The sequence below is a fragment of the Pelophylax lessonae genome (genome assembly GCF_965119305.1).
Source record: "Pelophylax lessonae genome assembly, chromosome: 4".
In the NCBI taxonomy this organism is placed as follows: Eukaryota; Metazoa; Chordata; class Amphibia; order Anura; family Ranidae; genus Pelophylax; species Pelophylax lessonae.
The window spans coordinates 150,699,798-150,843,976 of NC_138771.1; the positions used below are offsets into that span (position 1 = coordinate 150,699,798).

The window sequence follows — 144,179 nt, forward strand, 5'->3', positions numbered from 1 at the left end:
GTTAGAGCTTACAATCTAGAAGGGAGGGTCAAGTGAAACAGAAGGCAATAACTGTGGGGGGGGGGGGGGGGGTGAGCTGATGGAGAAAATGGAAGTATGGTTGTTGGGAATGGGTAGGCTTCTCTGAAGTGGAGGGTTTTCAGGGATCATCTAAAAGCTAATAGAGTAGGAGATAATCAAACAGATTGGGGTAAGGAGTTCCATAGAATTGGAGAGGCTCTGGAAAAGTCCTAGAGGTGAGTATGGGAGGAGGTGATGAGGGAGCTAGAGAGCAGGAGGTTTTGAGAGGAAGGAAGAGAGCGATTAGGTTGATATTTTTAGACTAGGCTAGTGATGTAGCTGGGGGCTAAATTGTGGATGGCTTTGTAAGATGTTGCTAGTATTTTGAATTTAATTTGCTGGGTGAGTGGAAGCCAGTGGAGGGATTGACAGAGACGATTGGTAAGGTGGATGAGTCTGGCAGCAGCATTCATGATGAATTGAAGGGGGGATAGCCTGTGTAGAGGTAAGCTTTAGAAAATAAACCCCATGATGCTGGTGCAGAATATTCCAGCTTGCTTGCTCTGTATGCGTTAAATTCCTGTCACTAGAGTATTTACACCACAACTGTTTTTAAATCATAATAATGGCACAAGTGCCCCAATAAATATATATATATGACAGCCGCACTACACCAATATATGACAATAAATAAAATGAACTCAAAAACACATAGTAAATAATCTGATCTGAAAAAAAAGAACAGCTTACCACCAATACTGTATGTGTAATCACTTCAGATCAATCATAAACTGAAGTAACGAGTATGGTGCAGAGCTCTTTTAAGGCTGGGTTCACACTGGTGCGAACACGGACATCGCATGTGATTCAGACCACATTGCTGTGCAGATCACATGTGATGTCTGTGCAATGCAAACTCAGCTATACAGTTTGTATGGCTAAATTTGCATGGCATTCCAGCCAAAATGGTGCAGGACCCTTTTTTTGGTCCACACTGGAATCGGATCGCATGGGTGTTCACGCTGCATTGCACAAGTGTAAACCCAGCCTTAAGCAGTGTATAACAAACATATGAATAAACCAAACATAAATAATATTGTATCATGCATTATGTAAACATATACAAAAAGTTATAAGTGAATCAGTATAATCTTTAAATATCTAAACAGAGAAAGTCCCATTCATCAAAAAGCAGTCCTTCAAAGCAAAAAAATGTCCAAAAAATGTTTTCTACTGTATATAGAAGATGAAAAAAGTTATCCACCGTGCCTTTTATACTCTTCATATGTTTGTGAAACACCACCACCGTACCGCAACAGATGTACTCTTATCTATGAGATGAACCCTACTGCTTATATTAGGAGGTAATACAGCGTTTTTTGATATAGATAATTCCCCCTTTGGACAGTTTGCAGAGTTATAATGGCTTTTTACCTCTCTCTTTTTACGACTCCAATGCAGGCCATTCCATAGATAAAGAGAAAGCTCAATAGTATAAAACCGCAAGAAGAAAAAAAAAAATTGTTATGAAGAATTTTTTATTTAACAAGTCAAAAATACATTTACAATATAGTAGGAGATCAATGGAATTCAATACCAAGTGTCTCATTATTTTGCTGCACTGGATTAGACTGCTATAGATACTGTCACATAGCACTTTAACATGGTGTAACACCACATAGAACTTGCCTTGAAACATTGTTAATTTAGTACAAGGAAAAAGTGCCTATATATATATACCTCAAAACTGATGTACACTATTTTGTCAAAAGTATTGGGAGTCACGCACATGAACTTTAATGGCATCCTGTCTTAGTCTGTAGGGTTCAATATTGAGTTGGCCACCCTTTGCAGCTATAACAGATTCAAATTTTCTTGGAAGGCTGTCCACAAGGTTTAGGAGTGTGTCTATGGGAATGTTTGACCATTCTTCCAGAAGCGCACTTGTGAGGTCAGGCACTGATGTTGAAGGAGAAGGCCTGGCTTGTAGTCTCCACTCTAATTCATCCCAAAGGTGTTCTATCGGGTTGAAGTCAGGACTCTGCAGTGGCGTAGCGTGGGTTGTCAGCACCCGGGGCAAGGCAAGTAATTTGCGCCCCTATAACCCACGGGATTTTAGCACTAAAGTCTCTTCCACTAAATTAGTTAAAGAAACCCTTACCCCCTAAGCACATGTATTGTTTGTTATGAAAATACTGATGTAATTAAAGTAAAATGCATCTAAATACAATTTTGAATGACCAGCGTGCCCCCTTTCAATGCAGAGTGACCAGCGTGCCCCCTTTCAATGCAGAATGACCAACGTGCAGCATTTAAATGCAGAATGACCAGTGTGCCCCCTTTCAATGCAGAGAGACCAGCGTGCCCCCATTCAATGCATAGAGACCAGCGTGCCCCCATTTAATGCAGAGAGACCAGCGTGCCCCCATTCAATGCAGAGAGACCAGCGTGCCCCCTTTCAATGCAGAGAGACCAGCGTGCCCCCTTTCAATGCAGAGAGACCAGCATGCTCTCTTTCAATGCAGAGTGACCAGCGTGCCCCCTTTCAATGCAGAATGTCCAACATGCCCCCTTTCAATACAGAATGACCAGTGTGCCCCCCTTCAATGCAGAGAGATCATCGTGCCCCCTTTCAATGCAGACAGACCAGCGTGCCCCCTTCAATGCAGACAGACCAGCGTGCCCCCTTCAATGCAGAGAGACTTACCTGCAGCGGCGGCTTCTCCTCAGTTCCCCGCGTCTCCTCGAGTCCTCCCGCCTCCTCCTCGGCCAATGGCATGCGTTCGCCTTTTCGGCCAATCAGTAAGCGGGCCTGATTGGCCAGGAGGAGGATCCATGTGACAATAGCGAATTTTCATTCGCTATTGTCACACAATGGGTGGGCACGGGGCGCAGAGCAGTGCGCACCGGGTCCACCCTTTTTTGAAGCCTATTAGAGCCTCTGGCTCTAATCAGGTGATTAAAAAAAAAACACTATGTGACAGCGCCAGGCTGCTGACTCAATCGCTGCTAAACTGACTGAGCAGTGAGGAGAGGCGGCCCCACCCTACACCAATGGACAGGTGAGGCACAGTCCAGCCCTTCCCCGACCCGCCATTTTCAGCCATAGGACGGCCACGCTGGCATCTCCCAGCCTAAAGATGGAAGCAGCCGCAGACAGTGTGGGATCTGTGTATGTCAGAGTCAGACAGACAGAGTGACACTGCAGATGCGCCCCCCCAGATGTTGCGCCCGGTGCGGTCGGCCCCCCCTGCACCCCCCACGCTACGCCACTGGGACTCTGTACAGGCCTGCCAAGTTCCTCCAACCCAAACTCGCTTATCCATGTCTTTATGGACCTTGCTTTGTGCACTGGTGCACAGTCATGTTGGAACAGGAAGGGGCCATCCCCAAATTGTTCCCACAAAGGTGGGAGCATGAAATTGTCCAAAATGTCTTGGTATGCCGACTCCTTAAGAGTTCACTTCACTGGCAAAGCCAAACCCCTGAAAAACAACCCCACACCATAATCCCCCTCCACCAAATGATTTGGGCCAGTGCACAAAGCATGGTCCATGAAGACATAGATGAGCGAGTTTGGGGTGGAGGAACTGGACTGACCTGCACAGAGTCCTGATCTCAACCGTATAGAACAGCTTTGGGATGAATCAGAGTGGAGACTGCGAACCAGGCCTTCTCTCCAACATCAGTGCCTGACCTCACAAATGCTCTTCTGGAAGAATGGTCAAACATTCCCATATACACACTCCTAAACCTTGTGGACAGCCTTCCCGGAAGAGTTGAAGCTGTTATAGCTGCAAAGGGTGGGACAACTCAATATTGAACCCTACGGACTAAGACTGGGATGCCATTAATGTTCATGTGCGGGTAAAGGCAGACGTCCCAATACTTTTGACAATGTAGTGTATTTCCCTTTGTTGTTCTCCTCATAGTTCATAGAGGATGCCAGGGACTTTAGGCAGAAGTGTTAACAGGCAATTCCAAGTGTTCCTTGTTTAAAAACAAAAACAACTGAGAACTGTGATACTTTTTTTTTAAGTCTGCACTAACATTAAAATGTTTAAGACAAGCCTTTTGGGGTGTACCCCCTTCTAAGGTCCATCCAAGCAGTATTAACACACAAAGCTTGGGCAAAATGTTAGGTAGTACAATCTCTACAAAAAAGAAGAAGAAAGCAACAGCACACACTCACAGCAATGGTAATCATACTGGGATAGTTGGGTACAGCGGTATGATCATGTATTAATAAGGTCCTTTTTGTGTGTGTGACACTTTTTAATGGATTCATTTGGCTGCACAGTTTGCAGCATTTGTTGTTGCAGGGCTTGGTTACTTTGTCTGTATTCAGAATTAAGTTTCTGCTTATTAACCACTTAAGCCCCGGAGGATTTTCCTGCTAAACGACCAGGGGGTATTTTGCGATTCGGCACTGCGTGACTTTAACAGACAATTGCGCGGTCGTGCGACGCTGTATCTAAACAAATTTGGCGTCCTTTTTTTCCCACAAACAGAGCTTTCTTTTGGTGGTATTTGATCACCCGTGCGATTTTTACTTTTTGCGCTATAAACAAAAAAAGAGCGTACATTTTGCAAAAATTACAATATTTTTCACATTTTTTTATATGAAATTCCCCCCCAAAAAAATGTAAAAATCAAAATTTTTTAAAATTTTCAGCCAATTTGTTTTATGCTACCTATGTTTGGTAAAAAAAAATCGCAAAAAGCGTATTTTGATTGGTTTGCGCAAAAGTTATCGCGTTTACTAACAAAAGGAAAGATTTCTGTCATTTTTGGTGTTTTTTTTTTTTAACGTGTAATGGCAGTGATCTGCGATTTTTTTGCGGTACTGCGACATTGGGGCGGACAGATCGGACCCTTGAATGACATTTTTGACACTTTTGGGGTTACCAGTGACATTTCTACAGTAATCAGTGCTATATATATGCACTGTTACTGTAAAAATACACTGGTAGTGAAGGGGTTAACTTTATTTGGGAGGGAGGGGCTGTGTGTGTCCCTAGGGGCGTGCTTTCTACTGTGATTGGCTGTGGCTTGAGCTGTAAGGACACTGATCAACGGATCTACATACTAGATCCGAGTGATCAGTGTCTTTACAGCGAGGAGAATGACAGGTGGCTTGTTTACACAAGCTGCCTGACATTCTCCCTCTCCCCCGCCGATCGCCGAGTGACCGGCGGACATCGGGTCCGCTGGTCACACGCACGGGGGGGTCCATGACCGCGCGGGAGCGGGAGCGGGAGCGCGCCTCCGCGGGCGCGCGCTCGCTCCCCAGAGCCTCACAGGCGAGCGACGTAGACCTATGTCACTCTGCCTGTGAGGGGCCGACTGCCGCAGTAAATATACTGTGAGCAGTCGGCAAGCGGTTAATGAATGTCTGAGGTTGGGTGGTGGCCTGAAAGCCAGTATTGGGGGCTATTGGAATATTTCTTTCAGTGTTTTATCCTCTCTTATGAAGGGTTGCCGCTATTTGATTATGTTTCTTATATATTCTACTGTAGTTCTGGATTGCATGTGGATACTAGAGGTTGTTTTTTTTTTCTTTTTTCATTGTGGGAATTTTTCTCTTTTTGTTATCAAGGCTTGTACTGATGGTTTTGTTCTTGTAACCTTTCTTATGGAAGGATTTCGCTAAAATCTTAATGTCTTCTGTGCTAATGTTTTCTGGTTTAGAGTAGGGATAGACCGATAAGTTTTTTTCAGGGCCGATACCGATACCAATATTTTGGTCACAACGTATCGGTATCAGCCGATATAAGCCGATATTTTGTACATTTAAAGTTTTGAAAAATAAAGACAATTTTTGACACAAATCTGGTACTGAACATGTTAATTTTTGTTTAATGCTTAATGACTGGCTTGCTGGCACCCTGTGGTGGGTGGCTGGCTTGCTGGCACCCTGTGGTGGATGGCTGGCTGGCACCCTGGGGTGGGTGGCTAGCACCCTGTGGTGGGTGGCTGTCTGGCTGGCACCCTGCGGTGGGTGGCTGGCTGGCACCCTGTGGTAGGTGGGTGGCTGGCTGGTACAGGACCTGTGGGCTGCTGGCTGGTACAGTGCCTGTGGCTGGCTGATACAGGGCCTGTGTGCGGATGGCTGGTACATTGCCTGTGGCTGGTACAGGGCCTGTGGGTGGCTGGCTGTCTGGCACCCTGTCTGTGGGTGGCTGGCTGTCTTGCACCCTGTGGTGGGTGGCTGGCTGGCACAGGGGCTGTGGGTGGCTGGCTGGTACAGGGCCTGTGGGTGGCTGGCTGGTACAGTGCCTGTGGCTGGTACAGGGCCTGTGGATGGGTGTCTGGCTGTTACAGGACCTGTGGGTGGCTGGCTGGTACAGTGCCTGTGGCTGGCTGGCTGGTACAGTGCCTGTGGATGTGGGTGGCTGGCTGGCACCAGGCTGCTGTGGGTGGGTGTATGGCTGTTATACACTCCCGTGAGACTATTCCCGACTCCAGATGAGGCTGTCCAAGGTGAGGGAGGCGGCATAAGAAGGCAGAATGGCGTCACAAAAATATCGGCACTAACGTCCAGTCCCGGGGCCGATACCGATATATCGGGGAAAGTGCATATCGGCCCCGATAATCGGTCTGTCCCTTGTATTGCAGTGATATCTGATGGCTTGGCTATATATGGGTGTGTTGGGATGGAAGCTGGAACTGTGTAGATAGTTGTTTCAGTCAGTGGGTACCTATATATTGAGGTGTGCAGTTTATCATCTCTGATTGATACTCTTGTGTCTAGGAAGTTTACATGTGTACCTGAAGAGTCTATTATTAATTTGATTGATGGGTAAAACTTATTAAGCAAAACAAGGAGTACATTTTTTCTCCTTCTGCCCATATGATGAAAATAGAATCAATATTATATATATATATATATATATATATATATATATATATATGGCTTTTGCTGTATAGTTTTAAGGAAGGAGTTGGTCTTCCAGGTCTGCCATAAATAAGTTGGCATTTCAGGCTGCCATCCATTTTACTTTCCATAGCAGTACCCATACACTGAAGATAAGTGTCATTATTGAGAGTGAAACAGCAGTGTGTTAGAATGAGTTGTCTAACATCCTTAGTTCTGTATTTGTGGTTTGGGAGGAGGATAAGAATCTGTGACATGCAGCAATTCCATCCTTGCAAGCGATGATGCTATAGAGAGATTCTCCATCCATAGTCACTAGAAGTGTATTTGGCAGTAATTGCTGTATATTGTGGAGCTTGTTCGGTAAATCAGTTGTATCTTGTAGGAAATTAGCAGTATTTCTGACTTCTGGTTTTAGCGCTTTCTCTACAAGGCCTGAGATTTGTTCAGTGAGTGTGCTTATATCTGTTACAATTGGTCTGCCTGGATTTTCTAGCTATGCTTTTTGGGAAGCACAGAAATTACCAATTTCTGAATTATCTAGAATTGCACTGTTAGGTTCTGAATGTAGGCGGGCTGGTAGTTTTTTTGTTGATTTAAAGAGATTCCAAAGGTTTACTTTTTTCTCTAAAAAAACAAAAAACAAACATGCCATACTTACCTGCTCTGTGCAATGGTTTTAAACAGAGCAGCCCTGATCCTCCTCTTCTGCCCCCCCCCCCCCCCCCCCGCCAGTGCCTCTGGCTCCTCCTGCCTTCTGAATACCTCCATAGCAAGTGGCTTGCTCTGGGGGCGCTTATTGAGGCTTGATCCCGAGCCATACTGTGTGCGTCTATGGACACACACAGTACAGCTCAGCCCTGCCCCCTTTTCTCTTGTCACAGTATTTGATTGACATCAGCAGGAGCCAATAGCTCCCGCTGCTGCCGCAGACATGCACAGTGCTGTGCCTCCTGAATACTACTGTACATATAAGATCAAAAACCTTCTAAAATATTCCTTTTACAAAGCTTGCATGCAAAATATTATGAATGCATCAAGTCTAACCTATAGCAGAGCATATCATGGTAATGGCATGAACAGAATAATAGAATAATTTAGGGTAATAATAGAATAATATAATGTCTATTCCTATACTAAGAACATGAGTACTATGTTATTGTCCTTCAGCAATATATTACCTATGAATAATAAAGTGACTATGTTCCAATTTAGCATTTCCACATATATCATTATGTATTGTTTTACAACATGCAACATGTGTGTCAGAGGTGCAATGCCTTGTGTGTGTTGAGGGGGGCCTTGAAAAATAAATGGCATGACAATGTGCTAACATATGTAATGCTCATTAACATGCATTTCACTATAACCGACAAATATAATAGGTAAGATACTAGCCTGTTCATTAAAGTATATGCAAACCCTTGCCCTTAAAACAATTCAGTTTGAAAAAGAAATGAAAGGCAAACCTTTTTTTATATAAAACATACATACCTTTTTTCCCTCTTTTTTTTATTAGGGATCACATACCATTTGTTCCCAGCTGCATAAGGAGCTCAGAGAACAGGGGGAGGAGAAACGTCACACACTGATCTTCCTAGTGAATGGCTGTGCAGGGGCGGGAGGTGTGGGGTGGTCAGGACAAGTCTGATAATGCTCGGCTTTCCTGCCTAGTGAGGTCAGTTTTTGATAGGAAAGCAGAGGGACTGCCAGAAACACCATGTATTTCCTACAAAGGAAGCAATACAAAAAGAACAGGATAACTTTTCATACAAGTAAAAGATACAGCAGACACATATCAGGAATATGAAACGTCGAGTTTACATATCCTTTAAATTTAGGCTCCTGAGTGAACTTTGTTGCTGTACACATCGGGGTTGACTTCCTAAGTGCAAATAAACTTTGCACTTTGCAAGTGCACTTGCATTATTTTTCCCAGAGCTTAGTGGATGTGGTGAAGCTTCACTTTTTAAAGAATAGCCAATCAGGTGCAAGGAAAATTAAAAAAAAAAAACAGCATTTTTGCTTACACATGATTGGATGATGAAAATCAGCAGAGCTTCAACACATTCACTAAACTCTGGGGAAATTACAGGTCCCTCTCAAAAAAATTGCATATTGTGATAAAGTTCATTATTTTCTGTAATGTACTGATAAACATTAGACTTTCATATATTTTAGATTCATTACACACAACTGAATTAGTGCAAGCCTTTTATTTTAATATTGATGATTTTGGCATACAGCTCATGAAAACCCAAAATTCCGATCTCAAAAAATTAGCATATTTCATCCGACCAATAAAAGAAAAGTGTTTTTAATACAAAAAAAGTCAACCTTCAAAAATTATGTTCAGTTATGCACTCAATACTTGGTCGGGAATCCTTTTGCAGAAATGACTGCTTCAATGCGGCGTGGCATGGAGGCAATCAGCCAGGATGCTTCGATAGCGGCCTTGAGCTCATCCAGAGTGTTGGGTCTTGCGTCTCTCAACTTTCTCTTCACAACATCCCACAGATTCTCTATGGGGTTCAGGTCAGGAGAGTTGGCAGGCCAATTGAGCACAGTAATACCATGGTCAGTAAACCCTTTACCAGTGGTTTTGGCACTGTGAGCAGGTGCCAGGTCGTGCTGAAAAATTAAATCTTCATCTCCATAAAGCTTTTCAGCAGATGGAAGCATGAAGTGCTCCAAAATCTCCTGATAGCTAGCTGCATTGACCCTGCCCTTGATAAAACACAGTGGACCAACACCAGCAGCTGACATGGCACCCCAGACCATCACTGACTGTGGGTACTTGACACTGGACTTCAGGCATTTTGGCATTTCCCTCTCCCCAGTCTTCCTCAGGGTCCGGTCACCTCTTCTCGTTGTGCAGCGTTTTCTGCCACACTTTTTCCTTCCCACAGACTTTCCACTGAGGTGCCTTGATACAGCACTCTGGGAACAGCCTATTTGTTCAGAAATTTCTTTCTGTGTCTTACCCTCTTGCTTGAGGGTGTCAATGATGGCCTTCTGGACAGCAGTCAGGTCAGCAGTCTTACCCATGATTGCGGTTTTGAGTAATGAACCAGGCTGGGAGTTTTTAAAAGCCTCAGGAATCTTTTGCAGGTGTTTAGAGTCAATTAGTTGATTCAGATGATTAGGTTAATAGCTCGTTTAGAGAACCTTTTCATGATATGCTAATTTTTTGAGATAGGAATTTTGGGTTTTCATGAGCTGTATGCCAAAATCATCAATATTAAAACAATAAAAGGCTTGCACTACTTCAGTTGTGTGTAATGAATCTAAAATATATGAAAGTCTAATGTTTAACAGTACATTACAGAAAACAATGAACTTTATCACAATATGCTAATTTTTTGAGAGGGACCTGTAGTGCAACTTAAAGGAGAAGTACAACCAAAGCCAAAGCTTGTTTGGCTGTACTTCTCCTGTGGATCACAGGAGTGCAGTTTGTTCTGCACTCCTGTGACCCATTTTCAGCAGACAGTGGGCTTACGTCACAGAGTTGGCCCAGGCTTCGGCAAGCTGACGACCATATGGTCGGGAATCGCCCACTTGCCTAGACCGGCACCTGTTCCCACAAAGTTGGGAGCATGAAAGTGTCCAAAATGTACTGATATGCTGATGCCTTGAAGTGTTACTAATCTGTTACAGATCCTGAATTTACTATATCTGGTCTCCTACAGCAGTGGTTCTCAATTCCGGTCCTCGGGACCCACCAACAGGCCAGGTTTGCAAGATAACTAAATTACATCACAGGTGATCTCATTTGCTGCTCAGTGATTGTAGTATTCTAGTCTGCATCCCCCAAGGTAATACTTAAAATCTGGCCTGTTAGTGGGTCCCGAGGACCGGAATTGAGAACCACTGTCCTACAGTGAACAGAACATAGAAATGCACTTTTTATAGTAAATATAAACTGATAAATACCTTTTCTCATCAGCGGTATATAGCAATTAGAGCAATCTTGTGACTGTATCAGTGAGTGCTGATATCTCGTAGGAGGAGTTTTCATTTCTCCCAAGATTGTCCTATCAGGCTTCAAGACCCTTGATGCTCTGTCTGAACACGTCTGGACAGTGCTGATTGGCCCTGTGCTGATCACACTTACCCTCCCAAGAAAAAAAAAAACTGAGCAGCCTGACTCCGTAAATATGAGGTTATTTTTTTGAGTCTGTGGAAGAAGTAGATGATTAGAAAAGACAGGATTGAACAGCCTCTTTACACAATGCAGAGGATTACCCCTAAGGATCCACACTAAGGGGTATAACAAGCATGCTTTACTGCATATACAGACTGATTTTACTGTTGTGGGTTTAGTAACACATAATTATTCACCTGGGGTTGCATCTTTATTTTTAACATAGTGTTCTATATTGCAATATGCCCCCATCCAGAGACCACATTACCCGTCCATAGACAACATTACCTGTCCACAGACCATGTTATCCATCCACAGACCACGTTACCTGTCCACAGACCACCGTACCCACCACCACACAAGAGATGCTTATCCTCTCAATATTGGAATAAGCTGCTTTCTCAATGCAGTGGAAGCTGGCAGTGGGTTATACAGGATGAGGATGACAGGGGATAGTGTATTAGGAAGGTTGCAGTGGGTGCCAGGTGTGATGAGGGTGACAGGGGGCATGATGTTAGCAAGGTTGCAGTGGGGTGCCAGGTGTGATTAGGATGAGGATGACAGGGGGTGGGGTGTTAACAAGGTTGCAGTGGGGTGCCAGTTGTGATGAACATGAGGATGGCAGGGGGAAGGTTGTTAGCAAGGTTGCAGTGGGGTGCCAGGTGTGATAAACATGGGGATGACAGTGGTTGGGGTTTTAGCAAGGTTGCAGTGGGGTGTCAGGTGTGATGAGGATGACAGGGGGTGGGTGTTAGCAAGGTTGCAGTGGGCTGCCAGGAGGAATTAAGATCGGGAGGAGGATGGCAGGGGGTGGGATGTTAATGAGGTATCATTGGGTTGCCAGGTGTGATGAGGATGAGGATGGCAGGGGGTGGGGTGTTAGTAAGGTATCAGTGGGTTTCCAGGTGTGATGAGAATGACAGGGCATGGGGTGTTAGTACGGTTGCAGTGGGGTGCTAGATGTGATGAGGATGAGGATGAGGATGACAGGGGGTGGGGTGTTAGCTAGGTTGCAATGGTGTGCCAGGTGTGATAAAGATGAGGATGACTGAGGATGACAGTGGGTGGCGTGCTAGTAAGGTATCAGTGGGTTACCAGGTGTGATGAAGATGAGGATGAGGATGACAGGGGTTGCGGTGTTAGTTGCCAGGTGGGATGAGGATGACAGGAGAGAGAGAGAGAAAAAGAAAGGCACATAAAGAGAGAAAGAAGGATCACAAGTATGAAAAAAGAAAACAGAACACATTTTGGCATGATTTGTATTATTTATGAGTTTAGAAATGGGGAAATAAATGTATTTATAAAAGTTTAAGAATCTCTATGACCTCAATATACACATACAGAATCTCACAAAAGTGAGTACACCCCTCATATTTTTGTAAATATTTTATTATATCTTTTCATGTGACAACACTAAAGAAATGACAGTTTGCTACAATGTAAAGTAGTGAGTGTGAAACTTGTATAACAGTAAAAAATTAGCTGTCCCCTCAAAACAACTCAACACACAGCCATTAATGTCTAAACCGCTGGCAACCAAAGTGAGTACACCCCTAAGTCAAAATGTCCAAATTGGGCCCAAAGTGTCAATATTTTCTGTGGCCACCATTATTTTCCAGCGCTGACTTAACCCTCTTGGGTATGGAGTTCACCAGAGCTTCACAGGTTTCCACTGGAGTCCTCTTCCACTCCTCCATGACGAGTTGGTGGATGTTAGAGACCTTGCGCTTCTCCGTCTTCCATTTGAGGAGGTCCCACAGATGCTCAATAGGGTTTAGGTCTGGAGACATGCTTGGCCAGTCCATCACCTTTACCCTCAGCTTCTTTAGCAAGGCAGTGGTCGTCTTGGAAGGGTGTTTGGGGTCATTATCATGTTGGAATACTGCCCTGCAGTCCAGTATCCGAAGGGAGTGGATCATGCTCTGTTTCAATATGTCACAGTACATGTTGGCATTGATGGTTACCTCAATGAATTGTAGCTTCCCAGTGCCAGCAGCACTCATGCAGCCCAGACTATGACACTCCCACCACCATGCTTGACTGTAGGCAAGACACACTTGTCTTTGTACTCCTCACCTGGTTGCCGTCACACACGCTTGACACATTTGAATCAAATAAGTTTATCTTGGTCTCATCAGACCACAGGACACAGTTCCAGTAATCCCTGTCCTTAGTCTGCTTGTCTTCAGCAAACTGTTTGCAGGCTTCCTTGTGCATCATCTTTAGAAGAGGCTTCCTTCTGGGATGACAGCCATGCAGACCAATTTGATGCAGTGTGCGTATTATCTGAGCACTGACAGGTTGACCCCCCACCCCTTCAACCTCTGCAGAAATGCTGGCAGCACTCATACCTCTGTTTCCCAAAGACAGCCTCTTGATATGACGCTGAGCAAGTGCACTCAACTTCTTTGGTCAACCATGGCGAGGCCTGTTCTGAGTGAAACCTGTCCTGTTAAACTGCTGTATGGTCTTGGCCACCTTGCTGCAGCTCAGTTTCAGGGTCTTGGTAATCTTCTTATAGGCCATCTTTATGTAGAGCAACGATTCTTTTTTTTTCAGATCCTTAGAGAGTTCTTTACCACGAGGTGCCATGTTGAACTTCCAGTGACCAGTATGAGAGAGTGAGAGCGACAACACCTAATTTACCACACCTGCTTCCCATTCACACCTGAAACCTTGTAACAGTAACAAGTCACATGACACCGGAGGGGGGGGGTGGCTAAATGGGACATTTTCACTTAGGGGTGTACTCACTTTTGTTGCCAGTGGTTTAGACATTAATGGTTGTGTGTTGAGTTATTTTGAGCGGACAGCAAATTTACACTGTTATACAAGCTGTGCACTCACTGCTTTACATTGTAGTTATAGTGTCATTTCTACAGTGTTGTCAGATGAAAAGATTAAATAAAATATTTACAAAAACGTGAGAGGTGTACTCACTTTTGCGTGATACTGTATGCAGGCTATTACTGATTCCGTAAAGAAGTAAAAAAAGAACACTGCTAAAGCATGTACAGTACAGGGGTGTTATCTCCTTTATGGGAATCGCTGCTCTTGAAATCCTCTATAGCCTGTGTCCTCATGCTTTTATGGGAGGCGGAGTATCCATCAGTCAAGATGTGACATCCCACCCACTGTGTATTTTTTTAGTTACTGGGCATGGAGGAGGAGGGAGGGACTGGGCTGTCATTTAGGATCTGTATACACTCCCAAATGTGTGATGTTAATACCATGTGACCTGAATAGCTCAGCTAAAACCAGGAAGTGTTCTCTCCAGTATTCTCAGGATTTCCTGATGATGCCATGTGGCGAAATGCTGCCTCTATCGTCTAGGACTAACCATTGACGTCACTTCCGGGAATGCTGGAATGCACGCAGACTGAGGAGTGGGTTTCTGGCACGGGGAGATCGAGTTCCTGTCATATCCCATGGTAACTATACAGCATTTATGTGTCTGCAGAGCTGGTGCCGGGCAGAGTACGTTTTAATGGAAGGGCAACTGCTGCAGAGTTGTTATATAATATTGTTTTTTAATAAACAGAGTTTCACTATTAGTATGCTATTTGTCTTTCATGCACACTGACTTTTTACATCTGTGGGGAAGAAGCGGTCATCTATAGGATTATAGTCCATTGGTCATGGCAAAGTCTGCTGGTCCGTGGGGGGCCTGGGGGCTCTGGTGAGTGCATCACACATTTATTTTTGCACGTGGTGGAGCACTTTTTATTGGGAGGAAGCACAGATTCTGCATGGATATGGATATATGGAATTTGTTATGTCATAGGTTTTTTTTAGGACTGTCCTTGTTTTTTGTTTTTTTTTTTAATCATGATTTGTTTTGAGCACGATTTCGAATGATATTTATATGGTTCATCGATACACATGTATTGGAATTTATTTGTTTACATTTAATATAGTAGTTCTAATTATTGAGTTATTTTATCACTGTGAAGTTTGCACAATTTCATGCAACCAACTTTGTGGGAACAGTTTGGGGGTGGCCCCATCCTGTTCCAACATGACTGCGCACCAGTGCACAAAGCAAGATCCATAAAGACATGAATGAGTGACTTTGGGGGAGAGGAACTTGACTGGCCTGCACAGAGTCCTGACCTCAACCCGATAGAACACCTTTGGGATTAATTAGAGCACAGACTGCAAGCCAGGCCTTCTCTCCAACTTCAGTGCCTAACCTCACAAATGCACTTTTAAAAGAATGGTCAAACATTTCCATAGACATACTCCTAAACCTTGTAGACAGCCTTCCCAGAAGAGTTGAAGCTGTTATCGCTGCAAAGGGTGGGCCAACTCAATATTGAACCCTACAGACTAATGCTGGCCATACACTAGCCAAAAAAAGCGTTCGTAAATCTGTAATTTGGTCCGTTCGTTTGTTTTTCATCCAGTTAATGGGCACAAATAGAAAACCGGTTTTAAGTTTTCAGAGCCGAAAAATCGAAGGAACAGTTTGGAAAATTCTGCCGAACGAACGATAAATTGAAAGGTTAATGTGTTTCTCGCACGAACTGTTTGCACTAGGTATATGTGGCAAACTGAACAAAAAAGTGATTGATTTATGTCCATTGAATGATTTATTGTTTGAAATTCGGTCATTAGATGATGGCACGATCGTCTGCTCTCACGTCCGATTTTTCGAAAATGAGTTTGAACGATTTAACGAATTTTCTGGTAGTGTATGGCCAGCTTTAGACTGGGATAAAAAAATAAAAAGTCCATAAATGTATCCCATAGTTTGTAGACACTATAACTTTTGCGCAAACCAATCAATATACACGTATTAGGATTTTGTGGAACAAAGGAAGCTCTATTTGTGGGAAAAAAGGACATCAAGTTTATTTGGGTACAGCGCCACACGACTGTGCAATTGTCAGTTAAAGCAACGCAGTGCCTTAACACAAAAAATGGCCTGGTCATTAAGGGGGTAAAACCTTACTGGGCTGAAGTGGTTAAAGTTCATGTGTGTGTAATATAGTGTATATAGGTATTGATTTGGCAGAACCAACTTGTTATCCAACAGCAAACTAGATGGAATCCAGTATCCAACACAAATGATAAACTTCTGGATCATATGGGGAATAAGAGGAACAAACAAATGATGCCCTCATAGGTATGCAGATTTAAAAAATATCTCACTTGTGTATCAGCAACAACTGGGCAGGAAGTATTTTCAGGATGTGGGGGCCATTTCACAGGTAAATTAGATAGAATCTGGACAGTAATTGTCCCGTGTATAATAATACATTTTTGCTTTTTTTTATTTTTTTTTTGTATTTACACAGTTAAGTCCAATACTGAAAAAAGTTATCATTTGCAGGTTTCTTGGGGAATTCCATAATCAGGTTAATGGCTACTTTGTCTCCGCCCCTTCGGTCCAACACTTTGGGGTTTATTTACTCAAACTCGAGGCAAAAATTTGTCATAATTCTGCAGAGAAACCAATCAGCTTCCAGGTTTTCTTGCTAACGCTTAATTATACAAACTGAGGTTAGAAGCTGATTAGTTTCTCTGCAGAATTGTGACTAATTTTGCCCGCTCTAGCTTTAGTAATTAAACCCTTTTGAGTCTCCTCTTCAGGGCTGGGACATTTGCCAAAAGACACCACAGAGTTCATAGCATTCCTCCCTTGTATTAATTTAGACTGTTGGCTGTCTCCTTGGCTGTAATGTAAGATACTGCTCCCCTGCCAATAACTCTGAATCCCCCCTATCCTCCCTGGCTGTTCTTCTTAGGATTTTTGGTGAAGGCTCCATCACCGGCTCCCATCTGAGACCCTCCATTGCTGCTGCATCGGGGCATACTGTTTCCTGGAGAGTAACTCATAAGTCGGCCCTTCCAATTTATATTTGTATTTGAAGGCACTGAAGCAAGAAGTTCACGTCCTCATGCATGTTTCATGCATTCAATATTCAGATGACTGGCCTCAGCATGGTTTACCATTGGTTTGGGATTATTTACCCCAATTATACATTGTGCGACTTTTTTGCACTCCATCAGGAGCATTCCAAGGGGTGGTAGATATACTTTGGAGGGAATCCTTTCAGAACGGCAAGTACCGACCGATGTGATCCCCATTAGGGTCAGTTCTTCTTCTAAACCAAACTGCAACAGTCAAAAAACTGCTGGAAAAAAAATCTGCAGGAGAACCACACCAAGCTTCGAGCATTGACACTCCAATCAGCATCCAGTAAACGCTCCTTGAAAATCTTCCTTCATTCCTTCTTCCCAGCTTATCCTCCGGTCACCTCTGGTGAAAAAGCAAGCCACAGCATGTTGTGCCAGGTGATGGATCCAGCCTTCTTGTTGGATCTCAGTCATAATGCCATCAATCCATGGAAAACCCATCCTGCCTTCAGCCCACTTGGTCAGGGCCTCAGGGTTCCAATCCCATGGAATTTGGATAAATATGGGGTTTCCTTCCATCTTATAAAAGCGTGGGATATTTGTGGCTGCAGTGTAGAAGAACTCACGCCACGGAAGCTACCGATAGAAAGAGAGAGGAGATAAGCTATTTTTCCCCACCTTTTTGTAAAGATCTGTTAATTTTAAATAAAACAGACGACAGGAGAGGCATCCAAACCTCAGATAAGGGCTAAGTCCTGTAGTGCTTTCAAGAAGGGAGTTGGCATTCATGTGAGGCCTTTCAAAATTTGCCAACTAAGCCTTTTCTCTCCAGGTGCCTTTCTAACTTTATCAGTGCTTCAGCATCTCCAGCGGTTTGATTTTGCTAATAAGTGTTTGGATCCCCTTTTAAATCAAAGGTGGTTACCCACTTTTCAAGTTAATAATCTTTTTCAAATCATAGAGTGTGTAAAATGCGTATTATCACCTCCACACCAGCTTCATTTGACAATTTCTTGATTGTAGCATTTTACTCTTTTGAAAATAGTTTAGAGTCATACTCAGTAGACAGTTTGCTGATCTTGCATTCTTTGAAGAGCCGCAGAAAGACATCAGCAGGTTGTCCGCGGATCACAAATAAGCGAGAGTTTATTTTACGCAGATTAACATCCAGGTCTTCTAGACACTGCACTGGATAAACTTTCAACGGTTTCAATTGAAATTAGCTGACTCAATGATGGCAACAAAGAATGTTTAGACTAAAAAAGTTTCAGAATTTTCCTATAACCATTTGAACATAAATCTAACCATGACCATTTGAACGTAAATCTAACCAGTTTGGCCAACTTGGGATACTTATTGATGTGAAGCCCACTGTGAAGGTGAACGGTTACATTTATTTGCTAATATCTTGAGCTAGCTAAGTTAGCTGCCGACTGTTTCAGTGAAGAACATTTGCATTGGATGTTACATATGGAAAGGATCCAGCAATAGACAAAACATACACAACATACATAATGAATGCCTAAAGAAAAGAAATAGTAGAAGATGGGACATACAAGAATAAAAGAGTAGAATTGGCTCTCCCTACCTAGAGTAACAATTTTCATTTCTGCGCAGGGCAGTAGTCTTCAAAGACTTGAAGCACTCACATGAGTTATGTAAAGTTATTGAAATTCTGACAAAGACAATTTTCCTGAAGGAGAACTGAGCTACAGAGAAAGAGCCATCTTAAGTTGATTAAAATGACTTTAGATACGAAGTAACAGCAAGGGATTTGGAAACTTATCTTCATATGGCGGCAAAGAATAATTTCACTGCATGCAGCGATAAAAAGATTGATTGATATATAAAAGAGTTACTATGAAGGGATTACTTATATAAGCAAATATATGGTCCTATTTACATAGAGTATTATTCTAAAAGCCCCAGAGAAAATTATCTTTCTTTAATGGAACTTATTTAAAGCTCAACAGCTTCAAAATTAATTTTCCTTAAATAGTGAAAAGGAAGGAATTTGAGAGAGGCTATTAACATTGTGATTTGACTACATATTTCAATAAGTTCTTTGGTTTAAACAAAAAAAAAAAAGTGGATTTAGAACAGTTTTCTCAGATTTTCATCCTATAGTCATCTGCGGTACAACACAGAGTCATTTAAAGAAGAGTACACATGCATTCTTAACATGGATTAATGAAAAATGAGATTTAAGGACCATGGACACCAACTTATATGTGAACGACACATTGGGGCTGATTTACTAAAAGTGGAGATTGCAAAATCTGGTGCAGCTCTGCATAGAAACCAATTGGCTTCCAGGTTTATTTTTCCAAGCCTAATTGAACAAGCTGAAGTTAAAAGCTGATTGGCTACTTTGCACAGCTGCACCAGATTTTGCATTCTCCACTGTTAGTAAATCAACCCCATTGTGTTGTCATAAAGTTTCTTCAAAGTATTGACCAAATCTATGACTGTAACTATAACTGTAGTTATTACAGAAAGTGTCATTTATTTTTACCTAAACAGAAAACTCAGAGAGGTACAGAGAGCACATACACAGAAATGTGCAGAGAACACAATCACAGAGAGCTCAGAGAGGGGCAGAGAGCATATTTACAGAAAGGTGCTGCAAGCATAATAAAGAAAGGTGCAGAGAGCACATAGAGGTAAAGGGAGCCCATAGAGCGAGAGCTTAATCATTTAATCCTGCAGCAGTATGGGAAATGTTGGCGCAGTGTGTGGGAAACAGGGCAGCCATCAGAAATGATGGGACCCCTTACAGAGCTTAAGGTCTGGTCCCCTTACATTACAGTTTACCCCTTTTATTATGGTCCCCAAAGTTCCCCCACTTACATTAGAGTCCCCACTCCTTTCATCTGTGTCCCCAGAGTCATCCTCCTTACATCAGGGTCCCAAGAGTCCCCTCTCCCTAAATCAGGGTCCCCAGAGTCCTCCCCCTTACATCAGGGTCCTCAGAGTTCACCATTACATCACAGATCCCACTTTCATTAGGATTCCCAAAATCTCCCCTTACATTAGGATCCCAAAGTCCCCCCCCTTTTATCAGGGTCCACAAAACCCCACTCTTACATCAGGGTACCCTAAAGCCCCCCTCCTTAAATCAGGGTCTCTAGAGTCCCCCCTTACATCAGGGTCCCCAAAGTCTCCCCTCCATAAGTCAGGACTCCCCTTACACGGGAGTCCCCCTTTCATTGGGATCCCCAAAGTCACCCCCGCTTACATCAGGGTCCCTAAAGTGACCTTACATCAGGGTCACCAAAGCCCCTTTACGTCAGAGTCCCTAAAGCGACCTTACATCAGGGTTCCTAGGGCCCATTCCCTTTCAATAGGGTCCCCAAAGTTAGAAGGGAAGATCAGAGTGGGGTAAGGAGAGTGGAAAGTTTTAAGAGTATAGTTGGGGTAGTGGTACGGGAGGATGAAGTATTGCAAAGACCTCATCTTACATCCGGGTTCTTCTAATTTCAGCAGATGGGTACAGGACAGATTGACGCGGGAAGGCTGGGCACTGGGACTGGATGGGTTTGGAAGAGGAACTTCCTCCTGCTCTAAATCCCGGAGACTGGGGGAGGGGCAAGCATGTGATTGGTTGCTAGGACATGGGCTATCCTAGAAAACAAACCCTAGAGCTGAGAACAGCGGGCAGCATTAGTGGAGGATGCTGTCAGCTACACTGATTGGGTATTTGGACAGGACGCTCTGGGGAGGCTTTGACCCAGCAAAAACTGGCCATGGCTGCGCCCTAGGCGAATGTCTGGTTTGACTAGTGGCAGCACTGGCCCTGGGTGCAGAGAACAAATACACAGAGAGCTGACAGTGGTGTAGAGAACAAATACACAGAGAACTGACAGCAATGTAGAGAACAAATACACAGAGAGCTGTCAGCAGTGTAGATAATAAATACACAGAGAGCTGTCAGAAGTGTAGAGAAAAAATACACAGAGAGCTGACAGCAGTGTAGAAAACAAATACACAGAGAGCTGTCAGCAGTGTAGAGAAAAAATACACAGAGGGCTGACAGCAGTGTAGAGAACAAATACACAGAGAGCTGACAGCAGTGTAGAGAACAAATACACAGAGAGCTGACAGCAGTGTAGAGAAAAATACACAGAGAGCTGTCAGCAGTGTAGAGAAAAATACACAGAGAGCTGTCAGCAGTGTAGATAATAAATACACAGAGAGCTGTCAGAAGTGTAGAGAAAAAATACACAGAGAGCTGACAGCAGTGTAGAGAACAAATACACAGAGAGCTGTCTGCAGTGTAGAGAAAAAATACACAGAGAGCTGACAGCAGTGTAGAGAACAAATACACAGAGAGCTGACAGCAGTGTAGAGAAAAAACACACAGAGAGCTGACAGCAGTGTAGAGAAAAAACACACAGAGAGCTGACAGCAGTGTAGAGAACAAATACACAGAGAGCTGACAGCAGTGTAGAGAAAAAACACACAGAGAGCTGACAGCAGTGTAGAGAAAAAACACACAGAGAGCTGACAGCAGTGTAGAGAAGAAATACACAGAGAGCTGACAGACGTGTAGAGAACAAATACACAGAGAGCTGTCAGCAGTGTAGAGAAAAAATACACAGAGAGCTGACAGCAGTGTAGAGAAAAAACACACAGAGAGCTGACAGCAGTGTAGAGAACAAATACACAGAGAGCTGACAGCAGTGTAGAGAAAAAACACACAGAGAGCTGACAGCAGTGTAGAGAAAAAACACACAGAGAGCTGACAGCAGTATAGAGAAGAAATACACAGAGAGCTGACAGACGTGTAGAGAACAAATACACAGAAAGCTGTCAGCAGTGTAGAGAAAAAATACACAGAGAGCTGACAGCAGTGTAGAGAACAAATACACAGAGAGCTGACAGCAGTGTAGAGAAAAAACACACAGAGAGCTGACAGCAGTGTAGAGAACAAATACACAGAGAGCTGACAGCAGTGTAGAGAACAAATACACAGAGAGCTGACAGCAGTGTAGAGAAAAAACACACAGAGAGCTGACAGCAGTGTAGAGAACAAATACACAGAGAGCTGACAGCAGTGTAGAGAACAAATACACAGAGAGCTGACAGCAGTGTAGAGAACAAATACACAGAGAGCTGACAGCAGTGTAGAGAAAAAACACACAGAGAGCTGACAGCAGTGTAGAGAACAAATACACAGAGAGCTGACAGACGCGTAGAGAAGAAATTCACAGAGAGCTGACAGACGTGTAGAGAACAAATACACAGAGAGCTGACAGACGTGTAGAGAACAAATACACAGAGAGCTGACAGCGGCGCAGAGAAAAAATACACAGAGAGCTCACAGAGGTGCAAAAAACAAATACACAGAGAGGGAGGTGACAGCGGTGCAGAGAACAAATCTGCAGAGAGCTGACAGCGGTGCAGAGAACAAATCCGCAGAGAGCTGACAGCGGTGCAGAGAACAAATCCGCAGAGAGCTGACAGCGGTGCAGAGAACAAACACGCAGAGAGCTGACAATGGTTCAAAGAACAAATACACAGAGAGCTCACAGAGGTGCAAAAAACAAATACACAGAGAGGGAAGTGACAGCGGTACAGAGAACAAATACACAGAGAGGGAAGTGACAGCGGTACAGAGAACAAATACGCAGAGAGATGACAGCGGTGCAGAGAACAAATTCACAGAGAGCTGACAACGGTGCAGAGAACAATTACACAGAGAGCTCATAGAGGTGCAGAGAACTCACAGAGGTGTGCATGGAACATACATTGGACTTATTCAGCATTATGTAAACCTTTAGGCTGAAATAATTCAATATACAAAAATAAAGAATTAGGAGTAAAAAAAATTAAAATGAAAAATAGAACATTAACAACAACTTTAAAGAAAACTATTTTAAATAACAAACATGTCGTACTTACCTGCTCTGTGCAATGGTTTTGCACAGAGCAGTACTGACCCTCCTCTTCCTGGGTCCCTGCTAGTACTCTGGGCTCCTACCCCCTGCCGAGTTGCTTGCTATGAGAGCAGCACACGTGCAGGCTCACTCCCAAGCCACCTCTTTGTGTCCATTGACACACGGAGCGTGGCTCAGCTCTGCCCCCTGTTCCATCCTCACTGGCTGTGATTACAGCAACAGGAGCCAATTGCTCCCATTGGTACTATATATCTGAGTCTATGAGGAGGGAGAAAGCCAAGAGAGCACCTGATGTCGTGCACAACGCTGGATCGAGATCAGGCTCAGGTAAGTATAAGGGTGGGCTGGGTGGGCTGCAAACTGAAGGTGTGGGGAATCTGCCTGCTGAGTAGGCAGATGGCTGGTCCACGTCTGCTTCGTTTATGCAGAATGGACACAGACACAGCCTGCTGTCCTCTATGGGCAGTCGGATGTTAACAGACCGCCTGTCCGTTTACACCCAACTGCCACCTGATTTGATCTGCCCAATGAATGGGGAATGCCCCATCCATCTGTTTTTAGTAGATCAGTTCAGCTAGGATGTTGGCGGGTATCAAGACACTTGTCGGTTGACACCCATCGCTTCATAGAGGAGACTGGAGGGTCTGGCGGGTCCGAGTGTGAATGGGCCCTTAGACAAAGAATACATTAAACCAGTGGTTCTCAACTCCTGTTCTCAGGACCCACTAACAGGCCAGGTTTGCAAGATAACTGAGATATAATTTGCTGCTCAGTGATTGCAGTACTCTAGTTTGCATCTCCCCAGGGTATTACTTTAAATCTGGCCTGTTAGTGGGTCCCGAGGACAGGAGTTGACAACCACTGCATTAAGGTAAAAAAACTTTCAGCCTTAAGAACCACTTTATTGTCAATGACGGTCTGTTGTCATTTAGCTTAGAAATACATTTACAGTACATTGAAATGCTCGAGATACATTTCATTTCTACTTAAATTGCTATGTTATTTTTTCACAATTTCTTATTGTTCAGCTGAACAATATTGACATTGTAAAAGCAAGATCAATGCCAAGAATGTAGCATTAAAGCTAGATAAATCATTTAAAATGAAATGCCAGCAATTTTTTTGTTTGACAGGGGTGGGATTTACTAATACTGGAGCACTCAGAATCTGGTTCAGCTTCTAACTTCAGCTTGTTCAATTAAGCTTTGACAATAAAACCTGGTAACTGATTGGTCTCTATGTAGACCTGACACAGATTTTGCACTCTTCAGTCTTAGTAAATCCCCCCCTGTGTGTGTGTAGGTGAGGGGTTGAAACTTCTGGCAGGTTTATAGATTCCATCTAAAAACCATAAGGATGTATTTTCCTGATTCACACTATTCTGTATGAATAAGTAACATTTGACCTGATGAAGAAATAGCCTAATAACATTCATCTTTATCATAATTTACACAGAACAAAAGTACATGCAGTTCCACTGGATGAAAAGGCTCTACATATATGTTTTTATAAATACACCCCTATGTAGTAGCAAATATGTTTATAGTTTTACACATTCCTGTGTTGCAAAACTGGTTTCGGGGGCTAAGGTGTCTTTTTATCTTTGTCATTAAGAAGTTAATCTCCCTGGCGGTATGATTCTTTCCGATTTTAGGTGCTGAAAGCGGTACCATTATTTTGCATGTAATTCTTAAGAATGAGCAGCCCAAACCAGCTATTTACATATCATTTTCTTTTTTCCTGTGCATTCTTCTTTATCCACTTAAGCCCCGGAAGATTTTACCCCCATTCCGACCAGGGCCTATTTTGCGATTCGGCACTCGTGACTTTAACGGACAATTGCGCGGTCCTGCGAAGCTGTACCTAAACTAATTTGACGTCCTTTTTTTCCCACAAACAGAGCTTTCTTTTGGTGGTATTTGATCACCTGTGCGATTTTTTGATCATGCGCTATAAAAAAAAAAGAGCGACAATTTTGCAAAAATAACAATATTTTTCAAATTTTTTTATATGAAATTCCCCAAAAAAAAAATGTAAAAATCTAAATTTTTTAACATTTTCGGCCAATTTGTTTTATGCTACATATGTTTGGTAAAAAAAAAAATCGCAAAAATCATATTTTGATTGGTTTGCGCAAAAGTTATCGCGTTTACTAACAAAGGGGAAGTTTTTGTCATTTTTGTTTTTTTTTTAAACGCTTAATGGCGGCGATATGCGATTTTTTTTGCGGTACTGCGACATTGCGGCAGACAGATCGGACCCTTGACTGACATTTTTGACACTTTTGGGGTTACCAGTGACATTTCTACAGTAATCAGTGCTATAAATATGCACTGTTACTGTAAAATTACACTAGCAGTGAAGGGGTTAACTTTTTTGAGAGGGAGGGGTTATGTGTGTCCCTAGGGGCATGATTCTAACTGTGATTGGCTGTGTCTTGAGGTGTAGGAACAGTGATCAACGGTCCTACATAGTAGAACCGTATGATCACTATTCCTACACCGGGGAGAATGACAGGCGGCTTGTTTACATCAGCCGCCTGCCTTTCTCCCTCTCCACCGACGATCGCCGAGTGACCGATCACTCCCCCCCGGTCACACGCGCGGGGGGGGTCCGTGACCGCGTGGGAGTGGGAGCGCGCCTCCAGCGGTGCGCGCTCGCTCCCCAGAGCCCTCACAGGCTAGCGACGTAGTACTACGTCGCTCTGCCTGTGAGGGGCTGACTGCCAGTAAATATACTGTGAGCAGTTGTCAAGTGATTATAATATCTCGGGTATGATAAAGTTTGAAACACAAAATCATAAATTATAATATAATAAATAACTTTAAATAAGTTAAAGTATGTATCTATGTTATATAAATACATATATATTTATAATATATATATATATATATATATATACACACATAAAAAGTACAGTAAAACTGCAGGAAAGGGAACTGGGGGGCAAACTAATGTGAATTTATTTTATTTTGCAATGTATCAGTGTGTTTGGTGTGTTTTACTTTTTGAATTTGCCGCCAGTTCCACCCCCCTGCAAGCGTCACGTCGCAGGAGACGGAAGCCGGGCACACAGAGCATCGGGAGGAAGATCCGCCGCCACGCACCGCCGGGATACATCGCTGGATCCCGGGGACAAGGTGAGTACCCTCTCTTCCAGGATCCAGCGATCTTCCTAGCGGTTCCCCGAGTGTGGCTCGGGGTAACCGCTTTTGGCACTGAAATTTAACCCTGAGCCACACTCGGGAATACCGCTAGGAAGGTTAAAGTGATTGTAAGTCTTGTATTTTATTCTTTCAAAATAACAAAAATATTATATTTACCTGCTCTGTGTAGTGGTTTTGCACAGAGCAGCCTGGATCCTCCTCTTCTCGGGTCCCTCGCCGGCGCTCCTTGCCCTTCCCTCCTGATGAGTGTCCCCAAGAGCAAGCAGGTTGCTATGGGGGCCCCCGAGCCGAGCCACAGCTCTGTGTGTTCACTCAGACATGGACCCGCCCCCCTCTCTCTCCTCATTGGCTAACTTACTTTGATTGACAGCAGTGGAAGCCAATGTGTTTCAGCCAATCAGGAGGGAGAGTCCCAGATAGCCGAGGCACTTGTGCAAATCGCTGGATCAAGATATCAAGATGGGGCTCAGGTAAGTATAAGGGGGGCTGTTGCACACTGAAGTTTTTTTTATCTTAATGCATAGAATACATTAAGGTAAAAAAAACTTCTGTCTTTAGAATCATTTAAATTTAACTATTTTGTTATAAGACAGTTCTGACTGTATTCAACAACCCCCCCCCCCCCCCACCCAAAAAAAGGAGTTCCGTTTTCTTTTTCTTTTTTTTTTAGCAGTTATGAATCAGTTCTTAAGGTCTTAACACGGTGTCACTTTTTCTAATAAAGTATAATTCAGAAATATGAAATATACAGTCCTTCTGGCCGCATTACTATGACTGTTAATATTATGATTTATGCTGTTCTTCATCAGTTATAGTCGGGAACCCATACTTTCTAGTAGCACTCTAAGGTGTCCAATTAATTAACAAAATGTTTCTACAAAGTGCCCTTAGATATTTCAAAACAATCATATTTCACAGAAATATTACCCAAATGTTTCCTTATTGTACCAAGATTTTTCTAATATTCAACAGGTCACAGATTGCAGAAAGCATCTTGTTCACAATTCCAAATTATATCTTGAAAGGACTAGCAATTTGCTTAATAATACACTATTTCTTTGAAAATTGGTGTTTCTGCTTCAGTAATAACAGGATTTGCTGATCTGCCAAAATTGAAATGCATGTGTCCATATGGACGGCATCAATGACAGATTGTGCAATAACATTCAAGCATTCTGCTTCCTCATCATATGTAAATTCCAGGTATGCTTGCATACTTGTAGAGTTCTTAATGTTGTGCACAGGCAGCTCATTTTTGCTGAATGTATTTTATGTTCAATGGTTTGGAAAATTAAAGGGAACTTATTGGCAACCTGTATAATTTTATTTATGTTTGTTAGTCATAAATAGTGTAATTTTCAGTTTCTAAAATATGAAAATGACTGGGTATAAAATGATATAGTGATATCATTGCATTTATTTATTTATATTTAATGTGTGCCTATCTGTAAGAGAAAATACAGCCATAGCCAATATTAAAAGGAAACCTGTCAAAAAGAAGGGCAATAAAAACTGAGCATATAATTAAAAAATGCCATCAGTAAAATTAAAGATAGGGACAAACTGTTATTTGTAACTATTGATCTTTCCTAAGGAGACAAGCCTGACCCCACATCTTCTATCTCTCACTGTTCTCTTTCGGTCAGTGAAGCTGCCGTCACATTAAAAGGGTCAATAAAAATATTCAGGTGGTGGGATGGGGAAGGGAAAATGAACAATGGTTTCAAATAAATTTTAGTACTAGTTTTTTCCAAAATCAAATGCAATTAGAATATAGTAAAAGAATTTACAACAAAAGAAATACATTTTAGAACAGGAGTCTCCAAACTTTTTCGAAACAAAGGGCCAGTGTATTGCCCCCTTTAGACTTTGACCAGTGGGATTAGAAAATGGTCTCAGTGGAAGGAATACACCCCTATCTTGGGTCTCATGGGAGCAATAGTGCCTGATCTTTGGTATCAGTGGGAGGAATTGCCCCTCGTCAATGGTGTCAGTGGGAGGGATTGTCCTCAACGTTGGTGTCAGTCAGATGAATAGTGCCACATCACTGATGTCAGTGGGAGGAATAGTGCCCCATTACTGGTATCAGTGGGAGGAATAGTGCCCCATCACTGGTGTCAGTGGGAGGAATAGTGCCCCATCACCGGTATCAGTGGGAGGAATAGTGCCCCATCACTGGTATCAGTGGGAGGAATAGTGCCCCATCACTGGTGTCAGTGGGAGGAATAGTGCCCCATCACTGGTATCAGTGGGAGGAATAGTGCCCCATCACTGGTGTCAGTGGGAGGAATAGTGCCCCATCACTGATATCAGTGGGAGGAATAGTGCCCATCACTGGTATCAGTGGGAGGAATAGTGCCCCATCACTGGTGTCAGTGGGGGGAATAGTGCCCCATGACTGGTATCAGTGCAAGGAATAGTGCCCCATCACTGGTATCAGTGGGAGGAATAGTGCCCCATCACTGGTATCAGTGGGAGGAATAGTGCCCCATCACTGGTGTCAGTGGGAGGAATAGTGCTCCAAGGGCCAGATAAACACAAGCAAATGGGTTGCGTCTGGCCCACGGGCCGCGGTTTGGAGGCCGCTGTTTTAGAAGCAAGAAGAAATCCTTGTCCCTGTATGGATAATCTTCAATGTGTGGTCTTGCATGGTACTCTTCAGCCTTTGCAACCAGAACCAGGACAAGGGGTGGGCAGGAGGGGCAGTTGGAATTTGGGGGGCTGTGCTAGAAGGGATTTGTATTAGGTGAGGGACTTGAGGGGGGTCGGGTTGGGGATTTGTGCTAGTAGGGATAAATTAGGAGATTTGTGTTAAGAGGGGAAATATAGGGGGGGGGGGGGGGTGAATGCTAGCAGTGGGGATCTGGGGGGATTTGTGCTAGGAGAGGGGTATTGGGGGTGGGGGGTTTATGCATGATAGTAGAGGGGATTTGGGGGGATTTGTGCTGGGAGAGGGGGATTTGTGCTAGGAGAGGAGGATTGGGTAGAGAGAATGTATGCTTAGAGGGAAAATTAGAGGGGGTGGAGGATCTGGAGGATTTGTGCTAGGAGGGGGGATATGGGGAGGGAGAGTATTTAAACAGGGAGGCAGGATTTGTACAGGAATGGGGGGGTTGTTTAGGGAGATTTGGCTTGCAAAGGGAATTTATGCTTAAGGGGTGAGTGTGAAGATTAGTGGTAGAAATGTTTAGGAGGGAGGGAGGGGGTTTTTGCTGACACATAATGCTCATACATTTTTTTTTTTTTTTTTTGGGGTGGGGGAGCACAGTTTGCCATTTTCGCCCTGGGCTCTAGATGACCTTGTCCCAGCACTGTTTGCAATGATAATGTCCTGCAGGACCCTACTCTTACTGTGCAACCTTATGCATTCCTTTTGGTGAGCCTTACTCCATGCAGCCTCCAGCCATCCATTGAATAAAGCGGTGGGCAGTTTCAACTGCAATAGCTATCTGGAGCTGTCCAGGGTCACACATTGAAGATCACTAGAACAGGAAGGAAGGCAAGTATTTTACCAGGCAGGCTGTACTCATATCGGTGAGGAGACAACTGTAGTGAAGGTACAGTTGTCCTGTAAAAGTACCCAAAATTCTACAATAAATATATTGTTTAAAATATGATAGAAGAATGCAGGCATTATATGATACAAGAGTAAGCACACACATGTACTCAACCTACTTTGTCAGACTTGGAAATCTTAGACTTATGCCTCGTACAGACGCAACGATTATTGGCCATGAATTTTCGGCCAACGTCCGCTCGGCCGATTGTCGGCTAGTTAGTATGATGCTTCCGACAACCGACTGCGACTTTTCGGCCACACAAAATCTGGTGTGCACGCTATAAAATTTTTGTTGGCCGTCAACAGAACGGCCGATTTTCCATCAGTCAGTACAGATTTCAGCAGACAAAAATCAGATGAGCAAGACTGGGCATGCTCAGAGAAGAAAAAACACACGGAAAGTAAACCAACATATGACATCACTTCTGAAGTTGGTTGTTGTTGGCCGAGAAAATTCGTGTGCAGTCTAGGCATATTTCAACCAACACAACAACACAGGACAAAAGACGGCCGATCGGTCGGCTGATAATCATTGCGTGTGTACAAGGCTTTAGCTTGCTTACTGTCCATCCAATTGTATATTGATGTGCATGCATGTGAGCAGATCGTGACATTGTACATTTTAATGTATTCTCTGTTTAACCACTTCCGGACCGCTTGGCTGGGCTGTGGTTGTGGCTGGGCTGCCCGGCTGCGCAAAATCACGTACATGTATGTGATTTTGTGCAGAAGATGTCGGGGGTGCCGCTCCCGCTGTGATTGGGCACAGCGGGAGCCAATCAGTGAGTCCGGCGGCAGCAATGGCAACCAGGACCCGCCAGTCATTCGGTGGAATGACTGAGCGGTGCTCTGCCTATGTAAACAAGGCAGACAGTCGTTCTGTCACAGAGGAAGAGAGAGATTTTGTGTTTCAGCTATGCTGAAACACAGATCTCTCTTTTCCTCTAGTCCTGGTAGCCCTCCAGCTGTTGCGGAACTACAAGTCCCATGAGGCTTTGCAGTTACAAGTATAACTTCCATAGGCAGAGGCATTATGGGACTTGTTGTTCTGCAACACCTGGAGGGCCACCAGTTTGACACCCCTGCGTCTAGTGTATCCACTCCCCCCACAGTTAGAAAGCACTCCCTACGAGCATATTTAACCCCTCGATCACCCCTGGTGTTAACCCCTTCCCTGTCAGTGTCATTTATAAAGTAACAGTGCATTTTTTTTTTAGCACCAATCACTGTATTGTGTCACTGATCCCCAAAAAATGTCACGGGTAGTGTCAGATTTGTCCGCCGCAAAGTCGCAGTCCCGCTAAAAATTGCTTATCGCCGCCTGTACTAGTAAAAACTATTTTAAAAAGTCCATAAATCTATCCCATAGTTTGTAGACACTATAACTTTGCGCAAACCAATCAATATACACGTATTAGGATTTTTTTATACCAAAAATATGTAGCAGAATACATAGTTGCCTAAACAGATGAAAGAATTTGATTTTTTTTTTTTTTACATCTTTTTATTGGGTATGTTTTATAGTAGAAAGTAAATAATATATATATATTTTTTTTTCAAAATTGTGTTTTGTTTTTTGTTTATAGTGCAAAAAAATAAAAACCGCAGAGGTGATCACATACCACCAAAAGAAAGCTCATCAAGTTTCATTGAGTACGCTAAATGAAAATTATTAGGTGTATCCAGTTCTCAAAGATGTGTTTTTATAAGAAGGGAATGATGGGGGTTGCCACATTTTCGAAAGAGCAACCTCCAAAGCTGTCATTTCATCCTTCTTTCATTATTGAAGTAAACCTGACATGCTAAAAAAAATGGAGGCTGCCTTTGCTGATCTCCTTCTGGAAATGAACAGGTTTGTTACATGTCTGTCAGTATCTAGCATCAGTGCTTTGAAATAGATGCCCATTTTTAGGACATTTAAAAACCCTAAATATGCTGAAGGCATGAGGTTTATACCAGCATGGTGGGAGCCCACACACGCATGGCCTTCGAGCACTTATATGTAGTATTTTAATGATTTCTAAAGGATTCTTGATGTAAATATGAATGACAGCTTTTCCTGGAAATCACTAATCCTCACAGACACAGTCACTCTTTGGCTGGAGACTAGATGGTACAAAGAGGGAAAACTAAACTGACACTAAACTCTGATTTAAAAAAAAATCGTATTCTTAACTTGAAAAGTATTTTTTATTGCTCTCAGCCTCCAAGCCTCCTTCAAACAAATCTTCTTTGTTTGCTGATGGGATCAGACTTCCTGTTGAAGGGTGGATATGTTTGTCCTCCATGGTCCCCTGCATGTAGGAATGTAGCCACCCTCTCTTGCTCACTCCCAAGATAGACTAGGAACTATGGACTATGGCAGGGATGTCAATCTCAATTTTGTCCTGGGCCACATAAGCATTATGGTTGCCCTCAAAAGGCCGGTTTTATCTGTAAGACTAGATGTCCAGAGCACCCTACTCCCCCTTACATCAGATGTTAGAGCCCCCTGCCCACCCTGCTATCAGAGGTCAAAAGTCCCCCACCCTCCCCTACATCACAGTACATCCCTTTTACCTTGTGCTACTGCCTGGAAGAAGCTGTGGATGGAGCTGGGAAGTAGAAAGTGCAGGGTCTGGAGGAGGAACAGAGGAGGGCTGGAGTTTGCTGAATGCTAAGACCAGGGGAGGCAGAGAGGAGGGGGTGCTGCAGCTGCACAGAATCTGTATGAGAAGTTCTGTCCTCCTCTTTGCTGCCAAAATGCTGAGACAAGGTGAGGACAGCGATGAGGGGACTGCCGCAGCTGCAGGAGAGGTGCGAGGGCCACGTAAAATGGCCTGGAGGGCCACATTCGGCCAGCGGACCTTGTGTTTGACACAAGTGGACTATGGGATCTGTAGTGTGCATAGAGCTATACATGTGACCACAACTAACAGATGGAAGTTAAGAGGAAATGGAGATGTTCAAGAGTTCATTCAATAGGCAAAACTTTTTTTTTTTAATTTTGTATAGAGTAAGGGAGGGTTAAAACACCTGTCATTTTTTTTTTTTGTCATCTTTGTATCATTGCAGAGATTTCCCCCTCACTTCCTGTCCCATAGCCAAACAGGAAATGGAAGAAAATCTCTGCATTTAGGAGAATTTCTTGGGTACCCCAGGTCACCAATGGCAGATTTCCCCTCTATTACTTTTCTGGGGACAATTCAAAATTGTGGATTTTCTTTTACTTTCACTTTCAATGATGAGGGTAAACAAGACAAATAGAGAGGGTCAATCTCCTAATGGGGACACAGACAGCAATAAAAAATGACAGAGGTTCTGATCCCTTTGCTCTATCCAAAATTTAAAAAAAAAAAGTTTTACCTTTATTTAACCACTTCCCGCCCGCCCTATTACAGATTGACGGCGGGAATGTGGTTGTGTTATCCTGACCGGACGTCATATGACGGCGGCAGGATAACACAGCTCTGGACTATGACCCCAGGGATGCCCACTATGACCCCAGGGATGCCCACTATGGCCACCAGGGATGGCAATCAGGGCTCAGGGAGCCCCCCATTGCCCTCCCCATCAGTGCTGCCCACCAGTGCCCTCCCTATCAGTGCTGCCCACAAGTGCCCATCATTGCCATCCTTTAGTGTCGCCCACCAGTGCCCATTATTGCCCACCGGTGCCGCCTATCAGTGCCCATTAGTGCCCATCAGTGCCACCCGTCAATGCCGATCAGTGCCGCCCATCAGTGCCCATCAGTGCCCACCAGTGCCGCCTATCAGTGCCCATTAGTGCCCGTCAGTGCCACCTATCAGTGCCCGTCAGTGCCACCTATCAGTGTCCATCAATGCCGCCTATCAGTGCCCAGCAGTGCCGCCTATCAGTGCCCACCAATGCTGCATATCAGTGCTACCTATCAGTGGCACATATCAGTGCCTATCAGTGCCGCATATCAGTGCCGCCTATCAGTGCCGCCTATCAGTGCCACCCCATCAGTGCCACCCCATCAGTGCCACCCCATCAGTGCCACCCCATCAGTGACTCCTCATCAGTGCCTGTCAGTGCAGTCTCATCAGTGCTCATCAGTGCAGGAAAAAACTTATTTATTTACAAAATTGTATAACATAAACAAAAAAACTTTTTTTTTTTTCAAACTTTTCGGTCTTTTTTTATTTGTTTAGCAAAAAGTAAAAATCGCACAGGTGATCAAATACCACCAAAAGAAAGCTCTATTTGTGGGGGGAAAATGACATAAATTTGGTGTAGGTACAGTGTTGCATGACCACGCAATTGTCATTCAAAATGCAACAGCGCTAAAAGGGGAAAATTGGCCTGGGCAGGAAGGGAGGGAAGTGCCCTGTATTAAAGTGGTTAAACTTCCAGGACATTACAAGGGGGCAGAAAAAAAAACACTCAAAGTGGTTGTAAACCCTCACCCCTCATATGTACCCAGTGACGTTCCTATCATTGGGTGATACACAGAGATGAAACAAATCATCCTACATACATTGTAGCTGTGTATCTGCAGCCATTTCCTCTGTAGATCATTCTGAAAACACACAGAAGAAAGAACTTCTCAATAGTTCTAGGAGCAGGGGGCAGGAATCTAAAGTCCTAACACAGCCGACAGCTCTGAGTCCTGATTGGAGGGAAAGGACACACCTGGTAGCTACAACCACCCGATTGCTTTCACACACCCCCAGTAACTGCAGCCTCCCTCCCTTGTGTGCGGCCTTTGCTTGCCCATCTGCGAACACTGGACCGGCATAGCGGGTGCCCCTGGGAAGATGGCGCTCTTTCCTCCCCGCCTTGTTGGTGACCTGGAAAGCAATGTGTTTGACGTCACTTCCGGGTCAGCCTCTCGGTGAAAGGATGTAATGCATTGCGATCTGCATTGTATCACATCATCACATAGGACACTTTTTGTTGAGTAAAACATTTTATCCGCTTGCCGACCGCCCGCCATAGATATACTTCCGCAGGCTGGCTCGGTTACGCGAACCGAGGTATAGGTGCGTCGGTTTGCGGGAGCGCTCCGGGGAGTGCATTAGGCAGTGGGGAAGCCGATTCACAGGGCCAGCGGCACCCACGATCGCTCCCCGTGGAGAGACGTGTAAACACAGCAGACCGTTGTTCTCTCTGAAATGAACACAGAGTGCCTGTGATCCTGCTATTTAGGAACACAGGCCTCTGTGTTCATTTCACAAATCCCTCCCCCATACAGTTAGAAAGCACTCCTCTAGGCTCACTCTTAACCCTTTGATCACCCCTGGGTTATCGTAGCAATGTCACTGGTCCCCTCAAAAGTATCAAAAATGAAATGTCAGTTAGGGGTCGGATCTGTCCGCTGCACTAAAAATCGCTGTTTGCCGCCATTACTAGTAAAAGAAGTATATAAACAAGACATAAATCTTTCCCCTAGTTTGTAGACGCGATACATTTTGTGCAAACCAATCAAAATACGCTTATTAGGATTTTTTTTTACCAAAAATATGTAGCAGAATAAAATTGGCCTAAAAGAATGAAAAAATTTGATTTTTACGTTTTTTTTTTTTGGGGGGGGGGGGGGTGTTTTATAGTGGAAAGTGAAATATATTGTTTTTTTTTTTTTTTTTTCAGAATTGTCTGTCTTTTTTTTGTTTATAGCGCAAAAAAAAAAAAATAAATTGCACAGGTGATCAAATACCACCAAAATACCACCAAAAGAAAGCCCTATTTGTAGGGTAAACATGGACATCAATCGTATTTTGGTATAGGGTCGCACGACCGCGTAACTTTCCTTTAAAATAACACAGTGCCGAATCGCAAAAAATGCCCTGGTCATTAAGGGCGCAAGTCCTTCCGGGGCTGAAGTGGTTTACATTGTAAAAAATTACAGTTACATCCAAACACATCCCCTACATATACAGAGCCTTGAAAAAGTAATTATACCCCTTGAAATGTTCCACATTTTGTCATGTTACAACTAAAAACATAAATGTATTTTACTGGGGTTTTATGTGATAGACCAACATAAAGTGGCACATACTTGTTGTAAAGTGAAAGGAATAGATACATGTTTTTCAACATTTTTTACAAATAAAAATGTGAAAAGTGTGGCATGCATTTGTATTCAGCCCCCTTTACTTTGATACCCCTAACTAAAATCTAGTGGAACCAATTGCCTTCAGAAGTCTTCCTATTAGTAAATAGAGTCCACCTGTGAGTATTTTCATCTCAGTATCTCAATTTATGTTTTTGGTTGAAACATGACAAAATGTGAAAAATTTTAGGGGGTGTGAAAACTTTTTCAAGGCACTGTACATACAAATGTAAATACATGCATTGGGTGTAGCAAAGCATGAAAACGGCAATGGCGATACACGTTACAAATTGCCGTGCACGCCAGAGTGAGAGCTATATTTCTAGCTCCAGACCTCCTCTGTAACACTAAACTGATGACCTATAGTGGGGCTTTTAAAATGTCGCCTATGAAAAATATAGGATATTGAAGTTTGTGGCCATTTTTCGGGCGCACGCAAATGTAAGGTTTGCCATGTTGGATATCTATTGATTCCGTGCAACCTCGTCTTTTATATTTTACGAAAAATTGGGTAACATATTGTGTTTTTGTGTTCTAAAGTTAATTTTAGTGTATTTTTTACTGAAATGTTGCATTTCCTAGTCCTTTGCAGTATTATTGTGCGACATTGGAACTACCACTATTTTATTCTCTAGGGTGTCTGCTTTCAGAAAATATATAATGTTTTGGGAGTTTTATGTAATCTTCAGGGCAGAAATGACTTTTGTTTAAACGTGTGCAAAAAATGCAAAAATTGCTTTAGCAGCAAAAGGGTTAAGCTGGCCATGGATTATTTTTTTTTTTTTTTTACTTTACCAGGCAGCTAAGCTTCTCGGCTGCCAGAATACACTCATCAGCACTGCAGCCAATTGGCTGCAAATGCTGACCAAGCCAAAATATACAGACAGTCCCTTTCAGTAGGAGTCAATTACTAAATCAACTCCTCTTGAATGGGAATGGCCATACATGGATTGAAATTCAGCCAGTTTCTGCTGTACCGGCTGTATATATCGATCCGTGTATGGCTAGCTTAAAGGAGAAGTATAGCCAAAGCATTTTTGGCTATACTTCTCCTTCGGATCACAGAAGTGCAGTAAGTCCTGCACTCCTGTGACCCGTTTTCAGCAGACAGGGAGCAGAAGCTTGCTGTTGGCTGACATCACAGAGCCACTCCAGGATCTGGAAAGATCCCAGCCATATGGTCGGGATCCACCCAGATGCCTGGATCGGCACCTGGTTCAACCTCTCAGTGATGCCCTAAGAGGCTGAGCCAGCGCCTCTTCCACAGCCCAGCACTCCAGTGAGTGCTGGAGGGGCAAAGCAGAGACTGACAGTCACAGATCTCTGCTCAAAGCAGAGGGGGAGAACTGAGTGATCAGTGGTGTTTGATCGCGTAGTTTCCACTGCAGAGCCAGCGGGGGACAGATGCAGAGCCAGCGTGGGACAGAAAAAAACAATGGTGAGGTTTTTTTTTTCAGAAAACCATACTTCTCTTTTAATATATGTGAAATTTCTGTAGAATAAAAATATTGTTTAGTGTCAGATGTAATTTTAAAATAATGGCCGATACCGCTAAACCTGCAGCCCCTGTTATTAAAATGATTCAGCTGACATTTGCTTTCTGTAGTTGCTATGGAAGCAATGACTTGTTTACTGCCTTTATGCATTTTTACGTAGTGGGTTTGGCTAGCATTAGAGCTATGCTTAGGTTTAGGCTAAGGCTATGGTTAAGTAAATGTTGGTTTAATATTTACCAACGGAAACATTTGTTTTATTATTTTATTTTTTTTTTAGCTTAACCACTTCTGGACCGGAAGAATTTACTCCCTTAATGACCAGGCTATTTTTTGCGATACAGCACTGCATTAGTTTAACTGACAATTACGCGGCCGTGCAATGCTGTACCAAAAACATAGCTTTCTTTTGGTGGTATTTGATTACCTGTGCGATTTTTATTTTTATATTTTTGTGCTATAAACAAAAAAGAGTGACAATTCTGCTATATAACATCCCCCCCCCCCCCAAAAAAAAAAGTAAATTAAAAATCACATTTTTTCCTAATTTTAGGCCAATTTGTATTCTGCTACATATTTTTGGTAAAAAAAATCCCAATTAGTGTATATTGATTGGTTTGCTCAAAAGTTATTGCTTCTACAAACTAAGGGAAAGATTTAGGTCATTTTATTTTTTTTTTACTAGTAATGGCGGCGAGCAGCGATTTTTAGCGGTACTGCGACATTGCGGCGGACAGATCGGACCCCTGACTGACATTTTTGACACTTTTGGGGGGACCAGTGACATTACTACAGTAATCCGTGCTAAAAATATACACTGTTACTGTACTAATGACACAGACAGGGAAGGGGCTAACACCAGGGGAGATCAAAGGGTTAAATGTTTCCCTAGGGCAGTGATGGCGAACCTTGGCACCCCAGATGTTTTGGAACAACATTTCCCATGATGCTCATGCACTCTGCAGTGTAGTTGGGCATCATGGGAAATGTAGTTCCAAAACATCTGGGGTGCCAAGGTTCGCCATCACTGCCCTAGGGGGTGCTTTCTAACTGTTGGGAGGGGGGATTGACTTGCTGCATGAACACAGAGACCTGGTGTTCCTAAACAGGAGGAACACAAGATCACTGTGTTCATAACTGACAGAACAGCGGAAACACGGTAGACTACCGTTCTGTCTCCACGGGGAGCGATCGCGGTTACCGCTGGACCCACAAATTGGCTTCCCCTGTGGCAAATGGGCACCTACGTCCCCCCCCCCCCCCCAGCGGTCTCACGAAGTGATGTATAGGTACGTTGTTTCGAGGGACAGAGTCGATCTTCTGCAGTATAAGTATTGCTGGCGGTCGGCAAGTGGTTAAGCTGTAAATCAGCTCTTAAAATGACTTTCATTTTGGCCAATTGCTTGAAAGAAAAAATTCAATCTTAGGAAGTAGAGCTCTGCATTCCCACAGGAAGAACAATGTATATGTTTTACAGAATCAGGTCGGGTTGCTATTTAAGTATCAAAGATTGTATCTTTCTGAATAAATTAAAAGCTCTCTGTCTTCACAATGAAGTAATGAGACTCCAAAGCAAAGGACCATATACTAATGAAATTATAAACACATATTATGTAACATTTTAAAATATGGTAGTTTTTCATGAATGCAATGCATGCCAAAATGTATATTTTCCATTACAAATGGACTCTGAAAATGTATTTCAAAAGTTGCATATAGAATAAACCTTTAAATCATGCAACCTTACTGCAATGAATCAGTAAAATTGAGTGATATAGATATGTGACCTCTTTTTAGCAGATTGAAATGACCTCTCAGCTTCTATTGCCAGGACTAGTGGAACTGAGAATTGCTTATAAACCTTTGAATACAACATCTGGAGGGTGGAATTTCCTTTTTTTAAGGAGTTTATTTTTGGTTTCTTTTGCATAGAAAATGAGCAGCAAGCACTGTGAATTGGTGCAGCCATTGCCAAAATAACATCAACAATGGAAGTAACATCACAGACACCCATTAATTTACACACTCACACCCCTCCTTATTCAACCTTCCTTAACCACTTCAGCAACGTAAGGTTTTACCCCCTTAATGACCAGGCCATTTTTTGAGATTCGGCACTGTGTTACTTTAACTAACAATTGCGTGGTCTTGTGACGCTGTACGCAAATACAATGTCCTTTTTTTCCCCACAAAAAGAGCTTTCTTTTGGTGGTATTTGATCACCTCTGTGGTTTTTAGATTTTGTGCTATAAACAAAAAAAAAGAGTGACAATTTTGAAAAAAATACAATGTTTTTAACTTTCTGCTATAAAACATTCCCAATAAAAAAAATTAAAAATCAATTTTTTTTTATCAGTTTAGGCCAATTTGTATTCTGCTAAATATTTTTGGTAAAAAAAATCCCAAAAAATGTATATTATTTGGTTTGCACAAAATTTATAGCGTTTACAAACTACGGGATAGATTTTTTGACTTTTTATTTATTATTTTTTTTTAGTAATGGCGGCGATCACGATTTTTTGCGGGACTGCGACTTTGCTGCGGACAAATCTGACACTACCCGTGACACTTTTTGGGGACCAATGACACCAATACAGTGATCAGTGCTAAATAATATGCACTGTTGCTGTAAAAAAGACACTTGCATGGTTAATACTGGGGGTGATAAAGGGGTTAAGAGTGGGCCTAATTGTGCTTACTAACTGGGGGGGAGCTCTGTGACAGGCACACGCAAATCAGTGTTTTAGCTTAGCTGAGACACACAATCTCACTGTGCCTGTCTGACAGGAGAGCTGCTTGCTTAGTTTACGGCTCTCTTGCCAGTTTTCCCTGAAGATTGCGAGAGGCCGGCAGTAATCAATCCTGCTCCTCCCGCGGTCTTGCTCCCACTATGTCTAATCACAGTGGAAGCACAACCCTGCCGAGACCAAGTGCATATAATCAAGTAGATGTACGTGATTATGCGCAGCCGAGCTGCCATGCCGCAGTAAATCTGCGTGGGGTGGTCGGCAAGTGGTTTAAGCAGTGTTCAAGCTGGGGGAAAAAAATTAAGTCAGCAGCTACAAACACTATAGCTGCTAACTTTTAATATATAAACTGTCCAGGGAGCTTCTGGGTGGAACTCTGATTTAGGAAATACAACACCTACAAGGTATCATGTCCAACTAGGGTGCAGTATTGTTTTTCTCATATTTTACTAAACTTATTTAGTAAAATATGAGAACTTATGCTGATTGAAAATCAGTTTGCATTTGGTTGGGTAAAAAAAAAACAAAAAAAAAAAAACAATATCCGATAAAACAGAATCCTAGGAAACTTTAAAAGGGACATGGTCCTCCAGGATGTTCAGTAGAAACACTTCTGTCCGGAAAACCTTGCTTAAGCCCAAGCTCAATGGAATGCCTTTGCACAAAGGAATGTCCATGCTCAAAGGAATGCGCAAATGCGTGCAGAACGGTCCATAGAACTGAGAAAGGATATAAGACCCTGCGCGCATGCACTTGCGAATGAGCATATGAGCGCAAGCTTGCATGTTTGATGGACTTTGACACACAGTGGCCCTATTTAAAGCCCTACAGAACTCGCTGCATGGTCGTCAGTGCTTACTGCTTGTGACTTGATCATGTGCTCATCTGTATCCTGACCCAGCTTGTTAACACTGCCTACTTTTCCAGTACCTCCTCTGCTCACTTGATACTGACCATGGCCTGGCTCTGACTATGATCCTGGTTCCTGACTGGTCCCCAACTCTGTACTTCTGCTGTCCAGTTGTTGTCGTCTTTCTGCCTGTCTGACTACGCATTCGAGATCCTGCATCAGCCTGCTGCCAGCTTGCCTAATTGGCTCCGCATCTTCTAACAGGTCTCCTACAAGCACCCATGCCCTGTTATACACTATCATCACTCCCAGGAAAAACAGGACAAGAGTTGTAAAGGCAGCCCTCTCAACAACTTGTCCTTAACCAGATATGTGACAACTTCATAATTTCAGTGTTTCTTTGGTACCTTAAAGGGTAACTTCAGTTAAAAATGAAATTGTTCCTATTATTAGTATGTTAAATACCTTTATCTTTGATATTATTCATTTTCTGCCTAGCTGATTGTGTAGCTTAGAAAGTCTTATCTAAACTAGACAAACAGCTTCTTCCTGTTCTTCACTGACAACTCTATCTCCCTTTATCTGAATTTGATAAGCTGTCTTTCACTTCCTGAAAAGGTTGTCAGTCTTTTTTAGACAGGCAAGCCTAGACCTGCCCAGCTCCACCCCCATCCTATCCTTCACAGAACATGATCCCCTCCTGTCTTCATAGCCCTCTTTAGGCTAGCAGCTTCTCCTGAGAGAGAGAGAGAGAGAGAGAGAGAGAGAGAGCAGGCTTTGGAACTATGTTATGCTATAACTATGTTATAAAGTTATTGCGTCTACAAACTAGGAGAAAGATTTATGCCATTTTTTTTTATTTTTTTTACTAGTAATGGTGGCGATCTGCGATTTTTAGCGGGACTGCAGCATTGAAGCGGACAGATCAGACCCCTAACTGGCATTTTAAACACTTTTGGGGGGACCAGTGACATTACTACAGTAATCAGTGCTAAAAATATGCACTGTTACTGTAATATTCACACTGGCAGGGAAGGGGGTTAACCCAGGGGTGATCAAAGGACTAAGTGTGAGCCTAGGGGAGTGTTTTCTAACTGTATGGGGGAGAGACTTGTGAAATGAACACAGAAATCTGTGATCCTATATAGGAGGACCACAGGCACTCTGTGTCCATTCCAGAGAGAACAACGGTCTGCTGTGTTTACAACAGCAGACCGTTGCTTCCTAAGGGGGGCGGGCGTGTGCCCCCAGGAGCACTCCCACGAAATTAAATACCCATACCTCGGTTCCCGTAGCCGAGCCAGCCTGCCGCAGTATATCTATGGTAGGCGGTCGGCAAGTGGTTAACAAACTTTGTTGCAGAATCCTACCTTTTGTTGTTCTGAAGATAGGTAACAAACAAACAGATATTAGTGCCTAACAGATGAGCAGTAAGTCTCAGGCAGTCTATGGTGAATGATTGGAGAGGGAGGGGAAGAAAGGGACAGGAATAGTTCCAATAGAGTATCTACACAATGACGGCTGCTGATGGTGTAGAGAGAAGCGGCTCTGTCACCAAAAACAAAGGAGAGAAACCACAAGCGCAGTTCTTAGTGTAGCAGTAGACCATTAAATACATTAAAAGAACACTGTCTTGCTCACAGGAGGCTCGTCCGTACGAGGGCCATGACGTCACTTCATGGATGTCCTGGATGTTGAGTCTGCAGCCCGGTGGTGAAGTGAGGACCAGGGAAGCTTCCTGCCAGCACACAGGTGGCTCCTACCCCCAGCTACAGCTGCGACCCCCCTGATGCTGATGCCCAGGATCATCATATTATCCCGTGATTGTTTCCACACTACTCCTGTGAGTTAGAAAGTGTTCTTTTAATATATTAAATGGTTTACTGCTACACTAAGAAGGGCGCTTGTGGTTTCTCCCCTTTATTCTGAAGAAATCCCTGTGTTTGTTTGTGTCCATGTGGGAAAGTGACTCTAATAGGAGTGATTTTATAATTATCAATCAGCTGCTGAACCTGCAAGACACTAATGAGGAAATCTGCTGGGCCTGAATCCCTTTAGATGTGATTTCTTATTTGGAGTATCTCACCAAAAATTATATTTTTGTTGCAGAGGATGCCAAAAATCTGACTTGTATCATAGTGCAGATTTCTAGTAAAATCAGTGAGCCAATCACACAAGCAGGAAATTATATTTCTGGTTCTGGGGTGTGGTCAGTACACATTCTGTATATATAACAACTCTGGGTAGCCATATTGCATTGGATTTTACAGAAAATTACAGTGCTGCAGATTGAAAAGGAAAGGTTGTTTTTAATAACATTCAATCACAATATGATTTGTGTCGCAATTGTATACGCTATATTATTTTTTCTTTATTTGCTATTTTTATTTTACCACAAAAGTGGTGTTATCCTTTAATGTCTTCCTGTATTTATTGTAGGCAGCAGTGACATCACCAAATCAGCAATGCCTGAGATAGAAGGAAAGCATCATTCTTCGCAGAAAATCTAAACTCCCATCTATATGCCCATCACTGCCATGCTCTGGTGTTCCTACTTTCCTTACAAGTTACATAAGGTGCCTCTTGAATCCCCAGCTCCTGGCTCCCACAGGTGCATGATTTTTTTGTATCCCCTATAATGATGTCATAAAAGCTAAAAAAGAACAAGCAAAAGAATACAGGAACAGAATGAGTCACCCGGTCAGACTACAGAGGGGGAAAAAGAGTTATGGTGTTATTATATCATGCTATTCAGAGATGAGCTTTAAAATGATAGCAAATACTGCTGGACATGCTGCAGTCCTGGTATATTGCCTTTATGTGAATTGAGCTTGTATTAGGGCCTATGGTTAATATTAGCTCTAGTTTAAGGTTTAGGTGAGTCATTTTTATCTAGGAAAACAATTTTGGAGCACTTGTTTTTAATTTTCTTACTTTTAAAATTGAACACATAAGCCATAAAACCATCTATAGTGAGCTATAATTCTAGAATAAATTACTATCTGGCACTCTAGAAATCATGAAAACAGGTTTGGCATTAGGCTGTAACACACTTTTGGTGCTTACAGGGTTAATTTGTTCATTGGTCATGAAATATGTACTGTTCTGTATTGAGGATAATGTGACACTATACCAAAGTGTGTGGTTTTCGGATCAATACTGTTTGGAGGTGTAAAGAAAGACTGAATTTGTTTGCCTAGCTATTAATAGGACTGTGCAATACAGGTACAGTGACAAAGAAAATTAATGGATGTTTTCTATTAACTCTGAAATCCATACATGTTAATAACCAGAAAAAAATAGAACTGATTTAAAGTGTGTTGGAAGATATAGCACACATCTATGCAAATATGATTAAAGATGGTTAAAAATTAGAAAATTTCATGTAAGGCTCCGTTCACATGTAGGCGTTTTGGGGCGTTTTTGGGGAGTTTTTCTGCTCTAGGATCAGCTCTCAAAACGCCCAACAAGACAAATCCTATTCATTTCAATGGCCCCTGTTCACATCTGAGCGTTTTGACGCTGTGAGCAAAACGCCCAATGCTCAAAAAAGTACATGAGCTTCTTTTTGGGCAGATTACAGGCGTTTTCCATTGGTCTCTATTCAATCTAAAAATGCCTGCACAAAAATCGCGGTAAAAATCGCGGTAAAATCGCTGTAAAATCGCGGCAAAAATCACGGTAAAATCGCGGTAAAAAAACGCGCGAAAACGCTACGCTCAGGTGTGAATGTAGCCTTAGGCTGCATTCACATGTCAGCGTATGATCGTGGGCAGAACCGCCGCGGTTCCGCCCGCGATTCGGAGATTTATTGCAAATCGCGGGACGCCTAGCGTTGCCCGTTGATTTGCAATAGCCCCCCAAACGCCGAGCGATGTTGCCTCGATTTACGCCCGCCGAATCGCGGCAACATCGCGCAAACAAAATCACGGGACGCAATACGCTCCAAAGAAGCTCTTGTACTTTTTTGGAGCGTATTGCGTCCCGCGATTTTGTTTGCGCGATGTTGCCGCGATTCGGCAGGTGTAAATCGCGGCAACATCGCTCGGCGTTTGGGGGGCTATTGCAAATCAACGGGCAACGCTAGGCGTCCCGCAATTTGCAATAAATCTCCGAATCGCGGGCGGAACCGCGGCGGTTCTGCCCGCGATCATACGCTGACATGTGAATGCAGCCTAACTGTCGGCCAATTACTTATTCAGAGACAAGGACACTAGTATGCTTCATGCAGCAAAACATGAATGGTAAAATATGAGTTGCTATATGCAAAAAAACATAATAATATTTTAGCATTTGGCAACTGGCAAAAGTTGAATCGTAAGGTCCCGTTCACATGAATGCACTTAAATGTACACCTGTGCGAGGGCGGCGTTAACCCGCACTATATGCACAGATGCACAGATTCATATCTTCTGGGATGCAGCAGCTGCATGGACACATCTGCTGCTTCCAATCTGACATCCGTGCAGGTAAAGGTGCGTGTCCCCAAACGCACAGTGTGAGTTTGGTGACACGCAGCCATGCAAACTTGTTTTCACACTTGTTCCCAATAGACAAGAATGGGACTGTCTGAATGCAGATGCATGGAACAACTGTGCATCCTGTGTGGGCAAACATGGTTTTTGCACAGGTGTAAGTTTAAATTTAACTGGGGTGCCCTCAAAGATAAAGAGCAAACAGTAAGCAGCCTCATCAGTGCCTACCAGTGCCAATCGGTGCAGTCTATCAGTGCCCATAAATGCCTATCAAGGCAGCCTCATCAGTGCCCATCAGTGCAGCCTCATCAGTGCACATCAGTGAAGGAGTAAATTTACCTGTTTTTTTTTTTTTTTTCAAAATGTTTGGTCTTTATTTATTTATTTATTTAATAAAAATGAGGATGGGCTCTGTGTTCAAGTCGAACTTAAGTTCCACTCAAACATGAGCTGTTTGTGTGTTCACAGAACACACAAACAAAAGGGGCGCTCAGCAGGAAGTTCGCCTGCCAGTGAGTGCCCTATAATGCACTGCATTGTTGCAGTGCATTGATTGCTGATGATTGGCCAAAGCATGCACCTGACCTGTATGCTTTGGCCAATCACAGCACAATGTCCTGTCAGAGCCATGATTGGCCAAAGGCAGGGTGCAGGGGCTAGTGAAATGATCAGAGACCGGCGATCCTACATAGAAGGATCACAGGCACTCTGTGATCATTCCAAAGAGAATAACGGTCAGCTGTGTTTACAACAGCTGACCATTCTTCTCTCTCAGCGGGGAGCGATCGCAGGGGGCAGGCGGCAATTGGAGCGGGAGTACACCGCCATCAGTACGCACTCACCCCCTAGCTGTAGGCACACGACCGACGTAGACCTACGTCTGTTCACGCAGGAGGGGCTGCCTGCTGCAGTAAAACTGTGCGGGCGGTCCAGAAGCAGTTAATAAAGGAATTGTTAAAAACTGTGTTCTGTGGTTTTTACTTTTTTACACTTTTTTTGGTGAATGGGTATGGGTACCCCATTCACTTAGGGGGTGGGTGGGGATCTGGGGGGCCCCCTTGTTAAAGGGGGCTTCCAGATCCCAATAAGCCCCCCACCCACAGACCCCAACAACCACAGCCCAGGGTTGTCAGGAAGAGGCCCTTGTCCCTATTAACAGAACCCCCCCAGCCCCGAAGCACCTACCCCCCCATGTTGAGGTCATGTGGCCTGGTATGGTTCAGGAAGGGGGAGGGGCGCTCACTTGTCCCCCCCCCTTTCCTGTCCTGCCAGATAAGGATCTGGTATGGAATTTGGGGGGGACCCCACGCTGTTTTTTTTTTTATGTTTTGGCTGGGGGGGGGGCTTTGTGTGTATTCCCGGGAGCTGGCAATACATTACAGCCGCAAGAAAGTTTAAATGATATTTTTTCCTTTAGAAATGTCAATATTGCTGAAGCAGGCTCCATACATCGTACAGATGTGCCACTTTACAGGCAGACTAAGAGGACCCCCGAGGCACAATATTTAAAGGAATTTTTCATTCACTGCTCCTGTAAAAAGATTGTTTTAAAAACATTTTTTGCATTGATATATATCCCCCAGGGCAGTACCAGGGTCCCTGTGTCACTCAGTCACCTCCCCCCACACATGTCAGTAAGCACCAGGCATACATTAACCCCTCCCTCTCCAATAAAATTAACCCCTTCCCTGCCAGTGTCATTTTTACAGTAACAGTGCATATTTATAGCACTGATTACTGTAGTAATGTCACTGGTACCCCCAAAAGTGTCAAAAATGTCAGTCAAGGGTCCGATCTGTCCGCCGCAATGTCGCAGTCCCACAAAAAAATCGCAGATAGCCGCCATTACTCGTTAAAAAAAAACACCAAAAACGACAGAAATCTTTCCCTTAGTTAGTAAACACAATAACTTTTGCGCAAACCAATCAAAATACGCTTATTGCGATTTTTTTTTTACCAAAAATGTGTAGCAGAAAACAAATTGGCCTAAAATGATAAAAGATTTTGATTTTTACATTTTTGGGGGGGGGGATTTCATATAAAAAAATTTGAAAAATATTGTTATTTTTTCAAAATTGTCGCTTTTTTTTTGTTTATAGCGCAAAAAGTAAAAATTGCACAGGTGATCAAATACCACCAAAAGAAAGCTCTGTTTGTGAGAAAAAAAGGACGTAAATTTTGTTTTGGTACGGCATTGCATGACTGCGCAATTGTCAGTTAAAGTCGCACAGTGCCGAAACGCAAAAAGTGGCCCAGATGTAAGACAGCAAAATCCTCCGGTGGTAAAGTGGTTAAAGTGCGACAGCGCTAAAAGCTGAAAATTGGCCTGGGAAGGAAAAGGGGTAAATGTGTACAGTAGGCAAGTGGTAACTATACCCATGTAAATGAAGACTAAAAAGGACCCGAGACCAGTGCACATGTCCATAGTCAAATGTATTTGCTTGGAACTTTGGATCATTCACCAGCTCTCCTGTACAAACAGTGGAAATGCTCTTTTTACCTCTTCTTGGTCTTTATACAAATCCCCCTCCTTATAAGAGATATGTGTCTGTAAAGTCCCTGTTTTTTGTACTTGCTGTATTCTTAGGAATCTTTCCATATACTTTTCTAAGCTGGGAGGACAAATGTAGAATGAGGAAGAAAGGAGACACTGGCCTTCCAGAAGGTGACTTGTTGGCTGAATTGCATGGGAGGTGTTAGATCAGATTTTCAAAGTTCAGCTACAGTAGCAATCACTAGCGAATTAGTAATCTCGGAAAGTTTCCACAATGTGATTAAGTTTTGGCATTTTGTTAGAGTACAAGTAGCAGAGCGAAAAAGAATGAAAATTTCTTTGTGTTAGGTCAAATAGAAAAAAAAAAAAATATGATGATGAAAAAGGTAGACAGCAGTACATGGAAAACTGCCAAACAGCTAGGACTGTATAGTGTAGATGTGCTGATTTCTTTCACCTCATTCTGCATATGGATGAAAAAGAAATGTCAAATCAAAGCCATGGAAAGTGTATGAAACAACATTAAAGCTGATATAAAAGGCAGACAAATGAAAATATCATTAAATGTATTTTTTTAAATACAAGCCATGTAAGTACCTGAATTTTACCATCCTGCAGTTCTGTACAGCAGGGCTGGAGTGTGGGAGGAGGAGGCAAAACAAGGAGCCAATTAGTTAATGTGCTGGCAAGAAGCATGCTGCTAGGAGGCTAATGCTGAGTGAGAGCTGAGCTCATCACTGTGCTACTTCTTATTTCACTGTATAGTAACAGGTTGGGGCGGGGCAGGGGTGACCTGGGCTCAGAGGAACTGGGTTAAAGGATGCCGTTCATCAGACTGAGGACATCTAGTGGGAGAAAAAAAGTGCTGTGTTGGGAATTAAAGGTGAATATGATAGCAAAATATTGCATTCTAAATTTTATATGGCTGTTTTTTGTTCGTTTTTTTTTTTCTGGCTGCAGTTCCATTTTAGGTATTGCAATGAATTATGGACTGCTCTATGTGATATTGGTTTAGAATTCTGTTGTTCATTTAGCTGGATTTCACTTGCCCTTAAAGCTTAACCACTTCAGCTCCGGAAGGTTTTACCCCCTTAATGACAAGGCCATATTTTGCGATTCGGCACTGTGCTATTTTAATGAAAAATTGCGCGGTCATGCCACGCTGTACCCAAAAACAATTGATGTCCTTTTTTTCCCCACAAATAGAGCTTTCTTTTGGTGGTATTTGATCACCTCTGTGGTTTTTAGATTTTGCGCTATAACAAAAAAAGTGCAACAATTAAAAAAAAAAAAAAACAATATTTTTTACTTTCTGCTATAAAACAATCCCAATAAAAAAAATGTAAAAAAAATTAACTTTTTATCAGTTTAGGCCAATTTGTATTCTGCTACATATTTTTGGTAAAAAAAAAATCCCAAAAAGCGTATTTTAATTGGTTTGCGCAAAAGTTATAGCGTTTACAAACTATAGCCTAGGTTTTTGGACTTTTTATTTTTTTGTTTAGTAATGGCGGCAATCAGCAATTTTTAGCAGGACTGCGACATTGCAGCGGACAGATTGGACCCCTAACTGACATTTTTGACACTTTTTGGGGACCAGTGACATTAATACAGTAATTAGTGCTAAATTTTATGCTCTGTTACTGTATAAATTACACTGGCAGGGGTTATCACTGGGTGTGATCAAAGGGGTTAATGTATGTTAAAAAAAGCTTACTGACTGTGTGGTGGATGGTTCTGTGACAGGCACAGAGACATTGTGGTTTTAGCTTAGCTGAAACTCCTGATCTCTCTCTGCCTGTGTGACAGAAGACTCGCCTGCTTTGTTTACATAAACAGGCAGGTCTTCTGTCACTTTCTCTGACGATCACGGGAGGCCAGTGGCAATTGCTGCTGCTCCTCCCGCAGCCCGCCCCTCGCTGTGTCTAAACACAGCGGGAGCACGGCCTCGGAGGCGTGCTCGGGGTGCCGAGACCGTGTGCACGAAATCATGTATATCTACATGACAGCCGAGCTGCCCTGCAGCAATATATCTGCGGTGGGCGGTCGGCAACTGGTTAAAGCAGTTTTTTTTTCAAACCCCTGCTTACTGACGGATGCCTCCTACACAATTCAGATACTCACCCACTCAGCGGATCCAGCTTTGTCTTGCAGAGATTTTCTTCTTTTCTGCCATCTCTTGGTTCCATGTTTTTGTGTGATGTCATTGGGAGGCTGCTGGCTATTCTGGGTTCGGCCAATAGGCCTCCGGATGATGCATAGGCCTATTGGCTGAACCCAAGCTCAATAGGCTTGCCCCTCCTCCTTTACTGAAAGATTAAGCCTCCTGGGATATGTGATGTTGATATCCCAGGTGGCAAATGGAGAACAGTGTCATTTACCTAGGCGCATGGAAGGTGGCCCAAAGACTAAAAAAAAAAAAAATGTTCCATTTCTGTAGAGGAGGAAGCGGAAGGAAGGATAGGACAGATGCATATCTGATTTAAGGAGATCATAGCCTTTATAGCTTATGCATCACTTCATCACAATTCTATTAGTGGATTTCTGGATATATCTAAATACCTGGTCAGTCCGCCACCGAGAAAATGCCTCCAGCTGCCTATTCTCGCTAATCCTCCGTCCCACTTCCTTGGGTCTTTGCTTGCATTAGAAATGCTTGCAGATGAAACCATTATTAACAAGTTATTAACTGTAAACGGCTAATAATACTAATTAAAATAATGAGTATTTATGAAAATGCATCCTGTACTGTTGTAAGAGCTGCACATATCACATCTTCTGCAGCCAGTATATTTTATATATGAAAGGTCAATCAGTCCTATAAAGATTTTGACTGTCTCAGAAGCAATTATGCAAATCCGTAATATCCACTTGATTACATATTCACTGTAGTGATGTGTATTATGAGTCACATTCAATTCTATGCAAATTAGTATTTATTGCTCATTATGATAGTATTTTGCTACAATCTTGACAGGACAGTACTAACTATTCAGCATTTATCTCTGGTTGTGGTGCATAAGCTTTTGTCTGTCTCTTTGCTTTGGGATTTGCCTTTAAATGAATGCCATTAGCAGATATGTAATGACAAAAAACATGTCAGAGCATAAAGCAGAATTTCCATTATATGTCAGTATAGTGATGCCTATGAAAAAGATGTCATAAATGTATTTGCAGATTTAAATACAGGTCACCGTAAAGCGATAATTATCACCATATGGCTTTTTATCCATAATAGCACCAATAAGGCATCAATCAGAGCTAAATGTACTTGGACGGTACGGAAATGTCTCTGAGCTCAAATAAGAGGTATGAAAATGAAGGTTCTTTGTGTCCATTAAGCACAGAAATGAAGATTATAATTTACAGACAATACCATATTCAGCTTTTTCTGCTTAAAGCAGACCACCATGTAATCAGTTAAATTCCTAGTTAAAATGCTTATGGGCTATTCAGCCAGTCTGATGGACTGAACACCCCTGCCAGGCAACATTGCTATGCAGATGTTCTCGCTTTTTACCTGTGCAGTTAAATAGTACAACCTGGTCACTGGCTGCACACAGCCTGCAGATTCCACCATATACACTGCTTAGGTCATATTCCTATTTGCTTGGGTCATATTTCTGCTGGCCCGCCTACAAGGGCATATGCGATTCTTAATGGCAACCCCGTGCTTCTGGTAAAAAAGCAGTATTTTTTTGCCTGTGGGTGCCTGTAGGTGTGGGAATATGTGCAATTGACACGCATTCCTGTACCTGCATATCTGTAAACCTAGCCTTAAGCCCCGTACACACGCACCGATTGTCGACCGTAAATATTCGGCCGACAACCGATCGGCCGATTGTAGGCTTGTTAGTATGATGCTTCAGACAGCCGACAGCGCATTTTCGGCCGAACAAAATCTGTCGTGCAGGCATTAAAATTTTTGTTGGCCAACACCAGAACGGCCGATTGTTTGCCAGTCAGTACAGATTTCGGCCGACAGACAGCAGATTTGCAAGACTGGGCATGCTCAGAAAAGGAAAGTTAACCATCACATGACATCACTTCTGCAGTCGGCTGTTGTTGGCCGACAAAATTCGTGTGCAGTCTTTTGCAGTTTTCAACAGACACGACAGCACTGGACAAAAGACGGCCGATCGTTCGGCCGACGATCAGTACGTGTGTACGGGGCTTTAGTCAGCAATGGGTGTGTCAGACCTGTTCAGAGACACCACTGCTTCCACACAAAAAGCAGAGATTCTGCTCTGCAGCATACTGGCAGAGGACAGGCTTTACTACTTTTGGCTATTTTATAAATAAAACAAACTGCAAGATGTTGCACACCTTTTGGTTTTATGCACCTAGAATGTATTTAGTTAATTTAAAGTGACAGTGCAATTGGGCTTTATGCGCTTGAGTATCTTAAAGATAGATAGATAGATAGATAGATAGATAGATAGATAGATAGATAGATAGATAGATAGATAGATAGATAGATAGATAGATAGATAGATAGATAGATAGATAGATAGATAGATAGATAGATAGATAGATAGATAGATAGATAGATAGATAGATAGATAGATAGATAGATAGATAGATAGATAGATAGATAGATAGACAGACAGATAGATAGAGTAATTTGCTCTGCCTGCTTATCAGGAGAGTGGCAGGTAAAACCTAGTGGCTCTGTCTGCTTATCAGGGGAGAAGGATTTCTAGTCAGGCCTGTTGCATATGTCCATGTGTGATTCATTTGGTCTAAGGGAGTGTCCCCACTGTGTTCAATAGGGGAGTTTGTTGGACAGTGGAGGAAACCCAGCCATTGACACACAGGCTTTGTAACTGTCCCAGTGGGTTGGCACATACAGTGGTGCATCCTGGGATATGTTATAAAAGCCAAGGGTACATGTGGCAGGGGTCTTTGGGGTGGGAAGCCAGGTCCCAGGAGGAGGGTGATGGCTGTCTCTCCTCCTGTTTGCTGAGGATGGTTGTCACAGGCGGTCGGCCTTGTGGACCAGGAGTGTGGTGAATCCGGAGGTCCAGGAAAGCTGACTGGTGGAGGTGAAAACAGAGCAACTTTGGGAAAAACAGTGTCCATGAGTACCGGGAAGCACACATAGGCAGTGGAAGTAAATAGGGTGCAAAGTTAGAACCCTGAAGAGAATGATCTAAACAGGAACTTTCTACATTATCTTCGATTCATTGGCAAGGTGAAGCAGCAGCCTTGCCGCACACTACAGCTAGTTGTCCTCAAGATTGTGCATAGTTCATAGTTGGAGTATCCCACACATCCCTTCTCCTATCCCATTTCTAAATAAAAACACAAAAACCAACATCCCCTGGATTGATTATTGACTGAGCCACAGACTTTCAATGCTGTTTGTCTGCTACCAGTTGCTAAGGGTAACCCAGGGGAATCCAGAAAGTGTAATTCTCAGCAGTCCTCTAGGGGGCAGTGCGATAGATAGATAGATAGATAGATAGATAGATAGATAGATAGATAGATAGATAGATAGATAGATAGATAGATAGATAGATAGATAGATAGATAGATAGAGCTACCCCAGGAGGAGCTGTTTGGTAGTTTTCTCTATGTCTCGATTTTGTGAACAGCCTCAGCCCCTCTGACAAACCTGGTTTAACAAACAGAAACTTGTAATAATGATAAGATCACAAATATAAATATTCTGGATACACTATAATTCAGTATCAGTAAGTAGAAATCAAACTGATTTCTACTTTCTGTGAAAGCAGAAGTAAAGGTATTGTCGTGACTTATAGAAAATGGCAATGTGTTAATAAGCGAACCAATATGGAAATCAGTAAGTAGCAATTCACTAGATAGAATACTCACATAACTTTATGGAAAGGAATTGATCTACTGTATATCTGGTAATCCACAAATCAGGATAAAGCAACTGCATGTATAAAATTAAACACACATTAATCACAAATGGTGCTGTGATGATTTTCCTGCAACCAATGTGCTATAGTGCTAGAGTGCACTCTAGAGATGATTTTGCTACCCATGTCTACTGTAGTGGAGCCGATTATTATAGGTAGGTAATGAAGTCCTTGTAGAACAGCTTATCTTAAGTGACAGTCCTTTGCCCTGGGTCTTCAGTCGGCTAGCATTGGGCCTAGTCTTTACAGTGGTGCACATAAATGCAGTCCCAATAAAGTCTGCATGCAGTGGCATAGGTTGCTAGTCAATTTTTCAGTCCCTATATGCTCAGGTTCTGCTAGCAGTAAACAGACTATTGACAACAAGGCCCTCTCACCAGACCCAGCAATGCTGCCACAATGATCCCACTGTTCAGAAGCAGTCTGGATTAGACTGGTGTGGCTTTGGTTATCAGCCCACAAGTCTAGAGCCCTCTGGTAAATTCTGTGGCAAGAAACTGAGTCCTGCCAGTGTCCTCAGTCTCTGTGCACTCGGATCCACTCTCTCTCTGGCCCTGATACTTATGGCTCCACTCTCTGCTCAGGCTGCTGGCTTGTGTAGGGTGGGCCGAACACCCAGTCAGGCAGATGTACTCACTCCAGTTCCCATGAAACGAAGAGAAAGAATCTTGGTCTGGAGCCCAGAAAATACAGCCTTTTCTTCTCCCTCCACTGACCTCTCATGGCTACTGTAGTTCAGTGTTCCGTAGAATTCCCCAGCATGCTCCTATTCATGACTTCAATTCCCACAGTCCAGTGCAGCCAGCATAAAAGCCTATTGACCTCTTTGGACTCGTCAGCTCCCCCTACTGGCAAGAGGCATACAGTGTTACCAGGTACAGCATGTCATTTCAGTGAAGAGCGGTAGATAGATAGATAGATAGATAGATAGATAGATAGATAGATAGATAGATAGATAGATAGATAGATAGATAGATAGATAGATAGATAGATAGATAGATAGATAGATAGATAGATAGATAGATAGATAGATAGATAGATAGATAGATAGATAGATAGATAGCGTTCCTTTTTTAAGAAATATATTAAAATACATGGTTATGAGAAGGAGGAAAATGTTTAAATATCGCTCTTTGAGTCACTTTATTACAGGGGCGTCAGCAATGGATGTCTTTTAGTGGTACAACATAGTTGAGTGCTAAGGTGATCACCACAAAGAGAAATCAGGTAATCGGGTTGGCTACACTGGGTAATGGTTACACTTTACTTTACACCAGTTCCATTATACCCAGGTATCATAACAATTATTTAACATTATTTTTCTAAGCGATAGATTCATTAATGATCTGATTTCCATGGTGTTGTGTGTGGATAAACAGTGACAAATGACATTCACCTAATTCCTAATGACCATATAACTGTCCTCAAACTACCACTGGCCAAATGTGTTTTTTTTTTGCTAAGGCCCCCTTTCACACAGGGGAGTCCATCAGCGGACTCCGTTTTTCTCAGCGGGGGATCAATCCGCTGATCCCCTGCTGAGCAGGCGCATGGCAGCTGTGTCTCCGCGCTGTGTGCGGAGACAGAGCTGTCAGGTCCCACTGTTCTCTATGGGGGAATCGGATGGGAACGGACCGACTGTCCGTTCTCATCCGATCCCATCCGATCTGCTGGACGGATAGAAAATAGGGTTTCTATCCGTCCAGATTTGTCGGATCGGATGTCAGCGGACATGTCTCTGCTGACATCCGATGCCCCATAGGGATGCATGGGGCATCCGTTCAGATCCTCCAAAAAAACGAACAGGTGGATCTGAACAGTCCGCCTGTGTGAAAGGGGCCTAACATTTCTTGCTCATGATTAGGTAAATTAACCACTTTACGTCTGCTCACAGTAATATTACTGCGGCAGAGTGGCTCGTTATCGTCTGACGACGTAGTACTACGTCGTCAGACACTCCCCCTTCTGGGCGGCGCTTGCGCGCCGCCGGAGGCTCGCTCCCGCTGTTTTCATTCACAGCGGGAGTCGGGCCAGGGGAGGAGCAGCGGCGATCGCCGCTGCTCTTACCCGATCGTCGGGGATCGAGTCTGGAGATCCGCCCGCTGTGTGTAAACACAGCGGGCGGATCTCCATAGTGACAGGGAGTGACAGATCGGACTGTTCAGCATAGCTGGACATCCGATCTGTCCATGACTCACTCAGTCATCTCCCCCCCTACACATCAGTAAGCACCAGGCATACATTAACCCCTCCCTCTCCAATAAAATTAACCCCTCCCCTGCCAGTGTCATTTTTACAGTAACAGTGCATATATATAGCACTGATTACTGCAGTAATGTCACTGGTACCCCCAAAAGTGTCAAAAATGTCAGTCAAGGGTCCGATCTGTCCGCCGCAATGTCGCAGTCCCGCAAAAAAAATCGCAGATCGCCGCCATTACGCGTTAAAAAAAAAAAACACCAAAAATGACAGAAATCTTTCCCTTTGTTAGTAAACGCAATAACTTTTGCGCAAACCAATCAAAATACACTTATTGCGATTTTTTTTACCAAACATATGTAGCATAAAACAAATTGGCCAAAAATTTTTTAAAAAATTGGTTTTTACATCTTTTTTGGGGGGAATTTCATATAAAAAAATGTTAAAAATATTGTTATTTTTTCAAAATTGTCGCTCTTTTTTTGTTTATAGCGCAAAAAGTAAAAATCGCACAGGTGATCAACTACCACAAAAAGAAAGCTCTGTTTGTGGGAAAAAAAGGACGTAAATTTCGTTTGGGTACGGCGTCGCACGACCGCGCAATTGTGAATTGAAGTCGCACAGCGCCGAATCGCAAAAAGTGGCCTGGACGGAAGACAGCAAAATCCTCCGGTGGTAAAGTGGTTAAACACAGCTTCCTCTTATTTACTAAGCTCAGTGAATGCTCAGTATGCAAAGTTAACCTTTTCCTTGCTCAGTGAACAGTCTCTATTCCTTTAGTAATTTATCCGCATAGTCTATTTATTGGAATAACCCTATCCCTTCCATGCTAGGCAACTGTCATTGTAGGTAATATCATTTAGTGGATCAGCATTATAATATACCTGTGCTGAGAAAAATTCAGGAGCTGAAACTACTGACCTCTTTCTGAAAATACTAGTTGCTTGGCTGTTATGCTAACAACAGGCTTCAGTACTTTCTAAGCTAGCTGCAGGATGAAAAAAAAAAAACAACAATTTTCTCCATCCACAGTATACAGCACAGATGGAGAAATCTCCTACTGTAGCTATTGTATTCTGAAAGCTGGCTCCAGCAGCTTTCAAAATACCCGAACAATGATAGGATCTATTTGGATGCAGCCGCTGTTTGCCTGACACTTTTCAGCCAGGCACCCTTGAATTTTTTCAATGGAAGGAAGTCAGACAGGAGGGGATGCATGACATGCAGTTGCATGCAGCAAGGAGGAGGGGGGCATAGCAAGCCTGCACTCGGAAGAGGCGGCAGCTGTCAGGAGGCAACGGACCTGTGCCGTGGCTGCACAGTATCAGGAAGCTTAAGTTCCCCTTTGAGTACACTGTTTAAATAAAGTCCTGCTTTTTATTTTTATCATAAGTTGCCAAATGCTTAGAGATGTAAAAAATTTAATTTTTCAATTTTCATATTCATGCAGAATTTTTTAATTGCTGGAATTTGGTAATGGCAATAAACTTGTTCATTTTCAAGCTCAAAGGTTTTATTTTTTCATTGAAGCCTCTAGTCTGTATATTATCGCTATTTTTAGTTGACATAGTAATCATATGACTGGGAACCACTCTGATTGGTTCCGGATCATCACTGGGAGCTCCAGCTGTTAGTGACAGCTGGAATTGAGAGTCACCTGGCATGCAATAAATGAAACATTTTTTATACAGACTGAAAGTTGCAGATTTAATTGCATTCAAACTGAATTCCACCTGAAAAGTTACTGACCACCATAGGCCTGCACACAGGGTGGGCTTGGGCACACCCTGATCACCTTGTGTGCATTGGCATAACCGCTCTGTGTGCAGGCCATAAGAAAAAGTGCTTATGCACACATTTTTCACTGTGCCAGCAGAATGATCAAATTGCCGGGGCCATATATACACTATATTGTCAAAAGTATTAGGACGTCTGCCTTTACACACACACATGAAATTTAATAGCATCCCAGTCTTAGTCCGTAGGGTTCAGTATTGAGTCTGCCCACCCTTTGCAGCTATACCAGCTTCAACTCTTCTGGGAAGGCTGTCCACAAGGTTTAGGAGTGTGTCTATGGGAATGTTTGACCATTCTTCCAGAAGCGCATTTGTGAGGTCAGGCACTGATGTTGGATGAGAGGGCCTGGCTCGCAGTCTGTACTCTAATTTATCCCAAAGGTGTTCTATGAGGTCGAGATCACCCCAAACTCGCTCACCCATGTTTTCATGGACCTTGCTCTGTCCATTGGTCCAAATCATTGGATTGTGGTGTGGGGATGTTTTCAGGGGTTGGGCTTGGCCCCTTAGCTCCAGTGAAGGGAACGTTAAGGCGTCTGTATACCAAGACATTTTGCACAATTTCATGCTCCCAACTTTGTGGGAACAGTTTGGGGATAGCCTTTTCCTGTTCCAACATGACTACACACCAGTGCACAAAGCAAGGTTCATAAAAAACATGGATGAGCAAGTTTGGGGTGGAGAAACTTGACTGGCCTGACCTCAAACTAATAGAGCCCTGACCTCAACCCGATATGTTGGTTTTAATATTCACTCATATGACTTGATGTTTTCACTAATGTATTGATGCTTTTATCTTTTGTATACTGAATAAACGATTTTCATTTATATCTATATGGTTTGTCACATTTAGTCCACGAGGGGTATCAGCACTGTAATTGTGCACTATCTTTGTTAACCTCAACCCGATAGAACACCTTTGGGATGAATTAGAGCAAAGACTGTGAGCCAGGCCTTTTTGTCCACATCAGTGCCTGACCTCACAAATACGCTTCTGGAAGAATGGTCAAACATTCCCATAGACACACTCCTAAACCTTGTGGACAGCCTTCCTAGAAGAGTTGAAGGTCTTATAGCTGCAAAGGGTGTGCCAACTCAATATTGAACCCTACAGACTAAGACTGGGATGCCATTAAAGTTCACGAGCGTGTAAAGGCAGGCGTCACAATACTTTTGACAATATAGTGTATGTAGACACACACACACACGCATGTGTGTTTGAGCTTTGGGGTGCGCATCGTAATGCAATAGGCTGTGCACAGCTATGCTGACCACAATGGAGCATTTTATAGGACAAGCTATCCATGCCATCCATACAGCAGCATGAGTTTACGCCTTCACCTGCATACAGCCATTGATTTATATGGGCAGCTGTGCAGACACCCTTGGTCGCTCTCCAATTTTACCATGTACAATTCCAGGCATGAGGCTAAAACAAGAAAGAGGACACAATATAGTGTAATTTAATTTTAAAAAAGCAATTTGATTGTTTTGTTATACAAAGTGCTCTTGTACTCTCTGTAACAGATTTCATCATTATTTTTTTAATTTGATTTATCACAATTTAATTAGCAGACTGCAAATACAATTTTTAAACATCACACTTCATACATTTTACTGAAAAGTGTCACAGAAGTAATTATGAAATATGATACCCATATGGGGAAAGGAAAACAACAACATCCTGGCATTATTTTGTCTGGAAATTAAAAGAAATTGCTTGTTTGTCAATAGTTAAAGAATATTTTTGCACTTCACTTGTCTATGCTTTGCGCTCTGCATTTTTTTTTTTTTTTAAGATGGATGGAGGCAAGTTAAGAAAAAGGGATGGAAGCAAGGAAGAAGGAAACAAGAACAAAATGAAAGAAAAAAAATGCAAATACATTTATATGCCTCATACAGAGACCCGAGTGATTGAATTTTATTATAGCTATAAAATGAGGTCTGAATGACCTGTTCTTGAATTTTAATATTTACAGCTAATGTTTACTGCCAATTATGCAAGTATATTTCAACTACAACTCAACAAATTCTTTATTAGCTCCTAAGGAAGACAGCACATCTGCAATAAAGCTGGCTAATTGCAGCCAATCATGGTGATCTCAGAGAATGACATTCACCAAACAGATTAATCAATTTTTGTAATTTAAGACACATACATCCTCAAGATACACCACCTACAGTGAATGTTTGACAAATGCCACATTCAGTGCTTTATATTTATACCCTGGTAAAATGCAGTACAGTGTTTGTATTGAATAATAAATATATTTGTAAGCTTATAATAATAATAAAAAAACAAGATATGTATTAATAAAAAGCCTTATATGTCCTTAAAATGTAAAAATTATTTAGGGTAAATGTATAAAGCAGTAACATTCACTAAACATTTAGCCCCCCCCCCCCTCCAGTGGGAGGCTGAGACAGACCAGGACATTTCGGCCAAGGACTGGCTGGATATGTTATCCAATATGCACAGGTGCACTAAATCCATTGCAAACAAAGAAACTGTGGTTAAACGGCACACCAGGTGGCACTACACCCCTGTTAAGCTACATAGAATGTACCCGCTTGAACCTGACACATGCTTCAGGGGCTGCCCTGACAGGAGGACTCACCTCCACATATTTTGGAGTTGCAAAGCTATCAAACCCTTATGGCAGCAATCATCATCAATGGTGGCCCGTATTATGGGTTCGCTTATCATTCTTACTCTTACCATGTGCCTATTTTTTGCAGACATACCAGATGTGTTGCTCCCTTGCCAGAAACTGCCTCACACACTGTTTAGCGCAATTTATTGGGCTATAGCCGTAAACTGGCATTCCCCCTCAGTTCCCTGGTCACAGGTTGTACAGCAAATGGAGGCAATAAAACTTATGGAGAGAATACACCATACAGTTATGGACACCATGCATGTATTGCACCATAAGTGGATGACCTGGTCAACTTACTGAGGTTCTCTCGAACTATGGGATTGTCCTTGCTACCATCTGATTGGGTTTTACCACCCAACATTCCTCTGAGTTGTTGTAACTTTGCTTTTCATTCAGGACAAGGAGGCTATTGTACACTAAATGTGTGTCTGGCATTGTCATGTTGGAAAACGCAAGGTCTTCCCTGAAAGATACGACATCTGGATGGGAGCATATGTTGTTCTAGAACTTGGATATACCTTTCAGCATTGATGGTGCCTTTCTAGATGTGTAAGCTGCCCATGCCCATGCCACATGCACTCATGCAACCCCATACCATCAGAGATGCAGGCTTCTGAACTAAGCGCTGATAACAACTTGGGTTGTCCTTGTCCTCTTTAGTCCGGATGACATGGCGTCCCAGTTTTCCAAAAAGAACTTCAAAATTTTGATTTGTCTGTTTCCACTTTGCCACAGACCATTTTAAATGAGCCTTGGCCAAGAGAAAACACCTGTGCTTCTGGATCATGTTTAGATACGGCTATCGAGTTTTAGATGGCAACGGCGAATGGCACGGTGGATTGTGTTCACTGACAATGTTTTCTGGAAGTATTCCTGTTGTGATTTCCATTACAGTAGCATTCCTGTATGTGCAGTGCCGTCTAAGGGCCCAAAGGTCACGGGCATCCAGTATGGTTTTCCGACCTTGACCCTTATGCACAGATTTTGTTCCAGATTCTCTGAATCTTTGGATTATATTATGTACTGTAGATGATGATAACTCCAAACTCTTTCAAATTATTCTCTGAGAAACTCCTTTCTGATATTGCTCCACTATTTTTCGCCGCAGCATTGGGGGGATTGGTGATCCTCTGCCCATCTTGACTTCTGAGCTTATTTCCTTGTACATATTCCCTCTAACAGAAACATATCCAAGTAAGAAAGAAAGTTTATGTACAGACAGTATATTGAACCATATGAATAGGTAGTACAAACATGGATTTATCAAGAAATATATATTACTACTGTGCCAAGAGAGCCTTGGACCATAACCAACATGCATAAGGACAAAGGCAGATGTGGGGACACACATCAGGTATCAACACAGAAAGTATAAAGCATACATAACAGCCCCATAGAGAGTAGCCCCATAGAGAGTAATATAATAAGGGGCTAGATTAACTTTATAAAGAATATTTGTAAGGCAGAAACCGCCACCATTTTTAAAAAAGATGCATGTTACACACCATAGGAGATTTACTGACCTAGCCAGGTCATTGCACCCGATTGTATACGGATCTGGTAATTTCACAGGATAGGAACCGATGATTTTGTCTTTAAAAACACTCAAAATGTCCTCTAAAAAAGAAGACTATATTATATAATTTTAGTTAAAGAAATAAAAAATAATTTGCCAGCCCACAGAAAAAAGAGGGGATGAAAGGAACAGGAGGGAAAAAGAGGAAATAAAGGGGAGGGGGAGGGGGAGGAAAAGGAGGGAAGGGTAGGGGCGGGGGAAATGGTCTGGGAATCTCTTGGCACAGTAGTAATATATATTTTTTGATGAATCCATGTTTGTACTACCTATTCATATGGTTCAATATACTGTCTATAGGTGAACTGTGTTTCTTACTTGGATATTTATTAATATGTTTCTGTTATAGAGAATATGTACAAGCAAATCAGCTCCTGAAGAAGCAAAATATCACAAAACACGTAGAGCTATTAGTCAGTTTAGATCATATTCTATCCCTGCGACAGGATATTCTCAGGTTCTATTATCTCACTGGCTCTGACTTTATTGTGAGAACTGGTCTACTAACTATATCTTCGTATTGTTTACATTGTAATCTTATCATGTATACATGTGTTTTTATGTAAATTGTTATTAATAAAAATGCATATTTTTTTTAAATTGTGCATTTAAAGTCAATATTTCCCATTTTTCTGTTTATATAAACTACTTACTAAATCATTGGGATGTGGCACAGGTCCTTGCCATCTATACACCCACAGTACCACCCTGTGTGGGTGTAATTGTCAATTTCTAATATCATGAACTGGGTTAAGCCTGGTGTAGGATTTTAAGTCTGCACATACGAACATGAAAATGAATGTAGTAGGCAGATTGTTAAAAGTTTGACATTTATGTCAGCATTGAGTATGATTACAATACTATGTTGCTCTTCCTACAGTACCATATATGTCACAGATCGCACCAGATGATTTCTTACAGTTCAGGTGAACAAGGACATATGCCTTGGTAACATTACAGTTTGGCAGAGTATGATTATCAAGCATTAAATATGCATCAGTCTGCAAACAATATATCACAAGGGTTACAAGTGGCTTTTGTAACTTTATTAAAGCTGAATTCTTAGCAGATAGAAAATAAACTAATGTATACAGCTTTCTAATCACTAAAACATTATTAAATGTATTGGTTTTAAGGTTATTAGAAAGGACAAAGGGGTGAGCTTTATTTCTGGAGAACATAAATGTCTGGAGGACTTTATGTCTGTGGGCGGGTAACAACCCCCCCCCCCCCCATCCATGCATCCGGCCCCCTAATCTACATGCAAGGCACTGGATGCATGGATTCCAATAGGGTTTTTTTTTAAGCACCTGATTAGAGCCAGAGGCTCTAATAGGCTTCAAAAAAGGGTGGGCTCAGGGCGCAGAGCACTACACCCTGAGCCCAACTCTATTGTATGACAATAGAGAATGAACATTCGCTATTATCACACTGATTCTCCTCCCAGCCAATCGGGAAGCTGTCATGAGTCCCCTTTCCCGATTGGCTGAAAAGAGTAGCGATTTTACTGGTCATTGGCCAGGAAGAGGGAGGGGACGCACTCTTCTTTTTTTCTCCACATATGTGAAGGCTTCTTCACAGTAAAGTTCGGTACACACTATAAGAAAATCAGGCAAAAAATCGTCTGGTTTTCTTTGTTATTTCACAGAAAGTTGGAACCGAGCATGAAACTAATGTATGAAAATAGGCAAATTTGTTTTGTTGTACACAATAAACAAAAATCATTTGTTTTGTTAATTAACAAGAAAATTTTCAGAGCTTGTCCCTTCAGAAATTTTTGTTTGGAAAGTCTAAATCCAATTTTTGTATAGTGTGTACACAATGGCATCGGCCGATATTGCCCAATATTTTCGTACATTTAAAAAACATTTTTTTTTTGTCACTTGTGGAGGGATCTGGGGGTCTAAAAGACCCCAAACCCCTCCTCTGCACTTAAAAGCATTCAAAACGCTAAGTTTGGCTGTTTTGAATGCTGTAATTTTTTTTAAATCTGGCGCCGAGTACCCGGAAGTGATGTCATGACATCACTTCCGGGTTTTTATATGGAGACCCGATCAGAGCCAAATGCGGCTTTGATCGGGTCTTCGGTGGCCGTGCAGGCTGGTTGCCGGGTCGCCCAGTGGGACGAGAGACCCGGGCGAGCTGCGGAAGGTGGGGGGAGGGGGGACTTCCCTTCCCACTCCTTGGGGGACATCCCCTCCCACTCTTTGTAATGACAGCTGAGCAGCTTCTCAGCCGCTACGGTTGTCATTACAAGACAGCCGTACGTCGGCTATTGATGCCGGTACTGGGGTGATGCCTCTAGCTGCAGGCATCACTCCGGTACAAGCACTTTCCCGAAATATCGGCAATATCGGTCACCTTGGCGGCCGATTGCAATATATTGGGGAAAGTGCATATCGCCCTTGCTGATAATCGGTCTATCACTAGTACACAACCTACGACATCTAACGATCATGCCTCGTACATAATTTTTCTTCAGAATTTCCTATCGGGTGTACCCTACTCAAGAGCTGTGAAAATGTTGCATGGACTTCCTCAGAAACTAGTTCTCTACAGCTGAGTAGATTATTTAAAAAAAGAGCTGATGCATTCCCAAATGCACAAAATATAACTGGATATTTAAGGAGTTGTAAAGGCAGGAAGGTTTTTTTTATCTTAATGCATTCTATTCATTAAGATAAAAAGCCTTCTGGGGGTAGCAGCCACCCCAGCACTCTCTAATCCTTACCTGAGCCCCATCTCTATCCAGTGATGTTCACGAGTCCCTCGGCTGTCCGGGACTCTCCCTCCTGATTGGCTGAGACACAGCAGCAGTGACATTTGCTTCCGCTGTGGTCAATCAAAGTCAGTTAGCCAATCAGGAGAGAGGGGGCCAGGGCCGAATGGCAGCTCCATGACTGAATGGACACACAGAGCTTCAGCTCAGCTCGGGGGCCCCCATAGCAAGCTGCTTGCTGTGGGGGCACTCAACAGAAGGGAGGGGCCAGGAGAGCCAAAGAGGGACCCAAGAAGGGAGGATCCAGGCTGCCCTGTGCTAAACCAGCTGCATAGAGCAGGTCAGTATAACATGTTCATTATTAAAAAAACAAAAAAACACCAGACTTTATAATAACTTTAACATTTATAGATAATACCACCAGAGATTGTTGATCCATAGATTATCTGATTGCTTTTGGGGGATCAGGAAGGATGTTTTTCACCTAGTGGAGCAAATTGGACCATGCATTATTGAGTTTTTTTTTTCTTCCTCTGGATCAACTGTGAGTATGGTATTCTATTTATTTATTTTATGTATTTATTTTTTCTATTGGTATACTAGGTGGGCTTGTATTTTTTTTCAACCTAATTATGTAAAAAAGTTTAGTTCTTTATCGTACATCACGGGACACAGAGCCATACCTAGAGGTGAATAGACACTGGCAACCAATCAGACAGGAAGTCCCCCTATATAACCCCTCCTATACAGGAAATGCCTCAGTTTTTTCACCAGTGTCATAAAGGTGATGGTCATGGTGGAGAAGCTCCCCACATTTTTTTTATGTTTTTCAAAGAGGAAGAAAGAAGATTAGGCTACAAACTCCAATCAAAGATCTCTGAATCTAAGGGGTTCCATCCAAAAAAAAGTCAAGGACTAAAAGGAATGGTACCTGAGCCTCAGGAAAGGAGATACAAGGTTTTGCCTGTAATGTTGTCCTTTTTAGGCACTGGACCCTGGGATCCGGACCCTTGGTAACACAAAACCCAAAAGGCACTCCGGCAGGGTGCTCTACAGGTCCAAGGGAGTGGCCCCCTCAAAAGCAAGGGGACCCAGTCCTTGAAGGTCAGCAAGTGACAGAAACTCACCGTGATGGGTAAAGATTGGATTCTTGTTACAGAATCCTGTGGCGGGACTTGTAAGTCCACTTTAAAAATATTTGTAAAAATATTTTTATGCACTGTTCCCTTTAATGGTAACAGATACTGTGTGCAATGTTGGTCTCTACAAGAGACAATAGGTGTATTAGCTTTGTCAAATCACCCCTTGTTTGTATAAACTTTTTTGCTCTCCCTGTGCAAAGCAGTAGGTGTATCAGCTGTGTCAAAGCACACCTTGTTGTCCCCTGTGCAGAACAGTAACACAGGGGAAATAGATGGTATGTGCGGCTGATGGCTAAAGGGATTGGATAGCACAAGGTGTTTTGTGCAAATATACAGTATGTACAAGCTCTCTTCTCTAAGTTGAACTCTCTTTTCATACTATTTCATTATCTTTATATTTCTAATACTTTGATATCTCTTCCCTCTTCTTCCTGCCCCCCCTTTTTTTCCCCCTTGCACATCGCTGAGATTACATACAATATTTTTCCCCTTGTTTGCTAGAGGTGCCCCAACATAAGCCACTACCTGGAATCACCATTGCTTCCCTCTCCATGTGTTTTTAGACCATCCTCCCCTCTTTCAGAGGTGAGTTGCTGTTGCCTGGATCAATTTTCTCTTTTTCATCCATATATTGACACAGTCATATGTATGGCATGCGGTCTCCATGTTCCTTATAGATAGACTCATGCTCTCTTGAATATTTAGGTTGTACCCCTTGTGTTTGTTGAATGCAATACTCATTTTTATTCATATTGTATATCATAGATTAAATATGTTTATGCTTTGAATTTCCCCTGAGGAAGAAATCAGTTTAGATTTTGAAACATGTCGAGATGTGTACATGCTGCATGACTAGCCCGTTCTCCTTCTTCGCGAGACTGACTATATTCCTTAGACCATGAGCAGAACCTGTCATATTTGGTATTGTGTCATATACAAGTTGTCTTTGATACCATGTGATGTTCTTTGGGTGACACATGTGTTGAATTTCATCTGTGTTTATACTTGTTAGTAAATTATAGATTTTTTATCTTACTGTACTCTATTTAATACTCTCTTACTTATTAGTTGACTAGGTCCTTTCAAATTTCCTGTGCAAAACAGTAGGTGTATCAGCCAAGTCAAAGCACACCTTGTTTATTTAAACATTTTTTCTCTCACTGTGCAAAACAGTAGGTGTATTAGTTGTGTCAAACCACACCTTGTTTGTTTAAACATTTTTGCTCCCTGTGCAAAACAGTAGGTGTATTGGCTATGTCAAAGCACACCATGTTTGTTTAAACATATTGCTTTCACCATGTGTTGATCACCTAAAAGGTGTATCAGAAATGACAAAATGCACTTGGTTTGCCTAAACTGCTCTCACTCCATGTTGTTTGGCGAGCAGATTTTCGCCTTGGCATGAAAGTGCCCGTGCATTTGTCCATATCAGGCAGCACCTTCAGTGGCATGTCATTTAAGCACAAACAAACATACGCATGGAGCCAGGAGGGGCGTGTCAAGACGCGATTGGCGTGCATGTGAATGTGGCATGCATGTAGCACACCACGCATGCGCAGTACAAGCGCAAACTGAAGTATTTCCAGCATGCAAGCCTCTGTCAGAGGCTGGAGGGGACACAGAGCAGCAGCTGCTGGGTTGTGTGAGTTACGGTGGGTGCAGGTTTCCAGGCATGGACAGGTTCTGTTACTTGGGATAATTAGTGCTGTGTGTGATAAGCTGTATAACTTGGCACAAGCCTTGAGTACACTAAAGTTAGTACCTTAAGTTTGTCTTGCCTAAGAGCAATGTCCTCTCGAAAGAGGAGTGGGGGGGCACAGCTGGAAGGGGCACTGTGGTGGCGCCAACAGGTCTTGAAAATCCTAGCCGTGCTTCCTCTGTTTACCTCCCCTGAGGGGCCAGAGGTGACTAGCCAATCTGAGCCATTACGGTTGTCAGGCATAGTAGCCACATCTAGGGCTTCTGTCACAGCCTACGTCACTAAGGACAGTTTGGCATCGGTTTTGACTGACCTTGAGGGTAAGATTTCTGGCATGATTGCAGCATTGCAAGGAGGGGGGAAAGGTGATAGATCCCCCTAACCTGAGCCACCCCCTGATTTAGTTCAGAATTGGGCAAAGGATGTGGAAGAAGTAGCTGTAAATGACCCTATAGAAGGTCAAGCTGACGTTTCCACTTCTGGGGAGTCAGGACCTGAGGAGTCATACACGGTCTCTCAATCCCAGAAATTGTTAATTCAGTCTGTCACTTAAATGGTTCGGTCTGGATACAAATGACCTCCCTTAGAGATGTCTGAAGTCTCTTTTTCCTGTCTAGGCTTATTGCGCCCTCCTCATAGCCCTCAGGCTTTTCCCTTACATTACATCTCAGAGCAGGTAATGTATGCTGATTGGGATCATCCTGATAGTATCTTTGTTCCTCCCAGAAGGTTTTTTCTATTGTATCCTTTGGAGGAAAAGTTCATAGGAAAATGGGGTATACCTACTGTGGATGCAGCCATTCTTCTGTTAACAAATTTTAACTTGTCCTCTTGTCCCAGGTTTTTAAAGATCCAGCTGATAAGTAGGGATGATCGAACGGTTCGGGTCCACCATCGGTTCGGCCCGAACATTGGGTGTTCGAGGTTCAGCCGAATTTAGAACTTTTTGCCCAAAAAGTTCGGAATTCGGCAACCAGAACTGCCCAAAATGCAATGTTTCAGGAAATGGGCTTTAAAAGCCCGTGATTGGACCAGAACCATTAGCAAAAGCCAATTGAGGGGGCAGGAGAATGCTAGGAATGTGATTGGAGTGACTAGGGGGTCCCTAGACACATGTTCAGATGTTTTGCCTGCCTCAAAAGAACCCAAAAAAATGCCAAAAAAACGCTAGCGTCAAAAAAAAAATGCCCAGGTGTATTTTTGCTGGCATTTTTTGGGGGGTTTTGGAGGCAGGCAAAACATCTGAACTTGTGTATAGTGGTGTATATACACACATCCATATATTTATATACACACCTAGACATATATAGGTGTGATAGTAGCAGAAATATATGCTTGCGCTAATGAAATCATTTACAGTAATATATTTCTGCCACTATCACACCTATATATGTCTAGGTGTGTATATAAATATATGTATGTGTGTATATATACCACTATACACAAGTTCAGATGTTTTGCCTGCCTCAAAAGAACCCAAAAAAATGCCCAAAAAACGCTAGCGTCAAAAAAAAAATGCCCAGGTGTGTTTTTTCTGGCATTTTTTGGGGGGTTTTGGAGGCAGGCAAAACATCTGAACTTGTGCACAGTACCACTATACACAAGTTCAGATGTTTTTCCTGACTGCAAAGAACCCAAAAAAATGCCTGCTTTGAAACCGGCAAGGTGTTACAGCAGAGAAGCCATATTCCTGTGCTGAAAGTTTTCTAATACAAACAATCCTTTTTTTTATGGTTCTGGACATGCTACAGAGCTGAAACTTCACAGGTACACCTTTTAGACCCCCCAGACACAAAATCACACAAAAAAGTTCTTAAAAATTGTCATTTTTGATAACAAAAGCCAATTATTGAAAAAATTTAAAAAAAAAAAGAGATTTTTTGATTTTTACTTTGGATTTCAGATCTGGGGGGTCTAAAAAGTGTACATGTGAAGTTTCAGCTCTGTAGCATGTCCAGGACCAGAAAAAAAAAGATTGTTTGTATTAGAAAACTTTCAGCTCAGGGGGTTGGCTTCGCTGCTGTAACACCTTGAAGGTTTAATAGAAGGCATTTTTTTTGGGTTCTTTGCAGTCAGGAAAAACATCTGAACTTGTGTATAGTGGTACTGTGCACAAGTTCTGATGTTTTGCCTGCCTCCAAAAACCCCCCAAAAATGCCAGCAAAAACACACCTGGGCATTTTTTTTTTTTTTGACGCTAGCGTTTTTTTGGCATTTTTTGGGGTTCTTTTGAGGCAGGCAAAACATCTGAACTTGTGTATAGTGGTATATACACACACATACATATATTTATATACACACCTAGACATATATAGGTGTGATAGTAGCAGAAATATATTACTGTAAATGATTTCATTAGCGCAAGCATATATTTCTGCTACTATCACACCTATATATGTCTAGGTGTGTATATAAATATATGGATGTGTGTATATACATCACTATACACAAGTTCAGATGTTTTGCCTGCCTCAAAAGAACCCCAAAAAATGCCAAAAAAAAACCGCTAGCGTCAAAAAAAAAATGCCCAGGTGTGTTTTTGCTGGCATTTTTTGGGGGTTTTTGGAGGCAGGCAAAACATCAGAACTTGTGCACAGTACCACTATACACAAGTTCAGATGTTTTTCCTGACTGCAAAGAACCCAAAAAAATGCCTTCTATTAAACCGGCAAGGTGTTACAGCAGCGGAGCCAACCTCCTGTGCTGAAAGTTTTCTAATACAAACAATCTTTTTTTTTTATGGTTCTGGACATGCTACAGAGCTGAAACTTCACATTTACACTTTTTAGACCCCCCCCAGATCTGAAATCCAAAGTAAAAATCAAAAAATCTCTCTTTTTTTTTTAATTTTTCAATAATTGGCTTTTTTTTATCAAAAATGACAATTTTTAAGAACTTTTTTTTGTGTGATTTTGTGTCTGGGGGGTCTAAAGGGTGTACTTGTGAAGTTTCAGCTCTGTAGCATGTCCAGAACCAGAAAAAAAGATCATATAGGTGTTAAAGTTAAAGGAGGGTCCCGACCCACATCCCTGTTCTACTGAAAAATTATCTTTTTTTTTTTCATGGTTCTGGACATGCTACAGAGCTGAAACTTCACATGCACACCTTTTAGACCCCCAGATACTAAATTCAAAGTAAAAATCAAAAAATCTCTCTTTTTGTTTTTTTTTATTTTTTCAATAATTGGCTTTTTTATCAAAAATGACAATTTTTAAGAACTTTTTTTGTGTGATTTTGTGTCTGGGGGGTCTAAAAGGTGTACCTGTGAAGTTTCAGCTCTGTAGCATGTCCAGAACCAGAAAAAAAGATCATATAGGTGTTAAAGTTAAAGGAGGGTCCCGTCCCACATCCCTGTTCTACTGAAAAATTATCTTTTTTTTTTCATGGTTCTGGTTCTGGACATGCTACAGAGCTGAAACTTCACATGCACACCTTTTAGACCCCCCAGATACTAAATCCAAAGAATCAAAAAATCTCTCTTTTTTTTTTCAATAATTGGCTTTTTTTATCAAAAATGACAATTTTTAAGAACTTTTTTTTGTGTGATTAATAGTGAATGGGGCATGACCCAGAACCCTAGGCACCTTTTAGGGGCATTTATTGGGTTTTAGGGCTTCAAAATTGTGTTTTTTGATTCCAGAAGTTCGGGTCCCATTGATTTCAATGGGGTTCTGGAATCCGAACCAAACTTTCCTGAAATTCGGGTGTTCTGGTCGAACCGAACTTTTCAAAAGTTCGATCATCCTTACTGATAAGAAGTTGGAATTCTTGTTAAAAACCTCCTTTACTGATGCAGGTTCTTTGATACAACCAGCAGTGGCAGCTATAGGAGTTTGTCAGTCTTTGAAAGACCGCATTAAACAAGTTTCCAGGACGGTTTCTTCTCAAGGAGAGTCTGTGGAAGATTTAACAGATTTTCCTTGCACTTTGTTTTGCAGTAGATGATCTTAAAGACTCCATACAGCAAATGTCCGGTTTGCTCTTTTGACAGTGCATATGCACAAAAACCTATGGCCAAAAATGCTGAACTGCGGAATTACTGTGTAAAAAGTTGCTGGTTGGCTTTCCCTTTTATGGAGAACGTCTATTTGATGATGATTTTATAAATATATCCAAGAGATTTCAGGGGGGGGGGGGGAGTGAGTTGCTACCTGTTAAGATTCCCAGCACTCACACTCCCAGTGCTTCTAATCCCAAACAGTTGTGATGGCCCCAGCCGCCTGGTACTAGAACCAAGCCTTCAGGGCGAGGGCAGAAGAAACCCTGGGCCCAGAGACCTACCAAGTCTAGCTCTAAACCTACCTTGTTAAGGGGCACCCCCATTCAGCCGGGTGGAGGGAAGGCTGCTACGGTTCTCTGAGGTCTAGGTAGAAATGATTCAGGACAACCTGGTTATTTCCACTATATCGCGGGGATACAAACTGGTATTTTGGGTGTGCCCGCATCCTCGGTTTGTAAAATCAAAAATACCTGCAGATTCTCTAAAAAGAAGATCTCTCTTTCTAGCTCTGGACCATTTAAGGTCCCAAAGAGTGATTACAGAGTTTCTGGAGAACAAAAGATTCAGGGGTTTTTACTCAAATCTTTTCGTAGTCCCCAAGCCAAACAGAGAAGTGACAACTATTCTGGATCTCAAAGCTCTGAACCAGTTTCTAAACATTCGTTCTTTCTGAATGGAGCCAATTCGTTCAGTCATGGCCTCCGTGCGGGGAGAGGAATTTCTAGCATCCAAAGACATCAAGGATGTGTACCTTCACGTGCCTATTCTTCAGGCCCATCAAAGGTTTTTGCGCTTTGCAGTAGAAAACCGTCATTTTCAGTTTGTGGCTCTGCCCTTCGGGTTGGCCACGGCTCCAACAGTGTTCACAAAGATCCTAGCCCCAGTACTGGCTGCTCTAAGGTCTCAAGGGATATCAGTGATAGGATGTCTTGATGATCTATTACTAATAGATCGATCAGCTTCAGCTCTAAGCCGGAATGTGTTCCGGAAAGTTAAATTCTTAGAACATCTGGGTTGGATTCTGAACCTGGCAAAGTCAGCATTACAGCCGGTCCAGCGTCTGGAATATATGGGTTTCCTTGTGGACACAAGACAGGCAAAAGTCACAGACCTAAAGGATCTGGTTTGATCCGTAAGAAGAAGAAAGCATCCTTCTGTATGTCTTTACATGAGGTTATTAGGGAAGACGGTGTCAGCATTTGGAGCAGTTCCCTATGTACAATTCCATGCCAGACTTTTACAGAACAACATTCTGTCAGCATGGATCAGAAAGGTTCTGTCCCTAGACTGGTGCATGTCTCTGGTACCAAGAGTATATCAGAGTCTAAGTTGGTGGTTGATAACCAGAAATTTGGAAAAAGGGAAATCCTTTCTTCCAGTAGTCTGGAAAGTAGTGAATACAGATGCCAGGCCCCCCGGCCGGGGAGCAGTTCTGAGAGGAAGCCACTGTCCAGGGAAAGTGTTATTGGGTAGAAAAGAGTCTTCCCATCAATGTCTTGGAAATCTGAGCAGTTTGTAATGGATGCCCAGACTTTGAGGTTACCCGGTCAGGGTGCAATCTGACAATGCCACAGCTGTGGCTTATTTCAACCATCAGGGAGGCACCAAAAGTCAGCCAACCCAGAAGGAGATGGATATCATCCTATCCTGAGCAGAAAAAAGTGTTCCCTTCCTATCAGCGGTTTTCATTCCAGGAATAGAAAACTGGCAGGCAGACTTTCTGAGTCGTCAACCGATATTTTGGGGGAATGGTCCCTAAACCCCAAAATCTTTGCATTGATCAGCCTACGCTGGGGGGGGGGGGTCCTAGATGTTGATCTATTGTCATCCAGGTTCAACCACTAGTTGAAGAGATTTGTGTCCAGGACCAGGGATCCACTCGCAGTCAGAATAGATGCTTTGGTGACTCCTTGGGAGGAGGTTTCCCTGATCTATGCCTTTCCTCTGGTTCAGCTGCTGCCGTGTCTGCTACCCAGGGCAAACTAGTAATCCTGGTAGCTTCAGCATGTCCAAAGTGGTTTTGGTATGCACAAATTCCAAAATTGGCAGTGGCAAGGCCTTGGGTTCTTCCACTATGTACGGACCTGCTCTCTTAAGGTCCGATATTCCACCCTGCTTTACAGTCTCTAAATTTGACTGCTTGGCCCTGCAGTCTCTACCCTAATAAATGCTAGGAAACCAGTCTCTAGAGGCATTTATTACAGAGTCTGAAAATCTTACGTTACCCGATGTGAGGCCTGGAAATTGCACCCCTGCAAATATATCATCGGGAGAATTTTAGCCTTCTTGCAAGTAGGGGTAGATATGAAATTAGCCTTAGGCCCTATTAGGGTAAAATTTCAGACCGGTCGCTTCACACTCCTTGGTTCAAACCTTCGTTCAAGGGGTGTTATGTATGCTTCCACCAGTGAAGCCACCATTGTGTCCTTGGGATCTAAATTTGGTGCTGGCAGTTTGACAGAAACAGCCTTTTGAGGCCATGGGGCATATTACCCTGGTTCTTTTGACCAGAAAATTGATCTTTTTGATTGCGATAACTGCAGCCAGAAGAGTATCAGAAATAGCAGCTCTTTCTTGTAAAGAGACATTCTTGATTTTACATGAAGATAGGGTGATTCTACATCCACGCCCAGTTTTTTTGCCCAAGGTGGTATGCGCTTTTCCTTTTAATCAGGACAATATACTGCCTTCCTTTTTTCCAAATCCTCAAACAGCGGAGGAAAAGTTATTACATTCTCTTGATGTAGTACATGCATTTAAGATTTACCTGAAAAGGTCAGCTCAGATTCGAAAGACTGACCTTCTGTTTGTGCAGCCCGAAGGGCCCAGAAAAGGGCAGGCAGCATCTAAGTCTATGATTTCTCAATAGATTCGCCAGGTTATTATCCAGAAGTATGGTTTCAAAGGGAAGGTTCCACCTTTTCCGGTAAAGGCACACTCTACTAGAAGAGTAGGTGCCTCTTGGGCAATTCGCCATCAAGCTCTTATGGCTCAGATTTGCAAGGCCGCGACTTGGTCATCAGTGCATAGTTCACTAGATTCTAGCAAGTGGATGTTATGACCCAGAAGGAGTCTGCATTTGGCCACAGTGTTCTGCAGGCAGCTATGTAGATCTTTTGTGGTGTGATGGCAGTATTTTTGGTGTCCTCCTCCTCTCAAGTGCAGTGCTAAGGGACGTCCAATATGGTAATGAATATGGCTCTGTGTCCCGTGATGTACGATTAGGAAATATGGATTTTTCAGACAGCTTACCTGTAAATTCCATTTCTTGGAGTACATCACAGGACACAGAGGTCCCTCCCCTCTTGTATGGGATGTTTATTGCTTGCTACAAAACTGAGGTACTTCCTGTGTAGGAGGGGTTTTATAGGGGGACCTCCTGTCTGATTGGTTGCCAGTGTCCCATCACCTATAGGTGGCGTATAACCCATATGGTAATGAATATGGCTCTGTGTCCTGTGATGTACTGTGTGATTTTACAGGTAAGCTGTAGAAAAAATCCATATATATATTTTTTTTAATGAAAGCAGTGTATGTGCCTGAATTTGAAGGGTTTTGCATTTTGCAGTCCCTGTATAACAGAGCTTGATTTTGACAAGAAATAGCTGTACAAGTAGCCAATCACTTCATGTGCTCACAAGGAATATGCTGATACGTGCAGGACCATGTTACATCCTAACATATAAAATGCTTTAAAAGGTGGAGTTAGCCTTTAAATATCATTGAAAAAGCTTCCCGGGTTTATTTTATTTTTTTAATGGGTTATGTTATTTTTTATTTTTGTCCAAAGTTCTGCTTTAATGAATTACCAGTCTCCTAAGAAGAAATAAAAAGAATTGAAAATAGTACTTTGCAGCCTGCGTAAAAAATAGTGCAGACTTTCCAGACAACAGTGTTCAATATAATTAATTACTTGGATGGTAAGTGTCTGGATCTCCCTCGACTGATTACTACATGTCCAAATACTGTCAACCATTCCTCTTCATATGAGGGGAGCTGTAGAGGATGAGAATGACCTCTACCAATTTGTTCTGCCTGGTGGCAATGTACGCTGTGTTAGAGGAGGTTCTGCCTATCTGCCTGTACACAAGGTAAAAAAAAAGGCCAGTTACATCTGTAATTTGTGACATAATTATGCTGTAATATTATTGCTGTCTTTTTCAACATAAATGGGCAGGCAAACATTGGATCTCCATTTAAACATATCTGTATGCCAACAGATAAGGGTGGTAAGCTTGAAAAAAACAAAAGGAAAATGTGTCTTTTTTTAAATTTATTCAACAAAAAATAGCAATAGATATAAGGGTGTACTGTGGAAAAGGTGTGGGAACCCTTTGCCTCAGAAGCTGCTGTTACCGCTTTTAGCAGAAATTAATTCTTGTAGGCATTTTGCATGACTGTTCACTAGTCCCTGACATTGACATAGTGCTGTGTAAACAGTTGGCACTATATAAATCCTGTATAATATTAATATAATAATAATCATTTTTGAACACTCCTCCATACAAAATTCATTCAGTTGCATTTTTTGTGAGTTTCCTTGCATGAACTGTTAATGGGATTGAAATCAAAGCTTTAACTAGCCAGTCCTTAACCAGTCCATAATAATTCTTCTTTTTGAGCCATTCTTTAGTAAATTTCTTGTTTTTAATAAAAGATTAAGAAATAAAAATTCTCGTTATCTATAAAAATTTATTTTTGGTTCAGTTTTTTTTTTTATTAAACAAATTCCTTTTTGGATTGAAAACAAACAATAACAGATAGATATACTGTACATGTCTGTCACAGTTATCCATAGTCTACATAAAACTGACAAAGACATTGAGTCGCTAGTACAACCATAAACTTTGAGCACATACATATACAGTACATCTCAGAAGTTGACACACAAAATACATCTCATTGGATCAAGTGAAATACACCAAGCCTCCACTCTGTTATTCCCTCTACCAAGCCCAGACTAGACTGGTTTGTCTGGACATTGCACCAACTGCATCTGAACCAGCTCCCGCGGACTAAGTCCAGAAGTGTCTAGCCATGGTGTCCATAACTTTTCAAACTTTCCCAAGCTTTCTCTGTGTTGGTACACATACTTTTCAAAAATAAGGGTATGTCCCATGTATGTTACCCACATTTGATGTGAAGGAGGGTCAGGTGATTTCCAGAGTAGCAGATGCATTTTGCGGGCTTGAAAGAGAGCACGATTAACCGTCGGTCTCGTGGGCTCCTCCGGTATAAGGTCACTTAATATACCTAACAGACAATATTTAGGGTCTAATGGGACAGAAGATCGAAATACCCTATTAAGGGTACCCAAAACAACTGTCCAATAACGATGCACTTTAGGGCATCTCCAGCAAAGGTGGATGACATCAACCCTGTCCCGTTTACATCTATAACACACATGGTCAGCAAGTATGCCCTTATTATGCAATTTAACAGGTGTGAGATGGGATCTCATAACTATATATAACTGGGATAATTTTTGTGACGAGATTAATGAACTAGTTACCACCGCCTGCAGCATGTCACCCCTTTGACCACCAGACATTGAGCCCACATCGATTCGCCCTCCCACTTCTCTCTAGCTTTGGTGGGATAGTTATACAGATAGTCACTCAGCAACATATTGTAGCACTGAGAGATAAGGCCTTTAGCATGTTCTACTGAAGAAATCTGTGTAAAGATAGGGGTTGGCGATAAGGTCAACAGGATTTCATCACCTTGAGCTCCAATTGCGTTCTTCAACTGAATGTATTAAAATTGTTTATAGGAGGGGAGACTAAATCTCTCCTAGACAGTGGAAAATGGGAGAAGACTCAAATTGTGAAAAATATGTTTCAGATGGGTCACTCCATACGCTTTCCACTGGAGACTCTGTTGCAGTTTGTACAGTTCCCTATCAGATTTATTAGCCCCAGATCAGGCTATAGGCTGTAAATCCCTCAACCCCCTGTAGCTGTTTAGCTTTACACAAAAATTGTGTAAAAGGGTGTAAGTGGGAAAAGTTTTATGTGATTTAACAAACAATCTGGCTTCTAAGCCACCAGAGATGGAGTCAGCTCCAGTACATTTTAACATAATACAGGTAGCTGACAACAGTGGATCAGTAGAGCTACCAAGTGAAACAAAAACTGGCCGGTAAGATGCTGTAATTGGGCTGCAATTTAGAGGAGAAAAACGAATGGTACAACTAGAGTTGCCCAGTCTGGAGTTGCGGACTTTAGAGGCACAAACTGAGTAGGCACAATTGATTTAATTAAAATCTATACATTTTATTAAAGGTATACATTAAAAGAGAGAACAATTTACAGCATATAAAAAATATTGCCCTTTGTGGAAAAAGGCTTCATGTAGGTTCAGAGTGAATATACAAGCATTGTACACAATTGGTTTATAAGAGATACGTATGTTGTACTGATCTGGCAAGGTCAACGCGTTTCGCATTACGCTTCTTCAGGACCCCAGATGGTTGGGTAATCTCTTAACAAAGTAAGCAAAGATATATAATAATTAGTCATCCATCCATACAATTTACAATTGCATTTATATAGAAAAAAACTCTTTACAATTGTGATCATGAGAACTAATAAGCCAATGCATAGACCAACCTCCTCCAGTGCAACATGCTGTGTCATCCACAGTGAACTACGGCTAGATGGGGGGCAAACTGAACCCACCTATGTTGCAAAATAATAATATTAGGGACTATGATAGTCTTTCGAAGCATTTTGGCTAGAGACATTATTATCGTTTCATAGTTACCTATAGTTATTAGCAGGTATCGGGGGGGGGGGGGATAGGGGCTGGGCGGCAGATAGTGTTAGTGTTGTCAGGTGCACACTCGACACCTGAATGTAAAAGATTTATCTATATTATCTTATTCTGTGATCTGCTGATCTACTGATGTTGATTTTAGATATTTTACACTTGTATTTACCTTAGGAGCTGTGTAAAGAAGAATCACAGCTAGACTATTCTATGTGTTCCATATACCACAAGGGGGAGAGAGAGAGAAGGGTAGTAATCCGTATTCTGAGATATAGATGTCAAGGTATTTTTCTTCATATAATCTACAACAAAAGTCAATTGAAGGTGTAAGTTCTAATTACTAAAAATGCCATAACTATTTGTTCTCCAGTGTTTGGCAGTAAATACTTACAGGTAGCTTGTGACCCAAGATATAATTGATGTAGAGTAGCAGTATTTAAAGGTATTGGCATCCCACCAAGCGGGGAGAGGGAAAAATTCCCATATCCCATATAGTAACAAGAAAGTCCTTTGGCTCTAAGACAGAGAGATAACATATATGTATTTAGTGCTTTGAAGGGCTCTAGAAAGGTATTTCAGCATAGTGTGTATCCTGGCCACAGCTCAAGGTACAAGTGTACTCACGTAGTTGTCTGCCTATCTCCGCATCCCAGCCGTCCTGTTTCGTTCGGTGGTGGTATAGTGGCCTATATAGTCCCAACACACCGGCCGCTAATCAGCACAGGTGCCAAGCGTGGGCCGCGGCACACCGGAAGTGCGTCAGCGGACCTTTGCCGGAGATGACGTTCAGTGGAACGCATCTTCACCGGAAACGGGAGGGGCCAAGCGGAAGTGTCGGACACTCACCATCAACTCAAAAGGGGTGGGTCATCGCCGCCCAATTACCTCCAGAGGGGCCCTCCCCGATAGCGGTGGACCTGTGAAGTATATACACAGCGGAGACACAGCACATATAATGCAGGAGAGAAGATCAATGCATCAGCAGCTCCCATGAATATATGGACCAACATTGTCCGTACAATAAGCCTATTAATCACAGACAGCGATTATAGGCATACAAGCATGTCATTTTTACATATTTTTTGCCTACTCATCTCATACAATATATTTATTTATATTATGCCATTTACGGCACGATATGATGTTTAGAAAGGTTCATGTAATAAAGATGCCCTAGATATGAGCATTTTTAAAGCGAAAAAATTTTCATAGACCTTGGTCAGGATATTGTGCACAAAAATGCAAAGAACAAGGAAAACAATCGTCTGGAGGGAAACATACACATATGGAATATTGTTGATGGTATGCAAACCCATCCCACTGTGTGCTCCGGGCTGCAATTTACTATAGCCAGGGATTGGGGAGTGCCAAGCCACCCTCATCTTTGGAATGTTGAAGCTGTTCCAATCTAATATGGGGGGGGGGGGCGGTATTCCAAAGAAGGGACCTGAAGATAGAGTGGACTATTCTGAAGGTTTTTAAAGGGACTACCACTGTCGAATTGTGCAGGGGATACAGAAGTTGGGGCATCAAGATTATCTTATCAGATAGATCCTGCTCGCTACCGGCAGACGCAACTTACTCCAGGTGTTTGCCCTATCGCTAAACCTTGACAGTAGAGGATGTATATTGAGACGGCAATAATCCAGCATGTTAGAAGTAATGTGAATCTCCAGTTATTTAAATGAAGTGATGGTGGGAATTGGACAGGTCAATGCAACTGACTGCCCTGATCCACCATCCAATGGTAATAGAGCTGAGCTCGTCCAGTTAATAGTTAGACTGGAGAAGTGACCAAACTGCAAAATCTTTTCCATGACAGCTTTTAGGGAAGTGTTAGTGTCTCCTAAGAATATCAACATGTCATCTGCATACAGCATACGTTTTTCATGTAATTCCCCATATGTAAATCCTATAATTGAAGAATTGGCATTGATCAGGGAAGCCAGCGGCTCAATGGCAACTGCAAATAATGACGGGGAGAGGGGGCACCCCTGTCTAGTCCCACATCCCAACATGAAGGCAAGTGAAACCCTATCAGTCCACTTGATAGCAGCCTTAGGGCTTGGTATAGGAGTTGAATCCATTTAATGACTCTTTTGCCTAAACCAAATTTGGTTAACACTGCCCACAGATATTGACATTCTATGCTATCGAACGCTTCATTGGCGTCCAGGGACAGTAGCGAAGGTTGGCCCATATTATCCACTGGCGTCTGTATATTGAGGAATAGCCTTCATAAGTTAAAGGCTGTGGATTTGTGTGGCATAAGGGGATGTGTCACCTCCACATTTGTGCTCCCCCTCTGGGTGGGTATCTCACCTTAAGATGTGTAACCTGCTAAGCTTGGTCAAAGAAAAGCCTCAAGCAATCCCCACAGATGCTGAATGGGTTCTCTCCTTCACTATTTTGGCTCCCGACTTGACTGTTTTAATGGGCCAATATCCACGCCTCCCTTGCGGAGTCAAGTGAATAGAAATCAAGGTAGAAATATATTGTAGTTCCAACTGTCGCACCTAGCTTTCAACCAGTAGCACAAATTAGATGATGATTTTTTAATAGCGATGATTTCAGCTATAGAGATTCCCCTTAAATGTGCCTTGAATGCCTCCCAGCATATTATTTCCTCCCAAATTCCTAGGTGTGTGATGAAGATGTTTTGTATCTGGGCATCTGTACGCTCATGAGAGGGGAATAACTGTAACCAAAAGGCATTTAATTTCCATGGGGCTCTAGGAAGTGAGGTGGGCTGCTGAGCTTGGAGCCAAACCACCAAAGGGGTGGGATCAGACCTTTCCCGGGGTGAATATTCAAAGCCTGACACCAAGGGTATGCTAGAAGTATTACCCAAGCAGAGGTCAATTCTAGATAGGGAGCCCTGTGATTTGGAGAAACAGGAAAACTGATTGTCCAGAGGATATTTAAATCACCATGGTCAATACAACCCATCTCTGAGATTATTTTACCCAAAGCTGTATTTCTGCCCCCATTAGGCCAGAGAATCAGCAGGAAAAATTTGTATGTGTGGAGTGTTAGCTTCCCAGTAACCATGAGTAGCTAAGGCATGACACTGATTCCAAAATAATGTGAGTTTCACGAAAACAATCGCAGGCTGGAATCGCTTTATAATAGAGATAATGGTCCTCTTTAGTGGGTCGTGAACACCTTGGATGTTTCATGACACTAGAGGAATGTCTGGGTACATCCAATTGTACCAGTGCAAGTCAGGCCATAAAATGGAGTAGAATTCATGGTAATAAGAAAATTCCTAGGCTGCAGCCTGAAAGTATGTCATCAACTCTGGAGATCTGGAAGGACATAAGTAAGGTAAAAATGGTACTAGCCACCGGTCACAGGGAAATAGAAAACAGCAACATAGCGAGCTCAGGGGCGTTGGTATAACTCCGTATCCAACTCCGGAAGTCACATAAACATGCGTAGCATTGAAATGGACTGACCCAACAGGGGTCATCAGAGTTTACTTCGTCAACAGGACGAATCGAAGCATGCAACAAAAAGCAAGGGCAGAGAGGCAAGCACCCCTCATTAACATTATGTTCCAGAAAGCCTTTTTGTAGGTCTCACTCACATTTTTAGGGCTAAGGAAATGGCCCTCCAAGTAAAAACAACTGGAAAGGTAGGTGTCCAAAAGGAGGGAAAATAGGCAACCGCAAATCACCCATCAAGGCAAGAAACCCCCTACTGAGGAAGTCGTGATGCAAAAGCATAAGATGCCATGCGTATAGGAGACGGACACCTGGACGGACGAGCGGCGACCCACCAGCACGGCTCCCGACAGCTATTGTTTTTGGCGTGTACGGTCCGCACAAGCCCATTGTGCCAATTCAGGTGAGTGCAATTCTACTTTGAATGTGAATCAATTAAAGGATAATAGCAGTGTACACTTAGATGCCTCATTATCTTTATTCACATATCATGTCCATGGGATGGTGAGAGATCGATCCAGGAAGTGGCATTTTTTATTGAAGATTCAATGCTGGTTTAATGCTTCAGTAAGGTGAGAGGCCATCTGGTGGCTAAACGGTGGTGGTGTCACTTGCACTTTTATATGGAAACATCTATCAAGCACTTTATTGAATTTTAAACCACGGTTATATTTATATTTTAGTGGACTCTTATGCACTTTACTTTGAATGCACTTTATGGACATTATATATTGCACCTAAGAGGAATATATATTGCACTGTAAGCGAGTTTATTGATTTATTATGATGCACATTGTCACTTTATTTGATTTTATATAGCGCTGTATACATATTTGTCTATAGTTCATTTCTCCCGTTAGTGAAGGAGGTTCTATATAGCTGCTGTATTTTCTTCGTGTCCCAAATTATTGGGTCTTAACACTATACTACTTTATATTTAATTGCGCTGATTTACCTTTTTGCACAATCTTAGCCGAGAAGTGACACCTCCTCCTGCAGTCCTCCAAAATGTTTCTTTGCATTTCTGCACAGCCTGCAGGATATCCCCTAGGGTGAGTTGGAAGGATTCATCATTGCCCCCATCATCAGGATTACCAGCCATGCCCTGCCGACCTCCTGATATGTCATCTGCCTGAAGTGTTTCAGCGCCATCAGTATACACCATGTCCTGGGCAGAGGGAGACACAGCATTCTCCACAGCAGACTGCCTGGCCACAGCTGACAGTCTCTGTGCATAATAAATCATATCCTGCTCCTTCCCCAATTGTTTGCAGGGTTTAGGAGTATTACTCTTACCGCTCTTGAGCTTGTCCCCTCCATGGGGCGGCTGTTGCTGCTGCTGGGCGACATCTTGGATTTCTGAAGCCATCGAGGCTGCGGCATCTTCTCAGACCCTTGTGGGTCATCATATGTGCAGCTAGCTTACAGGAGACACTGGTGCAAGAGTCCTGATATGCTGGGCTGCAGGCTGGGGGGATGTGAAGCCAGTCGGTGGTGGAGGGAAGGATCATCTAAGGATAACAGCAGGTGTCTGGTGAGATGCATCCGCTCACATGCCATGCAAGCCACGCCCCCATTTTTAGTTCAGTTTAACTTCAACTTTCTAACAGATGGCCTCACATTCTCATCAAGCACAGTTTGATGTGATGCAGATTTCATTGTTAAATGATATGAACGGGTGGAACATGTAACATGTTCCTGATCCTGCAGCAGCTCGCTGAACCATGCCCCTCTCCCTGTGACAGCAGGTGAAAAGACACCCTGTGAAAAGAATGTGCCCACACAGCGGTGCCATTTATTCATGTTCTGTAAATGCGCTAAAAATACCTTCAGCCTTTGCAGCTGTTGGCTGGTGGTTCTCAATGAACTACCAGGGCGCTGCTGAGTGCTCTGAGTCAGGGCTCAATATTTATTTTCAATATGTTTTTTTGAATATCATAATAAAAAGGACATACAGATAATAAATTAGCCTGCAAGGCTCAAAGGTGTAAATTAACAAGTACAATACAAAATAATCAAAACCTTTTAGAGTGGTTTGTGTAATTATATGGACACAGAGAGAGTATAATTCAAACTAAACATATAACCACAACAAGTAGCAAAAGCTTCTTACACTCTCTAAGCCTCTTATCGTAGAAGGCCCATGAGATTCTGGGCTGGGGGAAGGGAACATCCGCTGGGGGCTCCTCCAACCCGGTGGGAGTCACGCACGCCACCCCCATGGTATCAAACTGTGGACATGGAGACCCCATCAAGGTTGTCTGGATCCCCTGAAAACCCCCCCCCCCCTCTAATTCTCGTCTAGAGTCACCAGTCTAGCCAATGTTAAAGCCAGGGCCACCTGTATCGTACAGAGAGGGAGAAGAGAATTCAAAGAACCACTCTTGTGTCTAAAAGTGTGTTTTGCTATTGAATATAAGAAAATGAAAGGGAAAAAATAATGTACCCTTCCCTTCCGAAACAAGTGTTCAGCCTTCTGAGCACTCCTTATGGTAGCAGAAAAAGGATTTCACAATTTCACAATTGGAGGTAAAAGAATAGATGAAGAGTGAAGAGAGAGATGAAAGGGGGGAGAAGCCAAGTGGCAAGAGAAAGAAAAGTCAAAGAGCAAGGGGAGGGGAAGTAGGTCTGCCAGAGGGTCTTTTTGGGAGAATGCCATGCCCGGGTACAGGGGTATTCAAACATAATGTGCCAAAGGTTCCCAGACTGCTTAAAACCTTCACACTCTATCCTCAAGTTTAGCAACAAGTTGTTCCTGGGACATGATCCAGGAGACTTTCTGCTTTGTTGCTGATATTGAGACTGAGGGCTTCTTCCAAGCTCCGGCTATCGTAATCGTAATTATAGCTCTCAAAAACATAAAGAAGATCAAGGTCTGAGTATGTTTAGGGGTTTCATCTACCCTGTGGTTCAAGAGGGCTATAGTGGGATCCTGAGGAACAACAACCCCAGTAACTTTCCATATTAGGTGGAGATATTTGTTCCAATAGCCTCTAATACGGGGGCAAGACCACCATGTGTCAAACATGGAGCCAACTAGATTACATCCTCTGAAGCACAGGGGAGAAGCATCTGGGTAGATCTTGGCTAATCTGATGGGGACATAATACCATCTAGTGAGTATTTTAACACTCACTTTTATTATAGGACAGCAAGCGAGTGTTATGCGACCAGTCTCCAGATCTTTTGGGACATCAATGTAGTCAGCAACTTCCAGCCTCATAGAAAACCTCCAATGTGTAGATTGACTCAGCACGTCATGGAAGGGTTAAATTATATAAAAAAAATGGGAGAGGCTCATAGTGTAGTATGAAGTAAAATTAAATTTAATAAAAATATACTATAAAATATTCAGTAACACTGATACAAAAACCATGTATATAGGATTTAAAATCAAACAACGGTAAAAAAGAACTCACATATAAAGCCACCACTAAAATGAAAAGTGATGGCTGGGACTTTAGGTGTTTGAGATAACAAGCTCTACGTCCGTTTCACGTCCAACACGTCCTCAGGAGCTTTGCAGTTATCATCTCAAACAGGCATATATAAATCTGTATGTTGATTTTATAAACATTTTATATCCTATATACACTGTTTTTGTATCAGTGTTACTGAATATTTTATTGTATATTTTTATTAAATTTAATTTTACTTCATACTACACCATGAACCTCTCCCATTTTTTTATATACTTGTCAAACATTGGGGAATAGAAATTCTAGACCCCTCTTCCCAACTCACGAATTGTGGGGAGAGGAAAGCCGTCTGAAAGATCAGTTCCAGAAAGTGCAAACCAGGATCCAGTTGTCCTTAATCCAAATTACTTCCTCAGGGAGGTTGAGGGTCCCTTGACCTCTTTGGTTCTTGTTTCTGGCAAACCGGATTAAGTGGACTAGGAGGAGAAGGCCTTTTGGCAGATGAGGGTCATCTAGCTGTGGAAGGAGGAGGGATCTCTTGGATAATCAGCCCCAGGTATAGGAGCAGGCGTTCACATTCAGAAAATGATGAGAAGCTGTGGGCCTTGCTCTAAAACAAGAAGTTTAGGTGAAATGGAAAGGACCATCTGAATGTTATGTTCTTTTGAGCCAGAACTTAAAGGAGGGGTTTCACAGCGCAACGTCTTTGTATGTTAAAGGGGGAGAGGTCCGGAAAGACCTGGACCCAATGTCCCTGAATAGTGAGCCCATCTGAATTCCTGGACAATTTCATCACCTCTTTCTTGACAGAGTAAAAGTGGTGTTTAACTATAATGTCTTTCGGTAGACTATCAGATCGCATTAATTGCAAGGCTCTGTGCACTCTGTCCAATTCCAAATGATGTTCTGGGATATCTGAGATTAAGTCCATGATAAAGGAACGAATTGCATGGTTAACTTCTTTCCCTGATTTAGGGAGTCCTATGACTCTAAAGATGTATCGTCTTGAATGGTTTTCAAGGTCATCTATTTTGGACAATGCAGTTTCCAACTGATCCTGGAAATCCTTTATTCTGAAAGTGTTTTGGGTAATTCTGGCTACCGATTGATCAGCCTTCTTTTCCATGACTTCCATCCGTGATCCCAAATGCTGCAGTTCAGCATGGATGGAGGAGGTGATCTGTGCAGCTGTTTGGGCCAGACCCCTGTACAACATTGTGGGAAAAGCCGCTATCGTGGAAGGGAAATGAGTAAGAATGATATGGGAATTGTGAGCCCCCTTCTCACATGCATCTGGGGTGGCCAGGAAGTCACTCATGGGTGTTAGGATAAGATCTTCACATGTCCTCCAAATCAGTGATTCAGTAGATGCTGGGGAAGGAGCAGCATGGGGCTGATTACTCACTGTGACATGTACTACAGGAGGTATTGCATGGCTCAAGGTGTCTTGGTCAGCTTTTGATTCCTCTGTATCACAGTCTGTGCCTGGTGTGATAGCTGACACCATCTTGGATGGACAAGGCCTGCCACGGGATGTGGTCTAGCTAACTGGATAGGTTCCTCCTAGCAGAGCCTCCGGACATCAGATTATTCCCTGGGTGTTCCCAGGTCGATTGCTGGTGGAGAAAGACAGGAACAAGTGTTCTGAAGGCTGTGGCGAGGATCAGATGACCGGAGCAGTGCGGAGCTCCAAGTCTAAGTGGCCATCTTGGAGTCCTCCACGCATGCGCCTGAGGGCTCAAAATTTCAAGTCCTGAGCTACTAGCCAGGCCTTAATGGTTACTCACCACCAGTTGCTCCACCCAACTCCTACCCTGCCCTGCCCCTAATTCTGCCCATAAACAGGCCCTCATAAATGATCTCATAAAATTACACTGTTAAATGTTTTTGCATGAATGTTAATATTAATAACAACTATATCAGTGCCCATCAGTGCAGCCTAACTGTGCCCATCAGTGCAGCATCATCAGTGAACTTATCAGTGCTGCCTCATCAGTGCCCATCAGTGAAACCTCACCAGAGCCCATCAGTGCAGCCTCACTAGTGCAGCCTGATCAGTGCCCATGAATGTAGCCTCACCAGTGCCCTTCAATGCAGCCTCACCAGTGTCATTCAATGCATCCTCACCTGTGCTCATCAATGCAGCCTCATCAGTGCCCATTAATGCTCCCCTCACCAGTGCTCAGGAATGCAACCTCGCCTGTGCCCATCAATGCAACCTCACCTGTTCCCATCAATACAGCCTGATTATTGCCCATCAATGCATCCTGATCAGTGCCCATCAATGCCTATCAATGCAGCCTCACCTGTGCCCATCAAAGCAGCCTCATCTTTGCCCATCAGTGCAGCCTGATCAGTGCCCATCAATGCTGCCTCACCTGTGCCCATTAATGCAGCCTAACATGTGCCACTCAATGCAGCCTCACCTGTGCCCATCAATGCAACCTTATCTGTGTCTGTCAATGCTGCCTCACCTCTGCCCATCAATGCAGCCTGACCAGTGCAGGGGAAGAGAGAGGAGAGAAAGAGGAAAGCTGGACAGATAATCACAGAGCGGGGATCGCCCTGCTGTAACAGCTTTCATTTAAATTTCCAGGTTTTCATCGTCACACACAGCACTGCCTCCTGGATCGGCTCCTATGATAGACATCACACGTCCTGGCATTGGACAGGTGTTCTGTCTATCAAAGGAGCCAGGCCAGAAGGTGGCGCTGTGTGTGACAGCGAGTGCCCGGCAATTCCAATGAAAGCTGTTACAGCGGGGCGATCCCCGCTCTGTGATTATATGGCAGGCTTTCCTCTTCCTCTCCTCTCTCTTCCCCTCAGTGATCGCTGGGAGAATGGCTCCCGAGGCAGCCCCACACTTGCCTTCAATCATTTTCCACTCGCAAAATGCGAGCAGGTGAGTGGAAAATTTGAGGGCTGCTAAAGGTAGTTCATTAATGGTTCCTGTCAGTGTGTGATGGTGGCAGTCTGCAAGAGCCATGCTTTACACCCGCGATCGAGGATGCAATGCTTTCCAGTATCCTACAAGAAAAAAGTTGTAAATGCACATTTTTTTTACCTTTTAACCACTTGCCGACCGCGCAAGTACGTATACCCCCCCCTGGGCAAAGTGACGTATAGGTAAGTCACTCGCCCGCGAGCCAATAGGGGGCGAGCGCGCGCCGCCAGAGGCACGCTCCTACCTCCGCTCGTTCACTGCCATCCCCATGCGAGTGACCGGTGGCTCCAATGTCCGCCGGTCACTCGCGATCTCCCGCTGGATGTAAACAAAGCCGCCTGTCATTCTCCCTGGTGTAACAGCAGAGATCATACGATCCTGCTATGTAGGATCGTATGTCTCTGTGGTTACATCAAAAGCCACACCCCTTTACAGTTAGAAGCACGCCCCTAGGGATACATTTAACCCCTGGATCTCTAAAAAAGTTAACCCCTTTCCTGCCAGTGTCATTTTTACAGTAACAGTGCATATGTATAGCACTGATTACTGTAGAAATGTCACTGGTAACCCCAAAAGTGTCACAAATGTCAGTCAAGGGTCCGATCTGTCTGCCGCAAAATCGCAGTCCCACAAAAAAAATCTCAGATCGCCGCCATAGTTAAAAAAAAAAACAATAAAAATGACATAAATCTTTCCCGTAGTTAGTAAATGCAATAACTTTTGCGCAAACCAATCAAAATACGCTTATTGTGATTTTTTTCACCAAAAATATGTAGCAGAAAACAAATTGGCCTAAAATGTTAAAAAATGTTTATAGCGCAAAAAGTAAAAATCGCACAGGTGATCAAATACCACCAAAAGAAAGCTCTGTTTGTGGAAAATAAAGGACGCAAATTTCACGACGATGCAATTGTCCGTTAAAGTCACACAGTGCCGAATCGCAAAATAGGCCCTGGTCTTTAAACAGCCAAATCCTCTGGGGCTTAAGTGGTTAACTTGATGACTGCAAACTGACTAGGCCCTGAAGCAGCAAACCAGGGCCTGGTCTTTGTCTATGTGTTAAATTACAAATTGTAGTCTTGCTTTAATATTGTTTGAGGACAGCTTTTTTCTAGCACTTCCCCCATGGCAGTTATATTTGTGCAGTTTATTTATAATAGTAGATGTATGCACGTTGACATCCGCTGTTATAAGGGTTACCTGCAGATCCTGAAAATATATTTTTTGGGTTCTTGGAGACTTCTTTTAGTACTAAACTTTTAGTTCTTGAGCTGAGATTGCTGGGTCAGTAAGTCCTGGATACATTAGCGGTTGTTTGAAAACTACACCAATTGTAGATTATTTTTCTTACAGTGGTACATTTCTTCCCAATGACACCAAGGATTAGGCACAATTCCTCCCAATGACAACAGCAATGGGGCCCAGTGACATCAATGATGGGGCACAATTCCTCTCAAGGACACAAACAATGGGGCCCAATGACATAAACGATGGGGCACAATTTCTCCCACTTACACCAATGAGGCACAATTACTCTCACTGAAATAAATAATGGGGCATTATTTTTTCCCACTGACTCCCACTGGCCACATTCTGGCACTCCTAAAATCTGAAGGACCAGTACATTGGCCCTTTGTTTAGAATGTTTGGAGACCCCTCGACCTAGATCAAACCTTGATCTATCTACATATATATTTTTATTTTACACATACTTTTGTTTTTTTACATTTTTCTCAAGCAAGGACAGAAAGATACAATGAGGCCGATTTACTAAAGGCAAATAGACTGTGCACTTGCCAGTGCAGTTGAACTTATTTTCCCCCAGAGCTTAGTAAATGTGATAAAGCTCTGCTGATTTCCATCATCTAAACATGTGCATGTAAATATGCTGTTTTTTTGTTTTTTTTTCCATGCGTCTGATTGGGTATTTTTACAAAGTGATGCTTTACTACATTCACATTTACTAAGGAAAATAAGTGCAACTGCATTTGCAAAGTAAAAAAAAAATCCACCCAAATATATCTTTCTCTCCATTCAGAGGAGAAAGCATACCTAGGGGCGGGCTCTACAGTGATTGATCACTGTGATAGCAAGTTAGAAGCTATCACAGCAATCAGGTGCTCAGGAACTGTGCTCTCTGGTTCCTATATGTTAGTACGGGACCCAGGGTTCTTAATGAGAGCCCAGTTCCTGTGCTGGGAATTGGCATGTTTCAAATTTTAATGAACACATGTAGGGGTGTTCCTAATTTTTCCACATTATATATTTGGATTTTGTTTCATTTAGAATATGAGAATGAATACCCATATCAAGATTACCTTTATTTGTATGCACTGTTTGAATGAAAATCCTCTGTCTGTTCAGATATGTTTAGGGAGTCAACAAGAAACTGCAGAGTGATATCAGATTAAAATAAACATGCTAAACGATATATAGACAAAAATAGTGTTAACATGAACCGTTGACTAATAAGCAAAACGAGGAATTCCACAGGTGATAAAATATGATGTATGTAGTAGCTGATGTAAACAATACTTAGCACAACCTTTATAATTAATTTCTAGCTATAACAATGAAAGCAATTAAAGTTGTGCTTAAAATAATTGTCTGGAAAGCAATATACAATTGTACACACTACAACACCATTAACTATAAAAAAAAACAAGATTTTAGCTTAGAGTAGAAACACTTTAAAGGCTGAAAAATCTCCAATCACCAATGTTCTATTGTTGAGGTACAACAACTTATTAGGGATGATGGAACTTTTCAAAAGTTCGGTTCGACCAGAACACCCGAACTTCCCGAAAGTTCGGCCCGGATTTCAGAACCCCATTGAAATCAATGGGACCCGAACTTCGGTAATCAAAAAACACCATTTTGAAGCCCTAAAACCCAATAAATGTCCCTAAAAAGTGCCTAGGGTTCTGGGTCATGCCCCAGGGACTATTAATCACACAAAAAAAGTTCTTAAAAATTGTCATTTTTGATAGAGAGCAAATTAATGAAAAAATTATTGAAAAAAAAAAAAATGAGATTTCTTTGGATTTAGTGTCTGGGGGGTCTAAAAAGTGTACCTGTGAAGTATCAGCTCTGTAGCATGTCCAGAACCAGAAAAACAGTTTGTTTGTATTAGAATTAATATAGAACAGGTTAGTAGCTTTGCTACTTTTACACCCGGCTTTTTGTTGCAGGCGTTTTATTGGGCTTTTTTGAGGACATGTTTGGAGTCAGGCATGACATCAGAACTTCTGTGTAGGGGTATATATACACACACACACATGTATGTATATATACACATACACATATATAGGTGTGAAAGTAGCAGAAACCTATGCTTGCGCTAATGAAATAATTAACAGGCATATGGCTTCTCTGCTATAACACCTATATATGTGTATGTGTATAAATACATATAAGTGTGTGTGTATATATACCCCTATACAGAATTTCAGATGTTATGCCTGCCTCCAAAGACGCCCAAAAAATGCCCAAAAAAAACGCCTGCGCCAAAAAAAACGCCCAGGTGTGTTGTTGCAGGCATTTTTTTGGGCATTTTTTGGGGGTCTTTGGAGGCAGGCATAACATCTGAACTTCTGTATAGGGGTATATATACACACACACTTATATGTATTTATACACATACACATATATAGGTGTTATAGCAGAGAAGCCATATGCCTGTTAATTATTTCATTAGCGCAAGCATAGGTTTCTGCTACTTTCACACCTATATATGTGTATGTGTATAGATACATACATGTGTGTGTGTGTATATACCCCTACACAGAAGTTCAGATGTAATGCCTGACTCCAAACATGTCCTCAAAAAAGCCCTATAAACACCTGCAACAAAAAGCAGGGTGACAGGGGTGAAGGCACCATCCTGTTCTGTAAGTGTTCTAAGAGAAACAAACTTTTCTTTATAGCGGTCACCCTGACATGGAAGATTTTTGTCACCCTACCATAGCAGTCAGAGTCAGTTAACCCTATACTACACTACGGTCACCCTGGCACTTAACACTTTCCCTACAGAAACTAGATTATTAAATCTAACTATAGTGGAAAATAGTACCCCTAACTACACTAGATATCCCTTTCCTCACACTAATAATTGCTAAATGACACTTTGAAGCAGAAGTAACAGAACTGCTTCCACTCTCTTCCACGTCCCTGTATTACAATGCTAGAGATTTGGCGGGGCTATCTTATATACTGGGAGGCGTATTCACTAATGATTGGCCTCTGGACCCCCTAGTCACTCCAATCACATTCCTAGCATTCTCCTGCCCCCTCAATTGGCTTTTACTGATGGTTCTGATCCAATCACGGGCTTTTAAAGCCCAGTTCCTGTCGCATTGCATTTTGGTCGGTTCTGGTTGCCGAATTCCGAACTTTTTCAGCAAAAAGTTTGGAATTCGGCCGAATTTCGAACCGTTCGATCATCCCTACTACTTATACTGTATATCCATATATTTTAATAATGAGGTTTTAGAACTCCATTGAAATATTAAAATTTGTACCTTTTTCTGGAGAGCAAATACTACATTATCAAAATGTATAAAGGAGGGACAACCCAGAAGTAAAAAAGGGAAACAAGCCCTGTGTGAAGTGTTGATATTTGGGGGGGAAGGGGCATTGGGAGCTTTGATTGCACCATTGTCTAGCCACCTCCTGACAGGAGAGATTGCAATGTTGCTTCTGTCAGAAGGAACGGGAGCCTCAATAGCTGGTGGAGAGAGAAATCTGCTCTTTCCCACCTCCATTAACAGCTTAGTGTAGGCAGATGAAAATGAGTGTCTTCTGAGAACACACCTCAGCATCTCAGCATGGTTCCACTAGGGAGTAAGGGCATACTGCCCATTTTCCTGTGCCACATACCTGGATGAGATTGAGCTGGAGGGGGGCTTTTATTGCACCTCTTGCTCAACGCGGCCCTGGTAGTGATGACAGGAGGTGTAAGGACACAGCATGAGGCTGGTGTTTGCAGGAAGCAGATTACCATAGATCACTAGGCAGGAACAAGGAACTGGTGACACTTGATTGGTAGACAAGAGCATAACCAGGACACAAGTCAAGAGGTCATCAACAGCTGGGCAGAGAGGTACAGGAACATCAGGTAGAGGTAGAGGCAGAGTCAGGATACAAGCCAAGATTGGTACACAGTCAGGCAGCGAGGTACAGAAGCGCAAGACAGAAGCAGAGTTAGAACACAAGCTGAGGTCACAGCAGGCAGGTAGAAATCCAAAGACAGGTCAGGGGTAAGCCGAGTCATACATGGATATGCAGGTAAGGCAGGTCTAGGCTCAGGTTAAGCGAGAATTAGCTTAAGACCACTCAGCAACAGTGGCGGCTGGTGAATAAAAATTGGGGAGGGGGGGTGGCAAAACCAACACCCCCCCCAGGGATGGACGGTTGGCCGCCCAGCAGGACAGCCAGCATCCTTACCTGCTCATTCCCCGAGCGGCTGTGAGTCTCCTCCGGCCGTACGACTCCTCCCTCTTCCTGGCCAGTGGCCAGTAAAATTGCTCCTCTTTTCAGCCAATCAGGAAAGGGGTCTCACATCCCACTTCCTTATTGGCAGGGAGGAAAATCAGTGTGATAATAGTGAATATTCATTCTCTATTGTCATACAACTGGGTGGGCTCAGGGCCTAGTGCTCTGCGCCCTGATCCCACCCTTTTTTGAAGCATATTAGAGCCTCTGGCTCTAGTCACGTGCTTCAAAATAAAAAATCCCCCATTGAAATCCATGTGTCCAGCACCCTGCATGTAGATTAGGGGGCTTGATGCATGGATAGGGGGGCCGGCGCCCCTGCACCCCCAATGGATGGGCCGCCACTGCTCAGCAATCTATTCATGTCATAGCCTAGCTTAAATAGGCTGTTTGGTAACAGTGCTCGTACAGGATATGCGTGTGCAGTTACGCATGCACATATGGTTTCTACACACGCTAATACGTTTGCGCAAGTGTGCTAATGCCCGTTGTACAGAGAGCCTTCGCTCATAATTTTGAGCATGTGATAGCCTTTTTGTTTTAATATGAACTGAGCTTCTCTTACACCCTGTCTCCCTTTCTCATGATATCATGTGACTCCCCCCCCCCCCCAAGATTCCTTTAGTTCAATGCACCCCACAGAGACCACCTTCCAGCTCTCCTCCCCTTCTTCATCCAAACTAGCCAAAGCAGTCCACCCCAGACTGACACCACAGATGCAGGGGCATTTTTTCCCACTGACACTGAGTCAATGTCGTTTTTCCTCTTAGCAACACATTTTTTCCTTCTGCTGATACCATTGATGCAGGGACATTTTTTCCTTTTAGTGACACTACCGGCGCATTGCCATTTTTCCTTCTAGTGATGCCACCTACACAGAGACATTATTTCCTTCCCCACGTTTAGCCCCATATACTGTATGTGCACTGATATTAAACTTTATAGTTATCTGCAGTGTACTACAAGCCAATCCAGCACATGCCACAAACATTAAATGTATTTTGGCACTATTAGGCACATTTCCTTCTCCTCCCATGAAAGATGGGGGGGGGGCAGAGTTTGCCATCTTTACCCTGGACACTGGATGACCTTGTCCAGACACTGGTCCTTGCCTAACTTGTCAACCTCTGTGTGTGTGTGTCTGTGCCATAGGTGTGTGCACAGGGTGTGCCAGGTGTGCCTTGGCGCACCCTAAACACCCATAGTTGCCAACCGTCTTGAATTATATGCACATTATCAGGGAAAATTTCATCCCCCTACCTCCTCCCAAGCAGTTTCAGGCACTCCCGGCTCTCAGGAGGACTGTAGAAACATCCCCAAATGGACCCTGCCTCCTCCTTGCTTTCTTCTAGTACTGCAATTAAGTTTGAGTGGGCGGGATGGGTATGTGCATATATGAGTGGGCGGGATGGGTATGTGCATATATGAGATATATATATATATATATATATATATATATATATATATACTGTATATACACACACGTGTTTGAGCTTTGGAGTGCACACCCTAATGCAATAAGCTGCGCACACCTATGGTGGTAGGGCAAGTCCCCTATATGCAAAACTTAGGCCTCCCTCTGTCTCTCTTACCCTCAGCTCTATCTCTACTCTGGTGGCTGGTGATTGACATAGAAGACCCTTTTCTAGTTCACATTCAGTTCTACCACACAGGAACCCCTGGAGACCAAAGGTACTGAACCCCCAGCAGATGGAAACAGAGATTATCACATGATCTCCCAGGGAGATTGAATGGCGAAACCAAGAAATAATGTTATCTCTCTTTATAATTCTAAAAAATGTGTTGCATCAGTGATTATTTATTAAATACTGTGACATTATATTATTAGTAGGGGAAAAGATGCACACATAGTAATCAACTAAAAAATGCAACGAATGAAAATGAAATTGCCAGTGAGAAAATGCATCTGAGTTTCGCTAAGGACAACAAAAAAATCACCCACGTGTTTAACCCGACTCCTTCATAAAAACACAAATCTCACGACACAATATAAGAATACAATATGCTAACATAGCAGCACAACTCTATAACTGGGTAATTAATTATACTGAATTATAGAACTAATTTGTTGCATAAAATCACTGTATGTCACAAGAATCATTCAATGCATTAATAACCTTATTATGCACAGCTGGGGGTACATAGTTGTATATCTAATTATATTTAATTACAGATAATTATAATCAGCATTGCTCTGCCATTTCTTAAACAGTCCCACTACATTGTATGTTTACCCAGTTTGCAACATATTAGAGACTATTTTCATTAAACCAACAATGTAGCTGGCTTGGTAGTCAATATTTTAACAGATACAGCCACACGATATTAAATATTAATCTTCCCATATTGTTTGCAATATAAAGGAAATTGTATTGAAATTGTGTTAAATATGATGATCAGAGGCATATTTATATAGATGTTTATAAATTTGATGTAATTGCTCATTCACATGAGCTTTGCTCTAGTGAGAAAGTCCTCTTCAGAGAGCATTTGACAGGCAGTGAAGAGGCATTGTATCGCCTCCTCACTGCCTTTTTTAAGCCCTTGAATCCTACACTAGCGCACCGCAACCTCTTGCATTTAACGTGGATGCAGGTGCCTTCAGAGTGGCCCCATTCACTTGAATGGGTTGCTATCAGCGAGCACTACAGTCACTGAAAGCAACAAAAGCAGTTCATTGTGGCTGTGGCATGTGTACATCCCCTAGCTGCTGCCTCTGTAGATAAAGGTGTTAGTGGTTGGGGGGCTCAGCTCTCCTATTCCACGACCTCATGTAGGAACAAGCCCTAAAAAAGTGTAACTTTACTTCCAATACATCTGGTTTTGTATACACTGAAAATAGACAGAGGACTACCTGGGCTCTAGCGATCACAGGATGATCACATTTAGTGTAAATAACAATATAACAAGGCAAGTGGGGAACATAAGAACCCTAAACTTCAGAAGGGAAAACTTTCCAAAATTGTACTCATTGATGGAAAGGGTAAACTGGGACCAGGGCCAGATCAACATAGGGGCTATTGGAGCTGCAGCTCCAGGCCCCTACCTTAATATAGGCCCCGGGTTGGCCATATTCACTGTTACCGCTCTTCTGTCACTTGTAAACACAGAAGTCTGGCTTCTATGCTCGCTTCCCCAGGCAGCTCCCTCAGAACCTACCCACACAGCACGAAGGCCGGACAAGGAGGGACAGTTGCCGATGCATGGATGTGTTTATGGGCTTCAGAGACAGCATCCAATGTTGAATTAGGCATGCATGGCTGCACCCTTCCTCCTCTGGGTGCGTGCCAAGGCACGGCCCTTAAGGCCCTTCTAAATCCTCAGCACCAAGCCCATGATGCTCTTATTTCGGCCCTGACTGGGACCAAACCCTGGGATCACTGACCACAGAGGAAAAATGGGAATGCTTTAGAAACATATTAAGCAAATGCATCTTGCAGTGCATTTCTATGGGAAATAAATTTAGAAGAGACAAAGCCAAACCTGGCTGGCTAAACCGTAGCATTAAAAAACTTATTAGGGGAAAAAAAATGGCCTTCAAGAAATATAAATCAGAGGGCACAGTATCGGCTTTCGAGCAATACAAGGAGGCAAATAAGAAAAGTAAACACTAAATCAAGATGGCTAAAATCAACTTTGAGAGACAAATAGCGGAGGATAGTAAAAAAAAACCCAAAGAAATTCTTTAAATATATCAACAGCAAAAAAACTAGGGCAGAGCATATTGCACACATAATTAACGATGATGGGAGGATGGTTACAGAGGACACTGAAAAAGCAACCGTGCTGAATGCTTTTTTCTCATCAGTCTTTAAACAGGAAAAGGAGGGGTACACTGACCATGACTGTATGGTTAGTAGTAATACACAGGACTTGCCACTATGGCTAACAGAGGGTGAAATCAGGGAAAGGCTGGATAAACTTAACACAAACAAATCACCGGGCCCGGATGGCGTACATCCGAGAGTACTCTAGGAACTAAGTAAGGTTATATATAGACCACTGTTCCTGATCTTTGCTGACAGTATTAGGACAGGAGATGTACCAGGGGATTGGAGGAAAGCTAACGTGATTCCGATATTCAAAAAGGGTCAGAGGCATATCTCGGGAAATTATAGGCCTGTCAGTTTGACATCAATTGTATGTAAACTTCTGGAGGGGATGATAAGGGACTATATCGTAGAGTTTGCTAAAGACAACAACATCATCAGCAGTAATCAGCACGGGTTTACAAATGGGCGTTCTTGTCAAACCAATCTCTTAACATTCTACGAGGAGGTGAGCTGTGAGCTAGATAGGAGCAGACTAGTGGATGTGGTGTACTTGGATTTCACTAAGGCGTTTGATACCGTTCCCACAAGCGCTTAATTTATAAAATAAGGTCTGCAGGTATCGACAGCAGGGTTTGCTCTTGGATACGGAACTGGCTAAAAGGGCGTGTCCAATGGGTGGTGATAAACAGCGCATACTCAGACTGGTCTGAGGTAGTAAGCGGGGTCCCCCAAGGCTCAGTCCTGGGACCAACCTTGTTCAATTTATTCAGAAACAGCATTGAGGTCGGGATCAGGAGTTCGATATCAGTTTTTACAGATGACACAAAATTGGCCAGGGTAATAACTGCACAGCATGAAGTAGATATCCTACAGAATGACCTGGACAAAATAACAGAGTGGGCAACGACTTGGCAAATGAGGTTTAATGTGGAGAAGTTTAAGGTTTTGCACTTGGGGACTAGAAACATAAAAACACAATACACGTTAGGAGGGGAACCCTTGGGGGAATCAAAAATGGAGAAAGATCTGGGAGTCTTGGTTGATGATAGATTAGGCAATAGCATGCAATGTCAAGCGGCAGCTGGCAAAGCCAGCAGAATATTAGCATGCATAAAGAAAGGGATGTATTCCAGAGATAAGACTTAAATCCTTCCACTTTATAAAACTCTGGTCCGACCGCATCTGGAGTATTCTGTCCAGTTCTGGTGGCCAGTCCTCAAGAGGGATGTGTTGGAGCTGGAGAGAGTCCAGAGAAGGGCAACTAAACTGATTAGGGGATTGGAGGACCTTAATTATGAAGAGCTTCTGCAATCGCTTGATTTATTCTCCCTGGAGAAGAGACGTCTGAGGGGGGGGACATGATAGCAATTTATAAATATCTCAATGGGGATCTCAGCTTAGAAAAAAAGCTGTTCAGTCGAAGGGATTGCATGAGGACTCGAGGGCATACAATGCGATTAGAGGAGAAGCGTTTTAACCTCAGGCAACGTGGGGGGTTCTTTACTGTTAGGGCTACAAGATTGTGGAATTCTCTACCACAAGAGGTGGTTTCTGCAGGTAGTATGGCGGCTTTCAAAAGACTCTTAGACTTACATCTCAAGGATCAGAACATTCAGGGCTATGTGAGATGATTACAGCCACACACACCTACACAGGTTGAACTGGATGGACTATTGTCTTTATTCAACCTCACCTACTATGTAACTATGTAACTTAAAATAGAGGATTATGAAGGACCAAGGAACCCGAGATGGAGCCAGAGAATAAGTATTGCAGTATGAACCAACCCTTAGGGAGAGAGAGAGAGGGAAGGATCACTATAGTATATGGAAGAAAGGAAGGGGGATCACTATGGTACACGGAAGGCAGGAAGTAAGGATCACTATGGTACATGGAAGAAAGGAAGGAGGGATCACTATGGTACAAGGAAGGCAAGAAGGATCTCTATGGTACATAAAAGAAAGGAAGGATCATTATGGCACATGGAAGTTAGGAAGGATCACTATGACACATGGAAGGCAGGATGGATAACTATGATACCTGTAAGGCAGGAAGGATCACTATGACACCTGGAAGGCAAGAAGAATCACTTTGACACCTAGAAGACAGGAAGGATCACTATGGCCCATGGAAGCCAGGAAGGAAGGGTCACTATGACACCTGAAAGACAGGGAGGATCACAATGGCAAATGGAAGGCAGGAAGGATCACTATGGTACATGGAAGGCAGGAAAGATCACTTTGGTACATGGAAGGCAGGAAGGATCGCCATTGCACATGGAAGGGAGGAAGGATCACTATTACATATGGAAGCTACGAGAAAAGGATCACTATGGCACATGGAAGGCCGGAAGAATCACTATGGCATATGGAAGGCAGGAAGGAAGATCACTATGGCACATGGAAGGCAAGAAGGAGGATCACCATGACACATGGAAAGCAGGAAGGATCACTATAACACCTGGAAGGCAGAACGGAAGGACCACTGTGGCAGATGGAAGGCAGGAAGGATCACCATGGCACATGGAAGGCAGGAAGGAAGGATCACTATGGCACATGGAAACCAGAAAGGAAGGACTACTATGGCACATGAAAGGTAGGAAGGATCATTATGATACATGGAAGGCAGGGAGGATTACTATGGTACATGGAAGGCAGGAAGGAAGTATCACTATGGTACATGGAAGGCAGGAAGTATTACTATGGTACATGGAAGGCAGGAAGGAAGGATCACTATGGTACATGGAGGGCAGGAAGGAATGATCACTATGGAACATGGAAGGCAGGAAGGAATGATCACTATGGTACATGCAAGGCAGGAGGGATCATCATGGTACATAGAAGGGAGGAAAAAAGATCACTATGGTACATGAAAGGCAGGAAGGAAGGACCACTGTGGCAGGAAGCATCACTGTGGTACATGGAACGCAGGAAGACTATGGCACATGGAAGTCAGGAAGACTATGGCAAATGGAAAGCAGGAAGACTATGGTACATATAAGGAAGAGAGAGAGGGGAGAATTCACTCACTCAAGGCTGCAATGTCTTCAGAGGCTCAGGGAGACATCAGGACAGGAGCACTGGCTGATTTGAAATCTCCCATACTGGCCCCTTCCCTGGCACAAACTGACTGCACATGGGGGTTATGGGCAGGCACAGGGGGGAGAAGGTGGGGCAGACCCAGCCTACCTCCTTCTCCCTCCTATTACAGGAAATACAGAATAAAGTGAACGGGGGGTATGCATTGGGCAGGGGATATGCAGCGGGCGGGTGAATGGGCAGTGGAGGTGGGGGGACTGTGTTGCTTGGCATTCAGTGAGACCGCAGCGCCCTTGACTGATGTGCGCCTGCCTATAGGTAGTGCCGGCCCTGATTCCATCTTTTGAGAGGAACTAAACCCATCTCTTTTAACTGTCTCTGAAAATAATCTTATTCAAGGCATAGTTTGAATAATAACTGTCACAGGTACTTGTGCTCTTAACTAAACTATCAAGGCATCAAATGGCTGGTGTCAAAACGCATCACATGTGCAGCACCAAAGCAACTGCATATCAAACAGAGACTAAGATGACGGCTTCCTTGGCTGTAAAGGAGAGAAGGGTTTAGTTCCGTTTTAAGTACCACATTAGGTTAAAATGTTAGGTTGTATTATATATATATATATATATACACATTATCTCACAAAAGTGAGTACACCCTTCACATTTTTGTAAATATTTTATTATATCTTTTCATGTGACAACACTGAAGAAATGACACTTTGCTACAATGTAAAGTAGTGAGTTTACAGCTTGTATAACAGTGTAAATTTGCTGTCCCCTCAAAATAACTTAACACACAGCCATTAATATCTAAACTGCTGGCAACAGAAGTGAGTACACCCCTAAGTGAAAAAGTCCAAATTGGTCCCAAAGTGTCAATACTTTGTGTGGCCACCATTATTTTCCAGCACTGCCTTAACCCGCTTGGGCATGGAGTTCACCAGAGCTTCACAGGTTGCCACTGGAGTCCCATTCCACTCCTCCATGATGACATCACAGCTGGTGGATGTTAGAGACCTTGTGCTCCTCCACCTTCCATTTGAGAATGCCCCACAGATGCTCAACAGGGTTTAGGTCTGGAGACATGCTTGGCCAGTCCATCACCTTTATCATCAACTTCTTTAGCAAGGCAGTAGTAGTCTTGGAGGTGTGTTTGGGGTCATTATCATGTTGGAATACTGCCCTGCGGCCCAGTCTCTGAAGGGAGGGGATCATGCTCTGCTTCAGTATGTGAAACCTGTTGTGTTAAACCACTGTATGGTTTTGGCCACGGGGCTGTAGCTCAGTTTTAGGATATTGGCAATCTTCTTATAGCTTAGGCCATCTTCATGTAGCGCAACAATTCTTTTTTCAGATCCTCAAAGTTCTTTGCCATGAGGTGCCATGTTGAACTTCCAGTGACCATTGTGAGAGAGTGAGAGTGATAACATCAATTTTAACACACCTGCTCCCCATTCACACCTGAGACCTTGTAACACTAACGAGTCACATGACACCGGGGAGGGAAAATGGCTAATTGGGCCCAATTTGGACATTTTCACTTAGGGGTGTACTCACTTTTGTTGCCAGCAGTTTAGACATTAATAGCTGTGTGTTGAGTTTTTTTGAGGGCACAGCAAATTTACACTGTTATACAAGCTGTACACTCACTACTTTACATTGTAGCAAAGTGTAATTTCTTCAATGTTGTCACACGAAAAGCTATAATAAAATATTTACAAAAATGTGAGGGGTGTACTGACTTTTGTGAGATACTGTATGTATATATATATATATATATATATATATATATATATATATACATATATATAGTACCATCCGATAAAGAGAACACATTGAATACATTGCTGTAACTGTTATTGTTTCTTATATAGACAACATAAGAAATATATTGCAGCGCTGTAAATGCATTCAAAAATATTATATAGAATAAATCGCTATAATTCTCTATTTCACCTGATGATGCCTGTGACGCGAAATGCCCGTTGAGCTTGAATATACGCCTGAGGTCCAGCCGCCATTTTGAGTTCAGTGTGGCGGTACCTTATGTAAGTTTTTTATCCTAGGCTTCTTATTCACTTTATGGACTTTTTGCTTCAGCTGCATTCCACTTAAAGTCCAGCCGCCAGTTCTCTATATAGAGTTTGGCGATTGAACTGAGTCAAGGTCATTTTTAAACTTGGAATACATTTATTGTTTTTATATATTTTTACAGTAAAATAAATACTACACTATGTCGAGTATCTTCTCTTGCGTTTGGTGATTTTCCTGCCTGGTCGGTTGAGAGCTCCTTGATGACCTCATCATGAAGATTGGGAGATCGAATAAATCTCATTGATTAACATTGATAACCAGAGAGGAAGAACACAAGTAGCTGGAGGCGTTATTGCTGTCCTATAATTTAGACAGCAAAGGGTTTTGGTGAGTTTGCATTTCAGCTATATGGTGAAGGCAAGACATCACAGGTGACACTTGGAACTATTTATCTGCACTTGGATTTGACATGTTTGTGATAAAGGACACTCATCACTCTTATACTATTCACAATAAAGATTTGTTCTATATAATATTTTTGAATGCATTTACAACGCTGTAATATATTTCTTATGTTGTCTATATAAGGCTCCATTCACACACTGGTGTATCAGATCACACGCATAATCGCAGCAATTCTGCCCACGATACTGAATCATTGCAAATCTCAGGACGCCCGTGCGATTCCTGTGACTTGCAATGGCACCCCAAACGCAGTGAAATTTTGCCGTGATTGTCGCCCAACGAATCACGGTAAAATCATGCAAACAGAATCAAGGGACACCTGTTGCCCAAAAAAAGTACAAGAACTTCTTTTGGGCGACAAGTGTCCCGTAATTCTGCTTGCGCAATTTTACCGCGATTCATCGGGCGACAATAACAGCAAAATCGCTCTGCATTTGGGGTGCCATTGCAACCCACGGGAATCCCACAGGCGTCCCATGATTTGGAGTGATTCGGGATCGCGAGTAAACAAAAATCTCAATAAGCGTATACTGATTTGGTTGCACAAAAGCTATAGCATCTACAAACTATGGGATAGATTAACCACTTCAGCTCCGGAAGGTTTTACCCCCTTAATCTGGCAATTTTTTGTTATTTGGCACTTCGTTACTTTAACAAAAAATTGCACGGTTGTGCAACGCTGTACCCAAATACAATTGATGTCCTTTTTTCCCCACAAATAGAGCTTTCTTTTGGTGGTAATTGATCACCTCTGCGGTTTTTAGATTTTGTGCTATAAACAAAAAAAGTGACAATTTAAAAAAAAAACACCATATTTTTTTACTTTCTGCTATAAAATCTAATTTTTTTTATCAGTTTAGGCCAATTTGTATTCTGCTACATATTTTTGGTAAAAAAAAATCCCATAAAGCGTATTTTAATTGGTTTGCGCAAAAGTTACAGCGTTTACAAACTACGGGATAGATTTTTGGACTTTTTATTTTATTTTTTTGTTTTTATTAGTAATGGTGGCGACCAGCAATTTTTAGCGGGACTGCGACATTGCCGCAGACAGATCAGACCCCTAACTGACATTTTTGACACTTTTTGGGGACCGGTGACATTAATACAGTAATCAGTGCTAAATAATATGCACTGTTACTATATAAATGACACTGGCAGGGAAGGGGCTAACACTGGGGGTGATCAAAGGGGTTAATGTATGCTTAACTGTGCTTACTCACTGTGGGGGGGAAGGGCTCTGTGACAGTTTCCCTGAAAGTTGCAGGTCTACTCAAGAACCCCACAGTGTGTATAGCGTTCTATGGAAATTAAACTGATGTAGGGAGGATGGACTGCTCACAAGCACTGATAAACATATCCTGCCCACAGCTGACTGTGAACAGCCAATAAAATGAAACTTGTATGCATTACAGAAATGAAACCATAAAACATAAAATATAAGCCATATTGAATGACAATGTGGACATTTCTCACCTAGGAGAAGCCCTCAGGTTTCTGTTGTTCAGACAGCAACTGGGGTATTATGCAGAAAAGTTGTCAATACTAGTGTTGAGCGAACACGGACTGTATTATTCGTGTTCGTACCGAATAATTGGATTTTTTTTACCCGAACACGGACACGGACACTTTACTGTATGTTCGGGTAAAAATCCGTGTTCGGTCGTTTTATTTCCGGGTTTTGCATGCTTTGGCGCTCTTTTCATGGCGGGCTTTCAACAGCCAATCAACAATCGTTTAACTGGTGTGCCTTAAGCCATCCCAGCCATGCCTGCAAATGTCTTAGTAGCTGTGATTGGCCGTCTGAAGCATGTGACCAAGTCTTTATAAGTTCGAGGCAGCCGCCGCAGCAGCGTCATTCTGCTGCTTAGCTAAGGGACAGAGCACACATCAATGTGCTGGCTGCTGATTAGGGAAAGATAGGCAGGAAAAAACCATTTGTGTCCGGATAGAATTGAGGGACAGGTCGGAGTGTTTAGGCAGGGCGAGTTGTAGGCATTTTAGGGATAGAGTCTGCTGAATTATAGGGTCAGTGTCTTCTACAAACTACAATCGATATTGCTGTGTGGGGGGTGGGGTGAATCTGCACTCAATCCTGATCTACGATCTCTTCTCAATCCTGTTAGGGACAGAGTCTGCTGAATTTTAGGGAAACTGTGTTCTACAAACTACAATCGATATTGCTGTGTGGTGTGGGATTGGAGATAGGCAGGTGTCAGTGATCCACATCCATTTTTCTGTGTGTGAGCTGCAGTGAACACAATCTTTTTGGGCTGCAGTGAACACAATCTTTTTGGGCTGCAGTGAACACAATCTTTTTGGGCTGCAGTGAACACAATCTTTTTGGGGTGCAGTGAACAAAATCTTTTTGGGGTGCAGTGAACACAATCCTTTTTGGTGTGCAGTGAACACAATCTTTGTGGGGTGCAGTGAACAAAATCCTTTGTGGGGTGCAGTGAACACAATCTTTTTGGGGTGCAGTGAACAAAATCCTTTTTGGGGTGCAGTGAACAACATCCTTTTTGGGGTGCAGTGAACACAATCTTTTTGGGGTGCAGTGAACAAAATCCTTTGTGGGGTGCAGTGAACACAATCTTTTTGGGGTGCAGTGAACACAATCTTTTTGGGGTGGAGTGAACAACATCCTTTTTGGGGTGCAGTGAACAAAATCCTTTTTGGGGTGCAGTGAACAAAATCATTTTTGGGGTGCAGTGAACACAATCTTTTTGGGGTGCAGTGAACACAATCTTTGTGGGGTGCAGTGAACACAATCTTTTTGGGGTGGAGTGAACAACATCCTTTTTGGGGTGCAGTGAACAACATCCTTTTTGGGGTGCAGTGAACACAATCTTTTTGGGGTGCAGTGAACACAATCTTTGTGGGGTACAGTGAACAGAATCTTTGTGGGGTGCAGTGAACACAATCTTTGGGGGGTACAGTGAACACAATCTTTTTGGGGTGCAGTGAACACAATCTTTGTGGGGTGCAGTGAACACAATCTTTTTGGGGTGGAGTGAACAAAATCATTTTTGGGGTGCAGTGAACAACATCCTTTTTGGGGTGCAGTGATCAAAATCCTTTTTGGGGTGCAGTGAACACAATCTTTTTGGGGTGCAGTGAACAAAATCCTTTGTGGGGTGCAGTGAACAGAATCTTTGTGGGGTGCAGTGAACACAATCTTTGGGGGGGTACAGTGAACACAATCTTTTTGGGGTGCAGTGAACACAATCTTTGTGGGGTACAGTGAACAGAATCTTTGTGGGGTGCAGTGAACACAATCTTTGGGGGGTACAGTGAACACAATCTTTTTGGGGTGCAGTGAACACAATCTTTGGGGGGTACAGTGAACACAATCTTTTTGGGGTGCAGTGAACACAATCTTTGTGGGGTGCAGTGAACACAATCTTTGGGGGGGTACAGTGAACACAATCTTTTTGGGGTGCAGTGAACAACATCCTTTTAGGGTGCAGTGAACACAATCTTTGTGGGGTGCAGTGAACAACATCCTTTTAGGGTGCAGTGAACACAATCTTTGTGGGGTACAGTGAACAGAATCTTTGTGGGGTGCAGTGAACACAATCTTTGGGGGGTACAGTGAACACAATCTTTGTGAGGTGCAGTGAACACAATCTTTGTGGGGTGCAGTGAACACAATCATTGTGGGGTGCAGTGAACTCAATCTTTGTGGGGTACAGTGAACACAATCTCATACTTCTGAAGATTTGAGGGTGCTGCCTGTTCCATACCCCCCCTACTCCTCATCTAGCCTTTTAGGGGTACAAACAATAGTAATTGGGGCCTAGTGTGGTTGTGTACGTGTGATATACATACACTTTTTTTGGATCATATTTTCTATTCCGCTATTTAATCAAAAACCTTTGGGGATCAGTTAAATTGGGGGATAGTCTGTGTTGGTACGTGTGAGAGAGATCCACCTTTCCAAGTTTTTGGGGTTCATCTCATACTTCTGAAGATTTGAGGGTGCTGCCTGTTCCATACCCCCCCTACTCCTCATCTAGCCTTTTAGGGGTACAAACAATAGTAATTGGGGCCTAGTGTGGTTGTGTACGTGTGATATACATACACTTTTTTTGGATCATATTTTCTATTCCGCTATTTAATCAAAAACCTTTGGGGATCAGTTAAATTGGGGGATAGTCTGTGTTGGTACGTGTGAGAGAGATCCACCTTTCCAAGTTTTTGGGGTTCATCTCATACTTCTGAAGATTTGAGGGTGCTGCCTGTTCCATACCCCCCCTACTCCTCATCTAGCCTTTTAGGGGTACAAACAATAGTAATTGGGGCCTAGTGTGGTTGTGTACGTGTGATATACATACACTTTTTTTGGATCATATTTTCTATTCCGCTATTTAATCAAAAACCTTTGGGGATCAGTTAAATTGGGGGATAGTCTGTGTTGGTACGTGTGAGAGAGATCCACCTTTCCAAGTTGTTGGGGTTCATCTCATACTTCTGAAGGTTTGAGGGTGCTGCCTGTTCCATACTCCCCCTACTCCTAGCCTTTTAGGGGTACAAACAATAGTAATTGGGGCCTAGTGTGGTTGTGTACGTGTGATATACATACACTTTTTTTGGATCATATTTTCTATTCCGCTATTTAATCAAAAACCTTTGGGGATCAGTTAAATTGGGGGATAGTCTGTGTTGGTACGTGTGAGAGAGATCCACCTTTCCAAGTTGTTGGGGTTCATCTCATACTTCTGAAGGTTTGAGGGTGCTGCCTGTTCCATACCCCCCCTACTCCTCATCTAGCCTTTTAGGGGTACAAACAATAGTAATTGGGGCCTAGTGTGGTTGTGTACGTGTGATATACATACACTTTTTTTGGATCATATTTTCTATTCCGCTATTTAATCAAAAACCTTTGGGGATCAGTTAAATTGGGGGATAGTCTGTGTTGGTACGTGTGAGAGAGATCCACCTTTCCAAGTTGTTGGGGTTCATCTCATACTTCTGAAGGTTTGAGGGTGCTGCCTGTTCCATACCCCCCCTACTCCTCATCTAGCCTTTTAGGGGTACAAACAATAGTAATTGGGGCCTAGTGTGGTTGTGTACGTGTGATATACATACACTTTTTTTGGATCATATTTTCTATTCCGCTATTTAATCAAAAACCTTTGGGGATCAGTTAAATTGGGGGATAGTCTGTGTTGGTACGTGTGAGAGAGATCCACCTTTCCAAGTTTTTGGGGTTCATCTCATACTTCTGAAGATTTGAGGGTGCTGCCTGTTCCATACCCCCCCTACTCCTCATCTAGCCTTTTAGGGGTACAAACAATAGTAATTGGGGCCTAGTGTGGTTGTGTACGTGTGATATACATACACTTTTTTTGGATCATATTTTCTATTCCGCTATTTAATCAAAAACCTTTGGGGATCAGTTAAATTGGGGGATAGTCTGTGTTGGTACGTGTGAGAGAGATCCACCTTTCCAAGTTGTTGGGGTTCATCTCATACTTCTGAAGGTTTGAGGGTGCTGCCTGTTCCATACTCCCCCTACTCCTCATCTAGCCTTTTAGGGGTACAAACAATAGTAATTGGGGCCCAGTGTGGTTGTGTACGTGTGATATACATACACTTTTTTTGGATCATATTTTCTATTCCGCTATTTAATTTAACTGGGCCTCCATGCGAGACCTGTGTGCCTTGTTGCGCTGTTTTGAGTACTCCACCAACATGGCCAGTGGCAATGACGCCGTTCTCAGCTTAACTATCCCACTTCTATGCCTCCTTGAAAAAACAATTCGGGCGATGATGGAAGAGGATGTGGCACAGGATGAGGAGGAGGAGGAGGATGAAGAGGTAACATTTCCAAGGCTTTCAGGGCAGTCATTCGCAAGGGGCTCCGAGGGTGGGTTCCTGCACACGCAAACGCCAGGGACGCAATTGTCCAGCAGGGGCACAGTTCTGGAGGATGAGGAGGATGAGGAGGAGGAGGAGCTGGAGGAGGAGATGGAACCATGTTCACAGCAGGGTGGCACCCAGGCCAGCTCATGGCCATCACTGGTGCGTGGCTGGGGGGATACAGAGGACACGGACGATACACCTCCCACAGAGGACAGCCTTTCGTTGCCTCTGGGCAGCCTGGCACACATGAGCGATTACATGCTGCAGTGTCTCCACAACGACCGCCGAGTTGCCCACATTCTAACTTGTGCTGATTACTGGGTGGCCACGCTGCTGGATCCCCGTTACAAGGACAACGTACCGTCCTTAATTCACTCACTGGAGCGCGATCGCAAGATGCGCGAGTACAAGCGCACGCTGGTAGACGCCATGCTGCTGGCATTCCCATCTGACAGCGGGGCCACAGTGGAAGCACAAGGCAGAGGAGGAGGAGGAGGAGGTCGCCAACGCAACCAGGGCACCGCCAGCACCTCAGAAGGCAGGGTTAGCATGGCCGAAATGTGGAAAAGCTTTGTCAGCACGCCACAACAAACAGCAGCACCAGCAGCTCAGATGGAACGTCTTAGCAGGAGGCAGCATTTTACCAACATGGTGGAGCAGTATGTGTGCACACGCCTACATGTAGTGAATGACGGGTCTGCCCCCTTCAACTTCTGGGTCTCCAAATTGGGCACATGGCCTGAGCTTGCCCTTTACGCCTTGGAGGTGCTGGCGTGCCCTGCAGCCAGTGTATTATCTGAACGGGTATTTAGCACGGCTGGGGGCGTTATAACAGACAAGCGCAGCCGCCTGTCCAGAGACAATGTGGACAAGCTCACGTTCATTAAAATGAACCAGGCATGGATCCCACGGGACTTTTCCGTACCTTATGCAGAATAGCAATGGATACCGACCTTACCCACCCATTGTTCCATTTTTGCTCTTTCTCACTCTTTTGGGGTGTACCCTCATTTAAAATTTTTGAAAAGAAGCAGTGTTGGCTACCTCGTCCTCCTCCTCAGGGCCAGATTAATGTAGGGGCTATTGGAGCTGCAGCTCCAGGCCCCTACCTTTTATATAGGCCCCGGGTTGGCCATATTCACTGTTACCGCTCTTCTGTCACTTGTAAACACAGAAGTCTGGCTTCTATGCTCGCTTCCCCAGGCAGCACCCTCAGAACCTCCCCACACAGCGTGAAGGCCGGACAAGGAGGGACAGTTGGCGATGCATGGATGTGTTTATGGGCTTCAGAGACAGCATCCCATGTTGAATTAGGCATGCATGGCTGCACCCTTCCTCCTCTGGGTGCATGGCAAGGCACGGCCCTTAAGGCCCTTCAAAATCCTCAGCACCAAGCCCATGATGCTGTTAATCCGGCCCTGGTCCTCCTCCACCGCCGCTTCCACCTACACCGCCCATAGGTGTGCGCAGCCTATTGCATTAAGGTGTGCACCCCAAAGTTGAAATACACATGCATGTGTTTGCCAGCAGGGAGAGTAATGTATCGGGGCCATGTACCTGTAGGCAAGGAGAAATAGAGCAGAGCAGGTCCCAGGGAGATCTTTCCCATCTCCTCACTGGCAATGCTATGTGCCCTAGGTGATTAGGGTGTGCCCAGGCACACCCAGCACACCCTGTGCGCACGCCTATGTCACCGCCACATCCACCACCACCTCAACCTCCCTCCTACTCCATATGGGCCTCGTCCTTCAGAGATGAAGAAGAACATTGTTTTATTTTTCTGTTTTTTTTTTGTTGTTTTAAGTTATTTCCCTATCCACATTTGTTTGCAGAGCACTTGCCATGCTCTTAATTACGTTTTGCTGCCATTTGCAGCACTCTAGCCCTTTCCTTTGGTGTTTTAGAGCCATTTTAGTGCCTTAAAGTTCGGGTCCCCATTGACTTCAATGGGGTTCGGTGTCCGGGAAAAGTTCGGTAAAAGTCCGGGACACGGACCCGGACTTTTTTTTAAAGTTCGGCCGAACCCGTCGAACACGGACATCTAGGTGTCCGCTCAACCCTAGTCAATACCCATTTTTGCACCTGGGTGGTCACACTGGGGTCAGGAATCTATTATGTCTGTGGCAATAATGCCTATAGTTGGCTTTCTCAGCGTGCTGCAGGAACATGTACCATAGCCTTTCTGATCCCAATGGTGTCCGCTCATCCTGATGAACACATTCCTTTAGAGGTCTTGCCTTATCCTAAATATCTCCTAAAATACAGAGGATGGGGGTATTCATATTGATGTTTATGATAATTATGATCTCTAGTTACTATTTGAATTCAAATAAATATGTGTTTGATTGATAAAGTTACCAAGGCCAAGGCAACGACCTATTCCAACTTTATACAGAAATAAGAAGTGATTGATGATAATAATTATGCTATGATGAGACATCTGTCACCTCAACCCCCCATGTATGAAGAAACAATTTCCGCCTCAGAACCTTACCAAGAGTCGGACACACCCCACTGAGGTTTGCCCTCTGGGCCAGTGTCCCAAGCGTAAGCGGCTGCTCCCTTGGACGGATCTGATGAGTGGATAGGTAGTTAGGGTGATCAGTAAATTCTCAAGAGGGTGAAAATGAGGTGGCAAGATTGCTGCTTAGAAAAAAGATGGCTTGAAGTATTAATCTCTTGTCTTTCTTCTTTTCATGTCAATGCAACTTGCAACTTTGCAAAAGCGATAAAAATATTATCTGATGACTTGGGATATTTTGCAACAAAAAGTCTGAGTCTTAGAGAATGAGGAACACTCTGAGATGTCATTGTCTGGACATCATGACCACAAGACATATATATCTTTGAAATGGAATATCCCCTCATAAAATTGCAAATGCCGAAATATTGACTTAACTCTGAGCTTGCTGAAGCTTTTACTAACCTTTGATTGGTCAAATAATATCTTGGTACAACCTATTTTTTCATACGTCATATTGTATAATTAATCTCAAACACAGAACAATATATTTCAGATCACTTTGATTCAAACTACTGACTCTGGTTGATCTCTATGTAGCTACATATCTGATTTGATATCACTGACTAATAGGTGTCAGGTATCTGTACCTGAGAGGAAAAATTCCCACAACAGGGTTAACATCAGGGGCAATTAAAGGGTTTAATGTGTTCCCTGTAACTGTGTGGGCGGTGCTTTGACTGGGGGAAGACAGAGATCCGTGTTCCTGCTCAGCAGAAACACAGGATCTCCATCTTCCCCTCTAAAAGAATGGCGATCTCCCTTGTTTACATAAGCAGACCGCCGTTCTGCTTCTCTAGGGAACCCACCTGACCCGCTGATTGGCTCCCGCTGTGTCCAATCCCAGTGGGAGTGGGTTGCTGGCAGCACGCATGTGCGCCCCCAGATTTGGAAATGGAAATGACAAACCAGTACATGATTTTGTTCTGAAGGGCCACCCTGCTGCAGTATATGTATGTGGGGCGGTCTGGAAGTGGTTAAAACATACCTTCTTCAGCTTCAGAGCTGAAATGCAGATGTCTTCTAGGTACCTTCACACATCTTCCTGAGCTACCTGGAATGCTAAAGTCCAGAACACTCCAATTTACATAAGTATCTTGACTTCTGCAAGGACATTTTTGAGCTGACCCACCTTCTACAATTTCTGTTACTCGCTGCAACTGCCCATTTTCTTAGTAAATCAATGGGGAATAGGCAGGTGGGTTCAAGCCCACTTTTGACAGTGGGCTTCAGAACCGGAGACTTGTATGTTCAGGCCTCCAGGATGTTCTGAAAGATGTGTAAAAACATCTGAGAGCACAGGTATACTTTAAAGGCAACATTTTTTTTTTCAAGGCTTTGATCCTGTCAGTTTTAACCCTTCTCTACCTTCTACAAAATGTAAAAAAAAAAAAAGTTTTGTCTTTGGATGTACTTTAACCACTTAAGCCCGGAAGATTTTACCCCCTTCCTGACCAGGGTTTTTTTTGCGATTTTTTACTGCGTGACTTTAATGGACAATTGCGCGGTCGTGCGACGCTGTACCTAAACGAATTTGACGTCCTTTTTTTCCCACAAACAGAGCTTTCTTTTGGTGGTATTTGATCACCTGTGCGATTTTTTGATCATGCGCTATAAACAAAAAAAGAGCGTCAATTTTGCAAAAATAACAATATTTTTCACATTTTTCTATATGAAATTCCCCAAAAAAAAATGTAAAAATCAAAATTTTTTAACATTTTCGGCCAATTTGTTTTATGCTACATATGTTTGGTAAAAAAAAGTTATCGCGTTTACTAACAAAGGGAAAGATTTTTGTCATTTTTGGTGTTTTTTTTTTAACGAGTAATGGCGGCGATCTGTGATTTTTTTTGCGGTACTGCGACATTGCGGCGGACAGATCGGACCCTTGACTGACATTTTTTACACTTTTGGGGTTACCAGTGACATTACTGCAGTAATCAGTGCTATACATATGCACTGTTACTGTAAAAAGGACACTGGCAGGGAAGGGGTTAACTGTATTGGAGAGGGAGGGGTTAAGTGTGTCCTAGGGGCGTGTTTCTTACTGTGATTGGCTGTGGCTACTATTGTAAAAACAGAGATCAACGGTCCTACATAGTAGAACCGTCTGATCTCCATTTTTACACAGGGGAGAATGACAGGCGGCTTGTTTACATTAGCCGCCTGCCTTTCTCCCTCTCTACCGACGATCGCAGTGTGACCGGCAGACATCGGGTCTGCCGGTCACACGCACGGACTCCTCAGTGAACGAGCCGGGGCGGGCGCGCGCCTCAGCGGGCGCGCGCTCGCCCGCTATTGACTCACAAGCCTGGCCGGGGCTGACCGCCGCAGTATATCTACTTGCGGCGGTTGGCAAGCGGTTAAAGAGGAGCTAAAGTCAAAACATTCTTTTTTTTTTTTCATTTTGGATAGAGTAAGGGGGTTTATAACCTATGTCAGTTCTTTTTTCCTCATCTGTTTCCTTCACTTCCTGTACCTTTGCCAAAATAAAAAATGAGAGGAAATTCCTCTAACTTGATATATTCCTTGGATGTCACCAGAACTTGTCACCAAAATTGAGAGATTTCCCCTTTATTCCTGTTCTTGGGGCAACCCAAAATTTGGGATTTTCTGTAACTTTTACTTTTGATGATATCGGTAAACAAGAAAATCAGAGATTGTTCATCTCCATCATGAGAGCACAGACAGCAATAAAAACGGGTGATGTAATCCCTCTCCACTCAAATTAAAACTAAAAGAAAAAGTTTTTAATTTAGTTATACATAAAGTTTTTAAGTGCATAGATTTAGAATTCTTTGTTCAACCTGACATGTTTAAACGTGACATTAAACATTTATTACCCATTTTTTTTCCCTTACCATATTGACCAGTTTCTTGGATGCTCACCTTTAGTTTAATTTGCAACAAGAAACCACAGAGGGTTTGCTCTATAAACCAGTTTGCATATCTCCAGAATTCCTAAGGGTATCAGAGACAATGTGAGAAAAAGTCAGATCAATGAGCATGTCCATGTGCCATATAAAGAAGTCAATGAAATATGACAACATATGAATTTTATTGGGTTATTAAAAAAAAATAATAGGATTAAAAATAAGAAAATCTGAAATGTCATACCAATAACAAGATAGCTGTTATATTAAGAAATCCCTATTGCCATCATGCATTTTGATTTACATATAAATAAGTTATAGAAAAACCTAGGTAAATGGAAATTATTAAGAAGCATCAATACTGAGAATAATATATGAAGAGCTGGGAATCTAATTTAAATCAAACGTGTAATTATAGGCACATTTGTTATGCCAGAATCTATATTTTAGAGCATACAATAGAAAATATCTACCATATGACCCTCTTTGGACACCAGCTACCGGACTGATTAAACATGAACAAAGTGTTATTACAGGCATAAAGGGAAAATGTCAAGAGAGAAAGACACAGCCTGTCATTATTGACCCACTTCTAAAAAATGCTTGTTGCTGGGATGCCATGTTGATCCTTTGATGTCAATGCATTAATTTATACAGAAAATCAGATCATACAATCTTATATACACAATCCTATCCCCACAATTGATCCAGAGGAAGGCAAAAAACCCTAGCTAAGCATGATCCAATTCCCTTCAGCATGGGAAAAAATTATTTCCTGATTCCCAAGAGGCAGTTGGATATTCCCTGGATCAACTTTACCTTTAAATGTTAGTATCTAATTACATTATGTACATTTATGAAATAATTCAGGCCTTTTTAACCGCTTCCATACAGAGCAGTTAGACCCCCTTCCTGCCCAGACCAATTTTGAACCTCTCACACTTTGAATGACAATTGCTCAGTCATGCTACACTGTAACCAAACAAAATTTTTATCATTTTTTTCACACAAATAGAGCTTTCTTTTGGTGGTATTTGATCACAACTGGGGTTTTTTTTTTTCGTGATATAAGCAAAAAAAGAGCAAAAATTTTGCAAAAAAAACACTTTTTTTTAGTTTCTATTATAAAATTTTGCAAAAAATTAATTTTTCTTCATACATTTGGGCCAAAATTTATACTGCTACATATCTCTGGTAAAATTAACCCAAATTAGTGTATATTATTTAGTCTGTGTGAAAGTTATTGAGTCTAGAAGCTATGGTACCAATTACTGAAAATTTATCACACCAGATGTACTGATGGCCTATCTCCTTTCTTGAGGCCCTGAAATGTCAGGGCAGTACAAATACCCCCCAAATGACCCCTTTTTGTAAAGTAGACAGTCCAAGGTATTTAGTAAGAGGCATGGTGAGTTTTTTGAAGTTATAATTTTTTCCCACAATTCTTGGGAAAATGAAGAAAACATTTTTTTTTCTTTTTTTTTCCCAAAACGTTGTCAATTTATAAGCTATTTCTAACACATAGCATGTACACAGCAAAAATGACACCCCAAAATTCATTCTGCTACTCCTTCTGAGTATGGTGATACCACATGTGTGAGACTTTTACACAGCCTGGCCACAAAAAGAGACTCCACGTCCAAGAAGCACCTTCAGGAGTTCTAGGAGCATAAATACACATAAAACTTTCTTACTACCTATCACACTTTTCAAGGCCCTAGAGCACCAATACAATGGAAAAGTCCACAAAATGACCCCATTTTGGAAAGCAAACACTCCAACGTATATTCTATGAGGCATTATGGGTCCTTTGAACATGTCATTTTTTTCCACAAGTTTTTGGAAAATGTGGGAAAAAAATGAAAACTATTTTTTTTTACACAAAGTTGTAAATTTATAGAATATTCCTAACACATAGCATGTACATAGCAAAAATGACACCCCAAAATACATTCTGCCACTCCTCCTGAGTATGGCAATACCACATGTGTGAGACTTTTTCACAGCCTAGCCATATAGAGGGGCCTAAACATCCAAGGAGCATCATCATGCATCCTAGCCACTTGCCTAGGCCTATTTTTGACATTTGGTGTTTACAAGCTAAAATCAGTTGTTTTTGCTAGAAAACTACTTAGAACCCCAAAACATTATATATTTTTTTTTTAGCAGAGACCCTAGAGAATAAAATGGAGATTATTGCAATATTTTTTATCACACCGTATTTGCGCAGCGGTCTTCCAAACGCATTTTTTTGGGAAAAAAATCACTTTTTTTAATTAAAAAATAAGAAAACAGTAAAGTTAGCCCAATTGTTTTCCATAATGTGAAAGATAATGTTACGCCGAGTAAATAGATACCCAACATGTCATGCTTCAAAATTGCGCACGCTCACAGAATGGTGACAAACTTTGGTACTTAAAAATCCCCATAGGCGACATTTTAAAAATTTCTACAGGTTGCTATCTTAGAGTTACAGAGGAGGTCTAGGGCTCAAATTATTGCTCTTGCTCTAACGATCGCGACGATACCTCACATGTGTAGTTTGAACACTGTTTACATACGTGGGCGGGGTTTCCGTATGCGTTCGCTTCTGCGCGCGAGCTCGCGGGGACAGGGCGCTTTATTTTTTTTTTTTTTTACTATTTATTTTATTTATTATTTTTTATTTTTACACTGTTTTTAAAAAAAAAAAAAAATTGATCATTTTTATTTCTATTACAAGAAATGTAAACATTACTTGTAATAGAAATAGGCACGACAGGACCTCTTTTTTGTGAGATCTGGGGTCAAAAAGTCCTCAGATCTCACAAGTACACTAAAAGATAGAAAAAATAAAAAAAAAAATTAAAAAAAAATTAAATAAAATGAAAAAAAAAAAAGGGACCTTTAAACTGGTTGCTAGGCAATGACGTTTGCCGTAGCTCCGGTCCTCCAAGACCATAGAGTCAAGTGAGGGCAAGCTTGCCCTCACTCGACATCCTGTCTGTGAGGATCTGGGACCGGATCGTTTTCCCCGCTGCCGGCGGGTCCGGTAAACGGGGAAAAGGACCAGAATGCAGCGGGAGGGGGGGGGCACCTCTTTCGCCACCCCGGAAGGGTGATCCCGCGGCGAATCCGCCGCTGGGACCACCCTTATCGGAAAGCCAACCGTCCACCGTTTAAAATAATACCAGGGTTATGGCAGCTATCTGCTGCCATAACACCGGTATTTAGGTTTAACCACTTGCCGACCGCCGCACGACTATCTACGTCGGCGGTCAGCCCCTCACAGGCAAACTAACGTAGGGCTACGTTGCTTGCTTGTGAGGGTCTAGGGAGCGAGCGCGCGCCCCCGGAGGCGCGCTCCCGCTCCCGCGTGGTCACGGACCCCCCCGCGCGTGTGACCAGCGGACCCGATGTCCGCCGGTCACTCGGCGATCGGCGGGGGAGAGGGGGAATGTCAGGCAGCTTGTGTAAACAAGCTGCCTGTCCTTCTCCTCGCTGCAAAGACACAGATCACATGGATCTACTATGTAGATCCGTTGATCAGTGTCCTTACAGCTGAAGCCACAGCCAATCACAGTAGAAAGCACGCCCCTAGGGACACACACAGCCCCTCCCTCCCAAATAAAGTTAACCCCTTCACTACCAGTGTATTTTTACAGTAACAGTGCATATATATAGCACTGATTACTGTAGAAATGTCACTGGTAACCCCAAAAGTGTCAAAAATGTCAGTCAAGGGTCCGATCTGTCCGCCGCAATGTCGCAGTACCGCAAAAAAAATCGCAGATCGCCGCCATTACGCGTTAAAAAAAAAAACAACAAAAATGACAAAAATCTTTCCCTTTGTTAGTAAACGCGATAACTTTTGCGCAAACCAATCAAAATACGCTTTTTGCGATTTTTTTTAAAAAACATAGGTAGCATAAAACAAATTGGCCGAAAATGTTAAAAAATTTTGATTTTTACATTTTTTTTGGGGGGAATTTCATATAAAAAAATGTGAAAAATATTGTTATTTTTGCAAAATTGACGCTCTTTTTTTGTTTATAGCGCGTGATCAAAAAATCGCACAGGTGATCAAATACCACCAAAAGAAAGCTCTGTTTGTGGGAAAAAAAGGACGCCAAATTGTCCGTTAAAGTCACGCAGTGCCGAATCGCAAAATACCCCCTGGTCGGAATGGGGGTAAAATCTTCCGGGGCTTAAGTGGTTAAACGGACGACGTATATAAACCTTTTTGGACTTGGACATGGTGGCTGTATGAAGGGTGACAGGTACTCGGGTACTTTGCTGGGCAGGTGACAGGTACTCTGGTACTGATGAGCAAGTGGCAGGTACTCGAGTACTCCGATAGGCAGGTGACAGGTACTCGGGTACTCTTATGGGCAGGTGACAGACAGGTGATAGGTACTGATGAGTAGTACTGATACTGATAGGTGATACTGATACTGTACTGATGATGGGTACTGATGATCAGTACTGATACTAATAGGTGATAGGTACTGATGGGTACTGATGAGTACTGATGAGTAGTGATGGGTAATGATGAGCAGGTGGCAAGTACTCGGGTACTTCAGGTGTCAGGTACTCTGATGAGCAGGTGACAGGTACTTGGGTACTCTGATGGGTAGGTGACAGGTACTCGGGTACTCCGATGACGGGTACTCAAAGTACCAGAGTACCTGTCGTCAGAGTACCTGAGTACCTGTCATCAGAGTATCCGAGTACCCATCATCAGAGTATCCGAGTACCCGTCATCAGCGTACCCGAGTACCTGTCATCAGAGTACCCGAGTACCTGTCATCAGAGTACCCGAGTACCCATCATCAGAGTACCCGAGTACCTGTCATCAGAGTACCCGAGTACCTGTCATCAGAGTACCCGAGTACCTGTCATCAGAGTACCCGAGTACCCGTCATCAGAGTACCCGAGTACCTGTCACCAGCCCATCAGAGTACCTGTCATCAGAGTACCCGAGTACCTGTCGTCAGAGTACCCGAGTACCTGTCATCAGCCCATCAGAGTACCCGAGTACCTGTCATCAGAGTACCTGATGGGCTGGTGACAGGTACTCGGGTACTTTGATGGGCTAGTGACAGGTGCTCTTTATTGGGGGGGGGGGGCAATCAGTGTGTTTGGGGTGCACTGTACTTGGTAACTAGCTGTTACCACAATCTCCTCCTCACACAGGATCAGTGTGTGAGGAGGAGAACACGGGGACAGCTAGTTACCGTGTTCTCTGACGACATATGTGACCGGCTGTGATTGGACACAGCCGGTCACGTGGTAAAGAGCCAATTTCATTGGCTCTTTACCTAGATCGGGGATCGACTCTGTCCGAGGGACGAGCCTCGTCCCCGATCGCCGCGCTGCGCGCCCCCGGGGGCGCGCATTAAGGAAGGAACGAGCGGCTCGCGCTGGAGCCGCTCATGTGATCGGCTGTGATTGACACAGCCGATCACGTGGTAAACAGCCAATTTCATTGGCTGTTTACCTTGATCGGGGTTGGGCTCAGTCCGAGGGACGAGCCTCACCCCCGATCGCCGCGCTGCGCGCCCCCGGGGGCGCGCAGTAGCGGGGAGATCCGGGCGCCGTCATATGACGTCCGCCCGGATCGAGAAAGGATTTGTGCCGACGTCATTTGACATGACGCGGTACGGAAGGGGTTAAAGCAATCTACTGAGCTGGCCAGAACCAGCTCTAGAGGGAGTCTAATTCACATTTTCACAGCTCTTATTGTGAAGAAACCATTCTGTATTTAAAGATTAAATCTATTTTCCTCCATAAGTAAAGAGTGCCACCTTGTCCTCTGTGATGCCCTTAACCTTTTCGCTGCTAGGCCCTGTGCTCCACATTTAAACTTAGCTGTCCAGGATATTTTTTGCAATTTTCCATTGCTTTTTTATTTTTCCCTTACAGCTTTCAGTCTTTGTTAAAGACCCCCAAACCATATTTTCTGAAATACCAGTAGAATACAAATAAGGTGCTACTGATTTTTAGGGCACAATGATATTGTGCAAATGTTTATCAAGACAATACTTTCGCTAGAAATAAACTAAAATCATTATTAGCAGATAAAAACACAGCACATTTTTATAAAATTCCTACTAAATATAACAGCTAACCTGTTTTGAGGTAATAAATACCCACTATTTGTAAATTTATGATTGTGCCTTTTTGCAAAATGGAGAAAAAAGAACATACACAAAAAGGAAATATCCAAATTTCTCTAAAAATCTAGAGGGGTTCATTGTTCCCTTAAAGCTTTTAGAGTTTGTTTAAGACCCACTAAACCACATATTTTCTGAAAGCACATGACCTGTAGAATAAAAGGAAGGTGCTACTGATTTTAACACCCTGCGATATTTGCACAAATGTTTATCAAAACAATATATTCCCAAAAATTCTCTAAAATCATTTTTAGCAGATATAAACACAGGACATTTTACAAAATTCCTGCTTAATTCCTACTAAATATAAAATCTTAACCTGTATTGATTTAATAAATAACAAATATTTGTAATTTTTAAATTACGCCTTTTTGCAAAATTTAAAATTGAACATACCCAAAAATGTAAATAACCACATTTCTCTAAAAATATGAAGGTTTTCATTTTTTACCTTCAGCTTACAGAGTTTTTAAAAGGACCCCCCCCCCCCCAAACTATACATTTTTTGAAAGCAAGGGGCCAGTAGAATAAATGGAAGGTGATACTGATTTTTAAGGCCCCTGCGATATTTGCGCAAATGTTTACCAAAGCAATATTTTCCCTAGAAATGTACTAAAATCATAATTAGCAGATACAAACACACCTGTATTGAGTTAATAAATAACAAATATTAGTACACTTTAAATTGCAACTTTTTTGAGAAATTGTGAAAATCGGACATACGCAAAAAATTCTCTAAAAATCTGGAGGTTTTCCTTTTTCACTTACAGCTTTCAGAGTTTTCTAAAAGACCCCCCATATATTTTCTAAAAGCACAATAAAAATTAGAATAAAAATAAGGAGAATAAAATAGAATAAAAAGAAGGTGCTACCGATTTTTAAGGCACCACGATATTTGCGCAAATGTTTATCAAACCAATATTTTCGCTCTAAATACACTAAAATCATTAATAGTGGATTCATACATGGCAAATGTACAAAATTCCTGCTAAATTCCTACTAAATATAAAAGCTAAAACTGTATTAACTTAATAAATAACAAATATTTGTACATTTTAAATTGCACCTTTTTGTGAAATGGTGACAAGGTACACAAAACTGTAAATAAAAACAATTTACACTAAAAATCTGGAGGTTCCAATTTTTCTCTTACAGCTTTCAGAATTTGAAAAGATCCCTCAAACCAGACTTTTTCTGAAAGCACATGACCTGTAGAATAAAAAAAGTGCTACTGATTTTTTTGGGCCCCCGCAATAATTGCAAGAAAGTTCATCATATTTCTATTTTCACTAAAAATACACTAAGATCATTAATAATGCACATAAACACAACATAACTTACAAAATTCCTGCTAAATTACTACTAAAGCATCATTCACACGTGGCAAAATAAAGTGTACGCCCATGGATGGCCATGTTTACAGGGATGCACAGGTGTTCCGTGTATCCTCGTACAGGCAGTCCCATTTATGTCAATTGGGATGCAACGGCTGCACAGGTATAGCTGCTGTTCTCAATCTGACATCCGTGTGGGTGTGGGTGCATGACCCCGAACACAGACAGTGTTAGCTCAAGGACATACACGCGGACCTACATGGATGGCAAATTGAGAGCAACGGCTCTGTTTGTGCAGTTGCTAAATTCCAAATGACATCAATGGGACTGCCTGCACAGAGATGCATAGAACACAGAAATGTGTATCCCTGTAAAAGTATGCTGTGAATGTCCCATGTAAACAAGGTCTTAAGCCTGTTTCACACTCCCAATCCGGTCTGCCTGTCCATTTCGGACCACCCATTGTTTTCTATGGAGTGGCTGATGTAAATGGATATGTGTCCCGTTTACACCTGCCTGCACCCGATCGGATCCGGTCCACTAAAAACAGAGGGATAGGGATTCCATTCCCCATCCATCTAGCAGATTGGGTTGGATGGTATTGGATGAAAATGGACAGGTGGTCTGTTTCCATCCGACCACCCCATAGAGAACAGTGGGCTGTGTCTGTGTCATGTCTGTCTCTGCATCAGCGGAATGGACGCAGGCCTGTCATCAGCCTGCTCAGCTGGGATCAGTAGACAAATCCCCCACTGAGAAGGTGGATCTGCTTGACAGAGTCAGCTCCATGTTTTTTTTACTTATTTACTATTTATGCTTTACTTTTTTAATTTTTTTACAGTTACATTTTTTTTTTGGGGGGGGGGGGGGTCTTTGGTGAGATATTAGAGGTCTAAACCAACCCCCATATCTCTTTTTGAAACAGAGAACGTCCCTTTCTCTGCTGCACTTTACATGAATAAATAAGGAGTCTGTATAGAGACTGCTCATTTATTCATAAACTGACAGTCTGACACATAGTAAACACTTGGTTTACTATGCTCAGCTGTCAGTGGACATAGAAACTATTGGTAGTGATTGCTGCCTATGTTCATTGTACTAAAGCCCCAGCTTCACCCGCTCCCCACCCCCCCCCTGCTCTTAGCCTGACAGCTGGCTGAAGCTTAGTGTCGACCACCAGCTGCAGGCGGCGGGAGGGGAAGGAGGGATCCAGCCAGAGCAGGGATGGATTGGTGGCGCGGGGGGCCATACAGGGGTAATCGGACTGGCAGGGGGGCATACTATGATCCCCTCTAAGCCCCAGCAGCACCTGAAGCCAGCGGGAGTAGCAGAGGAGGGGGGCTAGCTTCTAAAGGTAGCCATAGGGGATCCAGTTTGCGGGGGGGTGGGTGGATCGGGTGTGAGGGGAGGAAATCTGTGCTGGGGGGAAGAAGGGGGATGAAGGGGATAGGAAAGGAGAGTGGGGAAGCAGTTTTAGGTAAAAGGCAGCAGGCGGGAGGTGGAGTGGCTGGGTAAAGGGAAGCAGCAGCATGGGGGAGAAGGAGGGTGGTCACATTTGAGGTTATTAACTCTATGGTCATTGAAGTGCCCATGAGATTATAGCAGAGGGAGAAATGAGGTCTGTACGCCGTACAGATCTGGCCAGCTGCAAGCAGTGCTGTAGATCCATATGCCGTATGGACCTAGCAGTGAAAGGGTTAAAGTGAATAACTCAACACCAAGTTCACTCTATATGGACCACTTATATATTTATACATGCTGATCTTAATCCCCTCTTCTCAGTTCCTCTAATCTTCATAGCTGAGTTCCCCCATTCGCTTTATCAGTTTGATTGCTCTTCTCTGCACATTCTCAAATTCCTCGATATCCTTTTATGTGCACTGGTGCCCAAAACTGAACTGCATATTCCAGATGAGGTCCTACTAATGATTTGTACAGGGGTAAAATGATAATTCTCTATCTGGAGTCTATACCTCTCCTAATACAAGAAAGAATTTTGCTCATCTTAGAAACTGCAGCTTGGCATTGCATGCTATTATTAAGCTTATGATCTACCAGAACACCCAGATCCTTCTCCACCAATGATTCCTTCCAGTTGTACTCTCCTTAGTATGTATGATGTATGACTGTTCTTAGCCCCCAAGTGCATAGCTTTACATTTATCAACATTAAACCTTATTTGCCACATAGTTGCCCAACGAAACAGTGCGTTGAGGTTGGCTTGTACGTTGGAGACATTCTGTAAGAAAGTTATTCCACTGAATAGCTTGGTGTCATATGCAAACACTGAAATGCTACTTTTAATCCCAGACCCTTTATCATTTATAAAGATATTAAAAAGTAAGGGTCCTAACACTGAACCTTGGGGTACACCCCTAACAACCCTAGACCATTCAGAGTAAAGCCCCGTACACACGTACCGATCGTCGGCCGAACGATCGGCCGTCTTTTGTCCAGGGCTGTACTGTCTGTTGAAAACTGCAAAAGACTGCACATGAATTTTGTCGGGCAACAACAGCCGACTGCAGAAGTGATGTCATGTGATGGTTAACTTTCCTGGTCTTTTTTCTTTTCTGAGCATGCCCAGTCTTGCAAATCTGCTGTCTGTCGGCCGAATTCTGTACTGACTGGCGAACAATCGGCCATTCTGGTGTTGGCCAACAAAAATTTTAATGCTTGCACGACAGATTCTTTTCGGCCGAAAGTGCGCTGTCGGCTGTCGGAAGCATCATACTAACAAGCCTACAATCGGCCGATCGGTCGTCGGCTGAATCTTTACGGCAGACAATCGGTACGTGTGTACGGGCCTTAAGGATCACTAACCACTACTCTCTGAATTCGGTCTTTTAGCCAATTTTCAATCCAATTACACACTGATCTTTCCAACACTGTAGACTATACCTTACACATTAGCTGTGTGTGGGGAACTGTGTAACAATCCAAGTATACTACGTCCACAGCCACTTCTTTATATAAGGTTTTTCTTACCTACTCATAAAAAGAAATCAGATTTGTCTGAAAACTTCTGTCTTTCATGAATCCATGCTGTCTGTTGTTTAAAATATTTTTTTTTTCCAGCAAGAACTCATCTATGTGGTCTTTTATTAATCTCCAGTATCTTCCCAACTATAGAAGGTAAACTAACAGGTAGTTACTTAGTAAAGACTTTGATAACTATTAAAATACTGTATAGGCACCACATTGGCCTTACACCAATTCAGTGATACTATTCCAGTCATTAACCACTTGCCGACTGCCTAACGCCGATCTACGTCGGCAGTCAGCCCCTCACAGGCAAAGTGACGTAGGGCTACGTCACTAGCTTGTGAGGGTCCAGGGAGCGAGCGCGCGCCCCCGGAGGCGCGCACCCGCTCCTGCGTGGTCACGGACCCCCCCGCGCGTGTGACCGGCGGACCCGATGTCCGCCGGTCACTCTGTGATCGGCGGGGGAGAGGGAGAAAGTCAGGCGGCTTGTGTAAACAAGCTGCCTGTCATTCTCCCCTGTGTATGAAGGATGATCATACGGTTCTACTATGTAGAACCGTTGATCACTCTTCATACATCTGAAGCCACAGCCAATCACAGTAGAAAGCACGCCCCTAGGGACACACATAGCCCCTCCCTTTCAAAAAAAGTTAACCCCTTCACTGCCAGTGTATTTTTACAGTAACAGTGCATATGTATAGCACTGATTACTGTAGAAATGTCACTGGTAACCCCAAAAGTGTCAAAAATGTCAGTCAAGGGTCCGATCTGTCCGCCGCAATGTCGCAGTACCGCAAAAAAAAATCGCAGATCGCCGCCATTACGCATTAAAAAAATGACAAAAATCTTTCCCTTTGTTAGTAAACGCGATAACTTTTGCGCAAACCAATCAAAATACGCTTTTTGCGATTTTTTTTACCAAACATAGGTAGCATAATACAAATTGGCCGAAAATGTTAAAAAATTTTGATTTTTACATTTTTTTGGGGGGGAATTTCATATAAAAAAAAATGTGAAAAATATTGCTATTTTTGCAAAATTGACGCTCTTTTTTTGTTTATAGCGCGTGATCAAAAAATCGCACAGGTGATCAAATACCACCAAAAGAAAGCTCTGTTTGTGGGAAAAAAAGGACGCCAAATTTGTTTAGATACAGAGTCGCACGACCGCGCAATTGTCCGTTAAAGTCACGCAGTGCCGAATCGCAAAATACCCCCTGGTCAGGAAGGGGGTAAAATCTTCCGGGGCTTAAGTGGTTAAAGAGTCCCTAAAAATTCTGAAACAAAGGCTTTGAAATTACAGCGCTATATTCTTTTAGGATGCGTGGGTGGATGCCATCTGGTCCAGGTGCTTTATTCACCTTTATGCTCAATGTTTCTGGACCATATACATTTTTAGCCACTGTGGATCATTTGGGGCTGTGTCAATGCCATCCCCATTATGGCCATGAGCTTCCCTATGCTCCTTTGTATACACAGAGCTGAAGAAGGTATTTAATAAATATATAATATTTATATTATAGATATTTAGATTTAGAAATTAATATTTGCTCCAGGTCAGTAACTCAGAAAGTGATTTAAAGTATATGTGAACAACCCATTCAGTTTAAAATAGAAATGAAAGGTTTTTCTTGCCAAACCATTCTACGAGGAGGTGAGCTTGGACAAAGATAGGCCTGTGGATGTCGTGTATCTGGATTTTATTTGATTCAGTGACCCACAAATGCTTAGGGTCCTTTCACATGGTCTCATTCGCTTTTCACTCCCTTTCACTCACTTTCCGATCAGCGGTGACATGTCTGCTAAAACCTGCTGCTATCCATTCTGATCCTGTCTGCCAAATCCAGATGGATGGTAACTAGTGATGAGCCAAACACCCCCTTGTTCGATTTGCACCAGAACATCTCGAACAGAGAAAAAGTTCTAGCGAACATGCAACAAAGTCCTCATTTTAACTGCTTAAAGACTAGCCGCCGCAGATATACTGCAGCAGGCTGGCTCTTATGTGCAAACAAGGAGTGGGTCTCGGGCGTGCGTGCGCCCCCTCGGTGGCGCGATCGCGAGCCCACTCTCTAGCCCTGCAACAGGAACCTGGTGATTGCTGCAGGGACTGACAGAAGGCGGTGTGCCGTTGAAAACACGGCACACCGCTCATCTGTCACTGATTGAAACAGGGCTCCTGTGTTCCTGTTATATCGGAACACAGGAGCCCTGTTTCCATCCACCAAGTCTGGCCCCCACACAGTTAGAATCACCCCCTAGGTACATATTTAACCCTTTGATCGCCCCTGGTGTTAACCCCTTCCCTGCTAGTGTCAATATTACAGTAACAGTGCATATTTTTAGCACTGATTACTGTAGTAATGTCACTGGTCCCCCCAAAAGTGTCAAAAATGTCAGTTAGTGGTCCGATCTGTCTGCCGCAATGTCGCAGTCCCGCTAAAAATCGCAGATCACCCCATTACAAGAAAAAAAATAAAAATAAATAAATAAAAATGACATAAATCTTTCCCCTAGGTTGTAGACGTGATAACTGTTGCGCAAACCAATCAAAATACACTTAGAGATTTGTTAACCAAAAATATGAGGCAAAATACAAATTGGCCAAAAATGATGAAAAATTTTGATTTTTAAATTTGTTTTATTGGGAATGTTATATAGCAGAAAGTGAAAAATATTGCTTTTTTCTTTTTTTTTAAATTATCGATCTATTTTTGTTTATAGCGCATAATCAAAAAAACTCAGAGGTGATCAAATACCACCAAAAAAAGCCCTGTTTGTGGGAAAAAAAAAGGACCTTCATTTTTGGGTACAGCGTTGCACGACTGCACAGTGGTCAGTTGAAGTAACGCAGTGCTGAATCGCAAAAAAATTGCCTGGTCATTAAGGGGGCAAATCCTTCCGGGCCAGAAGTGATTAAAGGCTTATATGCAAGTTATTGCCATAAAAAGTGTATGGGGACCTGGTTACTGCCCTGGGGGATAAGTATCAATGCAAACAACATTTCTTAAAACAATTGTTTTTACAGGAGCAGTAATTTTAATGTTGCTTAAAGTGAAACAATAAAAATGAAAAATTCCTTTTAAATATCATGCCTGGGGGGGTCCCCTTAATGTACCTGTAAAGTAGCCCTTTGGGTCTGGTACAGATTTTAAGGGGAACTCCATGCCAAAATTTTAAAAAAAAAACGGCGTGGGGTCCCTCCAAAATCCATACCAACCCTTATCCAAGCAAGGATGGGGGGGACGAGAGCCCCCCTCCTGAACCATACCAGGCCGCTTGCCCTCAACATGGGGAGGGTGCTTTGGGATGCCCCCAAAGCACCTTGTCCCCATGTTGATGGGGACAAGAGCCTCTTCCAGACATTGTACCCCTACCCAGTCACCAAAAAAGTGTACAAAAAAAAAAAGACAAAAGCCAGTTTTTGACAAGTCCTTTATTAAAAAAAAAATATATATATATATATTGTCCCCCAGTGTAAATCCATCGCCAATCACGTTGCCCGCCGCCTTAGAAAAATAGAAAAAAAGAAGATGCTCCCGCCTCTTCATACGCCTCCAGTGTAATGAGCTTTTTGAGCTCTTTTATAGGAAATGGGCGGGGATACCCGATTACATCACCAGGTGGCACCACCCCTTCTGAAGTGACTTCAATAATTTATTCACCGCACCAGCACAGTGCATTATGGGACACTTGTGACGTCAGAGGGGGGTGGGTGCCCCTTTCCTATAAAAGAGCTGTCACAGCTCAAACAGCTCATTATGTGGGAGGCGTGTGAAAAGGTGGAAGCCTCTTTTTTGTTTTTCCTATTTTTTAGGTGTGGCGGTGGGCGACGTGATTGACGATGGATTTACATTGGGGGACACTATTTATTTATTTTTTTAAAATAAAGGACTTGTCAAAAACTGGCTTTTGTTTTTATTTTTTTTGCACACTTTTTTGGTGAATGGGTAGGGGTACAATGTCCGGAAGAGGCTCTTGTCCCCATTTACATCAAAAGAACATTATTTTTTTTATTTTTAAATAAAGGACTTGTTAAAAACTGGCTTTTGTCTTTATTTGTTTTGCACACTTTTTTGGTGAATGGGTAGGAGTACAATGTACCCGATATCCATTCATATGGTCGGGCCGGGATCTGAATCCAGATTCCCATAAGCCCCCAACCCGCAGACCCCGACAACCACAGCCCAGGGTTGTCCAGAAGAGGCTCTTGTCCCCATCAACATGGGAACAAGGTGCTTTGAGGGGCACCCCAAAGCACTCTCCCCATGTTGAGGGCAAACGGCCTGGTATGGTTCAGGAGGGGGGGTGCTTGCTTGTCTCCCCCCCATCCTAGCCAGCCAGGCTGCTTGCTCAGATAAGGGTCTTGTATGGATTTTGGGGGGGATTCCACGCCATTTTTTTTTTTTTCAATTATGTCATAGGGTTCCCCTTAACCACTTAAATACAGGGCACTTTCAACTCTTCTTGCCCAGACCAATTTTCAACTTTCAGTGCTCATTGGCATCTATGAGAAATCTCGGTCAGCTGTTCCCTGTCTAACATTGGGGTCTATGGGAAATCTCCGTTAGCTTGACATGGCACTGTTCCCTGTCTAACGTTGGCATCTATGGGAAATCTCGGTCAGCTTGGCATGGCACTGCTCACAAACTATAAGTGACACGAACACAAAACTTGGGGAACAATGAGAGGGGACCCAAGACTACAACATATCTATACATTATAAAAGTGGGGTATGCCTGTTCACTACAGTGACTGCACTAAACTAACTCAACCTACTATCCACTAACTACCTGCCTAACCTCTATTATCATACAGTATACATGGCTGCCGAGTAAGCAGCGGCCTTATATAGTGTGGGGCGTGGACTTAGCCCCTGAGCCATGATTGGCTAAACGCAGCCTGCCTTTGGTCAATCATTACTCTGACAGGATACTGTGCTGTGATTGGCCAAAGCATACAGGTCATGTGCATGCTTTGGCTAATCATCAGTAATTTATTCACAGCACCAGCGCAGTGCATTATGGGGCGCTCATCGGTGGGCGAACCTCCCAGGAGCGCCCCATTTGTTTGTGTGTTCGTTGTTCGTCTGGGGGATCGGATGGGATAGGATGAAAACATATAGGTTTGTAAGCGATTTCAAAGGGTGGTGATAAATAACGTGTCCTTTAGAATGGTCCAGAGTGATACCGATAAGTGGGGTACCCCAAGGCTCTGTCTTAGGACCAACTCTGTTTAATTTATCTATAAATGCTATAGAGGATGGGATAAATAGTTCAATCTCAGTGTTTGCGGATGACACAACAATAATTAGGGCAATAGCAACACAGTGTTGGATAATTTATGTAGGATATTTTACATACATATACACTGTTTTTTATAATATGTACATAGTTGTGTACTGTAGGCTATGATTTATGGCCTAACACAACTGGCAGTTGCATTTTACACATAAAAAGGCCAAAGTAGTTAAGTAAAGGGGATCGTAAAATGTAAGTTTGCCTGATCAGACTTGAAAGGAATAGTACAAAAACTGAAAATTCCTATCAATTACTTACCGTAATTTTCCTTTCCTGATAGACTCCATGGCAGCCTACGTGTGGGTTAACCCCGCCTCCACTCCAAGGGTATAGGACCCCCCTCCCATAAATTTCAGCTCTCAGGTACAGCAGGTGTTCCATATCTTAGCCGAATCCAAGACGAGAGGGTGGGAACTCCGGCTGCCATGGAGACTATCAGGAAAGGAAAATTACGGTAAGTAATTGATAGGAATTTTCCGTTTTCCTGTCAGTCTCCATGGCAGCCTACGTGTGGGAAATAACTAGCTCACGCCACACGGGTGGGAATGCTTTAGCAAAGAAAACTTTAATTCATGCTATTTGCAGACAAAACAGTCAAACCAAAATTAACTGAGGACAGAGAAGCAGGCTCCACACAATAGTGGGTCATAAAAGTATTGACCGACGACCATGAAGCCGCTCTGCAAATTACATCTGGAGCCACGTGCCGCGAGGCCGCCCAAGAAGTAGAGATACTCCTTGTAGAGTGCGCTGCCACCGCCTCCGGAGGAGCCAGCCCCTCAGCTCTATAGGCCTGCTGGATAGCCGCCACTATCCATGAAGCAATAGTCCTGGATGAAGCAGGTTTACCTCTGTTCTTTCCCCAGAACAGGACAAAAAGGTTATCAGACTGCCTGAATGGTGCAGTTGCTTGAAGATAGATTTTTAAGGATTCTCCTACATCCAACGGATGAGGATTGGACTCATTAGATGACCGGAAGGTAGGCAGAACGATCTCCTGATTCTGGTGAAACACCGAGGTGACTTTCAGATTTGAATTCAGCATGGGTATCAGTACTACCCGATCTGGGAAGAAAGTCAAAAATGGTTCTCTACATCCGAGGGAACTTAACTCAGAGACCCTTTTAGCCGAAGTAATGGCTACCAGGAAAACAGTCCGGATGGTCAGATCCTTGATAGAAGAAGAGGATTCTATGCCCATTTTTGAGAGGGCATTTAGGACAAGAGGTAGATCCCATTTTGGAAACCTAGGTCTTCTTTGAGGATTGAGCCTGACTGCTCCCTTGAAAAACTGTTGAATCAGTGGGTGATGGGCCCACATGACCCCAGAGAAGGCAGACAAAGCCGAAACTTTGGACTCTTAGAGTTGCCACTGAAAGGAGCATATCCAGACCAGAAAACTGAAGAAAACTTAGTATTTCTTGAATCCCAGGGACTGAGGAAGACATACCTTCTGGATATGCAGACTTCATGAATCTTGACCAGATTCTGCAGTATACTCTATTAGTACTTGGTCGTCTAGCATTCATCAAGGTGGAAATGGCTGTAGATGGGCAGCCAAGCGATTCCAACCTTTCCCTCTCAAGAACCAGACCGTCAACCGGAGAATTGCAGGACAGGGGTGCACTGATGTTCCCTGAAGAAGCAGGTCTGGTCTGATGGGAAGAGGGACCGGGTCCCGATAACTCAGCTGTAGGAGCAGCGGAAACCATGGCCTGTTCGGCCAGAAAGGCGCCACCATCACTACCTCCACATCTTCCGCTTGAAGTCTCTGCAGAAACTTGAGAATGATGGGTACTGGAGGAAAGGCATAAGCCCTGCTGAACTCCCACCTGTCGGTCAGCGCATCTATCCCGTAGGCTTGATGGCATTTGCCTCTCGTGACATACTTCTCCAACTTGTGGTTGCAAGGAGAGGCGAACAGGTCGACTTCGGGAGATACTCCCAACGACAGGATCCATTTGAATGACTCCACATGTTGTGGTTCAACTGGACCCTGGACAGAAAATCTGCTTGAACATTCTGTGAACCTGTGAACCTGGAATGTAAACTGCCGAGATATTTACTAGGTGAGTCTGGGCCCAAGACATGATTGGGTCTAACTCTCGTAGTAGAGAGAGAGACTCCGTGTCCCACCTTGTCTCTTCACGTAAGACACTGCCGTGGTGTTGTCCATCCGAATCATTATGGATTTCCCTTCCAGTAGGTGTTGGAAAGATCGAAGACCCTGGTAGGCTGCTCAGAGCTCCAGTATATTGGAGACTGGTGTGTGTCTCTGAAAAGACCACTTTCCTTGTGTCATCTCTGTCAGACAATGAGCCCCCCAACCTGAGTTGCTGGCATCTGTTGTGATTATAGTCCATGAGACTGGTATAAGAGAGTGACAATTGAGCAGATTCCTGCGTTGCAGCCACCAAAGAAGACTGTATCTCATGCTGGAGGAGATATGAATGTATTGATCCCTCTCTTCTGAGTTCCATTGTTGTAGGAACCCTTTCTGGAAGGGCCTCATGTGCCAAAGGGCCCAATTGACCATTGGGGCCGTGGACACCATGGTGCCAATGATTTTGAGGCACTGAGAGGCTTTCAGCCGAGGAGAAGAAAGAGCTGGAAGGATTCTCTCCCTCACTACCGGTATCTTCTCTAATGGGAGAGAGATTGAATTCTCGACGGTGTCGAATTGCGCCTCAAGATAGACTAGGCGCTGAGTGGGCTCCAGCTGACTCTTTTGTAGGTTTAACAGCCAGCCAAACTCTTTGAGGGTCGAAATGACCTGATCCCTGTGAATCAATAACTGATCTTTCTCTTGAGACAGCAGCAGCAGATCGTCTAAGTAATGATGTAGACGTATTCCCTTCAATCTTATGAAGGCCACTACAGCCAGAAGAACTTTGGAGAATACTCTGGGCGATGTAGACAGGCCGAAAGGAAGGCAAATGTATTGCAGATGCCGATTTAGAACACAAAAGCGGAGATATTTGTGGAAGTCGGTTGCCACGGGTACATGAAAGTACGCATCTTTCAAATCTATTGAGGCGAGCCAGTCTCCCGGCAGTACTGCCTTTTGAATAGTTGAGAGTGTTTCCATCTTGAATTTTTCGTTCTTTATGAACTTGTTCAGGTATGTGAGATCTATAACAGGCCTCCAGGCCCCGTTCTTCTTCTGGACTAGGAAGAGGGGTAAGTAAACCCCTTGAAATTTTTTTTTTTCTGGAACCGGAGCTACTGCTCCTTGAGCCACCAAAGCGTCTACATAGGCGAGAAAGACTTCTCTTCTCTCTTCTAGACAGGGCAAATGAGTTGGGATGAATCGTGGAACTAGATCTGCCAGAAACGACCATCTGTGGCCTGTAGAGACCGTCCTTACGGTCCAAAAGTCCGTGATTGAGGCCGTCCACCATCCGCCCCCCCCCCCCACCCCCTCTGCAGTCAAGTATCCATTGCACATACCTGTAGCAAGGAATCCAGAGACACAGGGAAGCTGCCGCAACGCCCGCAGTACTTTCCCAAAGTACAGGGGAACCGTCAGCTGCTTAAATCTCCCGCCGGAATGACGTCAGCGGTGATGCGGCTGCGATCGCCAATGCGCATGCGCGAACCAAGCCTCGGCTTCGTTCGCGATGTACTGCGCATGCACGGGACTACAAAGCGTTCACCGATTGGACGCAAGAGGCAGAGGAGGAAGAGGAAGGGTTGCTGGAACGCAGGAAGCGTTCCAGCGCCATTGGGGCCAAACAAACACTTGCAAAGTGATAGAAAGATGGACAAACAAGGTGCACATAAATGACAAATACCGCTGCCATGAAGGGATGCAATGCAAATCTTCAGACCCATGTCAGGAAATGCCGGCCAAGCTTCAGTCAACCGCAGAGAGCAGGGGAATTTAAATGTCACTCACCCGCCCGTGGCTGGGCCCTGGACATGCAGACACCATCCAAAGTATCCTAAGGTAAGCCGGACAATCGTAAGACATCAGAATTGTAGGTCCTTGGATGAGGACAAAAAAAGGAACACCTGCTGTACCTGAGAGCTGAAATTTATGGGAGGGGGGTCCTATACCCTTGGAGTGGAGGCAGGGTTAACCCACACATAGGCTGCCATGGAGACTGACAGGAAAAGTATTTATTGAATGCAATTAGACTTGAGAGGGTATTTATGAGAAACGGTGGCTTGTTTAGCCGGTAAACACTAATGTGAGGTTATTGCCAGTAATTGCAAGTAGAGTCTTTTCACCTTGATTAACAATAAGATCAAAAAGTATTTTGGGTTGACCTAGCAGAAACACCCCCAGTGTCAGATTAGTTATTCAGGGGACGATTTGAGCTGGCAGTTGTTCATTCTTTCTCCATCAAGATGACAGCCCAATCTAAGTTATAATTATTGCATAGATGGAAGCTATATACTGGAAGTGCATATTATAGAGGGGAAATATGCTGAATTGTAGTGTTTCTATACTTGCTAGGACAAATGGGATTCTGAAGGCTGCTGTTCTTTGTAATATTTTCTCTGTTGACTTTTGTCATCTGTTGCAAGTATCTTATGAACTGTGTTCTATTCTGGGACTCAATAAATGCAACTCTCAATAATTGCTGTGGAAATAACTTTAATTATGATAAATAAACAATAACAATCATCCTACAACTATATGGCCCCTTTCACACAGGCGGACCGTTCAGATCCGCCTGTCAGTTTTTTTGGCAGATCTGAACGGTCTCCCCATGCATCTCTATGGGGCATCGGATGTCAGTGTAGACATGTCCGCTGACATCTGTTTCGATCCGTCAAATCTGGACGGATGGAAACCCTATTTTCCATCTGTCCAGCGGATCGGATGGGATCGGATGAGAATGGACAGACGGTCTGTTCCCATCCGATTCCCCCATAGAGATGCATGGGGACCTGACAGCTGTGTCTCCGCACACAGCGCGGAGACACAGCTGTCATCCTCCTGCTCAGTGGGGGATCGGCGGATCGATCCCCAGCTGAGAAAAACTGAGTCAGTCTGATGGACTCCGTGTGTGAAAGGGCCCTATGACTACATTCATACACCCGCTACTACATCACTACACACAGCAGGCTATAGAAACCTTACAAGAGGACCTGAATAAGCTGTGGGCAACTAGATGGCAAATGAGGTTTAACGTTAAAAAATGTAAAGTAATGCACTTGGGAGTTAAAAATATAAACGCAAGTTACTCACTAGGGGGAGAAGCTCTGGGGAATTCCAAGATGGAGAAGCATCTGGGCATCCTAGTAGAAGACAGACTGAGCAATTGCATGCAAAGTCAAGCTGCAGCAAGTAGGGTTGAGCGGACACCTAGATGTCCGTGTTCGACGGGTTCGGCCGAACTTTAAAAAAAAGTCCGGGTCCGTGTCCCGGACTTTTACCGAACTTTTCCCGGACACCGAACCCCATTGAAGTCAATGGGGACCCGAACTTTAAGGCACTAAAATGGCTCTAAAACACCAAAGGAAAGGGCTAGAGTGCTGCAAATGGCAGCAAAACGTAATTAAGAGCATGGCAAGTGCTCTGCAAACAAATGTGGATAGGGAAATAACTTAAAACAACAAAAAAAAACAGAAAAATAAAACAATGTTCTTCTTCATCTCTGAAGGACGAGGCCCATATGGAGTAGGAGGGAGGTTGAGGTGGTGGTGGATGTGGCGGTGACATAGGCGTGCGCACAGGGTGTGCTGGGTGTGCCTGGGCACACCCTAATCACCTAGGGCACATAGCATTGCCAGTGAGGAGATGGGAAAGATCTCCCTGGGACCTGCTCTGCTCTATTTCTCCTTGCCTACAGGTACATGGCCCCGATACATTACTCTCCCTGCTGGCAAACACATGCATGTGTATTTCAACTTTGGGGTGCACACCTTAATGCAATAGGCTGCGCACACCTATGGGCGGTGTAGGTGGAAGCGGCGGTGGAGGAGGACCAGGGCCGGATTAACAGCATCATGGGCTTGGTGCTGAGGATTTTGAAGGGCCTTAAGGGCCGTGCCTTGCCATGCACCCAGAGGAGGAAGGGTGCAGCCATGCATGCCTAATTCAACATGGGATGCTGTCTCTGAAGCCCATAAACACATCCATGCATCGCCAACTGTCCCTCCTTGTCCGGCCTTCACGCTGTGTGGGGAGGTTCTGAGGGTGCTGCCTGGGGAAGCGAGCATAGAAGCCAGACTTCTGTGTTTACAAGTGACAGAAGAGCGGTAACAGTGAATATGGCCAACCCGGGGCCTATATAAAAGGTAGGGGCCTGGAGCTGCAGCTCCAATAGCCCCTACATTAATCTGGCCCTGAGGAGGAGGACGAGGTAGCCAACACTGCTTCTTTTCAAAAATTTTAAATGAGGGTACACCCCAAAAGAGTGAGAAAGAGCAAAAATGGAACAATGGGTGGGTAAGGTCGGTATCCATTGCTATTCTGCATAAGGTACGGAAAAGTCCCGTGGGATCCATGCCTGGTTCATTTTAATGAACGTGAGCTTGTCCACATTGTCTCTGGACAGGCGGCTGCGCTTGTCTGTTATAACGCCCCCAGCCGTGCTAAATACCCGTTCAGATAATACACTGGCTGCAGGGCACGCCAGCACCTCCAAGGCGTAAAGGGCAAGCTCAGGCCATGTGCCCAATTTGGAGACCCAGAAGTTGAAGGGGGCAGACCCGTCATTCACTACATGTAGGCGTGTGCACACATACTGCTCCACCATGTTGGTAAAATGCTGCCTCCTGCTAAGACGTTCCATCTGAGCTGCTGGTGCTGCTGTTTGTTGTGGCGTGCTGACAAAGCTTTTCCACATTTCGGCCATGCTAACCCTGCCTTCTGAGGTGCTGGCGGTGCCCTGGTTGCGTTGGCGACCTCCTCCTCCTCCTCCTCTGCCTTGTGCTTCCACTGTGGCCCCGCTGTCAGATGGGAATGCCAGCAGCATGGCGTCTACCAGCGTGCGCTTGTACTCGCGCATCTTGCGATCGCGCTCCAGTGAGTGAATTAAGGACGGTACGTTGTCCTTGTAACGGGGATCCAGCAGCGTGGCCACCCAGTAATCAGCACAAGTTAGAATGTGGGCAACTCGGCGGTCGTTGTGGAGACACTGCAGCATGTAATCGCTCATGTGTGCCAGGCTGCCCAGAGGCAACGAAAGGCTGTCCTCTGTGGGAGGTGTATCGTCCGTGTCCTCTGTATCCCCCCAGCCACGCACCAGTGATGGCCATGAGCTGGCCTGGGTGCCACCCTGCTGTGAACATGGTTCCATCTCCTCCTCCAGCTCCTCCTCCTCCTCATCCTCCTCATCCTCCAGAGCTGTGCCCCTGCTGGACAATTGCGTCCCTGGCGTTTGCGTGTGCAGGAACCCACCCTCGGAGCCCCTTGCGAATGACTGCCCTGAAAGCCTTGGAAATGTTACCTCTTCATCCTCCTCCTCCTCCTCATCCTGTGCCACATCCTCTTCCATCATCGCCCGAATTGTTTTTTCAAGGAGGCATAGAAGTGGGATAGTTAAGCTGAGAACGGCGTCATTGCCACTGGCCATGTTGGTGGAGTACTCAAAACAGCGCAACAAGGCACACAGGTCTCGCATGGAGGCCCAGTTAAATTAAATAGCGGAATAGAAAATATGATCCAAAAAAAGTGTATGTATATCACACGTACACAACCACACTGGGCCCCAATTACTATTGTTTGTACCCCTAAAAGGCTAGATGAGGAGTAGGGGGAGTATGGAACAGGCAGCACCCTCAAACCTTCAGAAGTATGAGATGAACCCCAACAACTTGGAAAGGTGGATCTCTCTCACACGTACCAACACAGACTATCCCCCAATTTAACTGATCCCCAAAGGTTTTTGATTAAATAGCGGAATAGAAAATATGATCCAAAAAAAGTGTATGTATATCACACGTACACAACCACACTAGGCCCCAATTACTATTGTTTGTACCCCTAAAAGGCTAGATGAGGAGTAGGGGGGGTATGGAACAGGCAGCACCCTCAAACCTTCAGAAGTATGAGATGAACCCCAACAACTTGGAAAGGTGGATCTCTCTCACACGTACCAACACAGACTATCCCCCAATTTAACTGATCCCCAAAGGTTTTTGATTAAATAGCGGAATAGAAAATATGATCCAAAAAAAGTGTATGTATATCACACGTACACAACCACACTAGGCCCCAATTACTATTGTTTGTACCCCTAAAAGGCTAGGAGTAGGGGGAGTATGGAACAGGCAGCACCCTCAAACCTTCAGAAGTATGAGATGAACCCCAACAACTTGGAAAGGTGGATCTCTCTCACACGTACCAACACAGACTATCCCCCAATTTAACTGATCCCCAAAGGTTTTTGATTAAATAGCGGAATAGAAAATATGATCCAAAAAAAGTGTATGTATATCACACGTACACAACCACACTAGGCCCCAATTACTATTGTTTGTACCCCTAAAAGGCTAGATGAGGAGTAGGGGGAGTATGGAACAGGCAGCACCCTCAAACCTTCAGAAGTATGAGATGAACCCCAACAACTTGGAAAGGTGGATCTCTCTCACACGTACCAACACAGACTATCCCCCAATTTAACTGATCCCCAAAGGTTTTTGATTAAATAGCGGAATAGAAAATATGATCCAAAAAAAGTGTATGTATATCACACGTACACAACCACACTAGGCCCCAATTACTATTGTTTGTACCCCTAAAAGGCTAGATGAGGAGTAGGGGGAGTATGGAACAGGCAGCACCCTCAAATCTTCAGAAGTATGAGATTGTGTTCACTGTACCCCACAAAGATTGAGTTCACTGCACCCCACAATGATTGTGTTCACTGCACCCCACAAAGATTGTGTTCACTGCACCTCACAAAGATTGTGTTCACTGTACCCCCCAAAGATTGTGTTCACTGCACCCCACAAAGATTCTGTTCACTGTACCCCACAAAGATTGTGTTCACTGCACCCTAAAAGGATGTTGTTCACTGCACCCCACAAAGATTGTGTTCACTGCACCCTAAAAGGATGTTGTTCACTGCAACCCAAAAAGATTGTGTTCACTGTACCCCCCCAAAGATTGTGTTCACTGCACCCCACAAAGATTGTGTTCACTGCACCCCAAAAAGATTGTGTTCACTGTACCCCCCAAAGATTGTGTTCACTGCACCCCAAAAAGATTGTGTTCACTGTACCCCCCAAAGATTGTGTTCACTGCACCCCACAAAGATTCTGTTCACTGTACCCCACAAAGATTGTGTTCACTGCACCCCAAAAAGATTGTGTTCACTGTACCCCCCCAAAGATTGTGTTCACTGCACCCCACAAAGATTCTGTTCACTGCACCCCACAAAGGATTTTGTTCACTGCACCCCAAAAAGATTGTGTTCACTGCACCCCAAAAAGGATTTTGATCACTGCACCCCAAAAAGGATGTTGTTCACTGCACCCCAAAAATGATTTTGTTCACTCCACCCCAAAAAGATTGTGTTCACTGCACCCCACAAAGATTGTGTTCACTGCACCCCAAAAAGATTGTGTTCACTGTACCCCCCAAAGATTGTGTTCACTGCACCCCACAAAGATTCTGTTCACTGTACCCCACAAAGATTGTGTTCACTGCACCCCAAAAAGATTGTGTTCACTGCACCCCAAAAAGGATGTTGTTCACTGCACCCCAAAAAGGATGTTGTTCACTCCACCCCAAAAAGATTGTGTTCACTGCACCCCAAAAAGATTGTGTTCACTGCACCCCACAAAGGATTTTGTTCACTGCACCCCAAAAAGATTGTGTTCACTGCACCCCAAAAAGGATGTTGTTCACTGCACCCCAAAAAGGATTTTGTTCACTGCACCCCAAAAAGATTGTGTTCACTGCACCCCACAAAGGATTTTGTTCACTGCACCCCACAAAGATTGTGTTCACTGCACACCAAAAAGGATTGTGTTCACTGCACCCCAAAAAGATTTTGTTCACTGCACCCCAAAAAGATTGTGTTCACTGCAGCCCAAAAAGATTGTGTTCACTGCAGCCCAAAAAGATTGTGTTCACTGCAGCCCAAAAAGATTGTGTTCACTGCAGCTCACACACAGAAAAATGGATGTGGATCACTGACACCTGCCTATCTCCAATCCCACACCACACAGCAATATCGATTGTAGTTTGTAGAACACAGTTTCCCTAAAATTCAGCAGACTCTGTCCCTAACAGGATTGAGAAGAGATCGTAGATCAGGATTGAGTGCAGATTCACCCCACCCCCCACACAGCAATATCGATTGTAGTTTGTAGAAGACACTGACCCTATAATTCAGCAGACTCTATCCCTAAAATGCCTACAACTCGCCCTGCCTAAACACTCCGACCTGTCCCTCAATTCTATCCGGACACAAATGGTTTTTTCCTGCCTATCTTTCCCTAATCAGCAGCCAGCACATTGATGTGTGCTCTGTCCCTTAGCTAAGCAGCAGAATGACGCTGCTGCGGCGGCTGCCTCGAACTTATAAAGACTTGGTCACATGCTTCAGACGGCCAATCACAGCTACTAAGACATTTGCAGGCATGGCTGGGATGGCTTAAGGCACACCAGTTAAACGATTGTTGATTGGCTGTTGAAAGCCCGCCATGAAAAGAGCGCCAAAGCATGCAAAACCCGGAAATAAAACGACCGAACACGGATTTTTACCCGAACATACAGTAAAGTGTCCGTGTCCGTGTTCGGGTAAAAAAAATCCAATTATTCGGTACGAACACGAATAATACAGTCCGTGTTCGCTCAACACTAGCAGCAAGCAAAGACAGCAGAATATTAGCATACATTATGTAGCACCCTCCTAGGTAGGTGTTAGGCAGAGAAAGTACAGTTGCTCTGTCTACTTATCAGGGGAGCCTGATTAATAGTTAGGCCTGTTGTATGTGTTCAGGGTGTGATTCATATGGGCTGAGGGAGTGTTCCCACTCTATCCAATAGGGGGGCCTGTTGGACAGTGGAGGAAACCCAGCCAGTGACACACAGGCTTTTGTAACTATCTCAGTGGGTTGGCACAAGCAGTGGTGCATCCTGGGATACATTATAAAATTCAAGGGCACATGTGACAGGGGGTCTTTGGGCAGGAAGCCAGGTCCCAGGAGGAGGGTGACGGCTGTCTCTCCTCCTGTTTGCAGTGGATGGTGGTCACAGGCAATCAGCCTAGTGGACCAGAAAGTGTGGCTGAACCCAGAGGTCCAGTGGAAGCTGACGGTGGAGGTGAAGGCAGAGCAACTCTGGAAACACAGTGTCCGTGAGTACAGGAGAGCTTGCCAGGGGACGAGTGTCAGTGCGCAGGCAGTGAGAGTAAAGGGGGTGCCAAGTTATTAACCCTGAAGAGAGTCTTCAAGCGGGAACAGCAATCTTATCTTTACTACAGTGGCAGGGTGAAGCAGCGGCCTTGCCGCATTCTACAGTCAGTTGTCCTCAGAATTGTGCATAGTTACTAGTTGGATTTCTAAATAAAACACAAAAGCCAAATCCCCTGGACTGATCATTGGCTGAGCCAGGAACGAATAATGCCGTTTATCTATGGTCAGTTGCTAATAGTAACTCAGGGTACCCGAGAAGTGTAATTATCAGCAGCCCTCTAGGGGGCAGTGCTACAAATAAAAAGGGGATTTACTCCAAAGATAATGGTATAATCCTGCCACTTTATAAAACTCTGGTTCGGCCACTGTCTGGGCTGGGCTTTTAGCAGCTCTCTTCTCAGTGCTCTGGCTGCTCAGCTGTCAGTTAATTACCAGCCACCTATTGTTTCCACAGTGACTCACCTGAATACCATTTCCTGCCTCATCAGTCCAGCCTACAACCAGCCCCTTCTGGTTATTTAAACTGCCTTGTTCATTCCTTTTTGTGCCTTCGCATGGTCAAACATATCCTGAGTGTCTTCGTTGTGTTCCTGTTAAAGACTTTGCCCGGCTGACGTCCCTTCTGGTTCCTGATCCCGATCTTCTGCTTCCGACTATGCTGATTTCTGGCTTTCTGATTACTGGCTCCTCTGTTTGCCTGTCTTGGCTTCTGAACCCTGGCTTATGTTTTAACTACATTTCTGATCTGTACTATTTTTACTATTACATTAAAGGTGTGATTTTTACTGCATTTTCTTTCTCAGTCTGATTCATGGTTCCTCCTGACAGCCACATCTGGAGTATTCTGTGCAGTTCTGGTCACCAATCCTCAGGAAGGATGGGCTTTAGCTGGAGAGTGTCTAGAGAAGGGCAACAAAACTGATAAGGGGGCTGGAGGACCTGAGTTACAAGGAACGACTTCAAGCACTAAACGTATTCTCCCTGCAGAAGAGACGCTTTAGAGGAGATATGATAGCAACATACAAATACTTCAATGGTGATCCCAGTGTGGGTAGGAAACTATTCAGTCTCAGGGAGTGTAAGAAGACACGGGCTACATGATGAGAATGGAAGCAAAGCAGTTTAACTGTCAGGCGGTAAGGATGTGTTGATCGTTTTAAAATACTTTTGGACGTGCATCTTAGCGAACACAATATACAGGGATATGGAAAATGATTATTATTAAAATTATTATCTACACAAACACACACCCACACAGGTTGAACTGGATGGACTATTGTCTTTATTCAACCTTGACAACTATGTAACTTTGAAAAGGCAAAATGTTTCAATATAAATACATTTTATTTTATATGTGATCACATAACATATGTTCTCAGCTGCATAAGGGTTTGGAGGAGTGGAGAAACAGCAACACACTGATCTTCCCAGTAAAGGTTGTGGCATGTAAGCACAAGTCTTAGCCATTGGAGGAACGGTAGGCTGTTCTCCCAGCACAGCCAGAAAGATGATCATGCTAGAACGGATGTGCTCCCATGCCTAGCGTGCTCAGTTTTAAATAGAATAGCAGGGTGATTGGCAGGATCACCCGGAATTTTACGCAAAGGAAGAAACACAAGTACATGGTACAACTTACACATCAGGAATATGAAATGTTGGGGTAACATATTCTTTAAAGGAGATGTATGGCTTTAGGTTTTTTTTGAGAATTAAACTTACCTAGGTGGATGCAGCATCGGTTTGATGCAGCATTTGTTCCTCGCCACCTCTACACTGAGAGCTGAGCAATCAAACACAGCCAATCGCCCGGTTCTTACAGTTTCCCTAGCAGAGAGCTGCTGACTGCTCTGTCCCCTCCTTGCTCACTGGAGTGATGGGCCGTGGAGGGGAGCGTCTGGCTGGCTCAGACTCTCAGCGGTCTCACTGAGAGGCTGAGCTGGGTGTCAGTCCAGGCACCTGGTGGATCCCGACTTCCATTGTCGTGATGACGTGGTGCCCTGACTGACTTCTGTGACATCAGCAGAGAGCAGACTTCAGCCCGCTGTCTGCTGAAAACAGGTCACAAGAGTGCAAAACAAATTGCATCCCTGTGATCCATAGAAGATGTACAGCCAAACGAGCTTTGGCTGTACATCCCCTTTAAAGTAGATGATGCAAATGAAAGTCAGGTGACATACATTTTCAGTTATTTCTCCTGTGATAGGTAATACACTGCAATATTTTGCAGGTGTCAACATTTCAGCATGACAAGTGCTTCTGATATTAGCCACCAGTACTGAAATGTGTTTGCTTTATCTGCCTAAGACCAGATTTGTCTGCCAGCTCATACTTGGCATTTTACTGAGCCATTTTGAAATTTAGTAATGACATTTAATCTGACTTGGGTTTGTAAATTTATATTGAATGCTGAGCCATATACTCATTAAATGATACATAATGTATGTCCATGGATGTATGCCTGATGAAAATACATTTTTCTCTTACGAGTCGTGACAAGTCAAAGTTGTGTCTAAAAAAAAAAAGTTTCTCCTCGACTGCCTTTGCAAAACATCTGTCTGTGTCCCCATTAGGCATAATTCCCCTCCCTTCCTGGATAAACCTTGTTAAAAGAGAAGTGCAGGTTTAAAAAAAAAAAATCATACTCACCTAGAAGGCTGCAGCATAGATCCGATGCTACAGCTGTCCCCTGCCAACTCTGCACCAAGAACTAAGCGATCAAAGACCACTGATTGCTCAGTTCTTGGGTCAGCCGTGAGCAGAGAGCAGTGGCTGTCAGCCAATGATCTGTGCTCTGCCTCACCAGCACTCACTGGAGCTCTGGTCTGTAGAAGGGGTGGGAGCCACTGGCTCATGCTCTCAGCGGTAAGCCAACTGCCGGTCAGGCATTTTTGTCAGGATCCCTGCAGAGCCTGAATTGGTTCTGTGATGTCAAAATCTGGGTCACAGAATGCAGAACTCTTGTGACCCACAGGAGAAGTATGGTCAAAAAGACATTTGGCCATACCTTTAATTAGGGTGTATACAAACAGCAATAAATGTCTTGTAGGCTGGGCCAGATTTGTAGGTATTCAATGGCCTAGGGCAGTGACTCCAAACTGTTCCCCAAAGGCCAAA

The 144,179-nt window shown here is 43.3% G+C and overlaps 1 pseudogene across 1 annotated transcript; it reads right to left on the reverse strand.

The window, feature by feature from the left end:
- Nucleotides 1–16,925: 16,925 nt before the first annotated feature.
- Nucleotides 16,926–82,885, reverse strand: LOC309552565 (cryptochrome-1-like; annotated as a pseudogene). The gene is made up of 2 exons: nt 82,472–82,885; nt 16,926–17,769 (listed from the first exon to the last, which is right to left on the reverse strand). The product of its transcript is annotated as a cryptochrome-1-like (transcript).
- Nucleotides 82,886–144,179: the final 61,294 nt, after the last annotated feature.